The sequence below is a fragment of the Photinus pyralis genome, unplaced genomic scaffold (assembly GCF_008802855.1).
Source record: "Photinus pyralis isolate 1611_PpyrPB1 unplaced genomic scaffold, Ppyr1.3 Ppyr1.4_LG10, whole genome shotgun sequence".
Classification (NCBI taxonomy): Eukaryota; Metazoa; Arthropoda; class Insecta; order Coleoptera; family Lampyridae; genus Photinus; species Photinus pyralis.
This window is the reverse complement of record NW_022170250.1, coordinates 10,340,415-10,477,876: the sequence shown is the minus strand read 5'-3', so window position 1 is coordinate 10,477,876 and position 137,462 is coordinate 10,340,415. Positions and strand designations below refer to the sequence as shown.

General features: G+C 40.7%; 12 protein-coding genes and 3 long non-coding RNA genes across 16 annotated transcripts; 7 read left to right on the top strand and 8 right to left on the bottom strand.

Annotated features, from left to right (window-relative positions):
- Positions 1-29,927: 29,927 nt before the first annotated feature.
- Positions 29,928-30,563, bottom strand: LOC116160879. Its single transcript, XM_031474025.1, has 3 exons — positions 30,516-30,563; positions 30,085-30,466; positions 29,928-30,038 (listed from the first exon to the last, which is right to left on the bottom strand). The coding sequence occupies exons 1-3, from the start codon at positions 30,558-30,560 to the stop codon at positions 29,938-29,940; spliced, it is 528 nt and encodes a 175-aa protein (XP_031329885.1). The 5' UTR covers positions 30,561-30,563; the 3' UTR covers positions 29,928-29,937.
- Positions 30,564-38,470: 7,907 nt separating this feature from the next.
- LOC116162206 lies at positions 38,471-39,362 on the bottom strand. The gene is made up of 4 exons (XM_031475761.1): positions 39,204-39,362; positions 38,945-39,154; positions 38,685-38,889; positions 38,471-38,627 (listed from the first exon to the last, which is right to left on the bottom strand). Exons 1-4 carry the CDS (start codon positions 39,246-39,248, stop codon positions 38,509-38,511), a joined length of 579 nt encoding a protein of 192 aa, XP_031331621.1. The 5' UTR covers positions 39,249-39,362; the 3' UTR covers positions 38,471-38,508.
- A 14,390-nt stretch (positions 39,363-53,752) lies between these two features.
- On the bottom strand, positions 53,753-55,000 carry LOC116162520 (retinol-binding protein pinta-like). Its single transcript, XM_031476153.1, has 6 exons — positions 54,786-55,000; positions 54,579-54,735; positions 54,279-54,528; positions 54,120-54,230; positions 53,973-54,075; positions 53,753-53,929 (listed from the first exon to the last, which is right to left on the bottom strand). Exons 1-6 carry the CDS (start codon positions 54,898-54,900, stop codon positions 53,772-53,774), a joined length of 894 nt encoding a protein of 297 aa, XP_031332013.1. The 5' UTR covers positions 54,901-55,000; the 3' UTR covers positions 53,753-53,771.
- A 5,971-nt stretch (positions 55,001-60,971) lies between these two features.
- Positions 60,972-62,276, bottom strand: LOC116162519 (alpha-tocopherol transfer protein-like). The gene is made up of 6 exons (XM_031476152.1): positions 62,039-62,276; positions 61,839-61,995; positions 61,538-61,790; positions 61,380-61,490; positions 61,233-61,335; positions 60,972-61,185 (listed from the first exon to the last, which is right to left on the bottom strand). Exons 1-6 carry the CDS (start codon positions 62,151-62,153, stop codon positions 61,028-61,030), a joined length of 897 nt encoding a protein of 298 aa, XP_031332012.1. The 5' UTR covers positions 62,154-62,276; the 3' UTR covers positions 60,972-61,027.
- Positions 62,277-65,361: 3,085 nt separating this feature from the next.
- Positions 65,362-66,488, top strand: LOC116161570 (alpha-tocopherol transfer protein-like). Its single transcript, XM_031474958.1, has 6 exons — positions 65,362-65,463; positions 65,519-65,676; positions 65,728-65,980; positions 66,026-66,136; positions 66,181-66,283; positions 66,331-66,488. Exons 1-6 carry the CDS (start codon positions 65,362-65,364, stop codon positions 66,486-66,488), a joined length of 885 nt encoding a protein of 294 aa, XP_031330818.1.
- A 3,930-nt stretch (positions 66,489-70,418) lies between these two features.
- Positions 70,419-71,760, top strand: LOC116161600 (alpha-tocopherol transfer protein-like). Its single transcript, XM_031474999.1, has 6 exons — positions 70,419-70,657; positions 70,702-70,858; positions 70,909-71,161; positions 71,210-71,320; positions 71,365-71,467; positions 71,514-71,760. Exons 1-6 carry the CDS (start codon positions 70,543-70,545, stop codon positions 71,669-71,671), a joined length of 897 nt encoding a protein of 298 aa, XP_031330859.1. The 5' UTR covers positions 70,419-70,542; the 3' UTR covers positions 71,672-71,760.
- A 1,606-nt stretch (positions 71,761-73,366) lies between these two features.
- On the top strand, positions 73,367-75,996 carry LOC116161601. 2 transcript variants are annotated; one of them, XM_031475001.1, is made up of 5 exons: positions 73,367-74,952; positions 75,005-75,409; positions 75,458-75,568; positions 75,613-75,715; positions 75,762-75,996. In XM_031475001.1, exons 2-5 carry the CDS (start codon positions 75,272-75,274, stop codon positions 75,917-75,919), a joined length of 510 nt encoding a protein of 169 aa, XP_031330861.1. In that variant the 5' UTR covers positions 73,367-74,952; positions 75,005-75,271; the 3' UTR covers positions 75,920-75,996. The 2 variants fall into 2 exon arrangements, with proteins under 2 accessions (XP_031330861.1, XP_031330860.1); XM_031475000.1 differs by having other exon boundaries at positions 74,997-75,409.
- A 6,056-nt stretch (positions 75,997-82,052) lies between these two features.
- LOC116161569 lies at positions 82,053-92,081 on the top strand. The gene is made up of 33 exons (XM_031474957.1): positions 82,053-82,179; positions 82,235-82,248; positions 82,775-82,828; positions 82,882-82,926; positions 82,976-83,020; positions 83,066-83,110; positions 83,159-83,206; positions 83,252-83,284; positions 87,929-88,000; positions 88,050-88,094; positions 88,141-88,185; positions 88,232-88,264; positions 88,312-88,359; positions 88,408-88,506; positions 88,553-88,597; positions 88,643-88,687; positions 88,737-88,769; positions 88,816-88,863; positions 88,911-89,027; positions 89,075-89,119; positions 89,164-89,208; positions 89,258-89,290; positions 89,337-89,384; positions 89,431-89,547; positions 89,599-89,643; positions 89,692-89,736; positions 91,431-91,463; positions 91,516-91,563; positions 91,610-91,729; positions 91,780-91,824; positions 91,873-91,917; positions 91,967-91,999; positions 92,034-92,081. Exons 1-33 carry the CDS (start codon positions 82,053-82,055, stop codon positions 92,079-92,081), a joined length of 1,791 nt encoding a protein of 596 aa, XP_031330817.1.
- Positions 85,746-87,330, top strand: LOC116162221. Its single transcript, XR_004143516.1, has 3 exons — positions 85,746-87,025; positions 87,081-87,208; positions 87,255-87,330. It is a non-coding gene; the product is annotated as an uncharacterized LOC116162221 (long non-coding RNA).
- Positions 92,064-104,306, top strand: LOC116162220. Its single transcript, XM_031475773.1, has 49 exons — positions 92,064-92,100; positions 92,147-92,266; positions 92,315-92,359; positions 92,408-92,452; positions 92,504-92,536; positions 92,590-92,637; positions 92,684-92,803; positions 92,851-92,895; positions 92,944-92,988; positions 93,039-93,071; positions 93,125-93,172; positions 93,219-93,332; positions 93,381-93,470; positions 93,520-93,552; positions 93,605-93,652; positions 93,705-93,803; positions 93,852-93,896; positions 93,946-93,990; positions 95,565-95,597; positions 95,646-95,693; positions 95,744-95,887; positions 95,934-95,978; positions 96,027-96,059; positions 96,115-96,162; positions 96,217-96,255; positions 98,210-98,275; positions 98,326-98,370; positions 98,421-98,465; positions 98,513-98,545; positions 98,595-98,642; positions 98,689-98,730; positions 98,789-98,845; positions 98,894-98,938; positions 98,987-99,031; positions 99,077-99,109; positions 99,157-99,204; positions 99,254-99,298; positions 99,391-99,444; positions 99,491-99,535; positions 99,582-99,626; positions 99,671-99,703; positions 99,754-99,801; positions 99,849-99,950; positions 100,004-100,057; positions 103,694-103,738; positions 103,796-103,885; positions 103,934-104,026; positions 104,079-104,117; positions 104,165-104,306. The coding sequence occupies exons 1-49, from the start codon at positions 92,089-92,091 to the stop codon at positions 104,252-104,254; spliced, it is 2,748 nt and encodes a 915-aa protein (XP_031331633.1). The 5' UTR covers positions 92,064-92,088; the 3' UTR covers positions 104,255-104,306.
- Positions 104,306-104,755, bottom strand: LOC116161567. Its single transcript, XM_031474956.1, has 3 exons — positions 104,683-104,755; positions 104,497-104,635; positions 104,306-104,451 (listed from the first exon to the last, which is right to left on the bottom strand). Exons 1-3 carry the CDS (start codon positions 104,719-104,721, stop codon positions 104,306-104,308), a joined length of 324 nt encoding a protein of 107 aa, XP_031330816.1. The 5' UTR covers positions 104,722-104,755.
- A 2,463-nt stretch (positions 104,756-107,218) lies between these two features.
- Positions 107,219-107,695, bottom strand: LOC116162456. The gene is made up of 2 exons (XR_004143543.1): positions 107,567-107,695; positions 107,219-107,517 (listed from the first exon to the last, which is right to left on the bottom strand). It is a non-coding gene; the product is annotated as an uncharacterized LOC116162456 (long non-coding RNA).
- Positions 107,696-112,369: 4,674 nt separating this feature from the next.
- LOC116162479 lies at positions 112,370-112,740 on the top strand. Its single transcript, XR_004143546.1, has 2 exons — positions 112,370-112,425; positions 112,473-112,740. It is a non-coding gene; the product is annotated as an uncharacterized LOC116162479 (long non-coding RNA).
- A 421-nt stretch (positions 112,741-113,161) lies between these two features.
- On the bottom strand, positions 113,162-126,851 carry LOC116161566. The gene is made up of 64 exons (XM_031474955.1): positions 126,801-126,851; positions 125,851-125,958; positions 125,617-125,799; positions 125,519-125,566; positions 125,406-125,471; positions 125,313-125,357; positions 125,220-125,264; positions 125,127-125,171; positions 125,030-125,077; positions 124,907-124,987; positions 124,676-124,858; positions 124,548-124,628; positions 124,459-124,503; positions 124,368-124,412; positions 124,278-124,322; positions 124,183-124,230; positions 124,045-124,134; positions 123,951-123,995; positions 123,826-123,903; positions 123,681-123,785; positions 123,567-123,635; positions 123,491-123,523; positions 123,363-123,443; positions 123,269-123,319; positions 123,123-123,221; positions 122,246-122,293; positions 122,053-122,106; positions 121,956-122,000; positions 121,865-121,909; positions 121,765-121,809; positions 121,669-121,713; positions 121,564-121,623; positions 121,458-121,502; positions 121,366-121,410; positions 121,271-121,315; positions 121,132-121,224; positions 121,046-121,081; positions 120,951-120,998; positions 120,856-120,900; positions 120,763-120,807; positions 120,625-120,717; positions 120,389-120,577; positions 120,297-120,341; positions 120,202-120,249; positions 118,710-120,155; positions 118,625-118,666; positions 118,530-118,574; positions 118,430-118,483; positions 118,338-118,379; positions 118,202-118,255; positions 118,113-118,154; positions 117,990-118,043; positions 114,484-114,528; positions 114,380-114,433; positions 114,285-114,329; positions 114,182-114,235; positions 114,035-114,130; positions 113,935-113,988; positions 113,788-113,886; positions 113,580-113,742; positions 113,492-113,530; positions 113,364-113,444; positions 113,269-113,313; positions 113,162-113,215 (listed from the first exon to the last, which is right to left on the bottom strand). The coding sequence occupies exons 1-60, from the start codon at positions 126,849-126,851 to the stop codon at positions 113,629-113,631; spliced, it is 5,277 nt and encodes a 1,758-aa protein (XP_031330815.1). The 3' UTR covers positions 113,162-113,215; positions 113,269-113,313; positions 113,364-113,444; positions 113,492-113,530; positions 113,580-113,628.
- Positions 126,852-132,502: 5,651 nt separating this feature from the next.
- Positions 132,503-134,372, bottom strand: LOC116161712. The gene is made up of 11 exons (XM_031475163.1): positions 134,234-134,372; positions 134,164-134,177; positions 133,707-134,108; positions 133,612-133,656; positions 133,514-133,558; positions 133,322-133,462; positions 133,180-133,272; positions 133,092-133,127; positions 132,815-133,045; positions 132,718-132,765; positions 132,503-132,661 (listed from the first exon to the last, which is right to left on the bottom strand). Exons 1-11 carry the CDS (start codon positions 134,280-134,282, stop codon positions 132,599-132,601), a joined length of 1,167 nt encoding a protein of 388 aa, XP_031331023.1. The 5' UTR covers positions 134,283-134,372; the 3' UTR covers positions 132,503-132,598.
- Positions 134,373-137,462: the final 3,090 nt, after the last annotated feature.

The window sequence follows — 137,462 nt, the reverse complement described above, 5'->3', positions numbered from 1 at the left end:
TTCCTACCTTCGTGATTGACACCGTGGAATTTATCTCGATGTATAAAACGTAGGTTAAAAGCGAAACTGAGTTTTTTCCCTTATTCGGGGCTTCAGGACAATTTTTACCTGTCCTTTTTCTATTTCTATCTTTAGTACACAACAAATGATTTGTACACTCTCCGGTGGAAATGTAGGTACAACTCCTTTTCATATAAAATTTCAATGCAACCGAAGGACTGGTAACACTGAAATTAAATGCAAATAAAATTCCCAATCACTGAAACAAAATAACCAAAATCCTTTCCAGAGAGCAAGCGATGTAGATTTTCGTTTTCAAAAACCAAAATACTGCGGTGAACAAGTTAGTTATCGGTTTAGTTAAAAGCTTTTCACAAAAAAGCAGTGAATTAACAACATGGTATCATTTTAATACGATGTAGTTAATTTTTGTTTATATAGCATAGGAGGGTGGAACTAAAATGCCTTTCGGCGAAATTACACGTAAGGGATAATTGGGATAGTTTACCGTAGGTATCCTAGCTAAATATTTAACCCGTCCGCGAAAAACAAGTACAATAACTCACTGAGTGGGTGGCTTTACATTGTGTACGCGTTCTAACTCCAATTTACATTTCACAAAGCGCCCTTTTCGGACGAAGGACGCGATTTGGTAAGTTCATCCGACTGGTTTTACTGGACGTGCTAGAACTTTAAAAACACGTTACAAGTAACTAACAAAGTTACGTTCTTCAACGCTAAAAAGGGATAACGTAAAGAATGCGAAACGCTTCTATAAGCGGAGAGTACTCGACAGAATAATTTGTAGAACGATTGGCCTTACTCCCAGAGCGGCAATTGCTTTTACAAAATAGTTTAGTTAATTGCCTCTATATGCTGCGCTAACAATATTTTAAGTACATGTTTCAAATTTTACGTTCAACTTTCGCATACTACAGGGAGAGTTTGAAACGAAATGTGAGTTACTTCGCGCTGTCGGTAATTAAATATGCACTAACGGAATTGTAAGCCCTGTAAATTAGATTTTACGATTGCAGTAGTAAAAACTAATTAATGCAGTACCATTTTGCTTAACACCACAGTTTTAATCACGTATTGTTTTTTTTTCTTTACGAAGGTTTCTCACTTTACACTCTCACGAAGCATTACACGTTCGTGAGTAGGTAGGTAGCTATTATGCGGTTTAAAATTGTAGAAAAATTGATCGATTTTCTTTGGAGGTGATATTCGGAAGGAAACTAAAAATTCTGTCGCCTTTTTAGATTGCAACAATGCCAAAGATGAGAGCGAGCCACCTTGAGACCAGGTTTATTAGATAAACAGGGGAATAGCTCATATGCACAGGAACTCCGGAGAATAAGGATGCTGGGGGAATATGGGAAAGAGGGGGGAGTCGCCGTTCCTAAAAAATATAGTCTAAGCGTAGTATCTGGAAGGAGTGCCACGCCTAGGAGCGGAAATAACCTGGATAGCCAGGATGCAGAAGGAGGTAACAGCATGAGGGAAGCCACGTGGACCCAACCCAAAGAAAACGGAGCTAATTGACGACGAATTAAGAAAACGGGGTATAGATGTAACCAGCTATTTAAGCCCCTGGTGGAATCTCGATGAATTAAAAAGCGACGGTGGCGCCATTTAAGCCGCTGGTGGATTCTTGATGAACTAAAAAGCGACGACGGTGGCGCCATTTAAGCCCCTGGTGGAAACTCGATGAACTAAAAAGCGACGGTGGCGCCATTTAAGCCCCTGGTGGAATCTTGATGAACTAAAAAGCGACGGTGGCGCCATTTAAGCCCCTGGTGGAATCTTAATGAACTAAAAAGTGACGGTGGCGCCATTTAAGCCCCTGGTGAAATCTGGATGAACTAAAAAGCGACGGTGGCGCCATTTAAGCTCCTGGTAGAATCTCGATGAACTAAACAGCGACGGTGGCGCCCTTTAAGCCCCTGGTGAAATCTTGTAGAACTAAAAAGCGACGGTGGCGCCATTTAAGCTCCTGGTGGAATCTCGATGAACTAAACAGCGACGGTGGCGCCCTTTAAGCCCCTGGTGAAATCTTGTAGAACTAAAAAGCGACGGTGGCGCCATTTAAGCTCCTGGTGGAATCTCGATGAACTAAACAGCGACGGTGGCGCCTTTTAAGCCCCTGGAGGAATCTTGTAGAACTAAATAGCGACGGTGACGCCATTTATGCCCCTGGTGAAATCTCGATGAACTAAAAAGCGGCGGTGCCACACAGAGCCTTTGAATAATACGAGATCAAGGAATTCGCCGAATTTGCAGAGAATATCGCCAAACTTCCCCAATGGAGAAGAATGCGCAAATGTATAAGCACGTAATAAAACAGGAGGAAACAAGAGGGAACCAAAACAGAATGGGAGAAGTTCCTGAAGGAGGAACAAGAAGTGCAGGTTCAGCTAATGGAGAGGAAAATGGGGAAAATGCTTCACATGGAACAGCACTGTAGACCAAAAGGTGGCGGAGTACTGGAGGTGGGGGAAGAATCAGGCATAAGAACAAGCAGCTAAGAGGAGGAGGAGGAGACAGAAAGGTAGGAAGGGAGTGGACAACAATAAGGAAGGGAGAAATAAGAAAAAAAGAAAACGATATCAATGGATGGAGACATCGGAGACTAATGGATACCGGGGAAGAGGTGATCAGCAGGAATCCGAGTTTCCTCTAATGAAGATATTCCAGTGGCGAAGCTGGGGCCGTACCCTTCCGGATTCGGGCAACGCCCAGTTAGCCCCAATCTTCAATTTCCTCAATCCACAAAATCCACCGCATTGTTTGGCATATGTCGCCGCTCAGCGCAATGGCAACAAATGTGGTGGAGATGCACCCCTTTTAGTGCCTATCTGGGACACATCCCCACGCCAGTTTACTAAATAACACCCGCGCTATTAATTTCTACTACTTGACCCCGCCAGAGTCTGAAGTGTGAATCCTCTCAGAGAACAATTTTCCCACTTCCGCAATACGCCGACTGAAAAACAGGGGGAACCAACGAAGCTGTGAAGGTCTCGTTTATTTCCGCCCAAACTCTTAACTCTACCGCGCTCACCGACCAATTGAAGTGTACCATTTTTATCTGACAGGCTAGAAAAACCGAAACGCATCTGTACGATCTATGGGATGTATCAGTTCTGGGGTTTTCGTATCAATAAGTACACACACTCCCATCCTGCACCACATAAATCTTTAAGTACCACTGCATTCCCTACGGTGCCAGGATCCTATCCAAGTCTCCACTTCTGTTGGCCTCCTGGGTACGGTTTATTACAGTTTTAATGTATTGCTTTTGTGTTTCTTTGTTTCTAACAGTAATTACCCCTTTCCTATTTTAGCTTGATCATTGATTTGAAATTAACATACATGCTTGTTATACAAGCTCCTGCATTAGTAACTGATTGCATTTACGTCCACATAATGCTTTTGTCATATCCAGAGTATAAATTAAACATTTGATGCACGCTTATGTACGGCATTATCATCGTATGATATCAAGGGAAGTTAATCTTTCAAAATAAAGCAACAAATGTGGGGTTTTTACTCTCATACATACATCGATGTCAAATTCAACTGAAAGCTTAGCAACAATAGCCCTAGCCCGAGTTACCTTTGGGCGTCAGCTTTGATCAACTTTTCCCTTTGTCGATTTCGAAATTTTCAGTTTAGATAACATTAGGCACCGATGTTTGTTGAATAATTTAAACAACAACACAATTCGAAACAAAGTTCTGTAACTTTTTCCTTCCCCTCGACCGTACTGTGAGATTACTTGTTCACCCCTGTAAAGCCGAGAGTGGAAATATTTTTCCTCATAATTAAAGCATAATATTGACTTTGCATAATTTAATTTATGTAAAATAAAACAAAATAGCGTGTATAGGGCGAAAATAAAGGCACAACTGTTGCTCAAAGGTAGAACAATTTCGAAATTGATAACAGCCGTTCCATCCTTAAATGGCGCGCGTTTATAGTTTTTCAACCCCTAGAAAACGGTGTAAACGTGGTTCAATTCACTCAAACGCGCGCAAAGGTGCTTACTGTAGTTAGTTTATAACCTGCCCAAAATACGGGACGATATTAAACTAAAGGACGAACATGTGCTACAAATTGGGAGTACGATTTTTATCGCATATAAAACGATGTTTGCCGTCACGTACGTAATACAAATGGCTTAATACGAAATAGCCGATCTGTTCGTTTTTTTTTTCGCAACACGCTCTGGGCTGTTATCAAATTTAATTTATCTCCGCCGGACGATCGGTGACTTCTAATATGGGCCCTTCGTCGTACCATTTCGTTTAAATCGGCACGTTTTGCGATTTTATCCTTTGTAAGGGCCACACTTCGGTTTTCACTTATTTTCTGTCAATGGAGATTTTCTCCTCCTGTGGTTTATTATTGCCCTTCCTTTGAAGATCAGCACCACCGAGTTATTCGAAAACAATCTCAGGATGAAATAAATACGGACTATTCATCAGCCTTTTTTTTGTTAGTGATCCTAATAAGATCTTAGGATCCTAAGGAGACTGTAGTGGGTACTCTTGACTTCATTTTTTTAGGCAACCCATTTGTAATGTGATTGTTTACATATTAAATGTAAAAAATGTACTTCACTCGGTAAACAGATGAGCGAAGCTTAATGTTATGTGGGAACTACACAGAATTGCAGGTAAAGCGTAAAAAGAAATCAATTTCTCCTTCCGGAAATCCAATTAAGAAGATATTTTATGCGAAGTATCCACTTTTTTTCATTTATCATTTCTGCCACCTTCAACTTGGGATATCAGCGGATCTTTAACGCAATCAATTAGCACTTGTTGGGTTCAAATTCCTTAAACGATAATCAACGCAACTGTTTGAAATAGAGCAGTAATGCAATTTTTTTGCTTCGACAAAGCTAACTCATACCCCATACCCTGAGAGATTTGAATTTTGCGATTCTCCTTACAGTTTTACTTCTTTAATAGGGTTGTTGTTGTCACGCTCTGCGTTAACAATTTTTAATTTAAAGTGTATTGTAAAACAGTATGAACAATCGTGGTGCTAGAGCGGGAGTTTATTAAAACATTGTTCAACAAGGTATGAAATTTTCAGATGAGTATGTAATAAGAAGAAGGGAGAACAAGCCCATGAAATTTGATCGTCTACTGCTCTGTAATTTCCAACCTTATTTGATGAATTTTCAGGAAACATGAGTAAGTACAAAAACTGTGAAGAGTGGAAACCTTGTTACGTATTGTGTTTCGAACATAGACATTACAATTTACAAGTTCATAATTAAAGTAGATATAGATTTTCATAAAACGGAATGGCAGGTATGCCTTACCAATTTTTTTTGGGAGGATTGTGGACGTGGGTTGGTATTTTTAATAAAGGAAGTAGTTAATTAAATTGGCCAGAACTCATTATTAAGATGCGATAAATCACTCACCTTTCATGAAAAACGTCCCTCTGTAATATACGAGTAGGGTCATAAGGAGTGGCATGGCAAACTGGTCATCTTTCGCGCTCGAGGGTAAAACATCGCGACCGCTTATCCGCGATCATCGGCAATTAATTGGGTGTCCCGATCCCGAGCTGAGCTCTCCTGGATCTCCGAACACTTCGTTCGGAGATTGGGGTTGAATGCGACGTCCCGCCTCGGCCCTTTGACTAGGAACCTCGGCCAATAGATCAGTTATGGCTCTCATTGCCTTATCTGCGAACACACCTGCAAGTCAAGCTCAGCCCCCAACTCTTTTTTTTTAGCAATGTTGTTATTTTTCATTATACATTATTTCGAGATTTTCAGAAGGCTGGGTCGAATTGCAGGTTTGCAGGATCAGAAGGCCGGGTCGGGTTGCAGGATAGCCATGTGATGCGCTTTTGGGTTTCACAAAAACGACACGCGCTTCTCGTTCAAATTCTTATGTTTTATTTACACTGATTACACGTCATCTCAACAAATTAACTAATTATATCTAACTGGATTAATTGAACTGATTAGAACATAGAAAATAGAGAGTAGAGAATGAACAACATCTCCTTGATTTCCTCGTCTAACTTCTTGTATGCACTTTGCCATTCTACTTACTTCTAGGTATACGACCTTGTTTTTGTAATAATAATTAAACACAAAATTAATAACCATTATAAAATGAATCAAATTTTAAGTAATGAACAAAAGGGCTGTACCAAAGGTACATTGGGATGTCGAAAACAATTAATAATTGACACTATTCTTACAGCATACCTATGCAAAACATAATAAAAGAAATTTAAATATGTGTTACATTGATTACAAAAAAGCATATGATTCGATTCCACATAACTGGCTCCTTAATATCCTAAAAATTTATAAAGTTCGAGATAAGTTAATTACCAATTTATTAATACTTTGACTTGATGTCTATGTGGAACACACTTATTGTCAACGGATGATATGAAACGTGGGATTTTTCAAGGCGATTCTTTTAGTCCATTATGGTTTTGTCCTGGGTTTTGCTTAGCACTAAATCCACCTACTACGTTACTCAATGACTCCTCTTCTGGTTTCAATCTAAATTTTAAACAAACTTCTAATATTACACATTTATTGTACATGGACGACTTAAAATTATATTCTAGATCCGAAAGTCAATTAGACAACTTAATAAAATCAACGAAAGAATTTAGTGCAGATATCTGTATGGAGTTTGGAATTGACAAGTGTGCTAAAATTAACATAATAAAAGGATCTCCGACTATAAATCCACAAATAGACAATGAAATTCCGCAATTACTACCTAACATGCATTATAAATATTTATGAATGAATTTTGTTTTGGATCACTCACAGCTTAAACTTAAACTTTTGTTAAAATCAAAACTAAATTCTAGAAGTACAATAACGGCTATAAATATTTAGGCAATTCCTACTTTGTCCTATTCCTTTGGAATTCTAAAGTGGCCTGATACAGATTTAAATAATTTAGATAAAATAACTAGAAGAATGTTAAGAAAATATAATTACCCACATCCTAAATTTTGTGTCGAAAAGCTTTATAAGTATTAAAAGAAAAGACGGAGGACGTGGTTCAACTAATTTATGTAAAAATCATGTAAATGTTTTACGAAATTATTTTTACTCTTTGAATTATTCATTGATTAATAATATTATACGTGCAGATTCTCATTTTTCGGACCTAAATCTCAAAATCAAAAGCTTTGATTGCGAACCAAAATTAAATTTTGAACTAATTGAAAAAACAAATTTTTGCATGGAAAATATTGGTACACATTGGAATTTCCCGAAATTGCTCTGCTGACCTAGCGCCGGCTAGCGCCACTAATTTTAGAGCTAGTTTTATAATTTTGCGGTGTCTGTCCGTCTGTCCGTTAGCACGATATCTCGATAACGAATTGACCGATTACGATGAAATGGATGGATTCTTTATCAAATTTGTAGATCGGGGTTGGTGAATTGGCAATATAGCCCAAAAAATAAGGAAGGTCCTTCTGACGTCTCTGTGAGTTATGAACCGAATTGTATGAAATTCAATATGCGTATAGCTTTAGCCATATAAAACGCAATTCCAAAAGTTGAGCCTAATGGATCAACATTCACAGTGCCCTTTTCGCATCTCGGCCATTTACAAACCGGATTGAAAGCTTTCTTATTTATGGAAGCATTTAAAAGAAATTTGATACATAGCAACTTGGAATAAAAGCAAATTTAACGCAAGTTTCAAAATTTGGTTTTGTGCATGATGTGCGGTGCCAATTTTCTTATTTATGGAAGCAATTAAATGAAATTTCATACATATACACTTTAAATAAAAGCAAAACTAACACCAAGTTCAAAATTTGGTTTTGCACATGCTGTAGCCATATCCAGGAGCTTGTTTTCGATATTTATTTACACGTCGATGCGAAAAGGGCACTGTCACTGTTGATAGATTAGGCTCAACTTTTGGAATTGCGTGTTATGTAGCTAAAGCTATACGAATATTGAGTTTCATGCAATTCGGTTCAAAACTCACGTAGATGTCAAAAGGGCCTTCCTTATTTTTTGCGCTATATTGCCAATTCACGAACTTCGATCTACAAATTTGATAAAGAATCCAACTACAACATTTCATCGTAATCGGTCCATTCGTTATGGAGATATTGTGGCAACGGACAGACGGACAGACACCGCATCTGGGATGGTCAAACTCTTTACCATTTTTAAACCCGAATGTGCAAATCTGTCCGTCTTAGGGTCGGAAATAATAAACAAATTATTTTAATTTGAAATCCTTTACTTTTTGGATTGATCGTTCTGTTTAAAGTAAAAAAGTTCCAATAAAAATACTATAATTTGTATGTAAAGTAGCAAGATTGTAAATATGAACATCCCTTCATTTCAAAGTAAACAGACGGTGAGGTATGCAGGTACAAACTTACTTAAATCCTTTATAAATGCGCAAAAGTTGTAAATTATTTGTCCCATCAAGGGTTTTACAGGCGCGTCAATTGTGTAAAGTTTGGTATATCTGTATTGTTAAAAACAACACCTTTAGATAGTAGTCGACGCGACGTACATAGGTATATAATTTATCGGGAGCAAATACACAAGAGCTTGATTTTTAATCGAATAATTTTATTTTTACACGAAAGTTTTGTTGCCACCGAAAAAACTCGAGACCAAAAGTGTGATAAAATCGCGACAGTTTTAGCTGGAGCGATTTTATTAATATTATCCTTTTCGAGAGTTTTTTCCAGGAGGCAACAAAATTTGAGTGAATTAAAAATAAAATTATCCTAACTTAAAACCAAGGTCGAGTGTATTTTAGGGAGATTAATAAAAGACAGTAAATTTTACAACCACTACATATTTTACGCATTCCTACACGCATTTTTATCGCTGTTAAAAAGCTACGTGGCGTTTAATCAGATAAAAATCATCTGATTGGTTAGAATTTGAAACAATCACCAAGCTGATTGGTCGTATATTAAGAGTCTTCTTTACCTAAGCACCACTTTTTTACATTATAGTGTATAGATGAATATAGCTGCAAGAGATAAGATGATATTCTTGCTTTGTCAACTCCTGTCTTGGTCCTTAGTTAGTTCCCACCGACACTGTGCAGCGGCGCCACTTGTTACACTCAAATTGTTGATTTAACGCCCGCCAAGATACAGACTTTATTTACAAAAATTATGATTTCATTTTTTGGGGTCATGTTTAGAAGTAACTTATCTAAAAAACTGTCGGTTTACTTTTTCCATAAATCGTCTTGATCGAGAGTAAAAAAATAAAACAGATTAGCGCAATAATCGGTGCGAAACACCTAATCTTTAAACAATTGGTATTAAGTTGCTATAAACATTTTAAAAAAAATAGTCCGAACATTTTGTAGATAAAGGTCTAAATTTATAAAATAGTTCTTAAAAAACATTGTTTTTGGAAAAACAAATACAGTTTTTATGGCGGGCGCTCTTATGGAAATTTACATTGGATGCAGTGGGTACAGAAGACTCTTAATGGAGGGTATTAATCATATAAAATACATATGCTTTATAATTATTTGCACATTACACATAAGTATATAAGAATCTACTTCTTTGTTTTTTAGCAGAATTAACAAATAAATATGCTGATTAATGCGAATACTTTCAAAGGTATTCAAATATGTACTTTGAAAAATATTCTAATACTACCAAAGATATTCGAATACTATAAAAAGTATTCGAATACTTGTCACTCAAATACATTAAAAATTTAAAATAGTACTAGACAAAAGTCTTAATAATACTTAAAAAATGATGTCAAGTTATATTTTGTATAGAGGCAACGTGGAAGAACAGCGTTTTATGCACTGAATGTAGTCCCTTTCCCTGAGCTGAGGTTAGATTTTTTTATATTTCTATTGTTATATACAAATTTAAGGGGAGTAAAAGCGTATTATTGTTATTATATTATTATATAGGACGTACCAGTACCATGACCTGTCTTATATCAGTTATATCCTTAAGAATACGTGTACCAGTTTTCAAAGCGATCGTACGTCGTGCACATGACACGTACACCTTTCTGAAATTAATTCTAGCGATTTTGAAACAGATCCTTTTTTGTCCGTCCGTCTGTCCGTGTGTATCCAGGCTCGTTCGGTATTCATGTTGCATCGGATTTTTATATTTGATTTTGTGATAACGGAAACTTCCTCTAAAAATTTCTAAATAGTTGTCAAATATTTGAATTACTTAAAAGTATTCAAATACCTTGCGAAGTATTCGAATACTTTGCTAAGCATTCGAATACTAAAAATTTGCAAAAGTATTTGAGTTACAAATACAAATACTGCTTCCATAAAAATATTTAATTACAAAGTATTTGAATACTAAAAAGTATTTACAAAATCGAATATTGCCCAGCTCTGGTTATGAGTAGGTACGTTCGTTGACATTTTCCCAGTAATATTGGTAATGCGTTTTCCCAGGTTCCAATGTCTCTACTGCGAAAGGTATAAAAATGTGGTTCTGTTCTATAATTGAACTGTATTTCCTAATTTTATTTTTGCCGCAGATTCAGCTACTGCACCACTCGTTTTACTCGAAAATGAATCCAAAATATTTCAGTCGTAAAGCTAGGAAAAACTGTCCCAGACTACTTGGGTGTGCCGCCAACTCTTAAGATTTTGACTCTGGGAGATATGTCAGCAAAACACAAAATAGCAAAAGTGTACACGAAAAAACAAACCGGTGGTAATATAAAAAAAAAGAACCCCCCACAATGTTGGGGATTGGACGCCAGCTCTGCAATTTGTGGCGCTACGTTTAAAGAACACAGCGCAGCGCTTGCTTTTGTATTCATTGAACACAATGGTTGGGTTAGCGTTAATATACCACCCCCAAAAGTTAAAGGCTTTTTGTAAAATCTATAATTGCGCTAGGTTAACTTGAGCGCTAGTCTACAGAACAGAAAACATCAAATTTTTACCAGAAAACACAAAATGGTGGTGCCCCCCCCCCTCCCACACTATTGGATGGCGATGGCAGCCCTAAAATTTGTGGCGCTAGGTCAGCAGAGAACAAAACGTCAAAATTTTACATGAAAAAACAAAATGGTGGTGCTAGGAAAAATTGCCCCCCGCACTATTGGGGGGTGGCGCTAGCTCTAAAATTTGTGGCGCTAGCTGGCGCTAGGTCTGACGAACACAGCGCTTGCTTTTGGAAGTGATCGGACGCAATGGTGGTGCTAGCGTTAACATAGCACCCCCCGAAAGTCAAGGGCTTTTCTGCAAAATCTATAATGGCGCTAGCTGAACTCAAAGTGGCGCTAGCTAGCGCTAGCCATAGAGATTCTAGCGCAATCTATCTTTAGTCAGAAATTTGAAATGGTGGTGGTAAGTTAACGGACCCGCCGTAGAGGATAATTGTAGGAAATGTGATATACCACAAGAAACGGTGGAACATATTATTGCCGTTTGCTCAATTTTGGTACCAGCGGACTATCTTTTGAGACATAATCAAGTTTGCAAGATATTACACCAACAAATAGCAAACAATTTTAATTTAATAAACGAAATTAGACCATATTATAAATATATTCCGGAATCAATACTGGAAAACAATTCATGTCTCTTGATGTATTGGGACCGAACAATTTTAACTGACAGGGAAATTCAACATAATAAACCTGATATTGCTATTATCAATAAAATTGAAAAACGAATGTCATCATAGATGTTGCTGTTCTACTATCTAACAATGTGGAAAAGAAAAAAACTAAAAAGTATGAAGCTTTAGCAATTGAAATGATGGCAGTTTGGAATTTCAGTAAAGTCAATATTATAACAATTGTGATGTCTGCTACTGGTGTAGTACCGTGCAATTTTAAAAAACATCTATTACAATTAAATTTAAACCCAAAATTATTGAATACAAAGTTTTGTCTTACTACAAACACACATTATACGGAAATTTTTCAATTCAAATTAAAATCTAAAGTATATTTGATATATAAATTTGATTTTTCCTTTTTACTAAGTTAATAGTAATAATAATTTAAAAAAAAGTTCTCAAATACAAAAAATAAGTTATGATTGGTGATTGCCCCATAATTTATAATAGTTATACCAATGTAATTGTGGAATAATAAATAATAATACAGGTCTTTATTGTCTTTTTCTCCCGCACAAAATAATAGATAACATAAACAAAAAATAGGAAAAGACAGTCTTGAAGCGCAGTTCGAAATATTTTTGTTCTTTCACTGAACCTCAGTTGGAAAATAAAATAAAAATAAACATAGACTTTCTACTTATATTATTTACATAACAAGCCTTAATTTTTCGTATTGGGTCGACACCGTGACCTATTCGGGTCGGCGGCATAATCCTCGGACGCAACCCGGGACTTCGTCATAGGCTCATGAGCATTATGCAGCCTAGGAATATATCCGGGTATCTGCAAGGGGTTTTACCACGATTCACTCACCACCTACATGTGGGAGATACATTCACGGGCTATTACGCCAGAATCGCGCATACTTGACCAGTTCGCTTGCCACATTCATCAAATAGGGGTTGCGTTGACATTTTTTTTTCTTTATTAAGGACCACCATAAAATATGGTTCTTACAGTTGATACTTCATATGTCTTTATTGTAATAAACATGGGATGAAAATAGACCAAGTAGACGTAATTTAATTGTGTCTGTGTAGAAAGTGGCAACAGAAAGCCTTCATTTACGAATCTCAATACACTAACCGAAGCCATTTCAATATTTTGAGAATAAAGGAAAATGTTTCATTTAATGAAATGATGCCACATCTATTTCCCCAAACGAAAACTTTTGTTATAGCAGCAACGCCTTCATAGAAAATTTAAATGGTATTCGCGGTCCTTTTTCACCTGAAGTGTCAAAGTTTTCCAAAATAGCGATTCGTTAAAACTTTACCACCGCCATCGTAATGACCCTTTGCTATAGTGCGGTTAAAACATTTCCTTCGCGAGATCAAACGGCTCCTCTCAAACTCAAACTCAAAAGCTCTAAATAAATGAGCGAGATACGCCATCCATCGGCTTACCGAATAAATGTATAAAGGATAAGCTCAGGCTTTCGGTATTTTTAACGAATTTGTTTGTCCCCGTTTCGTCGGGCCGGAATGTTTATGAATAAAGTAAGTCGTGTCGGCAGTCAATTTTAAAAGTTTTTATGCTCGTACTTACGTGTAATGGTGATCGTAAAAAAATTCTTGTGCCAGACTACATCAGATTGGAATAAATTACTCTTTGTCGTAGAAACTAGTGCTCGGAAATAGCAGCGACATGCTATGATATAAGCCAAATATAAAAATGTGCTTTTGCGGTGCCTTAAACGCTTTTGTTTTGCATCATTATTCGAGCGAATAATCACCGAATTTGATTTAATTACTCGCAATGTAACTTTGAAGCGTTCGCTTCAATAATTCTAATTGCGTCGATCAGTAACTGGCGAAGTGTCATTTCGAAGCGTAGAGGATTCTATGCATAATAGCTGAAATGGTGGGTATAAATGTGAAATCGATTTTGTCAAGCGTAGACAATACACTTCAGAAGACGATACACAGGAAACAGGAAGAGGAACTGGAAATACTTCCATTCAGGAATATTCCCGGAATTTGTGAGGTGGTTTGGTATTAAAACGTAGAACATTTTTTTCTAGCATTCAACATTATCGGGATGAACTCTGAACATTTCCAGCGCATTTTCTCTAAATTAAAGGCTACAAATTTTGTTAAGTTGTTAAGGTTGATGGTCGGCCATGGTCATGAAACGGGCTTATCCAAATATGTGATCGTTTAAGCTTATATAAGTATTGACCCTTTGGTGGTGACACATCTCCTCAGAATCACTTACCAACCAGAAATTCAATGTTAATATATTTCATTATTAATTTTCCCGACCTGTTAATTTTGCCTGGTAACGTATACAAACCTGCGGCCCTCACGTTACCCGATACCGCAATGATCTTTTTCGTTTGTGCTTTTGGGCCTCATCAATCCCAGTAGTCACCACTTCCGATCGACAACTGGCTCTGAAAAGAGGTCATTTCGGTTTCAAAGGACGGAAGCCAGTACAACATTTCATTTTAATTAGTTCCCGTTTCACACAGCCATGCGTTAGGGGTTCACTGAAAGTGTGGATAACTTTCCGGAGTTTACCAAATTTGGTCTTAATTAATTATCCAATTACAGTCAATTAGCGACCCTGGTAGAAAAAGGGGGAATAGGGGACTTGGCAACGCCGAACATTTCGTTTGTTCTCGGAAATTCAAGTGCTAACTTACCTACCCGTTTGGCCGATATAGACTGAACCCTCGACTGAACCACAAGAGCAGGGAATGCAATACACGCATTTACAAGATAGGGGTTCGAATTTATCTTAGGGGGTGGGTAATATCTGAGACATCCTATTAGGCGAGTTGTACACGACTTTGATTTCGTGTTTCCGAAGACTTTAAGGGCAAGGGCTCTCGATTATTTCCACCCCGATATTCTCTTTAAAGCAGCCATTGCATGAAGGAGGAAGAAAATCAAACGCTGATTGGGATCCATATGATTCATTAAAACACCAATCAGTAGTCACTTCACCCTCCACACACAATTTTGTGTTGCAAAATTAACGGCATCTATGCGAAAACGTTGAAAAATCTGTAGAAACAAGAGGGAAGAAGAAGTATTTCTGCTGCATGACAAAACAGTGCGATCATTTGTAAAGGGTATAGGTACAGCTTCCTTGTACCATTCCTGGCTTTTCTGGGTGTCTTTCGATTAATTTCTGATCTTGTAAAAGCAATCATCGGAGATTTTGTCTCAGGGAAAGATCATTCTATTAAAGAGGAGAAAACCCAAACGCTGATTGGGTTATTAAAAAAATGGTTTAAGTACATTAAACGTTTTCCAATTTTGATTCATTCTGATTTTTCGGCAACGTGGGACGGTAATTAATTTTATTCAAATTTGGTACAGGTTTTTAAACGAGCGCGTCGATATCGCCACCTGTGCACCTTTTACGAAGATAAGGCGGGCGTGTTTTCCAAAACGCAGTAATTTAATCACTTTCTTTGTGTCGTCGACCGTGAATAGCGTCGTTCGCGCATAAGTTATCGTAATATTTCGGCGCGTTTCGGATTTTTGCCTGTGGTATATCATGAAGATTCGAATGGAAGGTCCTTTTACAACCGATGAATCACTATAAAACTAAAGGTACGTTTTTTAAATACCAATTTTGGGTATACTTGTCGCCACACAATTTGAAAATAAGCGTAATTAATCCGCATTTTGAATACGAAACAAGCTGGGCCAAATTTACGTACCAATAACTGATTGTAAGTACGAGGGGCGCTGGCCAGGTAAAAATGGATCATTAGTCATTGAAGAACTACTTGTTGTTGAGTGTTCTGCAACGCTTTTTTCACAATTTTCTTAGGTAATTTAGCAATCAGAACTCAGCAATATGCTGCCATGTACGAAGTAACCTTTGCCCAAAAAAATTGGAGTAACAGCCACTGCAGCAATAAATTTATTTCTAACTATCTGCGCTGCCACATTTAATTCAGCGTCAGAAAATGAATCTGTTGGAAGGCTCAATGATGGCCACATACTCGTAGGTATATTTAGCTCGTTCTTTTTAACTTGGCAGCTTATAGCTCTGGCTCTTAACGAAAGAAAAATCTTAACGATTAATGTGCACATGCGCAGGCTGCCCAATAGCAATTTTCTTATTTATGAAGATATTCATTGAAATTTTAACCACACGCAATGCCAACTTTCTTATTTATGGAGGTATCTTGAAATATTTAACTAAAGATGACTGTGGAAAACATCGCATGTTGTAGCCATCAGGTATTAACTTTCTTAATTAATTATAAAGTCAGTTCTTTGAAATTTTAACCATAGTTGCTTCTACTAAAAAAGAGCATATCTCACATAGCTATGGCCTTTTGGAAAGTGATCAATGCATGGAAAATGCACTCAAGTTACTCCGTAGGCTGTAGTGTCACTGTATCAATTAGTTTGTAGAAGCAGTGTAATCTTTTACTCACCCTAATCCAATCCTACATCATTTTTTTAAATCAGGATTCCCGAAAAATACTAATATGGGTATCTCAATTTGCTTACACATGGTTCCATTGCGTTGATGTTAGAAAATGGAACATATTTTAAATTTGGACAATATTTCAACCAACTAATTGACCAATTGGAAAATGCCGAATATAGGTATGGAAATATTACAAAGAAAATTACTTAAGAAGATTCTGAAGATTTTAAATATAGATTTTTATGATAGGTATTTAGAATGTTCGTAATTTCAAAAATCAAAACCTTATAAAAATTAATCTTCAAAACCCTGAAAATGTTTAAGATCATTTGAAGGAAAAAATTCACATAAAAAGTAAAGTAAAAAGAATATTTTGATTAAAGTATTTTTTGGGTCTAAGAGGACATTCACATGAGCTCATAAAAAGTTTGCAATTTAGCCGCAGTAGACCATTTACTTTTTGCATTAAAGGTACGATTTCTTTTGCTTACAATTTCTCACGACTGTAGTATCACTGTACCAATTAAGTTTGTCGAAACAGTGTAATCTTCTACTAACCCTAATCCAATCCTACATCATTTTTGAATGATTCTAACATAACGCTAGTAAACCGAATCGAGATTTTTAATCAGGATTCCAAATCAATCAGGATAACAAATAAAAAAATTGCGATTGCGCATGGGGCCAACATATTTTTTGACTCGGCACTAGTTTTACTTTTATTCGAGGTCTGCACCTACATCTAAAGCCTACATACAAAATTTCATTTAAGTATTTAACAAATAAAAAATTGGATTGCGCAAATACAAAAGCTATCGTGCACACGGACGCACAGACAGACAGATACACTGACAGACGGGCAGACAGACAGACCGCAATACAATACAATCTCGAGGATCGTTAATAAACGGCATAAGTGTTAAATAATGGTACATTGCATATATGAAAAACAAGTATAAATTGTGCACAACTCTTGTGCAGATAAAGCGCGTTTTTTTAAACCCAAATAGCTTTTGTTTTGACATCACCAATGGATATATTTCTTGCAGACGTCTCAAGCGCCCTTTGCGAATACCCTCTTCCGACAATACGTTCTTGAGGTATAAGGGAATATACCCGATCACGATAAGAGGTCGAGGAGGAGGGCTATGGTTGGTAGAAATTAATTCCTTTCGTTGAGACCTTTCATTAGAGCAACATGAAACTAGTTCCAATCCCCTCCCCCCCTTCCCCTCCGCCCCGTACTTTGATAAGAGGACAGAAAGAAGAGCAGTAGTTGGTAGAAAACGGTTCCTTTCGTTGAGACCTTTAATTAGAATACAATGAGAGATTAAATTACATATTAAAATTTTTTTTTAATATATAACATAATCGCAATAAATAGGGAAAATATAAGTGATTCAAAAAAATTCAAAATGGTTAAAGAGAATTAAAAACACTGAAATTTTTTAATTTTTTGAAAAATCTAACATTGCATTTTTTAAATTTCTTTAGTGTTATATTTTTGGAAAGCGAATTTAATATGCTCTTTTTCGAATAAAATATACAGAGCGTTCAACTAAAAAAAATGAGGTTAGGTCCTATAACTTTTTTACCTGATCCCGTACACTTATTTTAACAGTTTTAACAGTCATTATAAAGACACTTGTACGAAACATCTTTCTATATCTCCTTTAATAAATATAGGCTCATTCTGAGATTGACAATTTTTTGATTTGCCTACGTACCTTTTAAATTGAAATATTAATCAAAAACTATTATATTAAAAATCTCTTTTCCAAAATATAACACTACAAAAATTCCATATTATATCTCGTGTGGTCTAAATACTACTTTAATAAGCAAAAAGTCTAATCTGGATATTGTAAAAGATGGAAAATAAGAAGGAAAAACGAAATCTCAAAAAAATTTAACTAAATTGTCATTTTACACCCTGGTGGGTAGGCAACTAGCCGTAATTTGGGTCCCCCATTACTCCATTAATGCTTGAAGCATGTGTAGTTATCTTACGAGTATATTATTTGTCAGAGAAAGTTCGTCAAATCATAACTTTATGTCGTTTTCGTTAAACACCCCTTATAACTCGGGTTCCAGGTGGAAATAAGCGTGGCGCCCATATCTGATCCTGAAGAGAAAGGGCCAAAGAGCATCTACGCCAATTTTCAAAACTTTACCTCAAAGTGCGAGCTTCAGCTCATATTCTTGACTTATACGCCAGACTATTACGCATTTTGCGAAGAAAACAACTTTTCTGGTTCAGTTTAATGTTGCAAAAGGTCTTTTTGGGTTCCTTAAAATGATTGCCGAATACTACTACTTCGCTTCAGAAGATATTCGGGAGCCGGAATTTTCTCCCGGAGTGTTAGTTTTTATTTGCCTAAACGTAGCTGTGATGGCAAATTATATCTAAGGAGGGTTCTTAAAGACCAATATTTTGCAAACGAGTGACCTCTCGTGTGTAACTAGTCCTTACTAATTTAAGTGACGGTGGCAAATTTTTCGATGATGAATAATTATTGGAGATCGATTTTTATGTAAGCCGGTATAGAGACTAAATAAAAGCACGCTGGCAGCTTGTAAAATAAGAGTAGATTTTTGCCTCATTCGAGAAGGTCGAAGGGAAATCCTTACCTCCCTCTGCACACACAATCCTCTGTTAGAAAATTGACGGCATCAGGTTTTATGGAAAACTTAAATATATTCCCATATAGAAAACGTTAAAAAATCTACAAAATCCAAATGACCCCATTTTTCATTCGAGAAGCATTTCTGCTGGGATCACTTGTACAGGAGTACTTTCTTGGACCATCTTGGGCTGTGCTGGGTCTCTGTCGATTATTTTCACTAATCAGATCTCGTAAGAGTAGATAATTATCGGTGACTTTTGGAGAGTCTCAGCCCTGAGGGAAAGATTCTTTTTATTAAGGCGAAGAAAACCAAAACCCTGATTGAGATAGAGATATGTAGGTTATTAAAAAAATGCGTTTACATTAGACGTTTTCCAATGTTGATTCAGTCGTATTTTTCCGCAACGTGGGAAGGTGATTATTTTATTCAAATTTGGTACACGCTTTTAAACGAGCGCGTCGATATCCGCCACCTGTGCACCTTTTATGAAGATAAGGCGCGCGTGTTTTCCAAAATGCAGTAAATTAATCACTTTCTTTGTGTCGTCGGCCGTGAATGGTGTCGTTCGCGCAATATTTCGTCGCGTTTTGGATTTTTGTGCGTGTTATATCATCAAGATTCCAGTGGAAGGTCCTAAAGGTACGTTTTTTAAATACCTTTTTTGGGTGTACTTGTCGCCACACAATTTAAAAATAAGCGTAATTAATCTACATTTTGATTACAAATCAAGTTGGGCCAAATTTATGTACCAAAACCATTGGACAATAGTCTCAAAAATGGTACAAAGTAGGCGGATCAAAGACTACGTGGAACAAAAAATTGTTCAAACTGACTACTTTTTTAAGTTTTGGGTTAAAGCAAGCAATCAGCGTACATTATTTGTCCAAATTAATGTTTTCCAGTTTTGGGAATACCTCTGTCGGGTGTTCTACGGATGAGAAAACCAAAACGCGAATTGGGATAGTGATAGGGCATCTACATTAGACGATTTTAAACGATGATTCGCTGGTATTTTTCTGAAATGTGGGAATGTAATTATTTTATTCAAATTTGGGACGGGTTTTTAAACTATCTGCACCTGTGCACCTTTTACGAAGATAAGGCGAGCGTGTTTTCCAAAACGCAGTTAAATTAATCACTTTATTTGTGTCGTCGGCCGTGAATAGTGTCGTTCGCGCATAAGTTATCGTAATATTTCGTCGCGTTTTGGATTTTTTTGTGTTGTATCATCAAGATTTGAGTGGAAGGAACCGGTGCATCACAGCGAAAGAACCTACTAATGGTATGTCTTTTAAATACCATTTTTGGGTATACTTGTCGCCAATTTCATTTTATTTATGAATAAATCTGGGTCAAAACGAGGGTCAAAATTACGTAGCAATTGAGTGATAGTGATCAGGTAAGAAAGAATCATTGGAACTCTCAGGTTGTCAGTAAAGTCAAAACAAATTTGATTAGCGTTTTGTTTGAAATCGAAGGGAGCATCTTTGTAAAGTTTTCTGGGGCGCATGTTTTACAAGGTTTTACGTAATTTAGGCAGCATTTCAAGCCCAAAATATCAAGTTAAGTATGCACCAGATTTAATCAAAAATTGACACTACTGCGTCATTCATCAAATTATAATTAAAGGAAAAAATGTGCGATCACTTTCTTCTTTAACAGAAATACATCGCATGGTAATATCAATTTAGAACCACAGTCTCAAAAATCAAACGCTACAACAAATGTCGTCGCTTCTCTAAGGGTTCAAATGCTCCTGAATAATTTACTTGCTTGGGAATCGCTGTTGCGAATACCCTTGTTGTACTCATATTTTCGCGTCGAATGATGATAACTCATTTTCGCTTCCTTCGGCTTCTCACATGTAGTATCTATCTATTTAAAGTTTAATTCCTTTAAGCAGTCATCATCATTATTAGTTTTATTGGGTCGCTACGTACTGGTGCAAAAATTAAGTACCTACGTTAAAAGAATTGGGTGGAAAGGGGTTCAAAGTAAATTTTTTTCTTTTTTTGTCGCCCCTTAAAGTCTCAAAACAGAAGGATGAAATTAACTGATTTGGCTAGGTCTTGGCGTCCCTATACCTTTTTTGATTTTGCAGAATTTTTTGAAAAATTAAAAAAAAACTCCCTTTCGAGTTACGCAGGCGGACCTCTTGCGATCACTTTTTGACGAGGCGAGCATATTTTACAGTACAACCCTTGGGAAATAACAAGACGCTAGTTTTGCGATCTACTTTCCCACTTTTTTAATGTAATTTTCACACTCTGTATAATTAACATATCGGCGACCGATACCGATACCGACATTTGCCGACAAACATTTATTCTCATATTTCAAAAATAAAACTAGATGAAAGAAAAGTTTATTCACGTCAGCGAATGACGATGGCACATTCTGTCCTGATAGGAAAAACATTATACATAAGAAAACTGGGAAACCGTTTTCAGATTACCCAACCAAAAATTCGATTCTGGCTTCATCTTTCTCAAATAGCAACGTAAATTCAAAAAATAAATCTCTCATTAATTTTTAGGGTAACACAACGAAGTTGAGCTAACGCTTATGTGGTCAATTTTCCCGTTACCCACGAGTGGGTAGGAAAAATCTAAAGATCTAATATAAATTTCGATTATACCTCGTTTTTTTCCAAAAATCGACTGCACCAAAATTTGTCTTGAAACACTTTTTCTTATTAATTTTGGTGCGTAGAATCCAAAACAATTCGTACTTTTTCGATTAGACTTCTCAATCAAAAGTTATAGACTAGAAACCAATTTCGACAGAAAAGTCAAAGGGCTGTAACTTTTGAAGTAGTAGCCCAATCTTCAAACTGTTTGAAATTATGGATTCTACAGGCCACATTCTATAAGAAAAAGTTTTTTTCCGGTCGTTCTGAGACAATTTTTTTTGGGGCCTCAAAAAAAGGCAGTATACAACCTTCCTTTTTTTCCTCGGATTATACACAACTAACATCCATCCCTTAGCTAATTTTTGGAAAAGTGAATATGGTAACCGTACAATTTAAAAAAATGGTTCTACTCGTTTTTTTTTAAATATCGAAGATACTCAAGATTGTATTTCACATTAGATTGCGTTTTTGTCTATTTATTATTTTGCACGTTCTTTTGGTGGCACTTTGTGCTTCTTGAAATTAAACATATAAAACCTATTGCACAAATTCTGAATTCAGTGCTATTAAACATAGATAAATGTCCCGTTTGAAAAATTACAGCTCGAAAACCGTGCAATATTTCAAAAAAATAGACAATTTGTTTATTATAAAATGCGACTAGACAAAACTTCTATTCCGTGTGTGTTTTCTATATAAAAAAATTACAGGGAAATATCTTTCAAAAGACGAATTAAACCATTTTTTTAATTGCACGACCGCCACGTTATGTGAGCTCAAAACCGCTTCCCAATATTTCTGCGGATAAGGGATTTTCCTATTTGGACAACGAAATTGGGACACCCTGTAAAGTATATCTTGTCCGCAATCATGAGACAGCGTTACCAACACAATATGTTTGGCCGTTTTCCTTGATTTTTTTTAATCTTAGAAATTTTTCTTCCGGATAATTCAAAGAGAATAAATCACACCAAAAATTTAGGAAAATAAACGTGCTTCTGTGACTGTGACCTATATTCTACGAGTCTTGTTATTTAACCCCCCCCGTATTATCACCAGACAAGTAATATTCAGATTACCTGTCCATTTAATAGTGTTAAACGATGGAAAACCTTCTAGATATAAGACGTTTCCTTGCTTCTAAGTTGTAAACACCGCCTGTTTTCCGCTACTTGCTCTATCTGAATGCGTTACTTCCTCCATATCCTGATCATTACGAATTAGCTAGCTTTTTACTGCAAAGCAGCTATTATGCAGTACATTTTTTTCCTTTGAAAACTTCTTAAACATTTGTAATCCTTTTGCGTTGTTAATTGAAGTTTTACAACCTGGAGTAGTAAATTGGTAAAATCCAAGCGTACGTGCAATAGGTGCGTTTATACTATGACTTCCACCTTGAATCGTTTCGATCCATTTTACGAAATCTCGAAAAAGAAAGGGAAAACCATGGTCTATCGCGCGCTGTAAGCATTGGGACGTGAATGAGGACGTACACGTGCTAACTTTACTACAATTTAGTGCGACCCAAAGAAAACCCTTCTTATTTTCTCGAAAGTAAAAGATATTAGAAACCCGACCATAAATTTGTAAAACAACTAACTTACTAACGTTTGACTTAGAATAAAATTTTTTCAGCGGGTAAACAGGTGTTTTTCCCCTAGTACTTGCCCTTGCGGGCAACACCTGCGAAATCCAAATTAAATTTCGTCGTAGGTAGGTGCCTACTTATTTATGTACATACATTCACAACCCAAGCGTAATTACAACGGTTCTTGTTGTTTTTCGACGTGCCAGCTTCCTTTAATTTGAAAAAGCTAACCTCGTCGCCGAAGGATCAATATTTCGTTTTGTAATTTATTCGGAAAAGATGTTTAAATTGATTATATTAGAACCGGACACCGTGAAGAGGAATTTTCCAGTTCTGTGCGTAAGAATAGAAGGGCCCCGCTGTAACACGCCTGTCACTCGGCTTGGCTTTATTGTCGCCAACGTTGTTAAAGAACTTTCCACCCCTCGGTGAATCGCTGCATGCAACTGGGGTCTTATGACTTTTTCGTATTACTACGTGCCCTATAATTTCGCAATTTTAATAAAATCATAATTACTTCTAAGGTTTAATTACACCACACTACTATTACACTAAACTAACTAAACTATAAAGCGTTCTGAAACCTTTGAAACTCCAAAACTATGACATTTTGGTGCTCTCTCGTTCCCGATCTCTTAAAAAATGCTTTCAAACACTCTCTAATCTTTTAAAACTACTTAATGCCCGTTAACCCTGAATATATGTGAAACCCTCTCAAAACACTTTAAAACTCTCCGAAATTCTTTGAATCCTCAGACTTTATAAAACCACCCGAAACTTCCTCAACTTTTTGGTTTTTCCGAAACTCGGGTCCGTTAACTTGGCCCCCCCCCCCCACTGAGAGATTTGATAGTCGTATTATTTTGAAATGAATGCGCTCGTTATGCGCTCATATGGGCCACCGATAATAACTCTTGTGCCATTATCGTTTTTTAGAAATCCGAAAAAACATTGGGGGGGGGGGCAAGTGAACGTAACCCCCCCCTGTACGTATTTTGTCCCTTGTAACTAGGTCACCTGATACATTTGGTTTTGCGCTCAATTGCGCCACTTGAATTAAAGCTAGCGCCATTACGGTTAAGCCATAAAAAATTTTTAAAAAGTGGAGGGTCTAACTTAGCGTTTTCAAAAGTTATTTCCGGAAGTGCGTCCATTTTGAAAATATTTTACATCGATTCGGCCTTCGGAGTAACTCCTAAATACAAATTTTTAAAAACCTACCTATTTTACTTTCCCAGAATCGTTTAACTAAAGCTCCCAAAAAAAACACCCTGTATAGTGTTTCTGAAACACTATAATGGCGCCAAGATTTTTGTTTACGGCGCATTTTAGCGCATGATGAAAGGTACGATGTAGTAGAAAAAACATGTTAAAAAACGTAACTTTTGAAAACGTTAAGTTAGCCCCCCCCCCACTTTTTAAAAATTTTTTATGGCTTAACCGTAATGGCGCTAGCTTTAATTCATGTGGCGCAATTGAGCTCATAACCAGATGTATCAAGTGGCACAAATACCGGTAGCAAAATGCGTTATGGGGGATTCCGTTCACTTGCCCCCCCCCCCAAATATATTTAAGGATAACCAAAAAACAATAATGGCGCAAAGATATCTTTTTACGGCGCATTTCAGCGCATACCTGAGAGTACAATTTCGTATGAAAAGATGTTAAAAAAAAGTAACTTTTAAAAACGTTAAGTTGCCCCCCCCCCACTTTTTGAAAATTTGTCACGGCTTAACCGTAATGGCGCTAGCTTTAATTCAAGTGGCGCAATTGAGCGCATAACCAAATGTATCAGGTGACCTAGTTACAAGGGACAAAATACGTACTGGGGGGGGCTACGTTCACTTGGCCCCCCCCCAAATGTTTTTTCGGATTTCTAAAAAACGATAATGGCGCAAGAGTTATTATCGGTGGCACATATGAGCGCATAACGAGCGCATTCATTTCAAAATAATACGACTATCAAATCTCTCAGTGGGGGGGGGGGGCCAAGTTAACGGACCCCCGAAACTCTGTACTCTTGAAAACTTCAATAGATTTCGCAAAAAATGACTGGAATGCTTCGAAACCCTCTCCTCAACGTCGGAATTGCACGAGATCCTGACCCTGAGACAGTCTTAATTTTAAACTAATATAATTATGCAAGTGAAGCTCCTCTTAAACTAATTTTTTGAAAATCTTCCTTTCTTAAAAATTATCTGAATCACTGCTTTTACGATCTTGAAATGTCTAAATCTAGAAGTTTTCGAAAGCCTTTGTAGAGGTACTTCCGAAATTGCAAGAATCCTTTCTGAAGCCCTTTGAAACCTTTTTAATTCTTTCTGAAAACTTTGAAACCCTTTAAAGCTATTGAATATTTGAAAATGTTTTAAAATGTCCAACACTGCATGAGACCTCGGAAGCACTTTAAAATCTTCCAACTTCAGGACACCCTTTTTGATCTTTTCCAGACTGTTGTAGAAAATATTTCCTAGAAAAGGGGGCGTATTTCCCAAAATTAAGGAGGAAATCTTCCCATAAACGAACTAACTAACTTGGCCTACATCTTTCCCAATCGCAGAAAAGACGGCTAAAGTGTTGGTGTGTGAATAATCCTCAGATTTTTCACACTAGCCAATGGAAACAACTCTTCAATGTCACTTGCAAAATAAATCCTAACCAACTGAAATCTGGTAATCCGACACATTTATTCGAAAAAGATGCAATGGCGTCTCCTACCTAAAAAAGAATATATTATATTTGCTTTACGTGATGTTCCAACCACCAACTTCATCAGATTGGCGCTGTGTTTGGAGGCGAAAATACATGACGTATCCTAGTCACAACACCCCATCTTCTGGTGTGTTAATATTATCATATTTGAATTTGATGACGTATTTAGGACCGCCGTAACCAATTATATGTATCATACCTCACTTACATTCGTGCTCTTTATATGCAAATCGAAAATTCGCACTTCGAAGTGCGATTCTCGCACCGCGATTACAAATTTCCCATTTTGTAGTCATAACTCGTACGTGTCACGCGTGAGGAGCATGCCCCTTTCCCAGGATACGTACAATCTCTCATGCTTCTAAAAATAAGAATGCGACTTGGGGTTGAACTGAATTGAAAATACAGGGATGTAGATTCGGAATGAATATATATGGCGTAGATATATCTTATTTCCTGCAACGTGGCAATTGAACACGCACAAGCGGGATAAAGCGGTATTTTTTAAAAACGCGTAACACGTCGTCTTTGCAAAGTACGCGGACATTTATATATAATTCCGATACGTATTGATTTTTTATCAGAAAAAATGTAATATAGAACGTCACCCGTTTCTTATAAAATAGTTGAGCAACCCCGGAACGGCATTCCTTGCGTCGTTTACCAAACTACCACTATTTAATGGAATTCTAACACAGAGAAGCTAATAATAGTAGTCGTGCCGAAATGCATATAAATTGCGGTACACGAATTTCAACTACAATAAAATCTATACGGCATACACGTGCACAGCATTTGGAATTTTTTCGACCTTTTGTCCATTACATCTGACTAGCTGTCGTGAGAGAATGTGAACTTAATATTTTATAATCTGGAATTAATTCTAGTTAGGCATCAAAACAGATTACACTAATACCAAACAGCCCTCCACTAACCCTAATGAAACATCCCTGACACCCTTGTCAACATTGAGGTGCTGATTAATTATGAAACCTTAAGACAAGTAAAATGTGTTCTCTGTATCTTCCTCGGGAGAAAATTGAGTTATAGCAGGTTTTTAGTTTTAATTGAAATTTTACTTGTTAATGTTAATTACTTGTCTCAAGGCAGTTTTGAAACTATCCAAGCCGTATTTACTGCAGATTTTTTTCTCCGCTCTCGAGACCATTAAATGCGCGAAATTTTGTATTCCATTTTCGCACAACCGATAGTTTAGGTCTGCGTTTTGGGCGTTAGGAGGCACAAAACTATTTTATAATTATTATTTATGCACCAATTTCGTTTTAAACTCATTAGGGCGTTATTTATATGACAAGGATTTATTCACTAATTGGAAAAATGTCTAAACGCGTTAGTTTGAAGACCGAGAATTAAATTTCGTGTCAGTCTAATGAGGGAAAACCAGGGTTACAGCCCTTTGAATTTTCTTTCTGCCTTTTCTTGAGGCCCCAAAAAAAATTGTCTCAGATCGACCGGAAAAAATATTTTGTTATGGAATAAGGCCTGTAGATTCCATAATTTCAAACAGTTCCAAGATTGGGCTACTAAATCAAAAGTTACAGCCCTTTGAATTTTCTTTCGAAATTGGTTTTTAGTCCATAACTTTTGATTGAGAAGTCTAATCGAAAAAGTACGAATCGATTTGGATTGTACGCACCAAAATTAATAAGAAAAAGTGTTTTCCCGAGAAATTTTGGTGTAGTCGATTTTTGGTAAAAAAGGAAGGTTATACACTGCCTTTTCTTGAGGCCCCAAAAAGAAATTGTCTCAGATCGACCGGAAAAAATATTTTCTTATAGAATAAGGCCTGTAGATTCCATAATTTCAAACAGTTCCAAGATTGGGCTACTAGATCAAAAGTTACAGCCCTTTGAATTTTCTTTCGAAATTGGTTTCTAGTCTATAACTTTTGATTGAGAAGTCTGATCGAAAAAGTACGAATTGTTTTGGATTCTACGCACCAAAATTAATAAGAAAAAGTGTTTTCCCGAGAAATTTTGGTGCAGTCGATTTTTGGTAAAAAAGGAAGGTTATACACTGCCTTTTTTTGAGGCCCTAAAAAAAATTGTCTCAGATCGACCCGGAAAAAAATTTTTCTTATAGAATGTGGCCTGTAGAATCCATAATTTCAAACAGTTCCAAGATTGGGCTACTAGTTCAAAAGTTACAGCCCTTTGAATTTTCTTTCGAAATTGGTTTCTAGTCCATAACTTTTGATTGAGAAGTCCGATCGAAAAAGTACGATTTGTTTTGGATTCTACGCACCAAAATTAATAAGACAAAGTGTTTTCCCGAGAAATTTTGGTGCAGTCGATTTTTGGTAAAAAGGGAAGGTTATACACTGCCTTTTTTTGAGCCCCTAAAAAAATATTGTTTCAGATCGACCCCGAAAAAAATTGTCGTATGGAATGTGGCCTGTAGAATCCATAATTTCAAACAGTTCCAAGATTGGGCTACCATTTCAAAAGTTACAGCCCTTTGAATTTTCTTTCGAAATTGGTTTCTAGTCCATAACTTTTGATTGAGAAGTCCGATCGAAAAAGTACGAATTGTTTTGGATTCTACGCACCAAAATTTCGAAGAAAAAGTGTTTTCCCGAGAAATTTTGGTGCAGTCGATTTTTGGTAAAAAAGGAAGCTTATACACTGCCTTTTTTTGAGCCCCGAAAAAAAAATGATGAAACAAAACTTCTAGACTTCATAAGAAAGCAAGCCCTTTTCAAAACCTCCGCATGCGGGAAACAGTACCTTAAGAAAGCAGGACCCCGGAAGCTCAAAACCTCACCTTAATCAATTGAAGACTTGATTTAAGGTGCTTTTGAATAATGCTTTGGTGCGTTCGCTTAATCTCTAGCAGAGCCTTTCGAAGGGTTCCTCGATGAATCTCTAGCGCAATTTATCAATTGTTATCGAATTTCTAGGAAAATCCTTTAAGAAGCTGTATATTAAGAAAGGTTTTTAATCTCTCGCTTTGACAGAATTCCTGAAGAGTTATCTCGAAAAACCTTCTGAAGAATCTCTGAAGAATATCCTGCAGTTTCTTCGTTGCAGTCGGATATGGTAGAAAATCACATGGCCAAGGTTCTTTAGAAGCACCTGTTCGTCCCAAAAGGCGCCACCACGTTCAGGGGTTGAAGGTACTCGGGCTAGATAGTAAGAATATCGTGCGAGAGCAACTATTCCCAACCTCCCACAATTATGGGAGACTACAAGCTGCGCACGTAAAGGACTGCCTTTCTATATTTCGCAAGTTTGCCGTGTGGGTCCCGGAGGATCCTAACGACGTGGTGGCGGCCAAGCGGCTCTTGGACGTGCAGAATTTCTGGGCAAAGGTAGCTGGTGTCTCTTCCACACAGCCATGAAGAGTCTCCTCCAGGTTCTATTTGAGAAACTCTTCCTAGATAGGATCTTCTTAATGAGGTTTTTTAAAAAAAAACCCTTGCCAACCCTGAGTTGGTCAAGGAGAATCCACTCAAACCTTGGAAGATTCTATAGGAGGTCTTTCAAAACCAAACAATTTTTTCATGTTCCTCAATAGACCTTGTTCCGAAGGTTTCTTGAGGCACCTTTACCTGAGACAAGTACAATTTTAAAGGTCCTTCAACCGTGAAATCCGTTTTCGTTTCATTTACGGATATTGGAAATGGTTATAGAAGACTATATGTCTTCAAGAGACTCGGGAATATTTTAGGGAATTCACTGACACATTTTATTGGTAAACAAATTCATTGCGAAGGACTTTTTTGAATGACTCAAAAAAACCTTACTATTAATTGCTGCACGAGGTCTCTCAGGACATTTTGAGGATATTCGTCGAAAGAATTCTGACAGCAACTCCTTCAATACCCACGAAGTTTTTATTTTGATCAATGTCGAGCTTTTTGAACGAGCCACCCTTACCGATTCTTAAATCTACATCCCTATAAGATGGTCGACAGTCCCGAAGATCTTCATTTGAAACAAAACCCTCTTCTTCCACAAAAATCCGCATACGCACTGTACAATTTGCGCATGTTTCCTAAAACTGGAATGATCTACGGTGGATAATGGAAAGCGATCCTCACCGTGCACCACCTTGGTGTTAGTTCCACTCTCAAGACCTCAACACCTCCACACATCAAGGTTTATCAACCTCTAGATCTAAGAGATCTTGAGGCTTCGAGACCCTGACGCTTCAAGGCTCACTGTGAGCTCTTACACCAAGACCTCCAAGACTCGCAAACTCCCAGACCTCAGGGGCGTTAACACAACCAACCAACCACTGCCATTGGGCGGACGAAGACAAAAAGGCTAATAATTGTGGATTAAACAGAATTCTTTATTACTTTCGCACCAGGTTATTGAAGAATGGCTTCGACTTCAGCCTTCAAACGGTTGCCAGCTGTCGAGATGTACTTGTAGAAGTTCATCACAAGACTCGCCATTTGCTGCTGGGCATCTGCGGAGAGAAATTAGCGAAACTCGCCGTAATCATGGCGCCCTACCTTCGAGACTGGTCTGTATGGATTTCTGCAGCGCCTGCGCTTCGGTGCAGATGCTGTTCGCCTGCTGCTCAATGTTCGCGAACGACTTCTTCGCCGATTCCGTTATGACTCCGCCCATCAGCGCGCTGACCTGGTCGACGAAGTTGGCGAGCTGCAGCGTGATGTCCCTCTCCACGTTCCCGATGATCTCCTGCGAGTTGATGGTCTTCGTGAACTTCTCGACGTTCCTCGCTATGTCCTCGGAGAGAAAGATCACCGACTTCGAGACGTCCCTCCCGTTCGGCAGCATCTTCTTGAGGGAGTTCTGCAAGCCCTCCATTTTCGTGAGGAGGTCGTCGAGTGGTTTCGGATCGGGCGCGTTGGCGGACGGCTTCGACCGGACCTATACGAACAGCGAGCTTAGTAAAACACGCCGAAGACTGATCACTCACCTGGACTGCGGCAAGGGCTAGTATGCAGAATACGATTGATCTCATTGTTTCAGTTGTGGACTGATTGTTTATGGTGTTACGTTCGGTATTTATATCTCTTACCTATGCAAAGGTCGCAATGGAGAAAGTCGCAATTATGATGTTGACTAAGTCTAAATTTGCTCGGCGATATCGCTAATTAGCCAAACAGCTAATTTAAGTACAACAATACTATCGTCCTGTAGGTAAACGATCTGATGGAGATTACATCTTCTTTAGGAGCTTGTTTTTTCAGGGCTCTAAAGATACGATGGAAGTTTCTAAAATACCTTCCTGGAGGCTTTTGAACATGTAGGAACCCTAGAAAATCAACCAAAGCTGCAAGAATCTCTTCCAAATTTATTTAGCACCCTCTCAGGGTCCTGAGGCACTTAATATACTACAGTTTTTGAAGCGCTTTCTTTAGCTATCAGACCTTTACTACAGTTTGATAGGCACACTAGATGGTTTTGGACCTTTTTAAGGGCTTTACAAAGTTTCTGGACTATTAAGTAACCGGAAAAGTTCTGGAGTGAATAATGCAAACTGATGGAAAAAGGCCAATGGTGCCTGCCCCCTTTCTTTTGTAACTAGGTTTGAAGCCCGCTCCTCTCAATCAAGGATGAGACCCTGTTTAGCACAGATCTCTTCACCCTCCCCGGTTCCAGATACCTGTCGCCAATGATTAGGTTAAAGTGAGCGAGGTTAGATTAGAGTGCTAGTTAGGTACCTGTATCAGGAGAATATAATATGCGAGGAGGTGATTGAAGGTTAGGTTACGTTAAAGAAGTATAGATTAGCTTAGGGGTCTTAACTTTTTACAAATCTTTTATCAGGAGAATATAATATTGTAGGAGGTGGTTCAAGGTGATACAACGAATCCCTAACCTCACTAATGCTCTGTTCGCAATATACGAGCTAAATTTCCATAAGGGTATGCCACAATAAACAAGAATTTTAAATGAGCATTCGTATTATGGACATTGCAGGGTTAAGCTGCTCGGGACGGACACTCACCTAACCTAACTAGTACCTTAACCTAACTTTCAATCACCTCCTCGCACATTCTATTCTCTTGATCCAAGGTTTCTCACCTAACCTAACCACCACTCTAACCTAACCTCACTAATTCTTAAACCTAACCTTCAATCACCTCTTCGCACATTATATTCTCCTGATACAAGATTTGTACAAATTTTAGACGCCTAAAATAACCTGACCTAACCTAACTAACACTCTAACCTAACCTCACAAGTACTTTAACCCATCCTTCAATCACCTCCTCGCACATTATATTTTCCTGATACAAGATTTCTTACCTAACCTAACTAGCACCCTTACCTAACCTCACTAATATTTTAAGATAATACCCCATCACCTCCTCGCACATTATATTTTCCTGATCCAAGGTTTCTCACCTAACCTAACCACCACTCTAACCTAACCTCACTAATTCTTAAACTTAACCTTCAATCACCTCTTCGCACATTATATTCTCCTGATACAAGATTCGTCAAAGTTTAAAACGAAGTAAGACGTTGAAATTGAAATACTTCTGTGATAGCTGGGCTTACATCGTGAGCACAGTGTCCCAAAAAAATGATGGACGAGTACGGTACGGCCTCGGTAACAATTTTAGAAGTGCCTCATTGATCGCTAAGCCTCGAAATTACTTCAACGATTCAATACCAAACTTTGTCTTCAATTTTTAGAAATTTTGTATCAGGAGAATATAACGTGCGAGGACGTGTTTCTGCTCCTAATACATGGACAATCGGTTAGAAAATGTTTGTAAAATGTGTCTGGTTACCAGGAGAACATGATGGTTGTGGAGGTCTTTTCCCATCATCCACAAACGTCTTTCGACGTCAAACTTCGTCTAAAGTTTTTACAAATTTTGTATCAGGATAGCATAATGTGCGAGGAGGTGTTTCAGCACCTAATACACAATGAATTAGTTAGAATTTTAGTACAATTTTTCTGCTTTTAGATTGCGTGAAGGCGGCGTGGTCAGATTACAGCGTTGCCAGAAAGACTTTATAAGATGCCTACAGGAAAAGGGCGTAGCCAAAAAACTTTTTGAATGAGCCTACATGATGCGGGCGTGCCCAGAAAAGAGTTGGAAGAGAAGAAGAGAAGAGGGAGTGACCAGAAAAGTTTTAGATGGCGCCTAAGAGAAGACCGTCCCAAGTGATAGCACACACCGTCTTCTACTAAGCATTCAGTAGGTTGAACCTGTTTAATATCGTAGAAGTATAAGTGAGGTTCGGTTAGAGTACTAGTTAGGCTAGTCAGAAATCGTCTATCACGAGAATATAATATTCGAGGAGGTGATTCAAGGTGATAAAACGAATCCCTAACCTCACTAATATAGTACAGATTTTATGACGATTTTGGTAATATACATATATTATCTGTTGGCGAAGTACGAGGTAAATTTCCGCAATAAATAAGAATTTCAAATAGACATTGGAGGGTTAAGTTTTAGCTCTGAGCGGACTCTCACCTAAACCAGCATTCCACCCTAACTTTGAATCGCCTCCTCGAACATTCTCTTCTCCTGATACAAGGTTTGCAACAACGTTAGACGCCTAAAGTCATCTGACCTAACCTAACCAGTACTCTATCCTAACCTCACTAATACTTTAACTTAACCTTCATTCACCTCCTCGCAAATTATGTTCCCCTGATACAGGATTTCTTACCTAACCTAACTACCACTCTAACATAACCTCACTAATACGTTAACTTAACCTTCAATCACCTCTTCGCACATTATATTCTCCTGATACAAGATTTGGAAAAATTTAAGACGTTCAAGGTAATCTGACCTAACCTAACTAGCACTCTATCCTAACCTCACTAATACTTTAACCTAACTTTCATCCACCTCCTCGCACAGTATGTTCTCCTGATACAAAATTTCTTACCTAACGTAACTGCCACTCTAACCTGACCTCACTAATACTTTAACTTAACCTTCAATCACCTCTTCGCACATTATATTCTCCTGATACAAGATTTGGAAAAATTTTAGACGCCCAAAGTAATCTGACCTAACCTAACTAGCACTCTATCCTAACCTCACTAATACTTTAACCTAACTTTCATCCACCTCCTCGCACAGTATGTTCTCCTGATACAAAATTTCTTACCTAACGTAACTGCCACTCTAACCTGACCTCACTAATACTTTAACTTAACCTTCAATCACCTCTTCGCACATTATATTCTCCTAATACAAGATTTGGAAAAATTTTAGACGCCCAAAGTAATCTGACCTATTCTAACTAGCACTCTATCTTAACCTCACTACTTTAACCTAACCTTCATTCACCTCTTCGCAGATTATGTTCCCCTGATACAAGATTTCTTATCTAACCTAACTACCACTCTAACCTAACCTCACTAATACTTTAATTTAACTTTCAATCTCCTCTTCGCACATTATATTCTCCTGATACAAGATTTGGAAAAATTTGAGACGCCCAAAGTAATCTGACCTAACCTAACTAGCACTCTATCTTAACCTCACTAATACTTTAACCTAACCTTCATTCACCTCTTCGCACATTATATTCTCCTGATACAAGATTTGGAAAAATTTAAGGCGCCCAAAGTAATCTGACCTAACCTAACTAGCACTATCCTAACCTCACTAAAACTTTAACTTAACTTTCATCCACCTCCTCGCACGTTATGTTCTCCTGATAACAAAATTTCTTAACTAACGTAACTGCCACTCTAACCTGACCTCACTAATACTTTAACTTAAGCTTCAATCACCTATTCGCACATTATACTCTCCTGATACAAGATTTGGAAAAATTTTAGACGCCCAAAGTAATCTGACCTAACCTAACTAGCACTCTATCTTAACCTCACTACTTTAACCTAACCTTCATTCACCTCTTCGCACATTATATTCTCCTGATACAAGATTTGGAAAAATTTTAGGCGCCCAAAGTAATCTGACCTAACCTAACTAGCACTCTTTCTTAACCTCACTAATACTTTAACCGAAACTTCATTCACCTCTTCGTAGATTATGTTCCCCTGATACAAGATTTCTTACCTAACCTAACTACCACTCTAACCTAACCTCACAAATACTTTAACTTAACCTTCAATCACCTCTTCGCACATTATAATCTCCTGATACAACATTTGGAAAAATTTAAGACGTTCAAAGTAATCTGACCTAACCTAACTAGCACTCTATCCTAACCTCACTAATACTTTAACCTAACTTTCATTCACCTCCTCGCACAGTATGTTCCCCTGATACAAAATTTCTTACCTAACGTAACTGCCACTCTAACCTGACCTCACTAATACTTTAACTTAACCTTCAATCACCTCTTCGCACATTATATTCTCCTGATACAAGATTTGGAAAAATTTTAGACGCCCAAAGTAATCTGACCTAACCTAACTAGCACTCTATCCTAACCTCACTAATACTTTAACCTAACTTTCATCCACCTCCTCGCACAGTATGTTCTCCTGATAACAAAATTTCTTAACTAACGTAACTGCCACTCTAACCTGACCTCACTAATACTTTAACTTAAGCTTCAATCACCTATTCGCACATTATATTCTCCTGATACAAGATTTGGAAAAATTTTAGACGCCCAAAGTAATCTGACCTAACCTAACTAGCACTCTTTCTTAACCTCACTAATACTTTAACCGAAACTTCATTCACCTCTTCGTAGATTATGTTCCCCTGATACAAGATTTCTTACCTAACCTAACTACCACTCTAACCTAACCTCACAAATACTTTAACTTAAGCTTCAATCACCTATTCGCACATTATATTCTCCTGATACAAGATTTGGAAAAATTTTAGACGCCCAAAGTAATCTGACCTAACCTAACTAGCACTCTTTCTTAACCTCACTAATACTTTAACCGAAACTTCATTCACCTCTTCGTAGATTATGTTCCCCTGATACAAGATTTCTTACCTAACCTAACTACCACTCTAACCTAACCTCACAAATACTTTAACTTAACCTTCAATCACCTCTTCGCACATTATATTCTCCTGATACAAGATTTGGAAAAATTTTAGGCGCCCAAAGTAATCTGACCTAACCTAACTAGCACTCTTTCTTAACCTCACTAATACTTTAACCGAAACTTCATTCACCTCTTCGTAGATTATGTTCCCCTGATACAAGATTTCTTACCTAACCTAACTACCACTCTAACCTAACCTCACAAATACTTTAACTTAACCTTCAATCACCTCTTCGCACATTATAATCTCCTGATACAACATTTCGAAAAATTTTAGACGCCCAAAGTAATCTGACCTAACCTAACTTGCACTCTATCCTAACCTCACTAATACTTTAACCTAACCTTCATTCACCTCTTCGTAGATTATGTTCCCCTGATACAAGATTTCTTATGTAACCTAACTACCGCTCTAACCTAACCTCACTAATACTTTAACTTAACCTTCAATCACCTCTTCGCATATTATATTCTCCTGATACAAGATTTGGAAAAATTTTAGGCGCCCAAAGTAATCTGACCTAACCTAACTAGCACTATCCTTACCTCACTAAAACTTTAACTTAACTTTCGTCCACCTCCTCGCACGTTATGTTCTCCTGATAACAAAATTTCTTAACTAACGTAACTGCCACTCTAACCTGACCTCACTAATACTTTAACTTAAGCTTCAATCACCTCTTCGCACATTATATTCTCCTGATACAAGATTTGGAAAAATTTTAGACGCCCAAAGTAATCTGACCTAACCTAACTAGCACTCTTTCTTAACCTCACTAATACTTTAACCGAAACTTCATTCACCTCTTCGTAGATTATGTTCCCCTGATACAAGATTTCTTACCTAACCTAACTACCACTCTAACCTAACCTCACAAATACTTTAACTTAACCTTCAATCACCTCTTCGCATATTATATTCTCCTGATACAAGATTTGGAAAAATTTTAGACACCGAAAGTAATCTGACCTAACCTAACTAGCACTTTATTTTAACCTCACTAATACTTTAACATAACCTCCATTCACCTCTTCACATGTTCCCCTGATTCAAGATTTTTTACCTAACCTAACTACCACTCTAACATAACCTCACTAATACTTTAACTTAACCTTCAATCACCTCTTCGCACATTATAATCTCCTGATACAACATTTGGAAAAATTTTAGACGCCCAAAGTAATCTGACCTAACCTAACTTGCACTCTATCCTAACCTCACTAATACTTTAACCGAAACTTCATTCACCTCTTCGTAGATTATGTTCCCCTGATACAAGATTTCTTACCTAACCTAACTACCACTCTAACCTAACCTCACAAATACTTTAACTTAACCTTCAATCACCTCTTCGCACATTATAATCTCCTGATACAACATTTGGAAAAATTTTAGACGCCCAAAGTAATCTGACCTAACCTAACTTGCACTCTATCCTAACCTCACTAATACTTTAACCTAACCTTCATTCACCTCTTCGTAGATTATGTTCCCCTGATACAAGATTTCTTACCTAACCTAACTACCGCTCTAACCTAACCTCACTAATACTTTAACTTAACCTTCAATCACCTCTTCGCATATTATATTCTCCTGATACAAGATTTGGAAAAATTTTAGACACCGAAAGTAATCTGACCTAACCTAACTAGCACTCTATCCTAACCTCACGAATGCTTTAAACTAAGATTCAATCACCTCCTAGCACATTATATCCGCCTGATACAAGATTTGTGAAAGTTTGAGACGAAGTAACAGGACAATATACATAAGGTGTTTTTAGTACACGAACTATTAGTTAGAAAATTCTGCCTATCAGGCGAGCATGATGGTTGAGGTGGCCTTTTCCCCATCACCCACAAAAATCTTTCAAAGCCAAACTTAGTCTTAAATTTTTCAAATTTTGTATCAGGAGAACATAATGTGATAGGAAGTGTTTATGCTCTTGATACACGAACTATCAGTTACAAAATTCTGGTAAAATTTGTCTGGCTACCGGGAGAACATGATGGATGAGGAGGTCTTTTTCCATACCTCACAAACATCTTTCAACGCCAGATTTCGTTTTATACTTATTCAAATTTTGTATTAGGAGAACATAATGTGCGAGGAGGTGTTTCTGCTCCTATTACATGGACTATCAGATAGAAAATTATTGTAAAAATTATCGGGCTACTAGGAAATCGATAACGAGAGATCGAGTCATCTCGGAAGTTGGTCCCGCTACTCCGGTGGAGCCCTCTCCCTCACCTGGCGCAGTCGGAGCAGTTAAGGATGTGACGTGCGAGACCTCCGTGTGAGCTTGAAGGTTGAAGGTTGAAGGTTCCCCCCCTCCATCAGGTCAATAACTGTAGATATTTATAATGCACCTCGACTGAGGCTCAGTGATGTCCTCCTCCGGGTGTCACTCCGGAAGACCTCAAACCCGCCGCAGCGACTTGCCTTGGATTCATACTGTACCTTCAGGTTTCTTCTTATAAATGAGAGGACAAAGAAATAAATGGTTCTTCCTGTGAGTTGCAAGGGTCAGTTCCATTGGGGGCGATTTCCTTAAAAACGAGATCTCTCCAATTGAGATATTTTCCTTTACCGCTGTTCTTTCGGGGGTAAATATGCGGAACTCGGTTTTTCAAGCGGGAAGGTGAGTTGACCACTACCTGTCTCCAATCGCTTTAGCCTTTCGAAGTCATCTGTTGATGGCATCTTCAACTGATGGGTTAGCGAAAACGATTGCATACGTAACGCTGAATGATAACCTTTTATCAGCGACCTCTTTATTGCAAAACTGAACTCACTTGGACCATGTCAAAATTGGCACGTAAATTGTTATCACGTGGAGCAACTCACTGTTCTCTTTACCAAAAAAAGACCCTCTACATAAATTTGTTTATTAAAGTTAAATACAAAAATAGGTATCGTGGTGTAGTAACGTTATCAGTCGCTTTAATGTTTGGGTGCCTGTTCAGCGATTGCCTTGTCCAAATCGGCCTTTAAACGTTCACCGGCGCTTTTCAACATTCCGAAGAAATCTTCGGCCACCTTCTTCATGCCTTCTTGGGCGTCTGCGGGGGAAAAAAACGCGGTTAACCTCCCGAAAACCTAAGCGAAACAACACTCACGTTCCAAGGATGGCATGAGCGCCTCCTCGACCTTTTTGCCTTCGGCGAAGATGTTGTTGATGTTGGTCTCGACGTGCTTCCTGACTTCCTCGCCTTTCTTGACGGTGTCTTCGCCGACCAATCCCTTGATGTAGGCGACTGACTCGCTGATCCTCTCGGAGGCTTCCTTGACCAACTTCTCGATGACTGGCTTGTTCTTGTCGGCCTAAAGTGGAGAAAGGGGTTGGAGGAGGTTTTGGCAAGTGTTTTGGGGTACTAACCTGTTCGGTCAAGTCCCTGGTTCCCTTCTCGACGGTGGTGGCGAAAGCCTTGGATACATCAACGAGAGCCTTGTCAATGTCCTTGTTTCCGGGCAGCACTTTCTTGATGGTTGCCTCGATGTCCTTGCGAACGGTGTCGACATTTTCCATGAACTGTTCCAAGCCGGTCTTCTCGGTCGGTGGCGTCTTCTTGGGTCTAGCCACGACGGCCTAAGACACAATTCTCAGTCTCTGTCGCTCACAACAGTGGCGTACGTACCTGAACGGCGAGGGCTGCGAGGAAAAAGTAGATAAACTTGGCCATGATGCTTCTGCTTTCACACAAACGTGATTGTGACGGAGGTGCACGCGTAATTTATACTCGGAGGGATCTAACCTTTTGTCCGATGATAGTCTTATCGGCGACCTATGGTTAACGTGAGTAATACGTGTATTTTGTGTGAACCAAGTCAATTTTGATAAGGGCCCGCCATTTCACAACGACTTCATCAAATTGACGGACGTCACGAAACTGGCAGTCACTGCGAAATTTGGCAACAGTGATCTTCCAATGATAAAGACTATCGCTGTAAATCTGAGGAGCATCGGTTTGTGCTTCACCAGAAATTGATTCTTCTGATGCTTAGAAGCAACTCTTTGGAGGTCTAGACGCCGCCGAAGTTCTCTTCTTCTAAGCAATCTGCAAGGTCTTGTGAGATCCTCCAAGGGATTCTTTTAAAGAATTCTCAAAAATTAAATATTGCACAACATTCTTCAAGTAATTGTCAGGAAATTGTTTAAGGAACCCTTCTATCAATTTTTCAAATGACTATCCAATAGCTTTTAAGCTATTGGCTCCCTTTTGGGGGAGAGTTTACCACCGGAGAGTTTGGGGGTATGTATTTTCCCTTTGCAGTACCCCCCAGGAAAAAGAGACGTGATAACTCTCATGGTCTCATGGTAGTCTTTGCAAAAAGGCAATCGATTCCTCCTGTGCGTAGGGGTATTCTATACATCAGCCAGAGGCCCCGGTGGTACTTTCTGTACAAACAAGCACGATCATTGTCCTAAAGAGTTTAGGACCAAAGGGCGGGGAATACCACCCAAAGAAAAAGGGATTTGATAACCTTTCTTCAAAAGGAAGTGTCACGGTAGCTTTTGGAAAACGGTAATCGCTTCTTCCTGTGGTAGGCGGTATTCCATATCTTCCAGACCCCCCGGTGTTACATTCTGTATCATACGAATAATCTTGACCTAAACAGTTTGGGGGTGAGATTAGCAGCGGAAGATCTGGGGGCTATGGAATACCCCCTAGGAAAAAGGGACTTGATAACCTTTCTTCAAACGAAAGAGAAAGCTTTTGGAGTAGTTTGTGGTAGGGGCATTCCAACCCCCCGGCTCTCCGGTGTTAAATTTTGTATCAAACAAACAAGCATGCCGATTGTTCTAAACGTTTTTAGGGAGAGTTTAGCACCGGGGGTCTGGAGGGTATAGAAAACCCCACAGGTGAAGGAGACCTTTCTTCAAATGAAAGTGTCATGGTAGTTTTTGGAAGAATGTCATCGATTCCTCCGGTGGTAGGGGGTATTGCATATCCCCCTGGACCCCCTGGTATTACATTTTGTAGGGCAGCGCCGAGAGGACTGGATATTCTTCCCAGGAAAGGATAAATCAATGGGTGACATTCTGCTGAAAGCTCTAAACCTTTTGGATGCAAACGTAGCACCGTGGGGTTTAGGCGCTTGGATTACGCTCCAAAAGGGAATTACTTATGCTCTCTTCTCGCACGTTTCTTTTAAAATGCTAAAGCAACAAAGGTTTTGGGTTAGGTCGTACTAAAAAAATACCTGGAGGGAAATGGAAGTCCCAGCAAGAAACGGGGGTATCGATTCTCCTCTTGTTTCCTAAACGTTTGGAAGAAAACGTAGCACCGAGGTGCCCTTTTCTGTCAAAAGGTGGCAACACACACAGCGCCGGGTGCTGGACGGTATGTGATCCCCCCCCCCCCTCCAAGGGAAGTTAATATCAGTAGTTTTTCTTCAAAGGTATCATCGGAGTGCTGTAAGATGTAAACATATAAAAGGAAAACGTAGCACCAGGAGGTCTGAAAGGAAAAGGAGATGCGATTATAAATTCTTTGAAGGGGAATACCTCATTCCCCATTGTCATTTCCAGAACCCATGAACGTACCGAGGGTAAGAGGGAAAAGGATTTATCGAGTCGTCCCTCTGCTAGGGGGTATTCAAGACTCCCGGGCATATGCAATACTTCTTTGCAAAGAGAGTCTTTTAATTTTCCAAAAAACAATTATGAAAGTGCCGAGGGCTTGACTTTTTGAGAAGAAAAGTGATACCGGGAGTTCGGGGGGGGGGGGGGGGTATGTACCGGGTGATCCAATAAGACTGTTCCTCGCTCCAGAACCGTTCGTCATATGAATTAGGGGTAAAAAAAATTAAATCGCTGGAAAATATTTTCAAGTTCTAAAATGACTAACAGAGGGCGTAATTGCTATCTTAAATTTTAAAATTGCATTTTCTTTTAATTTCGCATATAAACTAAACATTCTTTTTTCACATTTTTAAAGAGAACCAGGTTTATCTAGGTATCATTTTCGTAAAAACAAAAACTCAGTTATTTCAAAAACAAAGATGGCGTGGGGCGTTCAATTGTTTTTTCGATAACTCGCTTTAACTTCTTAACCGTTTGAGCGATTTTAATAAATTTGGTATGGTTGAAAAGAGCTCTTTAAATTTTTTTTCGAATTTGGTTTCTAGTCTATAACTTTTGATTGAGAAGTCTGATCGAAAAAGTACGAATTGTTTTGGATTCTACGCACCAAAATTAATAAGAAAAAGTGTTTTCCCGAGAAATTTTGGTGCAGTCGATTTTTGGTAAAAAAGGAAGGTTATACACTGCCTTTTTTTGAGGCCCGAAGAAAAAATTGTCTCAGATCGACCCCGAAAAAAATTTTCTTACAGAATGTGGCATGTAGAATCAATAATTTCAAACAGTTCCAAGATTGGGCTACTAGTTCAAAAGTTACAGCCCTTTGAATTTTTTTTCGAATTTGGTTTCTAGTCTATAACTTTTGATTGAGAAGTCTGATCGAAAAAGTACGAATTGTTTTGGATTCTACGCGCCAAAATTAATAAGAAAAAGTGTTTTCCCGAGAAATTTTGGTGTAGTCGATTTTTGGTAAAAAAGGAAGGTTATACACTGCCTTTTTTTGAGGCACGAAAAAAAAATTGTCTCAGATCGACCTGGAAAAAAATTTTCTTATACAGTGTGGCCTGTAGAATCCACAATTTCAAACAGTTCCAAGATTGAGCTACTAGTTCAAAAGTTACAGCCCTTTGAATTTTCTTTCGAAATTGGTTTTTAGTCTATAACTTTTAATTGAGAAGTCTGATCGAAAAAGTACGAATTATTTTGGATTCTACGTACCAAAATTAATAGGAAAAAGTGTTTTCCCGAGAAATTTTGGTGTGGTCGATTTTTGGTAAAAAAGGAAGGTTATACACTGCCTTTTTTTGAGGTCTGAAGAAAAAAATTGTCTCAGATCGACCCGGAAAAAATTTTTTTTTATAGAATGTGGCCTGTAGAGTCCATAATTTCAAACAGTTCCAAGATTGGGCTACTAGTTCAAAAGTTACAGCCCTTTGAATTTTCTTTCGAAATTGGTTTCTAGTCTATAACCTTTTGATTGAGAAGTCTGATCGAAAAAGTACGAATTGTTTTGGATTCTACGCACCAAAATGAATAGGAAAAAGTGTTTTCCCGAGAAATTTTGGTGTAGTCGATTTTTGATAAAAAAGGAATGTTATACACTGCTTTTTTTGAGGCACGAAAAAAAAATTGTCTCAGATCGACCCGGAAAAAAATTTTTCTTATAGAATGTGGCCTGTAGAGTCCATAATTTCAAACAGTTCCAAGATTGGGCTACTAGTTCAAAAGTTACAGCCCTTTGAATTTTTTTCGAATTTGGTTTCTGGTCTATAACTTTTGATTGAGAGGTCTGATCGAAAAAGTACGAATTGTTTTGGATTTTACGCACCAAAATTAATAGGAAAAAGTGTTTTCCCGAGAAATTTTGGTGTAGTCGATTTTTGGTAAAAAAGGAAGGTTATACACGCTCTGGGCTGAAGGCATAGAATCAGGGGGTCTAGGGTGAATGGAATACTCTCCAGCAAATTAAAGTCTTATTATCCCTTCCCCTACGATTTCTGTGACAGTGCCAAGGGTTTCAACGTGTTTTTGATTTAGAGCAACAACACCTGTCGGGGGACTTGGAAGTGTAGAATAAGAATCTGGAAAATTAACTCACAACTGATCCCCTCAATCTCTATGGCGGTTACTGTTACTCACAAAACCCTTTGGAAAATTTAGTTGCAAAGTTTTTCACTCAGAAAACTGAAACTTTCCTTAAGTCTCTTAAAGTTCTTTTTCGAAAACGTCTCCATAAGAAAGCCTCTCAAATCTCAGAGGTTTTGGAGAACTTTATGCAACTCCCTCAAACCCTTCTTGCACAGGCTCTCCTGAGTCTTTCGCGAATTTCACGCATGGGCTTCCCAGGGAGTGCTTTGGAACTACTTTGAAACCCTAATTAAATCACGACACCAATAAACCTTTTTGAAACTCCTAGTTCGCTCCCTGAAATTTGTAAGATTACCAAATCTTGACTTCGAAGCTCATCAACGTCAATCTTTGTTGCAGCATGCCAGACGAACCATTGACCTTTGCTAGGTTAATTATCGCGATAATTTGCACGACCGTGACCATTACCCTGGGTTAAACTGGTGACTTAATTTTGAACTGCGACTGAAACGAAGTATTTACATCAATAGTTGCCTTATCACTTGCAATTATCGCGATAATTTACATCATTAGATTTCATTTTCAATTGTTGCAAGATGTGAAGTGATAATATAATAAACGCGATAATTCTATTTCAAATTCCTGTTTGTTGTTAGGACAAACATTGAAAGCACAGAAATCCCCGAACAAATGTGCCTTATTGCACCAATTTCATCCGCATTCCTTCGGAGAACTTAGCGATAACCCCCTTTTCAGTTCAAGATCGCAATAATTGACTTTCGTAAGGATTAATAAAATTATGCTTCATTGTAATTACTTTAAAACGATAACGAGATCTTCATTGCGAAAGGTCGATGGTACTTTGTGGTGGTCGAGACTTGTACTTTGTATCATTTGCTTTGGCGTCCTTTGAACTTCATTATAACTAAACTGACCGTTAATTGTATTATTAGAAGGTGTCATCATCCTATCGTCGAATACTGACCTGCTTTGTTCATTTGTTGACAGAAGCAGACGATAAGGCGCTGGTTTCAACTGGCAGAGTTACAAACGCGCAGGTGCCTGCCTTACCGACAAGGAGCGACACCTACCGAGAAAACAAACAGCCTAGAAAACAATTTTTGCACTAGATCACCTTCAGGTACATCTGCCTGTACCAAGGATTATCGCAATAATTCCGGTCAGCCTGCTGCAACTAGCTCCCCTCGAATACTCGTCCAGTTACACGCCCTCTCGATCGCTGAACCACTCAAGCCCCACAACCAACGACAAGGGTTAACACTGAGGGTGATCAAGCAGAGTAATTTTTCGTATAATTTTTCAAGAATCTGTCAGGACATTTTTTTGAATAGGTTGTCCAAAAAGTGAATTTAAGACGTCTCTCAGGAGGCTATTAAAAACTTCATCCGGGGGTGCTTTAAAATAAGTCTGTCAAGGGGGTTCTTCAAAAGGTTCTTGAAAAAAAGATCAAAAGTTTTAAATATTTTAAAGATTTTCCTAGAGATACGAAAATAATTAATAAATTTCGCTACAGATTCATCGAGAAACCCTTGGAAGGACTCCCCTAGAGGTTATTCAAAAGCTCTGCGGTTCTCAAATAGTTTGAACACAGTAAAAATTCTGAGGAGTAGATTTAGAAAGTCCTCGGTGAATCTGGGATGTTGGAATCAAATATTTAGTTAAGAGCCGTTAAGCTCAAAGTTTTGAATTGTTTAAATCTTTGACATCACAAGGAGGTTAGTACCTTGAGGTTTTGAGTTTCCTTGCGTTCTTAAGGTAATAAGCAGGTTTTGTAAAGGTCTTGCAAAGTCTTGGATCTTGCGGAGGTCTTTACGTAGGAGTTACAGAAGTCATAATGATGTGTCAAGGTCCACAAGGTCTTGAATCTCGAAGAAGCCTTAAGGTCTCTTAATCTCAAGGTCTCTTAAAATGTAGAGGTTAAGAAATCTAGATGTGTAGAGACATTGCGCAGTTGTGGTTTTGAGATTGATACCCTGAAACCTTAGTTAGGGTTATTGAGGCCTTTGAAATCCTTGTGGACCTTAATGCCTTCGAGTTGCTTAATTTTTTTAAACAACCTCTAAACTGAGCTCCTTGAGAGTTGGGATAGAAAATGGAGGTTTCAGGGTTTGAGATTGAAGATTTTAGAGGATTTATCCAGCACTCAACATCCTTACGGTTTCAGAATGCATGATTCAAGAGTCAGGAGGATTCAGGGCTCAAGAGGGTTCAAAATTCAGGACCAATCTCTCATAACTCAAGGCCTAATAAACTTCACAATTACGAGTTTAGGATTCAGGCTCCAAATTTAGGTGCTTAGGACTCTTGAGTTATGACCGTGAATAGAAAATTCAAGGTTCAGGATTTATGGATCGAGATGCAATACTCAGCACTCAACACTCAAGAGGATGGTTTTGAACTCACGAATCAAGATTCAGGGGGATTCAAGACTTCGGGATTAAGGATTCACGACTTAAGATTCAAAGACTTCAGAATTCAGAATACAGGATTCAAAAATGCGGATTAATCACCCAGGATTCTGAAGATTCAGAACTTTGGGCACAAGGATCAGAACTCGAGACTCCAGAGGATTCACGATTCGAAGTTTAATCCTGAATCCTGTTGAATCTTGAATTCTGAATCCGCCTGGGCCTTGAACCGCAAGCTGTGAATCCTGTAACCGTCTTGATCCTAAACACTGAACTGTCTAATTAGGATCATGAGTCATGGCTCGTAATTCCTGAATCCTATTGAGTCTCGTTTCCTAAGTGTTGTATCTACGTAATTTGCGTCCCAAGTCGTGAATCCTTAATCCTGAAACCTCCTGGGTCTTGCATCGTGTATTCTGAATTCCATGTCATCTCTTCTTTTTTGAGTGCCGAGCCCTGAACCCTCTTGAACCTTAATTCTTGAATAATTCCACGCCGAATTTTCTATACAGGGCCATGTCTCCTGACTTATAAATCCTGATTCCTAAATCAGATTCGTAAACCTTGAATTCTCGACCGTAAATTTTGGAATCTAAATTCGAAATTTCCGCTTGAGTTTTGAGAAGTTTGGATCTTGAATTCTAAATTCGCACAAAAACGGATCCGCGGAATTTTAAATCCGGCGGCAACTTGAGCCATGCTTTCTTAATATTGAAATCCCGAGCAGTTCCAGGTCATTAATCCTTAATCCTGAATTGTCTCGAATCTTGAATTGTGTACTCTGGATTCCGTACCTTTTTGAGTCTTGAGCCCACTTAAATCTTAACTTGTAAATCCTGAACCATGACTTTATCATGATTATATCTCAAGGTCTGAAGAGTTTCTAAGCGCCGGGGTCTCGAGACCTTAGGGTCCGGATAGAAAACTCACAGTTCAGGATTTAGGACTGAAGCGTCGCGAGACAAAATTTACCTAAGAGTATTCAGTGAGGAGGATTCAGGATTCTACATGTAAGAGGATACAGGATTTAGAATGCACGATTCAAGACTTAACTCAGGATTAACGCCTGAGGACCTGAGAACATTAGATCAGAATTCAGGGCCCAGAATTGAATTCAAAAGAATTTAGGACCCAAGGCTCGGAATTCAAGGTTTAATAGGATTCACAATTCAGGACGTTCCAACGTTCAGGATTTATAATTCGAGACTTAATTTGGAGGACTCACCCATGACTCTGGAAAGAAAACTCACAGTTCAGGATTTAGGACTGAAGCTTCGCAAGACAAAATTTAAGAGTATTCAGTCAGGAGGATTCGGGATTATACATGTAAGAGGATACAGGATTTAGAATGCACGATTGAAGGCTTAACTCAGGATTAACGCCTGAGGACTTGAGACCCCTAGATCATCAGAATTCAGGGCTCAGGAGTTCAAAATTGAATTCAAAAGAATTTAGGACCCAAGGCTCGGAATTCAAGGCTTAATAGGATTCACAATTCAGGACGTTCCAACGTTCAGGATTTATAATTCGAGACTTAATTGGGAGGATCCAACCCATGGCTCTGGATAGAAAACTCACAGTTCAGGATTTAGGACTCAAGTTTCGCGAGACAAAATTTAAGAGTATTCAGTGAGGAGGATTCAGGATTCCACATGTAAGAGGATACAGGATTTAGAATGCACGATTGAAGGCTTAACTCAGGATTAACGCCTGAGGACTTGAGACTCTTAGATCATCAGAATTCAGGGCCCAGGAGTTGAAAATTGAATTCAAAAGAATTTAGGACCCAAGGCTCGGAATTCAAGGCTTAATAGGATTCACAATTCAGGACGTTCCAACGTTCAGGATTTATAATTCGAGACTTAATTGGGAGGATCCAACCCATGGCTCTGGATAGAAAACTCACAGTTCAGGATTTAGGACTCAAGTTTCGCGAGACAAAATTTAAGAGTATTCAGTGAGGAGGATTCAGGATTCCACATGTAAGAGGATACAGGATTTAGAATGCACGATTGAAGGCGTAACTCAGGATTAACGCCTGAGGAATTGAGAAAATCATGAGAACTCAGGGCTCAGGAGTTCAAAATTGAATTTAAAAGAATTCAGGACCCAGGACTCGGAATTAAAGGCTTAATAGGATTCAGAATTCAGGACGTTCCAACGTTCAGGATTTATAATTCTAGACTTAATTGGGAGGATCCACCCATGACACGGGATAGAAAACTCACAGTTCAGGATTTAGGATTGAAGCTTCGCGAAACAAAATTTAAGAGTATTCAGTGAGGAAGATTCAGGATTCTACATGTAAGAGGATACAGGGTTTAGAATGCACGATTCAAGACTTAACTCAGGATTAACGCCTGAGGGCTTGATACTCTTGGATCATCAGAATTCAGGGCTCAGCAGTTCAAAATTTAAATTCAAAAAAATTCAGGACCCAAGGCTCAGAATTCAAGGCTTAATAGGATTCACAATTCAGGACGTTCCAACGTTCAGGATTTATAATTCGAGACTTAATTGGGAGGATCCAAGCCATGGCTCTGGATAGAAAACTCACAGTTCAGGATTTAGGACTCAAGCTTGGCGAGACAAAATTTAAGAGTATTCAGTGAGTTCAAGACTTAGACATAGAATTCACGATTCAAGGATCAAGACTCAAAAGAATTCAGTAACCAAGAATGTTTAATGAAGAAGAGAAGTATAATAAACCCCGAGTATGTTTTCGGTGGCCAATTCTGAATTTTCTTGAATCTTGAAGTGGTTCTGAGCTTTGGGTCATATGATCTGAATCCACAAAAGTCTAGATATCCAATCCGAAATTTTAAATCCTGCATCCCGGACCATGTATTCTGAGTTCTAAAATCTGAATCCACTCTACTGAACTGTTAAGTCTCGATCTCTGCGCGATGCTCTCGGAATCGTTAAATCCCCGGATGTTTAATCCGTAATTTTGAATCTTGCATTCTGAATATCGAATCCTCTTGACACTAAATCTGGAAGTTGAATCCTGAATCCTGTTGAACCTTGAATTCTGAATCCGGCTGAGCCTTCAACCGCAAGCTCTGAATCCTGTATCCGCTTGAGTGTTAAGTCACGAGTCTTTAATTCACTAGAACTTTGATCCTAAACACTGAACTGTCTAATTAGGATCATGAGTCATGACTCGTAATCCCTGAATCCTATTGAGTCTCGTTTCCTAAGTCTTGTATCTACGTAATTCAAAATTTTCGTCCCAAGTTGTGAATCCTTAATCCTGAAACCTCTTGGGTCTTGAATCGTGTATTCTGAATCCCATGTCCTCTCTCCTTTTCTGAGTGCCGAGCCCTGAATCCTCTTGAATCTTCCACACCGAATTTTCAATACAGGGTCATGTTTCCTGAATTTATAAGTCCTGATTCCTAAATCGGATTCGTAAATCTTGAATTCTCGACCGTAAATTTTGGAATCTAAATTCGAAATTTCCGCTTGAGTTTTGAGAAGTTTGGATCTTGAATTCTAAATTCGCACAAAAACGGATCCGCGGAATTTTAAATCCGGCGGCAACTTGAGCCATGCTTTCTTAATATTGAAATCCCGAGCAGTTCCAGGTCATTAATCCTTAATCCTGAATTGTCTCGAATCTTGAATTGTGTACTCTGGATTCCGTACCTTTTTGAGTCTTGAGCCCACTTAAATCTTAACTTGTAAATCCTGAACCATGACTTTATCATGATTATGTCTCAAGGTCTGAAGAGTTTCTAAGCGTCGGGGTCTCGAGACCTTAGGGTCTGGATAGAAAACTCACAGTTCAGGATTTAGGATTCAAGCTTCGCGAGACAAAATTTAAGAGTATTCAGTGAGGAGGATTCAGGATTCTACATGTAAGAGGATACAGGGTTTAGAATGCACGATTCAAGACTTAACTCACGATTAACGCCTGAGAACTAGAGACCCTTGGATCATCCGAATTCGGGGCTCAGGAGTTCAAAATTAAATTTAAAAGAATTCAGGACCCAAGGCCCTGAATTCAAGGCTTAATAGGATTCAGAATTCAGGACGTTCCAACGTTCAGGATTTATAATTCGAGACTTAATTGGGAGGATTCACCCATGGCTCTGGAAAGAAAACTCACAGTTCAGGATTTAGGATTCAAGCTTCGCGAGACAAAATTTAAGAGTATTCAGTGAGGAGGATTCAGGATTCTACATGTAAGAGGATACAGGGTTTAGAATGCACGATTCAAGACTTAACTCACGATTAACGCCTGAGAACTAGAGACCCTTGGATCATCCGAATTCGGGGCTCAGGAGTTCAAAATTAAATTTAAAAGAATTCAGGACCCAAGGCCCTGAATTCAAGGCTTAATAGGATTCAGAATTCAGGACGTTCCAACGTTCAGGATTTATAATTCGAGACTTAATTGGGAGGATTCACCCATGGCTCTGGAAAGAAAACTCACAGTTCAGGATTTAGGACTCAAGTTTCGCGAGACAAAATTTAAGAGTATTCAGTGAGTTCAAGACTTAGGCTTAGGATTTACGATTCAAGGATCAAGACTCAAAAGAGTTCAGTAACCAAGAATGTTTAATGACGAAGAGAAGGATAATAAACCCCGAGTATTTGTGTTTTCGGTGGCCAATTCTGAACTTTCTAGAATCTTGAAGTGGTTCTGAGCTTTGGGTCATATGATCTGAATCCCCAGAACTCTAGTTATCCAATCCGAAATTTTAAATCCTGCATCCTGGACCATGTATTCTGAGTTTTAAAATCTGAATCCACTCTATTGAACTGTCAAGTCTCGATCTCTGCGCGATGCTCTCGGAATCGTTAAATCCCCGGATGTTTAATCCGTAATTTTGAATCTTGCATTCTGAATATCGAATCCTCTTGACACTAAATCTGGAAGTTGAATCCTGAATCCTGTTGAACCTTGAATTCTGAATCCGGCTGAGCCTTCAACCGCAAGCTCTGAATCCTGTATCCGCTTGAGTGTTAAGTCACGAGTCTTTAATTCACTAGAACTTTGATCCTAAACACTGAACTGTCTAATTAGGATCATGAGTCATGACTCGTAATCCCTGAATCCTATTGAGTCTCGTTTCCTAAGTATTGTATCTACGTAATTCGTGCCGAGCCCTGAATCCTCTTGAATCTTCCACACCGAATTTTCTATACTGGGTCGTGTCTCCTGAGTTATAAGTCCTGATTCCTAAATCAGATTCGTAAATTTTGAAATCTCGATCGCAAATTTTGGAGTCTGAATTCGAAATTTCCGCTTGAGTTTTGAGAACTTTGGGTCTTGAATCCTAAATTCACACACAAACGGATCCGCGGAATTTTAAATTCGGCGGCACCTTGAGCCATGCTTTCGGAATACTGAAATCCCGAGCAGTTCCAAGTCATTAATCCTTAATCCTGAATTGTCTGGAATCTTGAATTGTGAACTCTGGATTCCGTACCTTTTGAGTCTTGAGCCCACTTAATTCTTAACTTGTAAATCCTGAACCATGACTTTATCATGATTATGTCTCAAGGTCTGAAGAGCTTCTAAGCGTCGGGGGAGACCTTAGGGTCTGGATAGAAAACTCACAGTTCAGGATTTAAGACTCAAGCTTCGCGAGACAAAATTTAAGAGTATTCAGTGAGGAGGATTCAGGATTCTACATGTAAAAGGATACAGGATTTAGAATGCACAATTCAAGACTTATCTCAGGATGAACGCCTGAGGACTTGAGACTCTTGGATCATCAAAATTCAGAGCTCAGGAGTTCAAAATTGAATTCAAAAGAATTCAGGGCCCAAGGCTGGGAATTCAAGGCTTAATAGGATTCACAATTCAGGACGTTCCAACGTTCAGGATTTATAATTCGAGACTTAATTGGGAGGATAGACCCATGGCTCTGGATAGAAAACTCACAGTTCAGGATTTAGACCTCTAGCTTCGCGAGACAAAAATTTAGGAGTATTCAGTGAGGAGGATTCAGGATTCTACATGTAAGAGGATACAGGATTTAGAATGCACGATTCAAGACTTAACTCAGGATTAACGCCTGAGGACTTGAGACCCTTAGATTATCAGAATTCAAGGCTCAGGAGTTGAAAATTAAATTTAAAGAATTCAGGACCCAAGGCTCGGAATTCAAGGTTTAATAGGATTCATAATTCAAGAGGTTCCAACGTTCACGAGTTATAATTCGAGACTTAATTGGGAGGATAGACCCACGGCTCTGGATAGAAAACTCACAGTTCAGGATCTAGGACTCAAGCTTGGCGAGACAAAATTTAAGTGTATTCAGTGAGGAGGATTCAGGATTCTACATGTAAGAGAATACATGATTTAGAATGCACGATTCAAGACTTAACTCAGGATTAACGCCTGAGGACTTGAGACTCTTGGATCATCAGAATTCAAAGCTCAGGAGTTGAAAATTAAATTTAAAGAATTCAGGACCCAAGGCTCGGAATTCAAGGTTTAATAGGATTCATAATTCAAGAGGTTCCAACGTTCACGAGTTATAATTCGAGACTTAATTGGGAGGATAGACCCACGGCTCTGGATAGAAAACTCACAGTTCAGGATCTAGGACTCAAGCTTGGCGAGACAAAATTTAAGTGTATTCAGTGAGGAGGATTCAGGATTCTACATGTAAGAGAATACATGATTTAGAATGCACGATTCAAGACTTAACTCAGGATTAACGCCTGAGGACTTGAGACTCTTGGATCATCAGAATTCAAAGCTCAGGAGTTGAAAATTAAATTTAAAGAATTCAGGACCCAAGGCTCGGAATTCAAGGTTTAATAGGATTCACAATTCAGGAGGTTCCAACGTTCACGAGTTATAATTCGAGACTTAACTGGGAGGATCCAAGCCATGGCTCTGGACAGAAAACTCACAGTTCAGGATTCGGGACTCAAGCTTCGCGAGACAAAATTTAAGTCCTGTTGAACCTTGAATTCTGAATCCGCCTGAGCCTTGAACCGCAAGCTGTGAATCCTGTATCCGCTTGAGTGTTAAGTCACGGGTTTTTCATTCACTAGAACTTTTGATCCTAAACACTGAACTGTCTAATTAGGATCATGAGTCATTACTCGTAACTCCTGAATCCTATTGAGTCTCGTTTCCTAAGTCTTATATCTACGTAATTTACAATTTGCGTCCCAAGTCGTGAATCCTTAATCCTGAACACTCTTGGAGCTTGAATCGTGTATTCTGAATCCCATGTCCTCTCTCCTTTTCTGAGTGCCGAGCCCTGAATCCTCTTGAATCTTCCATACCGAATTTTCAGTACAGGGTCATGTTTTCTGAGTTTATAAGTCCTGATTCCTAAATCTTGAATTCTCGACCGTCAATTTTGGAATCCGAATTCGAAATTTCCGTTTGAGTTTTGAGAACTTTGGATCCTGAATTCTAAATTCACACAAAAACGGATCCGCTGAATTTTAAATCCGGCGGCATCCCGAGCAGTTACAAGCCATTAATCCTTAAACCTGAATTGTGTTGAATCTTGAATTGTGCACTCTGAATTCCGTACCTTTTTGAGTCTTGAACCCACTTAAATCTTAACTTGTAAATCCATGACTTTATGTCTCAAGGTCTGAAGAGTTTCGACCTTAGGGTCTCTTGTGGTTTTGCGATTGATACCTGGAAACCTTAGGGTTCTTGAAGCTTTTGAAATCCTTGCAGACCTTGATGCTTTTGAGTTGCTAAATTTTTAGACACTTCCGAACTCTCCTTGAGATCCTTGAGATCTGGGATCTTGAATATTGGATCTGGATGTTGTGAGACCTTATGATCTTGAGACCTTGTTATTTAATTTGCCAAAGTTCTTGAGTTCCTAGTGAATCTTAGAGGTACTGAGATCTTTTGACCATGAAAAACTTTCTGATCGATTTACTGAAGGACTTATGGTAAATGAGGTCCCTTCTGAGGATATTTGTCAAAGAATTCCGAACACAATTCCGTAGGGATTCTTCAAATCACCAGAGAATGTAGCTTCAGAAGGTCATTATAAGATTTCTTAAGAAACCTTTTAGGAAGTTCTTCCCTGGGGAAACCTTGAGACCCTTCTAGAAGGTTTGCTTAAACAAGGTACTTAAAACCAAACAATTGACGACGCCTTTATTTAATCAATATCGAGCTTTTTGAACGATCCATCCGTACCGATTCCCAAATCTTCATCCATATAAGACGGTCGGGAGTCGCGAAAATCTTCTTTTGAAACAAAACCCTCTTCTTCTACAAAAAAGTCCGCATACTCAGTGTACAATTTGTGCATGTTTTCTAAAAACTGGAATGATCTACTGTGGATAATGGTAAGGCTCACCGTGCAACTCCTTGGTGGTGGGGCCTTTGCCTCCTACGTCAGCGGGGAGTGATTCTAGCGGTAGAAACTTGGACAAAGCCTCGTAAGAGTCGTGGAAGTGCAACTGAAATTGTGAGATTAGAAATCTGGCCGCTAGTGAGCGTGTACCAAATCCGCGAGCTCCTTCTTCATGAAAGGCTTGAACAGGGGCATGATCAGGTTAATCAATCCTGCCTTGACAATGAAGTGGAGAGCTTTGAGACGCACAGGCAGCGCCCCCTATACGTCGGAAGTTATCAAACTATAGACACAACTGTTGGACGTCACCTGCAAGTACAACATAATCCTTCTCGTCGCCGTAATTTCAATCTTTAAAGCGTGCCCCATGCTAACATCACTCATGTCTGCGACCAGCATAAAATCATCGAGCGAACCCTTTCTCGCCATCTCCAACATTATGCACATGTCCAGCACCTTAAACTCCGCCTTCGAGCAAAAGTTATCGACGGTCAAGTCCATCAGCTTGTAGAAAACAATATTGCAATTCTGTCGAGTTTTCGGGAAAAAGGTGCATAGCCTGCAACAGCCCTTTAGTATCGAGGGAGAAGTGGAAGGGAAGCATAGTACGAGACGCCCATGTGGGTCCTCACGCTGGGATCGTTCGGATTGCGATTCGCGAAGAAATCGGGCCACGCGCCTCTGTAGGTCAAGAACTTTTCAATAGTGGTCTTGGTCTGCTCCAAGCTCCAATGGCAGCTGTGGAGAAATACGGCCAACTTTAAATCTGAAAGCAACCCATCAGAATTGTCACCAACTTTGGGGCGTACCCCTAACCGGATACTGGCGGAAGGTGCGGTTGCTTCTGAATCCATTCTTGGAGAGATTTCAGGTCGCTCTCGTGCAAATCTTTATTCTTCCGGTACTCGTCTTCGACGTTTGCGAACTGCATTGTGCAGACTGTACCTTCAGAGGTTGCTATTCAGGTGGGTATCTCGTGTGAGACTAGGAAACTTCGCAATATGGCCTCGACCACAGTTTGCTTCACGTTCCTTGGCATATATGGTGAAATATGAGATTGAAAATCACCAACACTGCGTGGGTAAATGAATAATTAAATTGATAGGAACATGGAAATCGTATTTGCACACTTAAAAACCTATCCTCGAAAACATTCTCATGAATTTGTTTACGGTTTAATTATTCCATTTCACATCACATTTACCTAGGTATTATTTTTGTGAAGGACGATGATACAGACACATTAATATTGACGGAAGAAGAAAGATCTTCCTTCTCAAAAATTCTTAAGACTATAACCGGAAGATATCACCTAAAAACCCTCCCTCTATTGGCATTTAAGGAAATACTCTAAAGTAACTTTTATATACTTTTTTGAAATGAACAAATGATTTTGAAGAGATTCTGAAGAAATTTTGAAAAGATTTTGCTGGGATGATTTTGAAGAGTCTTTGAAGAGACTTTGAAGGGTCTTTTAAGAGATTTTAAAGGGATATTGATGAGATTTCGACCAAATTTTGTCGATGTTTTGAAAAGATATTGCAGATTTTTAAGAAATTTTGAAGATATATTGCTGAGATTTTGAAGAGATTTGGAAGAGATTTTAAAGACACACTGCAGAGATTTTGAAGAAAGTTTGAAGAGATCTTAACCAGATCTTGAAGGGGCCTTGAAGATACTTAGAAGACATTTTGAAGAACTTTTAAAGATACTTCGAAGAGACTTCGAAGCCACTTTAAAACGGCTTTAAAGGGAGTTTGGAGATTTTTTGAAGAGATTTAGAAAAGATTTCGAAGGGATTCTGAAGAGATTTTGACAACATTTTGAAGAGATCTTGAAGAAATTTAAAAGAGATTTTAAAGAAACCTCGAAGGGACTTTGAAGAGCATTTGAAGAGATTTTGAGGAGACTTTGAAGGGTTTTTGAAGAGCCTTTAAAGATACTTTGAAGAGACTTCGACGCCACTTTAAAACGACATTAATGAGATTTTGAAGATTTTTGAAGAGATTTAGAAGAGATTCTGAAGAGATTTTGACAAAATTTTGAAGAGATCTTGAAGAAATTTAAAAGAGCTTTTAAAGAAACACGATTTTGAGGAAACTGATGAAAATTTGGACACTTTCAGCCACTTTAAAAGTACCTTTAAGAGATTTTTAAGAGATTCTGAAGAGCTTTGGAAGATACATACTTTGAAGAGACTTCGAAGCAACTTTAAATAGAGTTTTAAGAGCTTTTGAAATTCTGCAGAAGTGATTTAGAAGAGGTTTTGAAGAGATTCTGAAGAGATTTTAATAAAATTTTGAGGAGATCTTGAAGATGCTTCAAAGAGACCTTGAAGAAATTTAAAAGAGATTTTAAAGGAACCTCGAAGGAACTTTGAAGGTCCTTTGAAGAGATTTTGAGGAGATTTTGAAGAAAATTTAGAGAAAATTTAAAGAAAACTCTAAAGAGATTGTGAATGTACTTTGCAGAAACTTCGAAGCCACTTTAAAGGGACCTTTATGAGATTTTTAAGATATTTTGAAGAGTTTGGAGCGGTTTTGAAGAGACTTCGAAGCAACTTTAAATAGAGTTTTAATGGAGCCTTTGAGGAGATTCTGCAGATATTTTGATAGATTTTTAAGAGAATTTGAAGGGGCTGTGACGAGATTTTTAAGAAATGATGAAGAGATTGTGAAGAAATTTAGAAAAGATATCGCTGATATTTTGAAGGGATTTTGAAGACATTTTGAAATGATTTTGTAGAGATTTTGAAGAGATTTTGAACTGTTTTTGAAGAGACTTTGTAGAAATTTGAAGAGCCTTTAAAGATACTTTAAAGAGACTTCGAAGCAACTTTAACACGACTTTAAAGAGATTTTGTAGATTTTTTGAATAGATTTAGAATAGATTCTGAAGAGATTTTGATAAAATTTTGAAGAGATCTTGAAGATACTTTAAAGACATCTTGAAGAATTTTAACAGAGATTTTCAAGAATCGTCGAAGGAACTTTGAAGGGCCTTTGAAGAGATTTTGTGGAGACTTTGAAGAAATTTTGGAGCAAATTTAAAGAAAACTAAAGAGATTGTGAATATACTTCGAAGCCACTTTAAAGGGATCTTTACAAAATTTTTAAGAGATTCTGAAGAGTTTGGAGCGATTTTGAAGAGATTCTGAAAAGCTTTGGAAGATACATACCTTGAAGAGACTACAAGGAAACTTTAAATAGAGTTTTAAGTGCTTTTGAAGAGATTCTGCAGAGATTTTGAAGAAGAAATTTTGAAAGGATTTTGATGATATTTTCAAGAGATGTCAAGGAGATTTTGAAGAGATTTTGAAAAGATTGTGAAGAGATTTTGAAGAGACCTTGAAGAGACTTTGAAGAGATTTTGAAGCGATTTGGAAGAGATTATGAAGGGATTTAGAAAAGATACTGCTGATATTTTGAGGAATCTTGAAGACATTTTGAAGTGATTTTGTAGAGACTTTGAAGGGTTTACGAAGAGACTTTGAAGAAATTTCGAATACCCTTTAAATATACTTTGAAGAGACTTCGAAGCAACTTTAAATAGAGTTTTAAGAGCTTTTGAGGAGATCTGCAGAGATCTTGAAAAAATGTTGAGAGATTTTTAAGAGATTTTGAAGAGATTGTGAAGAGATTTGGCCGAGATTTAGAAGAAATTTTGGAGAAATTTCGAATAGATTCTGTAGGGATTTTGAAGAAAAAATTATGAAAGGATTGTAATCAAACTTTGAAGAGATTTTAAAGAGATTTTGAAGAGACGTTGAAGATATTTTGAAGAGATTTTGAAGTGATTTTGAAGAGATCGGTAAAGTGGAAAAAGGTTCTTTACAAGTTTCTGACCAGATTTTTAAGAAATTTGGAAGACTTTGAAGGGTTTTTGAAGAAATTTTAAAGAGCCTTTAAAGATATTTTGAAGAGACTTCGAAGCCACTTTACCACGGCTTGAAAGAGATTTAGAAGATTTTTTGAAGAGATTTAGAAGAGATTTTGATAAAATTTTGAAGGGATCTTGAAGATACTTCAAAGAGATCTTGATGAAATTTAACAGAGATTTTAAAGAAAACTCGAAGGGATTTTGAAGGGCTTTTGAAGAGACTTTAAAGACAATTCGGTGAAAATATAAAGAAAAATCTAAAGAGATTGGGAATATACTTTGCAGAAACTTCGAAGCCACTTTAAAAAGACCTTTATGAAATTTTTAAGATATTTTGAAGAGTTTGGAGCGGTTTTGAAGAGACTTTGAAGCAACTTTAAATAGAGTTTTAATGGAGAATTTGAGGATATTCTGCAGATATTTTGAAAATATTTTGATAGATTTTTAAGAGAATTTGAAGAGGCTTTGACGAGAGATTTAGGAAATGTTGAAGAGATTGTGAAGAAATTTAGAAAAGATACTGCTGATATTTTGAAGACATTTTGAAATGATTTTGTAGAAATTTTGAAGAGATTTTGAACTGTTTTTGAAGAGACTTTGTAGAAATTGTGGAAGAGACTTTGTAGAAATTGTAAAGAGCCTTTAAAGATACTTTAAAGAGACTTCGAAGCAACTTTAACACGACTTTAAAGAGATTTTGAAGATTTTTTGAATAGATTTAGAATAGATTCTGAAGAGATTTTGATAAAATTTTGAAAAGATCTTGAAGATACTTGAAAGAGATCTTGAAGAATTTTAACAGAGAATCGTCGAAGGAACTTTGAAGGGCCTTTGAAGAGATTTTGTGGAGACTGAAGAAAATTTGGAGATAATTTAAAGAAACCTCTTAAGAGATTGTGAATATACTTTGCAGAAACTTCGAAGCCACTTTAAAGGGAACTTTATGAGATAGTTAAGAGATTCTGGAGAATTTGAAGCGGTTTTGAAGAGAATTTGAAGAGATTCTGAAGATCTTTGGAAGGTACACACTTTGAAGAGACTTCGAAACAACTTTAAATAGAGTTTTAAGAGCTTTTGAGGAGATTCTGCAGAGATTTTTAGAGATTTTTAAGAGATTTTGAAGAGACTGACTAGATTTTGAAGAAGTTTTGAAGAAATTGTGAAGAGATTCAGAAAAGATTTTGAAGTGATTTTGTGAAGGTTTTGAAGAGCCTTTGAAGAAATTTTGAAAAGCCTTTAAAGATACTTTAGAGAGATTTCAAGGCAACTTTAACGCGCCTTGATTTTGAAGACATTTGGCCGAGATTTAGAAGAAATTTTGGAGAGATTCTGAATAGATTCAGAAGAGATTTTGAAGAAGAAATTTTGAAGCGATTTTAAAAAGATTTTGAAGAGATCTTGAAGAGATTTTGAAGAGATCGTTAAAGGTGGGAAAAAGGTTCTTTACAAGTTCCTTAAGGTATACTGTAAGGAACTCCCTCGCTGTTCTTTGGGAGTCTCTGGAGGAGGTTTTGGAGGGAATCCTTCAAAGAGCTTTTAAATAAAAGTATCGTCATGAAAGTCGAAGATTCTCGTAAAGAGTATCCTGAGGAATCTCCTGAGGAATATCTTGCAGGACTTTTCGAAACTAATTTCCCAATGAGTTACTTAATGGATTTCCTGAAACAAAACCCCCATAGAGACAAAGATCTCATAGTTACGACCCTTCTAAGGTTTTCCTAAGAACCTTTCAAAAGGTCTTCGAAAGAATTTTTCCAGTACCCTTTAGAAGTGTCTCTTAGTGTTTTCTAGAAAAAGGTCCCATAGAGACATGGAGAGCACCTAGGGAAGTATCATGAAGAATTTCAGTTTCGTAAGAGTCGCTATGTCCTAGGCCTGTATACAGTGTGAACAGTTCTTCAAAACAACTTTTTGTAAAAGCTGGTTGAAATTAGAGAATACCCTCTTTGACCATGCAGAAGTACGCCACTGACCACAAATTTAAAGTGCGTAGATTGGTGTTACATTTGCTTCTTAAAAAAAAAGCGACTCTAAAAATATATTCAGTGCTCCAGACTAAACTTTCACCCTGTATATTATTTTACAAGGAAGATGCTTCTTGCGGGAATCACTTGAAGTTCCTCTCCAAAATGTTTTCGGAAGATCTGTACAAAAAAACCTTCCACAGATTCCCTGTAACCCAGAGGAATTTTTTAAGAATTGTCCGTTAGGAGAGGCTCCTTAGCGAGGCAGAAGAGGAATCTTGAGTAGATCTCATAAAGAAAAAGACTCTTTTGGAGCCGTCTTTAAATATGCCTTGATTCATTCTAAGGATTTCATAAGGGTTGCAAAGGGAACAACCAGGGTTTAGCTCGGGGCAGCCTGAGAAGAAGCTTAGAGGTTCTGGAGCACCCGAAGTTACGTTTGCGAGTGCACCACGAACCTATGGGCAAGTCGCTAAGGAGGGGACGTGGACATCACTGAGTCTTCTAAGTCGAGGTGCATTATGGCTGCATTGAGTGCAGTTGTTGACGAAATGGAGGAGGGGGGGGGGGCTTTCATCGGGGTAGCATGGTTCCTCTGGAATCCGCAGGGTGCCATTGTGGCCGAATGTGAGGACCAGTAGAACACAGACTGGTTGCAGAGGACGTTTAGAGGCACGTCCCTAGGGTAACCAAGGAGATTGATGTGTTATACGGGCTCCTAGATGGCACTGCCACGCTCTTGATGCGTTTTTCCGCAGGGAGGAGCCTGCTAGGGTCCTTCTAGCACTTGGTGTCGATGAGGAATCGTATTGGGCACTCCAGCGGTAGAAGTTGCAACCGTACGTGGGGTTTCGTATGTCACATTTTTGACGATAGTGGGTGCCCCAGGACACAGGGAGCAGTGGAACAACTCAGATTGCCAGTTCCTCAAACCTGGGGGTCTCGTGTGGTTTACAGACGCGTATGGCGATCGAAATAGCGGACGAGCTGGCTCCTGAAAGCAGTGGTGGAGCCTTAGCCTACACTAGGAATTTCCCCCTAGGAAGTTCCCCCTAGGAATCTCTTGGGGCTTATTGTTAATAGCTTTTGAAAAGCCCTTGGATTTTCTTAAACAAGTACCTAAAAGGATCTTTCATTAAAGAAGCTACTGAAGAGCCCCCTTGATGAAAATATTTATGATTTCAAGGAAGAAGTACAGTTCATGTAATATTTATTTTAATCCAAGTCGAGTCTCTTGAATGATCCACCTATACCGATTCCTAAATCTTGATCCATATACGACGGCCGACAGTCACGCAGCGATTCATTGGAGATGAAGCTTTCCTGTTCCACGAAAAAGTCCGCATTTTCAATGAACGTCTTTTGCATGTTTTCTAAAAGTGAGGTGATCGAAATGTGGATGGTAACGGAACATGCTCACCGTGCAGCTCCCGGGTGGTGGGACCTTGGCCACCTACATCGGCGGGGAGAACTTCTCGTGGTATAAGCTTGAACAAGGATTCGTAGGAGTCATGGAAGTGTAACTGAAATCGGAAGGTCAGAGATGGCGCACGGAGGAAAAACTTACCAAGCTCGTGAGCTCCTTTTTCATGAAGGGTTTAACCATCGACATGAGCACGTTGCTAATTGCTGACATGGTTATGAGATGGACACCTCTAAGTCGGACAGGGAGCGCCTCCTAAACGTGATCAATTAGCGCTCGTGGAGGAGACGCATTACAACGACCTGCATGTACATCATCATCCTCTTAGTTGCTAAGATGTCCGTTTTGAAAGTGTGCGCCATGGTTGAAGTGCTCATATCGCAGATGATCACGTAACCGTCAAATGTGCCTTTCTGCATTAACTCCAAAGTCACGCACATGTCGAAGATCTTCTGCGTGTCCCTCACCGTAAACTTATCGACATCGCTGTCCATCAGCCTATGGAAGACAATTTTGTAGTTCTCCGCCGTGGTACTGGGAAGAAAAGAGGCGAGCCTACAACATCTTCGGTAATTAAGGTGAGAGGGAAGTGGACCGCCTTACGTCACTTTCATATCGGCTCTCACTTTGGGATCGTTTGGATTTCGATTGGCGAAGAAATCGGGCCACGCCCCTCTATAGGTCAGGAATTTTTCGATGGTGGTCTTCGCCTGCTCCATGCTCCAGTAGCAGCTATGGAGAAAAAGCGCCAACTGTAGATCTGGAAGGAATACATCAGGATGTGCACTAACTTTGGGCCCTACCGGACACTGGAGGCAGATGCGGTTGCTTTTGGACCCATGCTTGAAGGGATTTCACGTCGTCCACGTGCAAATTCTTGTTTTTCCGATACTCGTCTTCCACACTCGCCAGCTTCATTTTAACTGCCTTAGAAAATGATGTTCAAGGTAGTTACTGGTGATATGCAACGGATGAACCTTGTACGCCTATTTCACAACAAGTCATGCATTATAGATATCAGTATCTCACCAACAAAATTTCCCAACGCTATTGAGACACAAACTAAGCGTTGCTTAGCAAAAGCGAACCATAGAAACCCACCTTACTTAAACTTGAGGTCATCAATGGAAAAGTTGTATAGCTTCGAAGGAGTGGGAGGGGTTCAGGAAAATGGATTTTCTGAATGGCACTTCGTGTATTAGGAGCTGAAACACCTTCTCGCACATTATAACCTCCTGATAAAAACTTTCAAATATTTTGTGGGTGATAGGAAAACTCCTCAACCATTATGTTCTCCTGGTAGCCTGACAAAATTTTACAAGAATTTTCTGATTGGCACTTCGTGTATTAGGAGCTGAAACACCTCCTCGCACATTATAACCTCCTGATACCAAATTGGAAAAGATTTAAAACGAAATTTGGCTTCGAAATATTTTTGTGGGTGATGGGAAAAGACCTCCTCAACCATTATGTTCTCCTGGTAGCCAGACAAAATTTTACAAGAATTTTCTGATTGGCACTTCGTGTATTAGGAGCTGAAACACCTCCTCGCACATTATAACCTCCTGATACCAAATTGGAAAAGATTTAAAACGAAATTTGGCTTCGAAATATTTTTGTAGGTGATGAGAAAAGACCTCCTCGACTATTATGTTCTCCTGGTAGCCAGACAAAATTTTACAAGAATTTTCTGATTGGCACTTCGTGTATTAGGAGCTGAAACACTTCCTCGCCCATTATAACCTCCTGATACCAACTTGGAAAAGAGTGAAAACGAAATTTGGCTTTGAAATACTTTTGTGAGTGATAGGAAAAGAGCTCCTCAACCATTATGTTCTCCTGGTAGCCAGACAAAATTTTACAAGAATTTTTTAATTGGCACTTCGTGTATTAGGAGCTGAAACACCTCCTCGCACATTATAAGTTCCTGATACCAAGTTGGAAAAGATTTAAAACGAAATTTGGCTTTGAAATATTATTTTGTTGGTGATAGGAAAAGAGCTACTCAACCATTATGTTGTCCTGGTAGCCAGACAAATTTTTACAAGAATTTTCTGAATGGCACGTCGTGTATTAGGAGCTGAAACACCTCCTCGGACATTAAAAACTCCTAATACCAAATTGGAAAAGATTTAAAACGAAATTTGTTTTTGAAATATTTTTGTTGGTGATAGAAAAAGAACTCCTCAACTATTATGTTCTCATGGTAGCCAGTCAAAATTTTACAAGAATTTTCTGATTGGCACTTCGTGTATTAGGTGCTGAACCACCTCCTCGAACATTATAATCTCCTGATATCAAATTGGAAAAGATTTAAAGGAAATTTGGCTTTGAAATATTTTTGTGGGTGATGGGAAACGACCTCCTGAACCATTATGTTCTCCTGGTAGCCAGACAAAATTTTACAAGAATTTCCTGATTGGCACTACGTGTATTAGGACCTGAAACACCTCCTCGCACATTATAACCTCCTGATAGCAAATTGGAAAAGATTCAAAACGGAATTTGACTGAAATATTTTTGGGGGTAATAGGAAAAGACCACCTCAACCATTATGTTCTCCTGGTAGCCAGACAAAATTTTACAAGGATTTTCTGATTGGCACTTCGTGTATTACGAGCTGAAACACCTTCTCGCACATTATAACCTCCTGATAGCAAATTGGAACAGATTTAAAACGAAATTTGACTGTGAAATATTTTTGTGGGTAATGGGAAAAGACCACCTCAACCATTATGTTTTCCTGGTATCCAGACAAAATTTTACAAAAATGTTCTGGACTGGCTACCAGGAGAACATGATGGTTGAGGATGTATTTTCCCATCACAAACAAAAACTTTCCAACTCTATATTTCGCTGTATACTTTTACAAATTATGTATCAGGAGAATATGACGTGCGAGGTGGATGTTTCTGCTCCTAATACACGAAGTATCTGTTAGAAAAATCTTGTAAAATGCGCCTGGCTACCAGGAGAACATATGGTTGTGGAGGTCTTTTCCCATGACACTTAATCATCTTTCAACGCCAGATTTCTTTTTAAATTTTTACATGTTTTGTATCAGGGGAATGTAATGTGCAAGGAGGTGTTTCTGCTCCTAATACATGGACTATCAGTTAGAAAATTCTTGTAAAGTTTGTTTGGCTACCAGGAGAACATGATGGTTGAGAAGGCCTTTTCCCATCACTCACAAAAACATTTCAAAGCCAAATTTCGCCTTAACTTTTACAAATTTTGTATCAGGAGATAATGTGCGGGTAGGTGTTTCCACTCCTAACACACGAAATTTTTATAAAATTTGTCTGGCTAGCAGGAGAACATGATGGTTGAGGAGGTTTTTCCCATCACCCACAAACAACTGTCAACGTCAGAATTCGTTTTAACTGTTTACAAATTTTGTATCAGGGGAGCATAATGTGCGAGGAGGTTTAACTCCTAATATACGATGAATTAATTAGAAAATTCTTGTAAAATTTTTCTAGCTTTAGAAGGTGCCTTAGTGAAGGGAGCGTGGCCTGAAAGGTTTGAGAAGGAGCCTAAGGAAAAAGGACGTGGCCAAAATAGCTTTGGAAGGGCCTAAGAGAAGACGATGCGGAAATAAAATATGGGGGTGTCACCGAAAAAGCTTTGTAAGACGCCTAAGAGAAGAAAACGTGGCCAGAAGATCTTTAGATAGCGCCTAAGGGAAAAAGGCGAGCCCAGAAAAGCTTCTTGATCTCTTCGGTTCTCTCCATTATTTCCACATTTTGAAATGTAAAAGCGCCTCTGAGGAGGCTTATATTTACCAGCGAAAACCACCCCAAAAGTTTATTCTTCCAACGAATCTTTGGCAAACCGTAGTCCAAGTCTTTTATCATCTTGAGGCAGAAAGTGGGAGGTAAAAATGCTTTGCTGGATAAGACCTGAACGTTCCCTAAGCCACCACGTGGTCACTTTATGAAGACCTTTTGTTTATTCCCATGGCCCACTTGTTTATAGGAAACGATACATAGATATTAGATATACGGTTAGTTGTGAAACAGCCGTACAAGGTCCGTATGTCCTAACTATTGCGATGCTTGTGTTGATTACGCAGTTATAGTAAGTACGCTTAATAATATACAAACCCAATTTTAAAGGCAAAAATATGGTAGACTTGGAGGATGAGTATAAGAGAAATAAAGATTTGCACGAGGACGACCTGAACACCCTCCAAGGGTGGGTTCAGAAGCAACCACACCTTCCGCCAGTATCCGGTGGAGTTACGACTCAAAGTCGGTGATCATCTGAATGGTTACTTTCAGATCCTGCAGTTGGCGATTTTCTTCCATAGCTGCTATTGGAGCATGGAACAGACCAAGACCACGATTGAAAAGTTTTTCACCTACAGAGGCGCGTGGTCCGATTTCTTTGCGAATCAAAATCCAAACAACTCCACAGTGAAAAGTCACATGGAAACATCGTAATGAGGTCTACTTTACAATTTACATCTGATATTGAATCCATTTTGTAGACTATGCGCCATTCTTCCTAGCCCTACGCCGGAAAACTACAAGATCGTCCTCTACAAGCTTATGAATTCGGACGTGGAGAGGTTTGCAACAAAGGAGGAGTTTAAAATCTTCGATATGTGTATGATGATGGAGCTGATGCAGAAAGGTACGTCCGATGGTTGCGTGTTAGTTTGCGATTTGAGGGAAGCTACGGTCGCGCACGCCTTGAAGTTCGATATAACAGCAACCAGAAGAATTATGTTGTACCTGCAGGTGATGGCCAAGGACTTTTGTTAGTTGCTAATGTTGTGCACGCAGGAAGCCTTACCAGTCAGACTCAAAGGTCTTCACTTCATAACCATGGCCGGAATTGTTAACCTGCTCATGCCACTCGTCAAGCCTTTCATGAAGAAGGAGCTCTTGACTTTGGTAAGTGCATTTGCAAGTCATCGTTGCTTATGTTCCGATTTCAGCTGCATTTTCACGACTCATACGAGTCTTTGTGCAAGTTTCTACCACGGGAAATACTTCCTGCTGATCTAGGTGGCAAAGGGCCGACGACAAGGGAGTTGCACGGTGAGCACGTTTTGCCATTATCCACCAATGGATCGTTTCCATTTTAGAAGACATGCAAAAGTCGTTCACTGACTATTCGGATTTCTTCGTGGAACAAGAAAGCTTCGTTTCGAACGAAAGCCTACGTGATGGCCGGCCATCCTATATAGATAAGGATTTGGGGGTCGGGATAGGTGGATCGTTCAAGAAGCTCGACATTGATTAAACTAAAATGCGCTGTGGAAGAGGCCTCTCTTCCTTTTCCCATTGAGAACGAAATAAATGATTGGAGCTTTCTAAATTTTAACCGTTTTCACAGTCCAACACGTTTTCAAAAGGTTTTCAGGTTTCATGCTGAAGCTGGAATGTTTCCAAATTTGCCTGCTCAAAAATCTCAAAAAGAACTTTTGAACTCTGAAGATTTCGGATGCATTGTTGAAGACTATCGTTAGTGAAGAAAGAGAGAATCAGGAGGAACGGGGAAGATCAAGATGGTTTAGAAGGTAGGTACAGTCAAAAGATTGACTTAATCGAGAAAGTAGAAGGTCAAGTCAGTCTAAAAAAGCGAGAGGACTGAACAGGGCTTACGAATATGATGAAGGCTTGGAGGGTAAAACCATCAAGAGTGCCCCGATCAAGAAAATCCATGGAATCCAAAGATTTTATAGGATCGTGGGGATCAAGGCGTTGGGGAGGGTGCAAACAATTGAGACGCTATCTAGAAGGCACTTTCAAAGTTGAAATGAACAGAAAGATCGAAAATGTTGGCCTGATCGGACTGAAAAGGTGGAGGGGTGGCTGGGATCCTTTAAAACTTCTCAATATTCGCTATCATTTTCTGGGAACATTTCTCGGTCCTAAAGACACTAATGGAGGGCGTTGAGAGGTTGTACCACTGACATCCGAGGGCACAAGGGAGGCTGGAGCCCGACGTAGAACCCACCACCGCCTTCGAGAGCCAGCTCGTCCGCCTTTTCGTTACCCCTTATTCCGCCGTACGCCGGCACTCAGATCATCATTTGGCCTCAGGAGAATCTAATGTGCAAAGAGGTGTTTCTGCTCCTAATACATGGACAATCAGTTAAAAAATGCTGGTAAAGTTTGTCTAGCTACCAGGAGAACGTGACGGTTGAGGAGGTCTTTTCCCATCACCCACCAAAACATTCCAAAGCCAAACTTCGTCTTAAATTTTTTGCAAATTTTTTATCAGTAGACTATAATGTGCGAGGAGCTGTTTCTGCTCCTAATATAGGAAGTATATGTTACAAAATATTTATAAAATTTGTCTGGTTACCAGGAGAACATGATTGTCGTGGAGGTCTTTTCCCATGACCCTCAAACATCTTCAACGCCAGATTTCCCTTTAAATCTTTAGATATCTTGTATCAGAAGAATCTAATGTGCAAGGAGGTGTTCTGCTCCTAATACATGGATTATCAGTTAAAAAATTCTTGTAAAGTTTGTCTTGTCTAGCTACCAAGGGAACATTATGGTTGAGGAGGTCTTTTCCCATCACCCACCAAAACTTTAACAACTTTCCCCCCGCTCCCTTCCACAACCGAACTTGTAACCTTTCTCTATCTCCTCTGTACCCTCGATCCTGTAATAGGTAGCCGCTTTGTAAAACATAATAAAATTTACACATATACCGCATCATAGCGAACATGAAGAAACGCGTGTCCGAATTTTTGGTCGAAATTTCAAACCGTAATATCTCGAGAACGGTGCGTCGTAGATATGCCTTCCGACCCCTCGTTGGAAAGGTCTCGATCAGCGCTGTCAGAATTCTTATAGTATGTGGCCTGTAGAATCCATAATTTCAAACAGTTCCAAGATTGGGCTACTAGTTCAAAAGTTACAGCCTTTTGAATTTTTTGCCGAAATTTGTTTTTGCCCATAACTTTTGATTGAGACGTCTAATCGAAAAAGTACGAATCGTTTTGGATTCTACGCACCAAAATTAATAAGAAAAAGTTTTTTCCCGAGAAATTTTGGTGCAGTCAATTATTAGTAAAAAAGGAAGGTTACTGCTACTGCCTTTTTTTTGGCCCGAAAAAAAAAATTTTTCAGATCGACCGGAAAAAAATATGATCTTATAGAATGTGGGCTGTAGAGTCCATAATTTCAAACAGTTCTAAGATCGAGCTACTAGATCAAAAGTTACAGCCTTTTGAATTTTTTTGCCGAAATTTGTATTTGCCCATAATTTTTGATTGAGACGTCTAATCGAAAAAGTAGGAATCGTTTTGGATTCTACGCACCAAAATTAATAAGAAAAAGTTTTTTCCCGAGAAATTTTGGTGCAGTCAATTTTTAGTAAAAAAGGAAGGTTTATACACTGCCTTTTTTTTGGCCCGAAAAAAAAATTTTTTCAGATCGACCGGAAAGTTACAACCTTTTGAATTTTTTGTCGAAATTCTGACAGCGCCTATCGATAGCGCTGCTCGAGACCTTTCAAACGAGGGGTCGGAAAGCATATCTACGACGCACCGTTCTCGAGATATTACGGTTTGAAATTTCGGCCAAAAATTCTGACAACCGTAATATCTCGAGAACGGTGCGTCGTAGATGTGCCTTCCGACCCCTCGTTGGAAAGGTCTCGGCCAGCGCTATCGATTGGCGCTGTCAGAATTTTAGGTCGAAATTTCAATCAATGCCCTGACCATTGATTGAAAGGGTCAAGGGTCAAAGGTCAAGGGTCAAGGGTCGACGGTCAAGGGTCAAGAGTCAAAGGGTCAAGGGTCAGCGGTCAGCGGTCAGGGATAAGGGGTTAAGGGTAAGTGGTTAGGGGTCAAGGGTCAGGGGTCAGGGGTCCAGGGTCAAGGGTAAAGGGTCAATACAAATTTCTTCTATATATATTAGGAACCCTTAGAAGCTTTTAAGGAGATTTATTGTTCTCTAATGGCAACTTAAGAACCCCCATGAGTCACCTAATTCCAAAGGTCCTCAATGGTCTCTTGGGCCCTCTAGTGAGACATTGCTTCTCAAACAAGCCATTAACCATTTCGAGGGACTTAGAGCCTTTATTAACCCTTATGAGTAAGTGAGATGTAAATTTTGAGGGACAAGAGTTTTGACGGGCCTTTAAAGGTATCTAAGGCTCTATAAGATCCCCTTAATTAGTTTTGAAGATTTTAAAACAGTTTCAAAACCGGTACAAGGTCTACAAAAGTTTTTGTGAGCCTTTGCAGCAAACACTAAGGACTTTCAAACGCCTTTAAGAAACCTTATTGTTCATCAGGAGTCTATGAACATCATGCTTCCCCTCTTCAATGGGTTCTGTGGCCGTCTAAGATTAATTTTGATTTTGCAACAGGCCTTTAGTCGTTTTTGAAGGTCTTATAGTACTTACACGGTGAATTTTGCAGGGATTTTGGGACCCTGTACGAGACTCATGTACTTATATAACGCATGTCAAGGTCTGCAACGAGCTTTAGGAATGTTTAAAAGTCTAAGTGACTTCATTGGTTTTTATCACTAAAAGCCTTTACGTTTGCTCTTCAAAGGTCTTCACCGGTGTCCCCAGTTCTCTATTGAGACATTGATTTTCTAATTTGAACCTTAAAGGTACTTAATATTGAAATCCCGAAGCGTCTCTTAGGCCCTGATTTAAAGGCTCTAAAAAGTCTTCTTACAAAAGCCTACCCCTCCCCCACCCCGAATCGAATCTGTAACTCTTCTCTATCTTCTCTGTCGCATCGACGCCGTAACAGGTACAATTGAGTTTTGAATTTGTACCTTGTCAAACTTTAGAAAATTTACAAATATACCGCTTCATAGCAAACATGAGCATAAGTATGTCTAGGTATAACAAGAAACGTATTGGAGAAAGGCACCGCGGTTGTCACGATCTCTTCGAACCTAAGAGTTGCGTTCCGTTCTGTTTAAAGCCGAGTACGTTTAAACAGGTACGCTATTCGAGGTCGACGGGTTCAGAAAATGGATCTCGGGCGATATTTGAATAGCGAGCGAAGTTAAATTGAATTCTTAATGAGCTACGAACGTGAGCCCATACAAGATTGGGGTGCGCTTATTATTATTCTTACTTTCGACACCCTTATCCCATTCCCATAATCGGATATGCACCTCCTATCTTCCCTCTCCGCAACCTACCATAGTCCAATGTTGCGAAAATATTGTTGTTCATACGAAACGCAATACACTGATACGGTTAGTTGCGAAAGTACAAGGTTCACATAAATTAATTTTGTTCCTATTGTGATACGTGTGTAAATTACGTACGCTGAACAAGATACAAGCCCAATCTCAAAGGTAAAAATATGAAATTCGTAGACGTTGAAGATGAGTACAAGAGAAATAAAGATTTGCACGTGGACGACGTGAAATCCCTTCAAGGGTGGATTCAGAAGCAACCGCACCTTCCGCCGTTGTCTGGTAGGACTATCATTTAAAGCGGCCATCTCAGTTGATAATTTCAGATCTACAGTTGGCGATTTTCCTCCATAGCTGTTATTGGAGCATGGAGCAGACCAAGTGCGCGATTGAAAAGTTTCTGACCTACAGAGGCGCGTGGTCCGATTTCTTTGCCAATCGAAATCCAAACGATCCGACAGTGAGAAGCCACATGGCAGTGTCGTAATGTGCTTTACTACCAATGTACATCTGATGTTCAATCCATTTTGTAGACTGTGCACCTTTCTTCCTAACCCTACGCCGGAAAACCACAAGATCTTCTTCTACAAGCTTATGAATACGGACCTGGATAGGTTTTCGGCAAGGGAGGAATTTAAACTTATCGATATGTGTATCACGTTAGAGCTGATGCAGAAAGGTACGTCCGATGGTTGTGTATTAGTGTTTAACATGAAGGATGCTACCGTCGGGCACGTTTTGAAGATCGATATCACAACGGCCAGAAGGATTATGTTGTACGTGCAGGTGAGGGTGAAGCACTTTGGTTATTATTTGTTGATTTCGTTTACGTAGGAGGCGTTACCTGTCAGACTCTCAGGCATTCACGTCATAACGATGGCTGGCGTTGTTAAACTGTTCATGCCACTCATTATGCCCTTCCTGAAGAAAGAGCTCGCGAGTTTGGTAAGTTCATCTTCATGTTATTATTGCTTATATTCGCATTTCAGTTGCATTTTCACGATTCATACGAATCTTTGTGCAAGTTTCTACCACGAGAAGTACTTCCTGCTGATGTAGGAGGCGAAGGCCCCACTACCAAGGAGTTGTACGGTGAGCACACCTTGCCGTTATCGATAATGGATTCTTTCAATGTTAGAAAACATGCACAAGTCGTACGCTGAATACGCGGATTTCTTCGTGGAACAAGAAAGTCTCGTTTCAAACGAAAGTCTACGTGATCAACGGCCATCCTACATGGATGAGGATTTAGGAATCGGTATAGGTGGATCGTTCAAGAAGCTCGACATTGATTAAAACATAGTGCGCTATGGAGGAAGCTTCGCTGCTCCATTGAAACAGCCTTTTACAATTAAGAACAAAATAAATGCGTTTACTTTCACAATCTTCTGAACCCACTTTCTTTTTTATCGCTTTAATTCCTCGGCCTTCACGAATCTCTGGCTGTCGATTTTCTCCATCTTCGCGATCTTCTCAATCCTCTCGATACTCTCGATCTTCTAGATTCTCTTGAAGCTTCTGTCAGTTCTATCGCCTCGAACTTGTCATCATTATCGGCTCTCTCTCCCTTCGATCGACCGTTTTTATTTACTATTTAGATCTTCGAGATTTTCCAAATCCTCTTGCCTCTACTCAAACCGTTCTCGTTCAAAGGAGCTCTCCTTTGGTGAAGAAACGGAGGGGACTACGAGGATCTCGGATACAGAGGAGATCGAAAGAGGAGCCTAAAACTTAGGGATATAGCCGAGAAAGAAGATGAAAAGAAGAGAGGATAACCAGAATTCAGAGTATAGAAGAGAGCCAGAGCATTGAAAGGACACACAGTGGAGGCGTACGGACAAAGTCGAGGATCCGAGAAGGTTGAAATGATCGAGAAAATCGAGCATATTGTCGGAATAAAAGAGGATATAGAGGGTATCAAGAAAAAGGATAGAGAGGGTCGAAGGAATTGGAAGAATCGAGAGAATCAAAAAGATCTGTCTAGAACGCCGAGACAATCGGAAAAAGACGGTCGAATAGGGCGAAGAAGTCGTGAGATGGAGGGGACAGACGAGATCCACAGGGTTAAAAAGAATCGAAACAATGCAGAGCAGAGACAAAGACCTGAGAATGTGGATCTGTCGATGGAGGATATAGAAAGAGTTGCAAAAATAGCCCGAGGTTTGAGTGTAGAGTAGATCGATGGAATCCAGGGTATCGAAAAATAAAGGAGGATGAGAAGATCTCGAGAATCAGGAGAAGGGAAAATGAATCTAGGAGATAGAAAAGATAAAGCTAATAGAGAGGACAAGGAGGATAGGGAAAAATGGTAAGATCAAGGAGAAGAAGGTATTGAGGAGATCGGGACGATCAAGAGAAGATGTAGAGGGTGAAGAGTATTGAGAGATGAATGATATGATTACACCCTCCAGATTCTTCAGACTCTTCAGACTCTTCAAACCCTTCAGACTCTTCAGACTCTTCACTCTTCAGATTATTCAGATTCTTCAGGTTATTCATATTCTTCAGATTCTTCGGATTCTTCGGATTCGTCCGATTCTTCGGATTCTTCGGATTCTAGGGATTCTTCGGATTCTTCGGATTCTTCGGATTCCTGATCCCCAAATTCCTCAGATTACTCATATTCCTCAGACTCTTGACTCCTCAGACTTCTTAGATTCCTCAGATCCTTCAGATCCGTCAGATCATTCAAATCCGTCAGATTCTTCAGATTCTTCAGATTCTTCAGATTCTTCAGATCCTTCAAACCCTTCAGACTCTTCAGACTCTTCAGACTCTTCAGATTCTTCAGATTCTTCAGATTCTTCAGATTCTTCAGATTCTTCAGATTCTTCAGATTCTTCAGATTCTTCAGATTCTTCAGATTCCTCAGACTTCTTAGATTCCTCAGATCCTTCAGATCCGTCAGATCATTCAAATCCGTCAGATTCTTCAGATTCTTCAGATTCTTCAGATTCTTCAGATCCTTCAAACCCTTTCAGACTCTTCAGACTCTTCAGACTCTTCAGATTCTTCAGATTCTTCAGATTCTTCAGATTCTTCAGATTCTTCAGATTCTTCAGATTCTTCAGACTCTTCAGACTCTTCAGACTCTTTAGACTCTTCAGGCTCTTCAGGTCCTTCAGATAATTCAGCTCCTTTAGAACCGTCAGAACCGTCAGAACTTTCGTTTCCTTCATATTCTTTAGATTCCTCAGATTCTGGATTCTGGAGGACGTTGAGAAGATGGAGAAAACTGAAGATAGATTAACCTGAGGAATATTGTTATGATCAAAAATGGGAGAAGATCGACGAAGTTGTCTCAAAAGTTCACAGATCAGGTGGGCACTGGGCTTGAAAGGATAGATGGGATTGAAAGAGTAGGCTAGATAGAATGATTGAAATGTGAAGCCCACACTTTTGACAAAAGAAAAATGTTGGCGAGGCGCGTAGAAATGAAAGAGGTGGACGGGCAACGATTGCAGATGTTGAATAGAGGAAATCAAAAGAGGAGCGAGAAGACGAAAAATGTCGAGAGAATCGGGGAGATTTAAGGAATGGAAACAATCGAGGAGGTATAGATTACTATTTGCGCCTTCCACACATTTCCCCTTCTCCTGATCCTCTGACACCCCAATCCGATCGATTTTATCTGTCTTAATAAAATGGTAATTAACGCACAAAACCAATCCCCATAGATTTAAATAAATAAATAAATAAATAAATCTATGGGGATTGGTTTTGTGCTTTAATTACAATCTAGATCCTATCTACCTTCCTTGCTATCCTATGGATTTACTTCATTCCTTTCAATTTTCTCGATTTCTTTGACTCTCTCACCCTGATCCTCAATCTTCTCAAGCCTCCCTCAATTCTCTTAATCTTCTCCAGCTTTCCATTTCCTTGATATCTTAAGCCCATTCCCTTCATCGGATTTGAATCCTCTACCTTTCGATCCACTCGATTTTCGCGATCTCTTCGGTTCTCTCCGTTATTTCAACCTTTTTAACCATCTTTCTAAACATTCACCCCTTCTTTCAATCCCCGTCTTCTCATGGCCTTCTAGAAACCTACTCGATCTTCACTTTCATTAGTAATTGCTCCAATCCAATTTCGATCCTCAGGATGTTCTCCACCTTATCCATAATTACGAGCTTTTCACTTACATTTACCAGAGGCCTCCAAAAGTTTGCTCGTCTAACGAATCATCGGCACCATACCGTAGTCCAGGCCTCCCAAAATCTTGAGGTCAGTTTGAAGAAACTGGTGAGTAGGAACTATGTGCTTTTGAGTACTCTAAATTAAGTTATCCACGTCCTACTTGTTGTGAAAATATTGAGGTCTATACGAAACGTGATACACTGATAGTGTTAGTTGTGAAACAGTCGTGCAAGGTTCACATGAATTAATTTTATGTTCCCATTGTGATGATATGTTGTTTACTGAACAAGATACAAACCCAATTTCGAAGGCAAAAAAATGAAGTTCGTACTTAGATGTGGAAGATGAGTACAAGAAAAACAAAGATTTGCACGTGGACGACGTGAAATCCCTTCAAGGGTGGGTTCAGAAGCAATCGCACCTTCCGCCGTTGTCTGGTAGGGCTATCATTTAAAGTGACCATCTCAGTTGATACTTTCAGATCTACAGTTGGCGATTTTCCTCCACAGCTGTTATTGGAGCATGGAGCAGACCAAGGCCACGATTGAAAGGTTCTTCACTTACAAAGGCGCGTGGTCCGATTTCTTTGAGAATCGAAATCCAAAGGATCCGACACTGAGAAGCCATATGGGAGTATCGTAATGCGCTTTACTTCCAATACACATCTTATAATCCAATTTGTAGGCTTCTTCTACACGCTTATGCAATACGGACGTGGATAGGTTTTGGGCAAAGGGGGTATTTAAAGTCTTGGATATGTGCTTCATATTAGAGCTGATGCAGAAAGGTACGTTCGATGGTTGTGTGTTAGTCTTTGACTTGAGGGCCGCTACGGTCTCGCATGCTTTGAAGATCGATATCACAACGGCCAGAAGAATTATGTTGTACGTACAGGTGAGGATGAAGTGCTTTTGTTATTATTTGTGTATTTCCTGCATGTAGGAGGCGTTACCTATCAGACTCATAGGCCTTCACGTCATAACCGTGGGTGGCATTGTTAAACTGGTCAAGCCACTCATGAAGCCCTTCGTGAAGAAGGAGCTCTCATGTTTGGTAAGTTCGTCTTCACGTTATCATCGCTTATTTTCCGATTTCAGTTGCATTTTCACGACTCATACGATCCTTTGTGCAAGTTTCTACCACTAGAACTACTTCCTGCCGATGTAGGTGGCAAAGGCCCCACTACCAAGGAGTTGTACGGTGAGCACACCTTGCCGTTATCGATAATGGATTCTTTCAATGTTAGAAAACATGCACAAGTCGTACGCTGAGTACGCGGATTTCTTCGTGGAACAAGAAAGTCTCGTTTCAAACGAAAGTCTACGTGACCGACGGCCATCCTACATGGATACGGACTTAGGAATCGGCATAGGTGGATCGTTCAAGAAGCTCGACATTGATTGAAATAAATTGAGCTCCACTCTGAAGCTGCATTTTACCATTAAGAACAAAATAAATTCCGTCTAAGCATTTTCTAATAACTCTTCAGGGTTCTTTTCACAGCTCATAGAAGACCTCCAAAACGTCTTTAAGATTAAGTCCTGCACAAATCTTGATTACTTGATTTGAGGGTTGCAATCTTTGGGAAGAGAGATTGAGAAGGTTTTGGATGCGAGTGGTACACCGTCACTCGTACCATATTGTAGACCGTTCCTCATACCACCGTTGAGTAGGTAATTGAACAAATTGGTTTTACTTCCAGGACTTTTTTATTTGTTTAAGAGTTTATATACAATTACTACTGTGGCGCTGTTTTGTCCTAGTTCTAATTAAAATGTGATTGTTATGTTACGTAAGCTATTTCATCCTATGGATTCTAAAAGGAATCTAAGAGGAGTTTAAGAAAATTCCTAGAGATCTTCAAGAAATTCCAGTGAAGTGAGCACGAAACCCCCCCCCCCCCCCCAGCATACAGTGGTTCCATTGGTATTTCTAGAAATGATTGGAATACCAAGAGTTTGAGGAAAATGAGTTACCTTTTCTGAGGGCTGTTTTTGGTGTCGGAGGGAGGGGGTAATCCAAACCCCCAAGCCCCCCGGTACTATGTTCTATACGACAGTTCTTTGACGATAAATTATTATCAGAGTCCTAGGGGCTAAACATTTTGCGGGAGAAAGTGTTACCGAGTGATTTGGAGGTATGGAGTATCCCCCTCTTCCCCCTCCCACAGCATACAGTGGTTCCATTGGCACTTCCAGAACCCACAACAATGCCGAAGGTCAGAGGGAAATGGTTTATCGAACCTTTCTTTTGAGAAGGCTTTCTCTACGTGGAGGTGACGATAAACTATTTTGAGAATACCGAGGGTTAAACGTTTTGTGGGAAAAGTGTTATCGGGTGATATGGAAATATGGTGTATCCCCCCTCCCCCCTCTCCCAGCGTACAGTTGTTCCATTGGCATTTCCAGAACCTATAACAATACCGAGCGTTTAATAATCCTTTGCCGACGGCTACTTCTGGTGGGTGGGTGGAGGGAAGGGGGGGCTCCAGACCCACAGGCCTCCCGGTACTAGTACTATACAATACTTCTTAGCAGAAAAACTTATTATGAGGGTCCTGAGGGCTAAACATTTTGCGGAAGAGGGTGTTTCCAGACGATCTGGGTGGCACCTCCCAGTATAAATCCTTCTTTTCCGAGGACTCTTTTTACTGGGGGGGGGGGGGTATTGTATACTCTCTGCTGGGTATTATCTTCTACCCAATACTTTTTTTGCTGAACAGGATCCCATATTTTCCAAAATAGTTATTTACATAAAAGTCCGGAAAATGATACATTACTAGCGAGGATTAAATTGAAGTGCGAGGTCCCTTTGGGGCAGAGTGCTTTAATTTCCGAGTCAGGTAATGTCATTTTACTGACGAATTTTGTATTAAATTTTACTCGAAATCGTATTTTAATGTAAAATTTCAATTTTTATATGGAACTTTTGATTAATGTCAATCTGTCAGTGATGACAGGAGTCATTATACACATTTGGAAAAGTCACAAATGCCGGTAAAGTCACGGTGCGGCAGGAAACGTAGTCTGCTCTGCCTCTGTCATGGAAACTAAAATTTCCGGACAGATAGTAGGCATGAAAATGAAGTTTTCAGGACGATTTTGGGTAAAAACCATTATGAGAGCCCCGAGGGCTGAATGGAGCTAATAGAACCACTGTATGGAATAATCCCCCCCCCCCGGATACCTATAGTGGTTCCATTGCCATTTCCAAAACCCATGAGAGTACCCAGGGTCAGAAAAAAATGATTTATCGAACCTTCCTTTTCCGAGGACTCTCTCTAGTGAGGGGTATTCCAGATGGCCAGACCCCCCGGTACTATTATCAATACAATACCTCTTTGAAGAAAAACTATTATGCGAGTCCTGAAGGCTACACAGTGTGTTTGGGAGAAGGTGTTACCGGGGGGTCAAGGGGAATATGGATTACGTCCCAGCATACAGTGGTTCCGTTAGCATTTCCAGAAACCATAAGAATATCGAGGGGAGGGTTTCTTTCTACTGGGGGATAGTCCAGACCCCCAGGCTCCCCCGGTACTATGTTCTGGGGGATCTTACCCCCCCCCCCCCCGCTCCGATCTCCCGCAAAGAATGACTTGATTTTCCCTGAAAATTCTTACGCGTTTTGGTAATGCCAATTGAACCATTGTATATGGAGCCCCGCCCCCCCCCCCCCAGTATATATTGTCATGTGCAGAAACTATGAAGGCACCGAGGATCAGAGTGCAGTGATTTATCGAACCTTTTTTGTCCGACGGCCTACCGGGAACTATGTTCAATACAATAGGTCTTTTCAGAAAAACTAGTCTGAGAGTCCTGAGGGAGAGCGTTACCGGGGGTCTGGGGGTGCCCCCCCCCCTCCCCCCGATGCTTTGGTCTACAGTGCTCTTTATTAAAAAGTAGACATAGCGATTTACGTGTATTGTTTTCCCCCTATCTCTACTTTTAAATGACAAAATCTCTTCTGAAAGGCGCCTAATTTTATGCAACCAAAATAGCTTGTTTAAACAAATAAAGATCTGGCTGTCATATTAATTAATTTGAATATTGTTGCTCTGGCTTCCGTATTTTTATTTTTAGCGCATTTTTGCAAAAATTTTTTTTTGTAAAAAGTAGCTTTTAATCTCACTTTGGCTGGCTGGCTGGCTGGCTGGCTGGCTGGCTGGCTGGCTGGCTGGCAGCAAATGTGGGCGCGTAGAAGAACTCTTGTAGAAAGGCAACGGGTGTACGTGTATCTACAGGGCCGTGAAATTTGTCAACCTTAGGGGCATGGCTACATGATGTGGGGTTGGCGACATCTGGGCGTCATCCTCGAGCGTAGTATACTAACGTGAAGGTTTTTCAGTTTTTTTCCTATCTTCTACTACAGTTTTGGTCCGATTCTTTTGAAATTGGTGTCGTCGGAAAGATGTTGTAAACGCGCACAACTCCTGCGTGGCGGAATTTTGTTTTTTGTCATAGGGGCGAAATTAACGACCTTTTGCGAGGCGGCGCGCGCGTCTTCGAGAAGTAGTCAGGCGCCTTTTACCTTCCGTTGCGAACTCACGCGGTTTAACGTTTCGTGAATCTCGAATCGCTGTCTCTCTTTCTCGTGTCGCCAATAGAAGTGAATTGCGAGTGAACGGGACGTCGGAAGTGGGTACCGTAAAAGAGAATGTGGTAGCCCGCGACACGATCTCACTGATGGTGGAGTCAAATCTTCAAACGCGAATTGCGGAGTGAACGGGACGTCGGAAGGGGGTACCGTCAAGGGAATGTGGTAGCCCGCGACACGATCTCACTGATGGTGGAGTCAAATCTTCAATCGCGAATTGCGGGTGAACGGGACGTCGGAAGGGGGTACCGTCAAAGGAAATGTGGTAGCCCCCGACACGATCTTCCTGATGGTGGAGTCAAATCTTCAAACGCGAATTGCGGGTGAACGGGACGTCGGAGGGGGGTACCGTCAAAGGAAATGTGGTAGCCCCCGACACGATTTTCCTGATGGTGGAGTCAAATCTTCTTTCAAACGCGAATTGCTGGTGAACGGGACGTCGGAAGGAGGTACCGTCAAAGGGAATGTGGTAGCCCCCGACACGATCTTCCTGATGGTGGAGTCAAATCTTCAAACGCGAATTGCGGGTGAACGGGGCATCGGAAGTGGGTACCGTAAAAGGGAATGTGGTAGCCCGCGACACGATCTCACTGATGGTGGTGTCAAATCTTCAATCGCGAATTGCGGGCGAACGGGACGTCGGCAGGGGGTACCGTCAAAGGAAATGTGGTAGCCCCCGACACGATCTTCCTGATGGTGGAGTCAAATCTTCAAACGCGAATTGCGGGTGAACGGGACGTCGGAAGGGGGTACCGTCAAAGGAAATGTGGTAGCCCCCGACACGATCTTCCTGATGGTGGAGTCAAATCTTTAAAAGCGAATTGCGGGTGCACGAGGAAAGTGGGAAGCGGTTAGTGAATGTAGTAGCCTTCGACAAGATCTGTTATTGATGGTTGAATCGAAAGTGGCTAATAGAATACTGATCTGCCACACAAAAATGCGCTGAAGTCCCTTCGATCTCAAACGAGGACTTTGATATTTTTTTTATTGTATATTCGTTCGACATGACAGATTTATTTTCTGTGAAGCCAGAGCAACAATATTCAAATTAATTAATACGACAGCCATATCTTTATTTGTTTTAAGAGGCTATTTTGGTTGCGTAAAATTAGGCGCCATTCCGAAGAGATAGTGTCTTTTGAAAGTAGACATAGCGAAAAACCATACACATTAATCCTTATGTCTACTTCTTAATAAATACACTGTATACAATACTATTTCTTAGAAACAGAGGTTTCATTGGCATTTGCAGAAACGATAAAAGGGTTGGAGGGAAAGGATACTGTAGTCATCATTTGCCGTGGGTTTTCTCTGTTGAGGATTATCCCCCCCCCCCCCACACACCCGCCCCCCGGTGCTACATTTCTTTGCAGAAACAGAATTATGATAGTAGTTGAGTGAGGGCTAAACATGTAGGGAAAGTTGTACCGGGGGGCCTGGAGTGTATGGAATACCCCCCCCCCCGCATACAATGGTTCCTATAGCATTTCCGGAACTCATAAAAATACCAATAATTTGATGGTAAAAATTATGGAGCAATCCTTTGCCGAAGGCTCCCTTTACGGTATTATGTTCTACGCAATACTTTTTTACAGAACAGGATCCCATATTTTCCAAAAATTCTACCATGGAAGCCCCGAGGACTTAATGTTTTGTGGTGAAAAGTGTAACCGGCGGGTGGGGGTGGGAGGGGGTATGGAATGCCCCCCAACAGAGACAGATTTCGGCAAAGGGTGATCCCCTACTATACAGTGGTCCCTTTGTAACCTATTAAAGTAGCAACGGTCAGAGGGAAAATAGGTATACCGGGTCGTCCTTTGCCGAGGGCTCTCTATGCTCTATTCCATAACCCCCCAATCCGACCCCAACTCCACCCCCTAATATACTTCTTTCCAGCAAAACTGTTATGAGAATCGTGAAAGCTAAACAGTTTGTGGGGGAAAGTTTTACGAGGGGTGAGGGCTATACCCCCATCATAAAGTGGTTCCAAAAATACCGAGAGTTTGAGGGAAAGGAGTTATTTAGTCATCCTTTGCCGAGGTCTCCCTCTGCTAGAAGATATTCCATACCGCCCTGACCTTCCTACACTATACTTCTTTTCATAAACACCACTGTGGGAGGCGTGTGGGCTAAACGTTTTGTAGGGGAAAGTGATATCAGGAGATCTGGGGGTGCGGGTGTATGGAGTGCTCCCCAGTATACAGTGGTTCCATTGTCATTTCCTGAACTCATAAGAATACCGAGAGTTTGAGGGAAAGGCGTTATCGACCCGGGGCCTCTATCTACCGGGTGGTATTTCCCCGGTAGTAAAACCATTATGAGATTCTCGAGGACTAAACTTTTTTGTAGGGAAGTGTTTTCCGGGAGGGGAGGTCTAGGCGTATGCCCCCCTCCCGGAAAACAGCAACTCCATTGTCTTTTTTTGAAGCCATGAGAGTACGATCCGATCGAAGATCGGTTAGCGATTAGTTTCAGGATCCTGACAGGTTTAGGGTAAACCTGATAAACCTATGGAAGAAACTTAAAGCTCCATTTACTTATTTTCCGAAATCTATCGACGAGTTCTCCACACGAGCGAATGCAAAAACTGCAGTGGATAACTCAAAGGAAATCGCGCTCATTTTTGATTAGATTGTCGCCTCTTAATTGTTCTCGTTAACCAAACAACGTTGATAACGAAAGCAACCGTTCCGAAACCCAGACCTGCCCTTATTCCCAAAAACCTACTTTGACAGTTTCCAATTAATCTACATTCTCCCGATTACCCATATATCTCCGTGAACGTTTCCCAATAAGCGGAAAATAAATCGATAGCGTGAAATGTAAGCGATTTCGACTTCCAATCAAATCGCAACTTTGTGGTTTCGTCATGAATAAAATCAATTTTTTTTACCCATTAACGTTCGTTAATACAATTCCGTATCTACCACAAATTCCACTTTCTATGGCTAGTCGCCGAACCAGCCTGAAGGTGAAGTTATTCGTGTTGGTTCGTGGAATGGAAGCGCATCTGGTGAAGTTATCCGCGATGAGACTGCTGTTTGTACTCGTCGGGAGCCTCTTCCTGTTGGGTACTTTTTGAAAGGGCTTCTTTAGGAAAGGGATTACGTTTCAGTTTTATTTTAGATTCCGTATCTGGGGTAAGTTTGCTAGCCACAACGACTCTTTCGAATGTTCTACCGAGTGCATTTGGACCCGCCCCTGAAAACCTATGGGTAAAAGGGTTGCATCAATTGAGGTAAGGGCAAGTAATTATTTTAGGCGCGTACCCTAAAAGATAGGTGCTTATCAGCCACAACAGGCATTCCCAATTCAGAAATAGAGCGAGATTTTTTATCGTAAGCGGAATGTGGAAGAGGATTATCAACGTGATGGGAGATAATATTGGCCTCTTTTAAGGGTGGCCCAATTAAAGGCGACTCAAAATCGTAAATGGGATACACTGGCCCTTTTTGTGCTCATGTTTTAGCTACATCGGTTTACAAAAAGGTTCATCCTGCAAGAAAATGCTGAAAGGTTTACAAGAAGACAATTGCCATTAAGAACTGAAAAGGTTTAGGGACGAATCTGACCAATTTTAAAAACCCTTCACCAACTATTTTTGAAATCTTCTTTCAGTCACCCTCAAAGCCTCACACTTGAACTGACCTGGTTCCTTTTCTCCAGGTCACCCTGACAATTCCCGTGGAAGCGATTTTCCCTAACAACAAGCACATGCTGGTAAGTGAGTCGTCAATTATTATTGACGATCGCACTCAAGCGAGAGGTTTCAGGAACAAGCGAACATTTTCCTGAACAAGACTACGGACCAATCCAAAGTGAGTGACCTCCGCGAAACCGAGCGAAGGTGAATCCGATCTTTTTCAGGTGATCATCGCGAAAGAGCTCGCCGGTCTCGGAGTTCCTGTGAAGGTAAGTGAAGCGCGACCGTAACACTTTCAAACCTCCCCCTCGCAGGCTTTCGTCCTACAAAACCTGGTGAAGGCCTCCCAACACGCTTTCGTAAGTGGCCAAAACCTCGACGGATCCGGTCTAAGCTTCTTGTTGTAGAACGACCCCCACGCCATGTTCGAGGTGGATCTGGACACGTTGAGAGAGGTTCGTAGCACGTGGAGCACGTGAGCGCTAAGGGTTGTGTTTCAGCTCATCAAGAAGTATGAGGAGTACAAACCTACTGTAAGTAACGCAGGAGTTAACGATCCCAAACCCTCTCCCAACCCCCGTCTACATTTAAGCTTAGCGCTACAAGTTACTTTTTAGACCTGAAGGAATCTTGTTTTCTTAGCTACCCTTTCACAAGCCCCCGGCGTTTGTGGACAAATTTGTCCCCGTTGAAAGTCACCCCGGACATGTAAGTGCAAGTACTTAGTTCGCACTCGAATTTTTTTGCACTCCTGAACGTTTTTTGAATCTAACTTTCTTGAAATTTTAAGATACCCGGTTTTAGACCGCCAGGAGCTTTTGGCGCTCATGGAGTAAGTAGACTGTTTCAGTTAGCGTGAGTCCTAACTTGCACCGATGCACTTGAAATTAGTCGATCACTAACTCACTTTGGAGTACTAACACGTGGGGGGTAGGTATTGGGCCACTTGACAGTGGGAAGATATTTTTTATGTATGCCGTGCCATTTGGATAGATCAATTTAGAGAGTCGCTGTGAGAATAAATCGAGGGAACCGTGCCCGCTTTCTGCAATACGTTTCTTGTTTTCAATGGTTATCGCCAGACATATTTTCGTTCACGTTCTCTATGAAGCGGTACATGCGTAAATTTTTCTATGCTGAACAAAAATACTTTCTAATTCTAAAGTGACAATCCGTTACACGTTTAAGAATGTTTGATGAGCATTCAAAGACACTCAAGGTTTTCATAACGTCTATAAAACCCTCCAGACCTTCTGATTAGTCAGAGCCCTGTATTTTCTTAATTTAAGGTTTTTCGTACGTAGGAGACGTTCTTTAGTACTATTTGTAGTTCTTCAGAATCCTTGAGTACCTGAAACGTTTCCAGGCTTCACCTATTCTACTTCCCCATTTCCTGGGTTTGTCCCTCCTCTTCTTCTGCTTTCTCCATTTTTCCCTTCTCTTCCGATTGTTCTTCTTCATCTCGTTTTGCCATTTCATTTGCTTTTTTTTACAAACTCTAGTTAATCTTCTCCTGTTTCATCGTCCTTTGTTTGCCTTTTTTCTCTCCTATTACAAAGGTTCGTCTTCCTCCACTTCATCGGCCTCTGACGTTTCTTTCTCAATTTACTCTACTACTGTTTCTTCTGCTTCTGCGTCATCTTTCTCGATCTCGTTTTGTTTTACCGTGTTCTCTTTCTTCCTTTACCCTATCTGCTTTCTTACCCTTCCTCTTGTCGTGTTCCAATACTTTCTTCCGTTTCTCATTCTTCCCATTTCTTCCTTTTTCTTTTCTATACAACTTCCGCTCCTCTCTCTTTTTCATCTGCCATTTGTATCTTCTTTTTCTTTCTTATCCTTGCCCTTTCCACCTAACCCCCACCTTTCACTTTCCCATTTCTCAGCGTCTTCTTTTTTTCCTTTACGCCTTTTTACGACCTTCTGTCTCAGACCATTCCTCCCACCTTCCCTTCAGTACGTACCAGACCTTTTATTTTTATTTTTCCTTTCTCGTTTCTATGTTACCCTTCACACTTCTTTCTTTCTTTGTCTTTTATTTTTGTTACCTTTTTCCTTTTTCATTTTCTTTTCGCCTGTCCAAAGCCCTCCTCCTTACTTATCTTTAACTCGGCTTCTTTTTCTATTATTCCCCTTCTTTTTCAGCTTCCTCTTTTTTGCTTTTCCTCCACCTCTCAACTGTTGAATTCTTTCCGTTTTTCTTCTTTCTTGGTGTTTCTCTTTTTCTTCCTCCCTCTTCTACCCTCGCTTTGGTTTTCCTTTTCTATTTCTTCTCATCTTCCTTTTCGCTAATCTCATTGTTCACTTCTACATTTACCTCCTCCTGCCTTTCCAATTTCTTCTATTTCCTATATTTATCTCTTTTCTCTTCAAATTTAAATTTCCCTTCTCACCCACCGTGTGTATCCCTTCTGTTCTCTCCTCTGCCTCTTCTTTATTTATTTTATTTACTTTTTATTTTTTAGTGGGCGGAGTTTCAGTCAAGGTTGCTCTACCAACCCAGCCCACGATACTTTTGCAAATATCTATTCCCGAACCCGGTTTCGAACCAGGGACCCTTAGTACCGTAGTCCAGCTTCAACTGAACTCGCCACACGGACCGGCTTCTTCTGTTTTATATTCCTTTGTTTCGAATTCTTCTACTTCCTCTTTCCTTATTTTTAATTTCTTCTCTTCTGCATTATCGTTCTGTGATTCATCTCTTTTTCTCAGTCATTTTCTGCTTCATATTCTGATGCTTTCCTTCTTCTTACAACGATTTCCTCCCTGCGTGTTCGTTTCTGATTTTTTTTGTCTTCTGCTTTCTCTAATTCTGCATCGCTTGGCTTGTTTATCTGCCTTTATTTTATACGTCTGTCGATGTTTTCCCGGCTTTTAAACCCCCCCCCCCCCCTCCACAAAGTTTCTTTCTGTGTGACAGCTCAAAGAGCCTTCAAGAGCTTTTATGGGTCTTCAAGCATTTTCCTAACTTCGATGAATTTTAAAAAAAGCCTTTGATCTGAAAATGGTCTTCGAGAGCCCAAAGGACCTCAACAAATCTTTCCAGAGTCTCTAAGTTTCTTTTCTACTACTTGAGTTGCCTCTGGTTAACCCTGGAAAGTTTTTTTGAAGGCTCAAAACCTGAACATAGAAGTTCGTCTGAATTTCTTTACGAACCACCAAAGATAATCCACCATAGCACCATGAAGAAACGTTCCTCCACCGGCCATCTAAACTGGTCCTCCCAAGTGGCTCGGCATAGATACATTCAAAATCCTCGGGCGCCATAACCTAGCTAGAGGATTTTCCCACAACCGGGTGGCCCACCACCTATCGTGGACAATGTGAAATGTGGTAAAACTAATTTCGCTTTCACTTCGCAAGGGCGTACCGGGCGACGCGAACCTGCCGGTGAACATGAACAACATTTACCCCCAGAACAGGGATCTACAAGTAAGTCAGTCGGTCATTGAGACTACTCCCGCGCAAGTTACGTGAGTAATTTCAGGATAAGGTGAGAAATTTCCTGCACCGCCTGTCGGATAATTCCAAGGTAAGTGTGGCCGCTTCATTAGTATAACGTTGACACGTGGGGTTTTTTCGCGGATAATCTCGCGGATAATTTAATTGGTGGCGCCTCGCGAGTCAAATCCAAAATGTCCCACTAAGTGCCGATCTTCTACTTGTGTAGGACCTGATACGTCTTCGCCTCGGCAGCTTATCACCGGAACAACAAGTGAGAGCTCTAACACGCTACCACTTTTGAAAACTAATCCTCCCCGTTGTAGGGAAACGTACTCCTCCGCCTTTCGGAGGATGCCGTAAGTAAAATCCTTGACTCGAACCTCCCCCCAGTCTTTTCTTCGGACAGGATCCGTACCAGGACAACATGGATTTGGACCTGTGGACCATCGACAAGGTAATCCCGGGTGATCGAGGTAATTACTAACGCTTCCTCTTAGGCGATCGCGACGGATAATAGGAACCGGAACGCCGGCGTCGGAGAGGTTAGTATCATTGCGTGCACTGCGCTTGTAACACTTTTCACTTTGCAAGACTGCTCCACCACCAGAGTATCCAGTGGACGTAGATCAAATTTATCCCCATGACCCGTACCTGCAGGTAAGTTAGGGGTTTGCTCGTACTTGGCTCAATCCGTCTTCCAGGCCATAAAGGACTTCTTAAATAGGCTGTCAAAGCCCACCAAGGTAGGTCTCAACCACTATCGGCCCCCCGTTACCCTTCGTTTTTAGGATCTGATTCGCGCTCGCCTAGGCAACTTACCAGTAGAACAACAGGTATGCCCTCCCTCCCCTCCAAGGCTCGACAAAATTTAACCCGTCCCATTTTTAGGGCAGCATTCTCAATCGGCTAGCACATTCAGTTGTAGGTAAACGCACTTAGGTACCAAAATCCCTTAGGCAATCTTTTAGGATCCGTACAGGCAGAACATTGACTTGGACTTGTGGACCATTGACAAGGTGGGTCGTGCCTCCTTGGCCTCCTCGATAATCGATCCACTTGCAGGCCATCGCGACGGAACCGACCGAACCGCTGCCGGTCAACGTTGAAGAGCTCTACCCACAAGACCGTCACCTTCAGGTGAGTTACCCCGTGTCCACCACCAAGCGTTACGCCTAATTTTAGGACAAAGTGAAGGATTACCTCAACAAGCTGCCTCAGGAGTCGAAGAATTTAATTCGCGATGGTCTGGGCCCGCTGCCGCTGGATCAGCAGGGTCGTATACTATCGCGTCTCGCGGATTCTGTGGTAAGTACTCACCGGAGGGAATAAATACGAGTGCGTCACCCTCTATCAATAGGACCCGACAGCGGACCATGCCTTCCTCAACCCCGACACCCTGAGAAAGGTAAGGTGTGCTTATGGGACGCAAGTTCTCATGTCATCTTCTTGCAGGAAATTGACCTGGACCAACGGCACCAGTGGCCGGTAAGCGACAGTTTAGTCCAATTGCTTATCCCCCCGATCTGTTCATTCTCTGACCCCTGATAAGAATCCCGAGTGGTCATCGCCCTAGTATTTTGCTGAAATCTTCTTCGATTCGCTCGGCCGTCTAGCCATTTAAGGCTGCGAATGCCGAGCGATCCGAAGGAGAGTTCGGCATAAGTTCGACTCGCCCTAGTTTTCGAAATTTACTTAAAATACTCACACAGTTTTCGAATGCATTCGCCGTTACTTAGGTCAGTCCGCCGCCCGTCGACGAACCCCCAGTAGATATTGGTCGAATTTTCCCGCAAAACCCCGACCTTCAGGTAACCTTCTCGGACGTCCTGCAAAACACCCACTAATTTTCAATTACAGAACGAGATCCGTAATTTCATTGATCGATTGACAAAGGACGTTAAGGTGAGCTCGCTTGCTCATCCACAATTTTCACTAGGTCGAATTTCAGGACGTGGTGCGCCATTATCTTGGTAACCTCGCCCCGGACCAGCAGGTGAGTATCTCCACACTTTGGTTTCGACTGACACCATTTTATGTAGGAAAGAGTGCTTTCGCGACTTGCCAATGGAGTTGTAAGTATATGCTCCACCGTCCCCTTTTTGAAGCTCAGTTCGCCTAGGATCCGTATAATCCCAACGTGGTGCTCGATCCCGAAACCATAAGACAGGTAAGCCATGGTGGTGACGGATGCACTTTCTCACCCCGTTAATTTCAGGAAGTCGAACGCGACCAGAGAAACCGGGCCACCCCACCACCGGTCGAAGAACCTCCAGTAGATGTCGACAGAATCTTCCCACAAGACAGAGATTTACAAGTAAGTTGTGCTAGCACAGGAGGCGGTCACAGGTTTGCATTTTTAGAACCGACTCAGGGACTTCCTGAATAGATTGGCCAAGGATGTTAAGGTGAGTTGAGAGCCATTTACAACTTATGAGCATCCTTGATTTCAGGATACCGTGCGTGAATACCTTGGAAACCTACCCCCGGACCAGCAGGTGAGTTCCTCTAAGTCTTCAACGTATCTAACTCTGCGTTGGTTCACAGGGGAGGGTTCTCAGCCGCTTGGCAGATCGAGTCGTAAGTATCTACCGGTTTCCGTTTTCGAATGACCCCTTTCGCTTAGGATCCCCACGCGCAAAACGTCAAGATTGACCCCGCAATCATACGACAGGTAATCCCATCCGTACCAGTCGCCCACAGTCACGCCGATTCTTTCAGGAACTTAAGCGCGATCAATGGGAGCAGAGACCAACAACGGACAGGGTTACTCCGCCCCCTGTCGAAGAACCGCCAGTAGATATCGATCGCATTTTCCCACAAGACAGGGACCTGCAGGTGAGTCACGGGACCGTGGAAGAACACTCGCCAGTTGCTAATTTCAGAACAAACTCAGGGACTTCTTGAATAGGTTGGCCAAGGACGTTAAGGTGAGTAGGTCACTGTCAACTATCTCGGACACGCCTGGTTTCAGGACTCGGTGCGCCAGTACCTCGGAAACCTACCTCCCGACCAGCAGGTGAGCGTCCCCGCGCTTTGAACGTGTCTTATATCGTTTTGTTCCACAGGGAAGGGTTCTCAGTCGTTTAGCAGATCGAGTCGTGAGTACCCGCCCCCTTCCGTTTTCATCTAACACTTCTCCCCTAGGACCCCAACGCTCAGAACGTCGCGATTGACCCCGCAACCATAAGAGAGGTACTTTTAACCGGCCTAGTCTCATTATCATCGTCGCTTCTTGCAGGAAGTTAAGCGCGATCAGTGGGAGCAGAGACCGGCAACAGAAAGGGTCACGCCACCGCCAGTTGACGAACTGCCAGTCGACCTCGATCGCATTTTCCCACAAGACAGGGACTTGCTGGTAGGTTAAATAACTGACCTTGAAGATATTCCCATGGATTTTCAATTTCAGAATAGACTCAGGGATTTCCTTAACAGGCTGGCAAAGGAAGTGAAGGTGAGTTTCCGGTTGAAAAGTGCTATTTCTCATTGAGTTTTATTTTAGGACTTGGTGCGCCGGGAGCTTGGACATCTACCTCCTGACCAGCAGGTAGGTTCTAGTTCCGATTCTTGTTTGGAGAGTGAGTGTTACGAATTTTTTAATACAATTTGACTTCAAATGAAACAATGACGTGGAACCCGAAGGAGAGGTCGGCATAAACCACGCCTTTTTTCTTCAGTTTGAAACAAGACGGTAGCCTACCAATTAACAAATGAATGCACTCCAGATCTCTAGGCCCCGCTTTCCGACAGAGCCTTATTTGATTTTCCAAAAATTCCGAGTGGTTCCCGAAGTACGGTCCTAGGTTTTTAAGTGCGTATGAAAGCTTACGGCGCCAGTAAGTCGTGGGTTAGTTCAAATTATGGAGGAGAATTTTGAGGTCGTGGTTATCAAGCCTGCACTTGCAGATTGAGCGAGTTTTCACTCCATGTGGAGTAAATTTAAAGGCGTCAAGCGTTTGGATTAGACAGAAAAATCAGTCTTTATTGGTGGAAAAAGGTTGCTTCCCAGAATGGGTGTCACTAAAAAAAAAGAAATAGTAGGAAATGTTTTTTTAGAGTGAGCCGTCTGGCAATTGGTATTGGGCCGCGAGGCATTGCGCGTCGAACCGCGAGAGACGATTAGTGTGTAGTTTATTTTGTGTTAAAGAGACTCGCTAGAGACGCGACCGAAATTCTTATTTTTTCAAACCTTGCGATCCCTCCTCCACTGCTGAGAGACTTCAACTGTTAAATTTGTCAAAACTGAATGGCATCATCTTTAATTGCGGAGTCATCTTTTCACACGCACAATAACGAATTATTTTACAAAATGGCGATGATTAAGTTTTCAATGTTTAGTGTCTTTCTTACTACCAATTCTAGATAATTTTAAGGGTGCCGGCTACCACATTCTACATGCTACATTTTCTTCATTGAGGTAAATGAGTTGCAAACTATTAAATGCCGAGCGAACCGAAGGTGAGTTCGGCACAAATCCGACTACTATCGTGCCGTAGGGGTTCATTTTCGATAGCGAGGCCTAGTTTGTGCCGAACTCGCCTACGGCTCGCTCGGCAATGCTACATTTTCTTTATTGAGGTTAAATGAGTTCCAAACTACTAAATGCCGAGCGAACCGAAGGTGAGTTCGGCACAAATCCGACTACTATCGTGCCGTAGGGGTTCATTTTCGATAGCGAGGCCTAGTTTGTGCCGAACTCGCCTACGGCTCGCTCGGCAATGCTACATTTTCTTTATTGAGGTTAAATGAGTTCCAAACTACTAAATGCCGAGCGAACCGAAGGTGAGTTCGGCACAAATCCGACTACTATCGTGCCGTAGGGGTTCATTTTCGATAGCGAGGCCTAGTTTGTGCCGAACTCGCCTACGGCTCGCTCGGCAATGCTACATTTTCTTTATTGAGGTTAAATGAGTTCCAAACTACTAAATGCCGAGCGAACCGAAGGTGAGTTCGGCACAAATCCGACTACTATCGTGCCGTAGGGGTTCATTTTCGATAGCGAGGCCTAGTTTGTGCCGAACTCGCCTACGGCTCGCTCGGCAATGCTACATTTTCTTTATTGAGGTTAAATGAGTTCCAAACTACTAAATCCGACTACTATCGTGCCGTCGAGCTTCAGTTTCAATCACGAGGGGCCTATTTTGTGTCGAACTCACCTACGGCTCGTTAGGCAATACTACTTTCTCTTGTTTGAAGTTAAATGTGTACCAAACCATTCAATGCTACTATTTTCTTCCATAGGGAAGAGTGCTTTCGCGTCTCGCAGATGGAGTTGTAAGTAATCAACGTATTGCCACCAATTTCGGGTCACTTGTCCATCTTTCAGGATCCCTACAATCAAAACGTGGTGCTCGATCCTGGAACCATAAGAGAGGTAGTTCCAGTCCGTATTTTCGCTTTCCTATGTTCGCATTTTACAGGCAATCGAGCTAGACCAAGAGAGTCAAAGGCCGGTAACTGAAAGGGTAACGCCAACCCCGCCCGTCGAGGAACCTCCTGTAGATATCGACAAAATTTTTCCGCAAGACAGAGACCTACAGGTAAGACGCAGGACAGCTCCTGAGAAATCCTTACAGGTTTCGAATTTCAGAACAGACTCAGAAATTTCCTTAACAGATTGGCGAATGATGTTAAGGTGAGTGCAGTCGGGAAACAACAAGGTACATCAAGCTCTTCCTTTCAGAGTTTCGTGCGTTACTACCTTGGTCCTCTTCCTCCGGACCAACAGGTGAGTACTACTAAGTTCCTGGGCTATCTAACCCCGTTTTATTCCCCAGGGAAGGGTACTGGGTCGTCTCGCTGACCAAGTGGTAAAGTATATCAAAAACTGGTTCAAGACTCGAGCTGATCGCCTTTTTTCCAGGGTCCCTACGAGCAAAATGTATTCCTTGACCCTGAGATGATAAAAAAGGTAAGCTTAGTCGTCCACGGCCCACTCTTAATCGAGTAATGTACAGGAAGTTGAGTTGGATCAAGAGAGACAGAGGCCAACTACCGAAAAAGTTACGCCATCACTTCCCGCCGAAGAGTTTCCCGTAGATATCGACAAGATCTTCCCAGAAGACAAATTTCTGCAGGTAAGTAACTCCATCACTCGGAGAACCCTCACAAACTTCAAATTTCAGGACAGGCTCAGAGATTTCCTTAACAGATTGGCGAATGACGTTAAGGTGAGTGCAGTCGGGAAACAACAAGGTACATCAAGCTCTTCCTTTCAGAGTTTCGTGCGTTACTACCTTGGTCCGCTTCCTCCGGACCAGCAGGTGAGTATACTACCAAGCTTTTGGGCTATTTAACCCCGTTTTATCCCCCAGGGAAGGGTACTTGGTCGTCTCGCTGACCAAGTGGTAAAGTATATCAACAACTGGTGCAAGCCTCCACCTAATCGCCTTTTTTCCAGGGTCCTTACGACCAAAATGTATTCCTTGACCCAGATATGATCAGAAGGGTAAGCTTAATCGTCAACGCCCCAATCTCAATCGCACAATCTACAGGAAGTCGAGTTGGACCAAGAGAGGCAGAGGCCAACCACCGAAAAAGTTACACCACCACTTCCCGCCGAAGAGCTTCCCGTAGATATCGACAAGATCTTCCCAGAAGACAGATTTCTGCAGGTAAGTAGCGCCATCACTTGGAGAACTTACCAGACCTCAAATTTCAGGATAGGATTAGAGATTTCCTCAACAGATTGGCGAAGGATGTTAAGGTGAGGGAAAACGGGAAACAACAAGGTATATCAAGCACTTCCTTTCAGGGTTTCGTGCGTTACTACCTTGGTCCTCTTCCTCCGGACCAACAGGTGAGTATACTACAAGTTCCTGGGCTATCTAACTCCGTTTTATTCCCCAGGGAAGGGTACTTGGTCGTCTCGCTGACCAAGTGGTAAAGTATATCAAAAACTGGCTCAAGCCTCGAGCTAATCGCCTTTTTTCCAGGGTCCCTACGACCAAAATGTAGTCCTGGACCCTGAGACAATAAGAAAGGTAAGCTTAATCGCCAATGGCGTACTCTGAAACGCGCATTCTACAGGAAATCGAGTTGGATCAGAGGCCAACGACCACCGAACTAGCTACGCCGCCACCTCCCGTCGAGGAGCTTCCAGTAGATGTCGAAAAGATCTACCCAAAAGACAGATTTCTGCAGGTCAGTGGCGCCATCACTGGGAGACCTCTCACAGACTTCCAATTTCAGGACAGGCTCAGAGATTTCCTTAACAGATTGGCGAAGGACTCCAAGAGTTTCGTGCACTACTACGTTGGTCCTCTTCCTCCAGATCAACAGGTGAGTGGTCCACATTCTCGAGCTTATCTAACCTTTTGTTACGTTTCAGGGAAGGGTACTCACCCGATTAGCCGATCAGACCGTAAGTACACCAAAAGCCGCGAGGGGTTTCCAGTTAAGCACTTTTCTTCCAGGATCCCTACGAACAAAACGTGGCCCTTGACCCAGACACGATAAAAAAGGTAATCTCGACCCTCGTCTACGCTTAGGTATTTTCACTGTCTTATTCTACAGGAAATCGAGTTAGACGAAGAGCGCCAGAGGCCTTCGCCTCCGGTCGAAAAACTTCCTTTAGATGCCGACAAGATCTTCCCACATGACAAAGACCTGCAGGTGAGTCGTGCTCGCATCCGAAGAATACTCAAGGATTTCAAATTTCAGAACAAGCTCCGGGACTTCCTTAACCGCCTGTCGAAGGATGCGAAGGTAAGTTCGGCCGTTGGTCAAGCACCACAGTCATGATGCGTTTTTTTAGAGTTTTGTGCATTACTACCTTGGCCCTCTGCCCCCGGACCAACAGGTGAGCTATTTCTGCTCCTAATACTTGGAGGATCTGGCGGAAAATTCGTTTATGATTGCTCTTGGTGACGGGATTACATAATGAACGTGGAGGTATTTCTCCAGTATCAGGAGCAATGTTTCAGCGCGATATTTTCTCTGTAAACATTTGTGCCAGGAGGAATTTCTGCCCCTAAATGATTGGAGCGCCTTCGGAAAATTCTTTTAGGTTTTCTATTGGTGGCAGGAATGCATAACAAACCTGAAGGTGTTTTTCTAGTATCAGGAGCAATGTTTCAACGCGGTGTTTTCACTGTAAACATTTGTGCCAGGAGGAATTTCTGCTTTTAAATGTTTGAAATACCTCCGGAAAATTCTTTCATGTTTCCTCTTGGTGGCAGGAATACATAATGAACGCGGATGGGTTTTGTAGTATCAGGAGCAATGTTTCAGTGCGGTATTTTCGCTGTAAACCTTTGTGCCAGAACGAATTTCTGCTCCTAAATGCTTGGAGAACCTTCGGAAAATTCTTTTAGGTTTTCTGTTGGTGGCAGGAATACATAATGAAAGTGAGGGTGTTCAGTATCAGGAGCATTTTTTCAGCGCGGAATTTTCGCTGCAAACGCCTATTTCTGCTCCTAAATGCTTGGAGTACCTTCGGATAATTCTTTTAGGTTTTCTCTTAGTGGCAGGAATACATAATAAACGTGGAGGTGTTTTCCTACAATCAGGAGCAATGTTTCAGAGCGATATTTTCGCTGTAAACATTTGTGCTGGGAGGAATTTCTGCTCCTAGATGCTTGGAGGATCTTCGGAAAATTCTTTTAGGTTTTCTTTTGGTGGCAGTAATACATAATGAACGTGGAGGTGTATTTCTAGCATCAGGAGCAATGTTTCAGCGCGGTGTTTTCGCTGTAAACATTTGTGACAGGAGCAATTTGTGCTCCTAAATGCTTGGAGGATCTTCGGAAAATTCTTTTAGGTTTTCTCTTGGTGGCAGGAAAACGTGGACGTGTTTTTCAAGTAGCAGGAGCAATGGTTCAGCGCGGTATTTTCGCTGTAAACATTTGTGCCTGGAGGAATTTCTGCTCCTCAATGCTTGAAACACCTTGGGAGAATTCTTTCAGGTTTTTTCTTGGTGGCAGGAATACATAGTGAACGTGGGGGTGTTTTTCTAGTATCAGGAAAAATGTTTCAGCACGATATTTTTACTGTAACCTTTTGTGCCTGCAGGAATTTCTGCTCCTAAATGCTTGGAGTATCTCCGGAAAATTCTTTTAGGTTTTCTCTTGGTGGCAGGAGTACATATTGAACGTGGAGGTGTTTTTCTAGTATCAGAAGCAATGTTTCAGCGCGGAATTTTCGCTGTAAACATTTGTATCAGGAGGAATTTCTACTCCTAAATGCTTGAAGAACCTTCGGGAAATTCTTTAAAGTTTTCTCTTGGTGGCAGGAACACATAATGAATGTGGAGGTGTTTTTCTAGTAGCCGCAGAAATGATTTAGTGGTAGTACCTTGGGTAATGGGTATCTATTGGAGTAGATTTTCTCCACCTACCAGAACCACAAACTATCTAATTTTGTTATGTTTCCCAGGGAAGAGTACTTTCTCGTCTCGCTGATCAAGTTGTAAGTATACGGTAGTCTCCTGTTCCGGGATAACCTCCTCTGTTCCAGGATCCCTACGCTCAAGACGTACACCTAGACCCTGACACCATAAGAAAGGTAATCGCAACGGTCACCTTCTAATAAATTCTCATTCGCGAACCGTGCAGGAAATCGAGTTAGACCAAGAGAGACAGAGACCCCCACCTCCCGTCGACGAGCTTCCCGTTGATATCGACAAAATCTTCCCACAAGATAGAGACCTGCAGAACAGACTCAGAGACTTCCTCAACAGACTGACGAAGGACACCAAGGTGAGTGCATTCACCAGGAGACAAACCTCAACCTGCTTCCCTTCAGAGTTTCGTACGCTACTACCTCAGCCCTCTGCCTCCGGACCAACAGGTGAGTGGAACCGGTCTCGAAGCTGCCTAACCCCGTCTCCTCCCCTAGGGTAGGGTACTTGCTCGTCTCGCTAATGGAGTTGTAAGTAAATGCGACCGTCTCTTTCTACGAAGCTAACCGATTTCTCTTCCCTTAGGATCCCTACGATCAGAACGTGGTCCTTGATCCTGAGACCATAAGGAAGGTGACTTAATCTACTTCGATTATCAGACTGCACTTTCATTTCGAGTTTTTGTAGGCTATTGAAGCGGATAATCGGCCGGAAGGAAGTGGAACCGTGAGTGTTATAATCGTTTCTATAGAATTCGTAAGGTCAATGTCATCCTGCCGTTGAAATTTTTAATTAGAACGCAGTTAATATAAATAAAGTACCTTCCCAACATTACGTAATTAGTCAGAGCCTAATTAATTTTTGTACCAAAGGATAATTCTAGCTGATAAGAAAGATTACGTAAAGTGCGAATCTGAGACAATTTTTCGCGTCCCTCTATAGCGCATCACTCACCTTTCTGCTTCCAGATTTTAGTTCCCAGATTCCATCTTCCTGCTTCTGGCATCCAGTCTCTACTTTCAGATTCTGACTTCAAGTGTTCCGGTTTTTCGGTTCCCAGTAACGTTTACAATTTTCTGGATTTATACGATTTCAGCCTTCCTTGTGTCAAGGTGCGTCTTTGTTGAAACGCGTAGCTTCCATTTCTCTATTGCCAAGTTCCATCTTTTTGCTTCCAACATCTTCCAGTGAGCCCTAGTGAGTTTTGAGTTCTCAGATGTGTCCGCAATTTGGATTCCCCTAGGTCAGGGCTCGTATTCGTGGTCTATAAATTTGAGAGGAATGGTCAGTGGTCCTAATTATTCAAATAGAATTGTCTTACGTTCCGCCTATATTGAGAATGTTTCCTTATTGTATTTATACGACTTCAGCTTTCCTTATGTCACGGTGCGCCTTTGTTGATAATGTATTAATTACTTCAGAGATAAAAGTTCACCAGTTTCGGTGTGACCCAGCTCAGAACCACCTTAGTTTTAAACCTACGATAAAATAAATGACCTTGAACTTGGCGCATGCGCTTAAATTGGCCTTACCTAGGCACTCTTAAGTCACTTTTCGCTTTCAAAAAACCCAAGGTCAAGACCCCAGTTTTTGCGGTGTCAGGGTTTAATGCCCTCATTTTTGTCATACTTTATTTAATTTTCAAGGTCACTGGCTCCATTTTTTAGGATGTCATATTGCATTTTCCAGGTTATCCTAATGACGTTCACCTCTTTGCTGTGTCATATTCTCCTTTCAATATCATCAGAGGTGGACGGCCCCCTTGTTGTGGTGTCATATTCTATTTTCAAAGGTCGATGACCCTATTTTTGTTCATTTTAAAAGTCATAAAAGGTCAAGTGTCTCATATTTGTGGTGGCATTTCATTTTCTTAGTTATCAAACTCCAATAACCCCTATTTTTGAGGTGTCAAGTTTCTTTTCCAAGGTCAATAAAGGAAATGACGCCATTTTTGTGGTGTCATATTTCATTTTCAAGGTTACCAAAATTTAATAACCTTGGTTGCGGCGCCATATTTTATTATCAAGGTCAATGAAAGGCAATGGCACCATTTTTGTGTGTCATATTTCATTTTCAAGATCTAGACCTTGGACCCCAGTTTTGCGGAGTCGTATATAAGGTGCCGAACTGACCTGTAGGTTATTCACGACCAAATAGGGTCATTGACCTTGGACGACCTTGGAAGTTAAACTGGATTTGACGCAGGAAGCTCATTTACTTCTGATGAAAAAATGATATTGAACTTTGATAACCATGAAAATAAAAGTACATGACACCATAAAAAGGTGTCATTGACCTCTGATGACATTGAAAGTAGAACATGACACCACTAAGAAGTGGAGGTTATAGCACTTGGATAACCTTGAAAATGAAATATGACGTCACAAGAAATGTAAGCCATTGACCTTGAAAATATAACCAGATAACAAAAATGGAACTTTGATGACCTTGAAAATAAAATATATGACCTTTGGTTTTTTATGAAACAGAAATACGACAAAAAATGGCGTCATTGACCTCCGATGACCTTGAAAGCGAATGCCCTTGAGCAGAATCTTAACTTACTATCCAAGGTGATCGACACGTGGCACGCGATCCTTTAGCTCCACCTTGAACTACTTTCCAAAGTCACCACCAGGTGGCGAGCGCCCGACGAATGTAATTATTTTTTTCCACTTAGGAAGTACCTCACGTGGACCTTCCATTAGACGTAGATCGAATTTATCCTCACAACAAAGTCCTCCAGGTAAGCAACCCTGTACGGATTTGTGCCCCAATTTTTATACCAAATTGCAGAACGTAGTCAAGGACTTTTTGGAACGGCTGTCCGATTACTCAAAGGTGAGCGTAGATCAAACCTTCTAATCGCCACTAACCCTCAAATTTTGTAGAACCTGGTACGAATGTATCTTGGTAACCTGCCACCCAAGCAGCAGGTGAGTACACGCCCTTATCCCTCGACTCCTAATGTCTTTTGTTTTAGGGACGAGTTCTTCTTCGCCTTTCCGCGCCAATTGTAAGTATAAAAGTAACCGGGTCGAGGCGTAACCACAGCCTTCCAATAGGATTCGTCCGAGAAGGACATCGTGCTCGATTCCGACATCATACGAAAGGTAACCTAGGCACTAGCCCTCGCGATGTAAACAATTCGTGTTGCAGGAGATCGGGTTGGACAAAGGTGGTAAGAAGGTGCCGGAAACCGTAAGTAAAAGCTCTTGGTCGCACCCCGGGGGGTGAGCCTCAGGTAACTCTCTTGCAGACCGCCGAACCACCGGTGGATGTCGAGCGAATTCACCCCCAAAGCAAGGAGCTGCAGGTAAGTGATCCCATTGGCGACCCTCTCCGCTTTGACCCAGATTTCTAGAACAAGACCAAACAGTTCCTGGACAGACTGACGAAGGACTCATCCGTAAGTATCTAAAATCAGCCGCGGTAAGTTAGCACGGCGTGTCCTTAGAACCTGGTGCGGCAACACCTCGGCGACCTGAGCCCTGCGCAACAAGTAAGTTGTCCTCCGCAAGGTGGCGCTTTTTAACCGATCTTTTAGGGAAGAGTGTTGGACCTCCTGTCCGACCCGATTGTAAGTATTAAAGTTGCGAGAAAAGCTTAACGCGGCACTTCCCTCAGGATCCTAGGCAGGAAAACGTAACCTTGGATTCGTACACGATAATGAAGGTAACTTGCCTCTTAAACCAAACCGCTCGAACTGTGCCTCCACTTTCAGGCGATTGACATCGACAATGAGAACTTCAAGGAGCACTACAAAGCCGTAAGTATATCGGAAGCTTCAGCGCAGAGTTCCTCATCCTGAACCCCTTCCCCCTCTCCAAACAATGTTATTACTTTTTCTTGTGAAACTAGGACAGACCGCCAGTGAACGTGGAGAAAATTTACCCCGAAAACTTGGACTTACAAGTGAGTCACTACGTGACGTGTGTCATGTGCTATATATCTATTTTAGGATAAAGTCAGGGACTTCTTGGACCAACTCTCGAAGGACTCACAGGTAGAGACTCCTCGTGACGAAGTGATTGTAATTGTCTGATCTACAGGACTTGGTCGGAGAGTACTTAGGCAATCGGACGTCAGAGCAACAGGTGCGTGACTCTAGCAAAGGGCCCCATCTCATCTTTATTTTTAGGGGCGTGTCCTTCTAGAGCTCGCCAAACCAATCGTAAGTATCCCGCACAACTTTGTCCATCGGCACATGCATTTCATTGGCAGAACCCTGTGCTAAACAACGTGACTTTGGACGCGGAGACGATAAAGAAGGTAAACCTACTTGGTGTCATTGGAATTTTAAGCCTTATTTGATTTAGGCAATCGAATTGGACGAAAGGAACCAATCGAAGAGTACGGAGGAGGTACCGACCACTGCTCCGACGACTGACACTACACCAAAGATGACTTCGAGCGCAAAAGTAAGTAATTTAATTAGCTAACCGTCAAAGCTTACACATTTTCTCCAAATTAGACACCATCGCCGCATACGCTCGAGAATTTGTTCCCAGCCAAACCAGATATACAGGTAAGAAATCTACTAATCGTCGGAGGGGGGAGGGATCAAATTAAGTGGGGAAAGGTGTCGTAATTCTACTGACGTCTGCATATACTAATAATCTTAAAAAACAGGGAAACAGACAGACCGACAAACCGACAGACCGACATACCGACAGATCCACATCATCGAGATTTTGTCTGATTCGAATTCCTGGTGCTTTAAAACGTGTATTTCCGTCAAAAAAGTGGGTGGGGGGGTCATTTTTATCCCAATGTAATACCTCCCTTACTAACGTGCAGGTGGTAAAAAATTTATGACCATTGTGGTGGTGTTTTGGAAATGGAAATTAGGGGTTCACACTCTCTTTCATAAACTCATAAACAGTATGCTTCTATACCCCCTCCCCCCCCCCCGGCCCCAGTGACGCTGTTTATTCTTCAGGACTCGCATGAATGTTGCGGAACGAAAATTACATCCTCTTGGTGAGAACGTACCACCGGTGGGTCTAGGGATCTGGATGGAACTGTCGTGTGTACTGGGTTTTCATACCTCCTCCCCCCCCCCCCCCCCCCCAAACTCCCAGATAGCACTTTCACAATTTGTTTATCCTCCAGGGCTGGCATGAAAGATGTTGGAGAAGGAGTATGAGATCCTCTTCCTCGTATAGCTAAGAGCGTATCACCTGGGGGCCCGGGGAGTAGTATGTACTGGGGGTTCCATACCCTCCAGACCCGCCGGTAACACACAAACGGTGTATCCTTTAGGGCTCGCGTGACAATTGTTGCGGAAAAATTATTAGGTCCCCTTCTGCGTAGGGCAAAGAATCACAGGGGGTTTAACCCCCCCCCCCTCCCCGCAATTGAAAAATCGATGAGCATTTCCGGAAAATTATATTAAAAGCGACGCGCGTTTAATAACGTCCAGGAGACAAGGACACCCCTACAACCTTAGTGCCCTTGTTGTGTCCTGTCGTGTGCACTGAGAGTTATTAAAAACCCCCCGTAGCCCCCCATACCCTCCTCCGGTAACATTTCTTTCTATTAACCTTTTAGCCTTAAGGGACTCGGATGACAGTTGTTGGGGATTTACGATAAGTATAGAATACTACCCAGCACCAAAAGAGACGATGGTTTTCCGAAAAATGATTGAACCATGTCCTCCACAAAATTATGCTCTCTTAATACAAAACTCATTTTCAAAGCTACTTCGTCAGGATCATTGGCCTGAACCCCACACATTGCGCCCTTCTGGTACTAGAATCTCTTCAAACAACATTTGGATCAAGATCACAGAAATGAACGTCTATTATACGAAGGCATACGCCCCGTCATACCAGACCCACTGTGATCACTGAAAAGTCAAGTTAGCGAATTAGCTCGCTTACCAAATTCTCTTTTAAAATGATTCCATCAGGTTCACAGAAACGCAAGAATCTCTCAATTGATAACAATAAATTATCATTGCTCTCCTGGTACCAAATTCTCATAAATCTACAAGTAATTGTCATTAAATTCCCCTCATGGGTCATGTGACCAAGTTCTCATCAAGGAATCATTGCACCATAGAAATGGAAACACATTGAACCATGCCACCTCAATAGTTATGTTCTCCTAATACGAAATCTTCAAAGCTTCCTCATAAGGTTCACAGGAACACAAAGGGGCGTAATTGTATCAGGATCACAGAAACATAAATCCATTCAACCAACTACTCTTAAGTTTAAGACTCTCGTTTTCTCTTCCACATTGTGCGCTCCTATTACCGACCTCTTCAAAATTCTGCTCTCCTAATACAAAACTCATTTTCAAACCTACTTCATCAGGCCTATACCGGCGTAGACACCACATATTGTGTTCTTCTGAATCAGATTCCCTTCAAACAATATTTGGATCAAGATCACAGGAATGAGAGTCTATTTTACGACGGCCTTTTCAACTTCTACGCTCCGTCATACCAAATTTTTTTTCAAAAATTGCTCCACTGGGATCACTGAAAAGTAAAGTTAGCGAATTACCTACCTCATTTAACAGCAAATTCTCTTTAAAATGATTCCATCAGGTTTACAGAAGCGTAAGACTGTCAGTTGATAACAATTTATTATCACTGCTCTCCTGGTACCAAACTCTCATAAATCTACAATTAATTGACATTAAATTCCACTACTTATGTTGCCATGTGGCCATGTACTCATTAAGAAATCGTTGCACCATAGAGACGGAAACTCATTCAACCGAGCCATCTCAGGGGTTATGTTCTCCTAATTCGAAATCTTCAAGGCTTCATCACAAGGTTCACTAGAACACAATACATACGGAATCTTCAAAGCTTCCTCATAAGGTTCACATGAACACAAAGAGGCGTAATTGTATCAGAATCACAGAAACATAAATCTATTCAACGAAATACTCTTAAGTTAAATGCTCTCGTTTTCTCTTTCACATTGTGCTCTCTTATTACCGACCTCTTCAAAATTATGCTCTCCTAATACAAAACTCATTTTCAAAACCTACTTCATCAGGACTACTGACGTAGACACCACATATTATGTTCCTCTATTACCAGATTCCCTTCAAACAATATTAGGATCAAGATCACAGGAATGAGAGTCTATTTTACGACGGCCTTTCAAGTTCTACCCTCCGTCACACCAAATTTTTTTTCAAAAATTGCTCCAATGGGATCCCTGACAAGTAAGGTTAGCGAATTAGCTCGCTTAACAGCAAATTCTCTTTAAAATGATTCCATCAGATTTACAGAAACGCAAGAATCTGTCAATTGATAACAATTTATTATCATTGCTCTCCTGGGACCAAATTCTCATGAAGAAATGATTACATCTGCAATTAATTAATAGACATAGACTTATGCAACATAGAAGCGGAAACCCATTGAATCATGCCATCTTAGCAGTTATGTTCTCCTAATACGAAATCTTCAAAACTTCATCATTAGGTTTACAGGAACACAAGGAAGCGTAATTAGATAACAGATAACAAATTCCCATCAAAAGGTTATTGTATCGGGATCACAGAAACAGGAATCTATTGAACGAAACACTCTCATGTGCTCCTTGTAAAAAACTCTTATCAAGAAACCAACACATCGTGACTACAAAAAGATATTTTTATTGAACCAACCCTTTCAAGGTTTTGTGCTTTCCCAAGATGGAATCCTCTTTTTAAAACGTTCTGTCAGGATCACAGAAGAGCAAGAAGATGTAATTAAAAACAAAGTATTAAATATAGATGTATTGTACCAAATCGTCTCAGGTACTAGCTCTTGTGGACTCCAGGTGGCTCATTCCCTTCAAAAATTAGTCTCGTTAAGACCTTAGATCTCCACAAACATTATGCTTCCCTAATACCATTTTCTTACAAATCCATTAATGTCAGGATCACATAAATGAAAGCAGGTACGCGTATGTTTAGTGAAATATAGGTACTCGCTCCTTTTTATTGTCTAATACTGCTTCACAATTTCTATTATCAGGATATCAGAAGTGCTATAAGGTAAACAGGAACATTTTCAAATACTGTGATCCAATGAACTGTTACATATTATGCTCCCCTAATAACCTTCTCGCGTATTCGCTTCTGAATCACTCTCCAAATATTATCAGGATAACAGAAATGAAGGTGGACGTTCAGGTTACTTCTGTTTCAGGAACACGTGGAAAAGTTCTGGTACAACCTGACTCCGGCATCTCAGGTGAGCTATCGCCGTAGTACACAACTCGGCCATGGTCCTATACATTTCTTCTTCCAGACCACACTACGCAACAGCGTTTGCAACTTGAAACCGGAAAAGCAGCGCCGCATCCTCGTCTACCTAACACGCGTCAGCGAGGCGAGAACGGTACGTAACCCAAACGACCCCTAAGATCTCACTTAAAGATCTGTTTAGAATCAAAATGGGGAGAAAATGATGTTACACAACGACTCCGTCGAAAAGGTTGTCCTCATGGACGACAAGGGTGAACTTGGTGAGGCTCAGAAGGTAAGTACCTCCCAGGGGATGGAGAACCAAAAACGCATCCGTTGAGTTTTAGATCATCGACGACGGTAAATGGCCTGATGAACCCCTGGACGTAAGTGACGGTTTTTGAAGGGCCAACCTAATGCTTTTTGTTTTCAGGATGGTTCAATCGACGGTTCCGGTTCCAGCGGGCGAATTGTGCACGTGGCCTGTCTCAGTATTCTTGCGGTGGTGTGGCTCATAGTTTAAGTAGGTTAAGCGAATTGTTTTTATTATCTAAAACTGTTAAATATAAAATCACTAAAAGATACACCTGCATATTGGCAAAGAGGCCACGTCTGGGGTTGATGTGGTTGTAACTTCTTCCGCTACAGTGGTGGTGGGTACCACCGTCGTTGTGTCAGGTGCCACTTCTGTCGTTGTGGCATTCTCACCGTCAGCTGCGCCTAATCCGAGAAAAATTAAATCAGCACCCGACCCAAAGATCTTACCCTCTCTCGTTGCCAGCCCGGGAACCTCAAGGGTAGTTTGTGCAATGTACGTTTCCAATATGGGGGGTGGAAGCAGAAGTACGTTCGGAGGTAGGTCCGAATTATTTGGTGTTATTATGGGCTTAGGCACCACCAGACCCTGAAACCGTTTCCGTCGGTACGCTTACAAGCTCAAGGTTTACTTACCAAGAGACTTAAGAGCACGAGGACCCGAACCGAACCCATAGCGACAACGGTACTTTTGGTACTACGAAACGGGACGCTGCTGTAACAATAAAGTGGCTGTTTGTTATGATTTTCATAGCTAATTTCATCGCATTATTACATAAAATGTGGACATTAGAAAGTGAGCTAAACGATCATCGAGCTTGCGTGAAACACATTGTGCACAAAGGTCACTTAAGGTCGACCATTTTGTTTACACGCGCAAAGTAGGCTGAGGACGCGGATAATTGGGGTACTTCACGCAAGATTAATACTCAACAGAGAAACAAAGGGAGCGACCACTAATAGCGACGGGTACACTTACTCCGTGAAAATCTCTGTAAAGGCTTTTCTAAGAAGACTTTTTAGAGCCTTTAAATCAGGGCCTAAGAGACGTTTCGGGATTTCAATATTAAGTACCTAGCCTTAAGGTTCAAATTAGAAAATCAATGTCTCAGTAGAGAACTGGGACACCGGTGAAGACCTTTGAAGAGCAAGCGTAAAGGCTTTTAGTGATCTTAAAAAACCAATAAAGTCACTTAGACTTTTAAACATTCCTAAAGCTCCTTGCAGACCTTTACATGCTTTATATAAATACATGAGCCTCGTACAGGGTTCCGAAAGCGTTTCAAAATTTACAATGTCGGTACTATAAGACCTTCAAAAACGACTAAAGGCCTGTTGCAAAATCAAAATTAATCTTAGACGGCCACAGAACCCATTGAAGAGGGAAAACATGATGTTCATAGACTCCTGATGAACAATAAGGTTTCTTAAAGGTGTTTGAAAGTCCTTAGTGTTTGCTGCAAAGGCTCACAAAAACCTTTGTAGACCTTGTACCGGTTTTGAAACTGTTTTAAAATCTTCAAAACTAATTAAGGGGATCTTATAGAGCCTTAGATACCTTTAAAGGCCCGGCAAAACTCTTGTCCCTTCAAAATTTACAACTCGCTTACTCATAAGGGTTAATAAAGTCCCTCGAAATGGTTAATGGGTTGTTTGAGAAGCAATGTCTCACTAGAGGGCCCAAGAGACCATTGAAGACCTTTGGAATTAGGTGACTCATGAGGGTTCTTAAGTTGCCATTAGAGAACAATAAATCTTCTTAAAGGCTTCTAAAGGTTCTTAATTTATATTATATCTCGAGATATTACGGTTTGTCAGAATTTTTGGTCGAAATTTCAAACCGTAATATCTCGAGAACGGCGCGTCGTAGATATGCCTTCCGACCCTTCGTTGGAAAGGTCTCGGCCAGCGCTATCGATTGGCGCTGTCAGAATTTCGACAAAAAATTCAAAGGGCTGTAACTTTTGATCTAGTAGCTCGATCTTGGAGCTGTTTGAAATTATGGACTCTAAAGGCCACATTCTATAAGAAAATTTTTTTCCGGGTCGATCTGAGACAATTTTTTTTTCGGGGCTCAAAAAAAGGCAGTGTATAACCTTCCTTTTTACCAAAAAACGACTGCACCAAAATTTCTCGGGAAAAAACTTTTTCTTATTAATTTTGGTGCGTAGAATCCAAAACGATTCGTACTTTTTCGATCAGACCTCTCAATCAAAGCTTATAGACTAGAAACCAATTTCGAAAGAAAATTCAAAGGGCTGTAACTTTTGAACTAGTAGCACAATCTAGGAACTGTTTGAAATTATGGATTCTACAGGCCACATTCTATAAGAAAATATTTTTTTCCGGTCGATTTGAGACAATTTTTTTTTCGGGCCAAAAAAAAGGCAGTGTATAAACCGAGGTATAAACCTTCCTTTTTTACCAAAAATCGACTGCACCAAAATTTGTCGGAAAAAAACTTTTTCTTATTAATTTTGGTGCGTAGAACCCAAAACGATTCGTACTTCCGGGTGTCTTACGCTCGTCGAAAAAGGGGTGTTGGGTCTGAAAGCTTGACGATCTTTTTAATGGTTACAAAAACCTTGAACATCTTTGACGGCTCTTCAAAGGGCTTTCATCATGGTCAATAAAACTTTAAATTGGGGCGAAGATCCTTAAAAATTGTCTCAGAATCCCAAAGGCTTTTTAATTTTCTCAAGAATTCTGGAGGGTATCACAGGATTCCCGTAGTATGTTTATATACAATGTGCCCCGTAGAACGCGCCCTTGAAACTAGCGTTTAAGATGCTACTACCATCTTTCTAGCACCAGGCAAGCGTAATAACGTACGTTGAAAGCTAATTTCAAGTACATATCAAAGGCCTCGTGCATCTTTCGCATAAAAATACATTAGTTCTGTTTGCCTATGATGCGTAGAACCTGCGACACCCGGTATAAAACATGATATATGCCGAACTCACCTTCGACTCGCTAGGCCTTAGTAGGTATAACCTTAATTGCACTTAGAAAGAGTCTTCAAAATGAATGTTTTAGGCACTCTTAAAGGTTATTAAAGGCTATAAGGTCATAAAAAACTGTTAGAAAAAGCTTTTTATAGGATAAAAATCCACCTAGACGGTTCGACAGTAAGTTGTGGGGACCATTCTATATAGAATCCTCTTAAATCTTCTTAAAGTTTCTTGAAGATCCTTATAGACCCTTAAGCGCTATTAAAACGCAAAGCATATTCAAGGATATTTCAAGGCTCTTGAAGTTCTTGAAGATCTTTAAAGACATCTTATCGTTCGAATTTTGTTTTCTATAAGACGAAATAATTGTAGAGTGCGTGTGCTTTATTGACTATCCGTTACGGGGTTATGCGGCCGTCATTTACATGAAACTCGATCTTGGACTTCTCTCGCCAGATGGAGGACCATTCGGTGGTCGGTCTCCAGGACCAGGATGTTGATTGTCATTTTGGGCATTAATCTAAATTGTAAATTTTACAATCAAAAACGAACAGATAGATCTCGCTTACCCCAAAAACGAAGACCAGAAAGAACGCCAATAGATAGAACAGCTTCATGATTTTGATATCGAATGCGTTCCATTGTAGCTTATATAGGGAGAAGGACTATATACCGGATGTTATGCAGATCGCAATTAACAGTACAAGGTCTGTATGGCATTGTTTAGGCGCATTCAGTGTGCCGTGGTACTTATTGCACCTGCTCAGGTGCATCGCTAATTGTATGAAAAATCGTGTGTTGATAAAAAACAAGGCATCATCTAAATCGACCTTTGGTGCTATCCAACCTTTTTAAACTCTCTCATTGGCCTTTCAGTAAAGGTCCCTCCAAGTGTCTTGAGAGGCATTGGAAAATCTTCGAGAACCATTCAAAGGATTTATGAGACTTGAAGGACTTACAAAGCTTTTGAAGGCCTCTAGAAGATTTCCGAAGGCCACTCAAGACACTTTTAGATTCACCTGTCCCTACCAAATCATTTTAAATTTTAAAAACAATCATCAGGGGTCTTGATGGTGTTTCAATTGATGCTAATTCATTTTCTTTTGAAATTTTGAAAGTATACAATGATTTCGCCCTCGGCTCTGATCGTTATTTCATAGTCGATCCTCTTCAACCTCAGAGTCTGAAGAGTCTGAAGGGTCTGAAGAGTCTGAAGAATCTGAAGAGTCGGAAGAGTATGAAGAGTCTGAAGAGTCTGAAGAGTCTGAAGAGTCTGAAGAGTCTGAAGAGTCTGAAGAGTCTGAAGAGTCTGAAGTCTCTGAAGAGTCTGAAGAGTCTGGAGGGTCTGAAGGGTCTGAAGGGTCTGAAGAGACTGAAGAGTCTGAAGAGTCTGAAGAGTCTGAAGAGTCTGAAGAGTCTGAAGGGTCTGAAGAGACTGAAAAATCTGAAGAATGTGAGGAATCAGAGGTGCCTGAGGGATTTGAGGAATCTGAAGAGAATCTGCAAAGAAGCTAAACAAAATCTGAAAGAAATCTGAAGAATATTTTAAAGGAATCTAAGGAAAATCTGATGAAAACCTGAACAGAATCTGAAAAGACTGTGAAGAGAATCTGAGGAAACTCTTAGGAGAATCTGAAGAGAATCTAAAGAAAATCTTAAGAAAATCAAAAGAGACTCTGAATAGAATCTGAGGAATATCTGAGGAGAATCTTAGGTAAATTCTAAGGAGAATCTGAAGAGAACCTCTGATAAATATCTGAAGAGTTTCTGAAAATAATCTTAGGAAAATTTGAGGAGAATCGGATGAGAATCTTAGGAAAATCTGAAAGGAAGCCAAGGAAAATCTGAGAATCTGAACAGAGTTTGAAGAAAATCTAAAGAGAATCTGAGGAGGATCTGAAGAGAATCTGAAGAGAATCTGAAGAGAATCTGAAGAGAATCTGAAGAGAATCTGAAGAGAATCTGAAGAGAATCTGAAGAGAATCTGAAGAGAATCTGAAGAGAATCTGAAGAGAATCGGAAGAGAATCTGAAGAGAATCTGAAGAGAATCTGAAGAGAATCTGAAGAGAATCTGAAGAGAATCTGAAGAGAATCTGAAGAGAATCTGAAGAGAATCTGAAGAGAATCTGAAGAATAATCTGAAAGAGAAATCTGAAGAGAAATCTGAATCTGAAGAGAATCTGAAAGAGAACTGAAGAGAATCTGAAGGAATCTGAAGAGAGAATCTGAAGAGAATCTGAAAGAGAATCTGATAGAGAATCTGAAGAGAGAATCTGAAGAGAATCTGAAGAGAATCTGAAGAAGAATCTGAAGAGAATCTGAGAGAATCTGAAGAGAATCTGAAGAGATCTGAAGAGAATCTGAAGAGAATCTGAAGAGAAAGAAGAATCTGAAGAGAATCTGAAGAGAATCTGAAGAGAATCTGAAGAGAATCTGAAGAGAATCTGAAGAGAATCTGAAGAGAATCTGAAGAAGAGAATCTGAAGAGAATCTGAAGAGAATCTGAGAGAATCTGAAGAGAATCTCGAAGAGAATCTGAAGAGAATCTGAAGAGAATCTGAAGAGAATCTGAAGAGAATCTGAAGAGAATCTGAAGAGAATCTGAAGAGAATCTGAAGAGATCTGAAGAGAATCTGAAGAGAATCTGAAGAGAATGAAGAGAATCTGAAGAGAATCTGAAGAGAATCTGAAGAGAATCTGAAGAGAATCTGAAGAGAATCTGAAGAGAATCTGAAGAGAATCTGAAGAGAATCTGAAGAGAATCTGAAAAGAATTTGAAGATAAGGAACTGAAGAGACTGTGAAAAGAATGTGAGGAAAATTTGAGGAGAACCTGAATAGAATCTTAGGAAAATCTGAAGGAAAACCAAAGAAAATCTGAGGAGAATCTAAAGAAAGCCCAAGAGGAACCTGAAGAGAATCTGAAGAAAACTTTTGACAAAGAGCTGAAGAGGAAATCTGAGGAAAATTTGATGAGAATCTGAGGAGAATCTGAAAAGAATCTTAGGAAAATCTGAAAAGAGGCCGAAGAAAATCTGAGGAAAGTTTGAGGAGAATCTGAAGAAAATCTAAGAAGATTCTGAGAAGATTCTGAATGTAATCTGAAAAAAACCTGAAGAGAATCTGAAGAGAATCTTTGATAAGGATCTGAAGAGACTGTGAAGAGAATCTGAGGAAAATTTTAGGAGAATCTGAGTAAAATCTGAAAAGAAGTCGAAGAAAATCTGAGGAAAGTCTAAAGAAAATCTGAAAAGAACCTGAAGAGAATCTGAAGAGAATCTTTGATAAGGAGCTGAAGAGACTGAAAAGAACATGAGGAAAGTTTGAGGAGAATCTGAGGAGAATCTGAAGAAAATCTTAGGAAAATCTAAAAGGAAGCCGAAGAATATCTGAGGAGAATCTGAAAAGAACCTTACGAGAATCTGAAGAGAATCTTTGATTAGGATCTGAAGAAACTGTGAAGAGAATCTGAGAAAAATTTGAGGAGAATCTGAAGAAAATCTAAGGAGTATCTGAGAAGATTCTGAAGATAACATGAAAAGAACCTGAATAGAATCTGCAGAGAACCTTTGATAAGGAGCTGAAGAGATTGTGAAGACAATCTGAGGAAAATTTGAGGAGAATCTGAAGAGAAACTGAATAAAAACTAAGAAGAACCTGAGGAGAATCTGAAGATAATCTGAAAAGGACCTGAAGAGAATCACAAGAAAACGTTTGATATGGAGCTGAAGAGACTCTGGAGAGAATCCGAGGAAAATTTGAGGAGAATCTGAGGAGTCTGAAGAGTCTGAAACGGAAATGGGTCTTAGGAAAATTTGAAGGACAGCATAAGAAAATCTGAGGGAATCTTGGATAAGGAGCTGAAGAGAATCTGAGAAAAGTTTAAGGAGAATCTGAGGAGGATCTGAAGAAAATCTTAGGAAAATCTAAAGGGAACCCGAAGAAAATCTGGGGAGAATCTGAAGAAAATCTGAATATAATCTGAAAAGAACCCGGCGAGAATCTGAAGAGAATCTTTGATTAGGATCTGAAGAGACTGTGAAGAGAATCTGAGAAAAATTTGAGGAGAATCTGAAGAAAATCTAAGGAGAATCTGAAGAAAATCTGAAGATAATCTGAAAAGGACCTGAAGAGAATCAGAAGAGAACGTTTGATAAGGAGCTGAAGAGACTCTGAAGAGAATCTGAGGGAAATTTGAAGATAATCTGAAAAGGACCTGAAGAGAATCAGAAGAGAACGTTTGATAAGGAACTGAAGAGACTCTGAAGAGAATCTGAGGGAAATTTGAAGAGAATGTGAGGAGTCTGAAGAGTCTTAATCGGAAATGAGTCTTAGGAAGATTTGAAGGAAAGCGTAAGAAAATCTGAGGGGAATCTTTGATAAGGAGCTGAAGAGACTGTGAAGAGAATCTGAGAAAAATTTGAGGAGAATCTGAAGAAAATCTAAGGAGAATCTGAAGAAAATCTGAAGATAATCTGAAAAGGACCTGAAGAGAATCAGAAGAGAACGTTTGATAAGGAGCTGAAGAGACTCTGAAGAGAATCTGAGGGAAATTTGAAGATAATCTGAAAAGGACCTGAAGAGAATCAGAAGAGAACGTTTGATAAGGAACTGAAGAGACTCTGAAGAGAATCTGAGGGAAATTTGAAGAGAATGTGAGGAGTCTGAAGAGTCTTAATCGGAAATGAGTCTTAGGAAGATTTGAAGGAAAGCGTAAGAAAATCTGAGGGGAATCTTTGATAAGGAGCTGAAGAGACTGTGAAGAGAATCTGAGAAAAATTTGAGGAGAATCTGAAGAAAATCTAAGGAGAATCTGAAGAAAATCTAAGGAGAATCTGAAGAAAATCTGAAGATAATCTGAAAAGGACCTGAAGAGAATCTGAAGAGACCGTTTGATAAGGAGCTGAAGAGACTCTGAAAAGAATCTGATGAAAATTTGAGGAGAATCTGAGGAGGATCTGAAGAGAGAAATTTAAAGGGAATGTGAGGAAAATCAAATCAGGTTCTGAAGAGAATCTTAGCAAAATCTGAAAGGAAGCCGAAGAAAATCTGAGGAGAATCTGAAGAGAATCTGAAGATTATCTGAAAGGAATCTAATGAGAATTTGAATACGTTATGATCCTGAAAAGGGCATATGTGGCAATTGTTCTTCCGGTACAATTAGTAACAATCGATTTAGTTACCAATGGCCATGATTATACCTGTTATGTTTATGATCAAATACAATACGCGATGCAATTACCCTTGCAAGCGTGACCGTAGCCTTGCACATTCTCGGTATTTGCAATGGGGGCATTCCTGGCAACGTAATTGACCAGCATGACTGTACATTAAATTCGTTATATAAACCACTGATGGGTATATTATCAAGCATACCACAGTGAAACAGCTTCACGTGCTTGGACTTCTGCTCATCCTCGGCCTTGGGGTAAGAGTGATTTTACTTGCTAAGAATGCACTAAATTTTATTGCCAGGTCCGCGCCCAAACTCAAAGTGATAAGCCCGTGTGCGGACCGCCACCTGGAGGCCCACCACCGAATGGTCCACCGCCGAATGGACCTCCGCCGGATTGCGTTCCACCGAGTGGTCTCCCACCAACAAATTCTCCTTCATAGTAGCTCTGTTATAAAAAAAATCCGCCAAACTACCAATTCAAATTTCGTGACTTAATGACTTTGATTTGTTCATTTAGAATCAAACATTACATTGTTTACTAAGATAGATTAAATTATCTGGCCAGCAGGAATATTTTTAGTTTTGTTTAAGAACTTCTTTTTTTCCTGAAGCAAGGTTCATAGGACGTTATTGTAGTCGAGCAAGCTACAGAGGGGCAGGCTATGGGGTAGTAAACCAAAACAAAGCATTCCACCATTAAGGTTCCATTCCTGCTTTCGGAACGGGTTCGTTTTTTGCCATAATAAATAAATTTTACAATAAACAATTAGGTAACATTCACTACACAATTAATCAACAATAAATTAATAAAAATTCCTGGCGAACTCTTGCATTCTGTTGGGGTTCTGTAAAAAAAAGGGTAACATGTGGCTCGCCCAGTTTCCGTATGACGCACCTCGGGGCCGCTATAAGGGCTTGCCAGGAAATAGCCCAGTTCGTACTGAAAAATTATCTTATACAGCCCTTGTACTCTGGCCCAAGTACTTACCTGAGCTTGTGGAGATAAGGGCGGCGAATTCTGAAGGATTTTGAACGCCTCTTTCTGAAAAGTTATGGCGGTGTTACTTACCCTACGGGGGAAAGCTTAAGACGTACCTTTGAGGCGCGATCCAACTGGTTGACGAAGTCGTGTATTTGTTCCTTCAAAGAGAAGAAGTCATTGTGTACCTCCACCCCTTGGGGCGACCTACCTGTAGTTCCCCGTTATCTGGAGCTATGTAATCCAAGTCGATTTCTTGGGACTCATGGGTGTTATCGTCCGGTCTTTGAGCCTAGTTGAGAGAGCTAGTGATGTTTGGTGTGATAGCCAGTTACTTACCTCCGTAGGGCTCCCGGGTACGGCTAGACCTAGGTTTTTCTGGAAGGTTGCATTGTAACGTAGAACTAACACGACCTGGGGTACTTACCGCGGCAGGGAGGCTGAAGAGGAATCGTACGAGCCCTTCGATGTTGTCCTTAATAAGTAAATGTACAATTACCTGCAATTGCCGATGGCCACCTAGGTGGTTGACCAGTACCTACCTGCGGCGGTCTACCCCTAGACCTCTCCAGAAAGTCGGCGAGCTGATACTGAAAACCCCTTTGACTGACAAACACTGTGTACTCTACCCTTACCTCTTCGTCCGGCGACAAAGTGCCCGACCTACTCAAAATATACCTGACCGACTCCTCGGTGGTGGGATCCAAGCCGTCGATGAAGTGGCGGAGTTCGTCCTGGAAAGAGAAGCTTCACCTACCTCCGTGAGCGCGTGCACCTCTCACCTGTAGCGGTTCATTGTAGGGGATGAGCCTCGGGTAGTCGATCCAAGCGTTTCGCTTAAAGAAGCGGACATTATCAGGCACCGTGGCGTTTCCGACTTACCAGATCTTCCTGGGGGATGTTCTCCAGGTGGATCGTGAGTACCGTCACCTCCTCCTCGCTTTCCCACGCTCGCGGAGTGGTAAACTGACGATTTCCCTAAATCGCATTGCAAAAATTACATTCAATCTGGTGGCGGAGGACCCTTACAGTAATGTAATCCGGAAGTGAGTTCATCCAGTTCACCATCTCGTTCAGCATGGTCTACAAGAAAAGTGTCAGTGGTGTACGCAGGTCGAATTGGAAGTCTTACTGATGAATCGCCTTGGAGGTAATCCAAAAAGTGGTTCAGTTGGTGCTGAAGTGGTCGGAAGGGGGGTTAAAGCAACTGTACACGTTGTAACTTACTTGGTTCTCTGATGGAAGTGGTTCTAAGTCGCTCAGCATTTGCTGCAGGTGCATCTGCGAAGAATTCCGTTAACCTCTAGTTGAAATTGAGGTAAGTAACTCACTTGGTCTTGAGGAGCCAGGGATCCGATCAAATCTTCGACTTTGTGCTATTGAAAAAAATATATTGTTAGACCTAGTGAAATCAAGACCGTGGGTTTCCCCATAAAGGTTCTAGAACTAGAATGGATTTTCAAAAATTGATTAACCTAGGCACATTTCGTTTTCCAAAAAAGTATCATGGTTCCTGGTGCTTCAGATGTTTCAAGAAAACCTGCGGAGGTCGCTACACCGAACCCAAAAGTGCCAAGTTCATTATCGAAAACGTTTGGGAAAACCCAAAAACCTCAATGTTTTAAAGAAAGCTTGGAGTAAGAAACTTTGAGGCTCTCGTCGCATCGGAGGCTTCCGTTTCTGTTTTTTTAATGTACCAATTACAGGATCCGAAGTTTCAAAAATGCTTTGGTGTAAAGCTAAAGACCGGAGAATGATCAGATGGTTCAAAGTTTTTACAAAAATGTTTTTTTTTTAATTTTGAACCTTAAGAACCAAAGTGCAAGGTTTCTTGAAAAATTTTAGGACGCTTCGTTCTTAATTTTGAGATTCGCCTCAGTATAACGATAACCGCAACTTTCAAGATTTTTGAATTTTGAATTGGGTTTTGGCGCTTCTCAGGCTTTGGGGAGCATTCCTAAGTTTTTTGAAAACTCTCTCTGCTAAATTGTGAACCTTAAAATACCCGATGATTACCACAAAATTTCTGGCAGCAAGGTACCTTGAAAGCCTTGAAATTATTCTTTGAACTGCTGGGATGATTGCCTCAAAATTTTTTTGATACAGATTTTGGAACACTCACAGGACGCCTTCTGCAAGGTTTCCATGAAGATTATTTCTTGAATCATTTGGTTTTTTAAATAATTTTACTATAACCCCAACGTTTTTTGAAAACTTTTAAAAATGGTCCAAGGTTTCTTGGTCCGTGATCTCTTGAAAGCTATCAAATTGATTTTTTAACTCCTGGCACTTCTCAGGATTTGGTTTATCTCCCAAGAGTGCATCTTGAACGTCTTGAAATTGGTTTTTGAACCACCTCATAATTACTGCAAAATTTTGATGAAACCTTTGGCACTTATCCGACGATTACCTTTTTCTTAGTTCAAGGTTTCTTTAAGGGTTTGAAATTCATTTTTGAGCCATTTTGTTCTCGGGCTTTGGCGATTACCCCGCCATTTCTTTGAAAGCGTCGATTTTGGAACATTAAAGGGCCGAAGGTTCTAGTATAACGATAACTCAAAAGTTTTTTGATCCGAGGTTTTTTGAATATCTTCACATTATTTTATTAAATCATCTGGATTTTCCGAGGTCTTGGGCACTTTCGATATTAAATTTTAAACTTAAAGTCTCTGCTTCAATGTTTATTTAAGGCTTTCAAGTTGATTTTTTAACCATCCTACCTCTCCCATGACGATTACATCAATTTTTTTAATTGAAAGGTTCAAAATATCGTGTTTAAAGTTTCAAAAAACCTTTCCAGTGGCCCATAAAAACCCGCTCAAAAATTAATTTAAAAGTTTTCAAAAAACCTTGGAGCAAGACACTTCGCACCTTGCGGAAATGGTCTAAGTTTTCAGTTTTTGCACGTTCAAAATGTCACAAAGTTTCAAGAAATGCTTCAAGTAACCCCCCAAAACCCATAAAAATTTCGAAGCGTTCAAGAAACCTTGAAATATAGAATCAGGATGATCGTTTCTTTTCCTTGGATGTCCAAAATTTAGTATCGAAGGTTACAAAAATTATGCGATAGACGTCAAAACCTGAAAATAACCAAATGGTCAATCCCAAGCAAGAAACCCTCGACCATGAAACTTTGCGGTTACGTATCATGCCGGGTTCATTCCAATTTTTTTGGGGTAATATCCATAACTCAAAAATCATTTTGAGAACTATCGAAAAGCCCTGGGGTAGGACACTTTGCGAGAGTCCATTTTTTGAAAAGAAAAAATTCAGTAGGTACCTCAAATTTTAAAAAATGTCTGAGGTAATCCCCAAAACCTACAAAAGATCAGATGGTTCAAAAATATTTTTTTCAAAGTGTTCAAAAAACCTTGAAACTTTTTGGCAATAGTCATATCAAGACCTTTGGTTTTTTTAGGTTCAAAATTCACCATTTGAAGTTTCAAAAAAATGGTAATTGCCAGAACCTGAAAAGCGCCTGTTCAAATGTCAACCTTAGTAGACCATAATAGTTTTAATGGTTTCAAAAACATTTCGAAAAATATCTAGGTCAGTTAAGAAAGCCTCAGAAGAACCAGATTGTTCAAAAGTTAATTTCAAAGCTTTCAAAAAAGTTCGCGCCTTGCGACAATGATAGAATCTGTTCTTCACACCTTCCATACGGTATTTTGAACCATAAAATAGAAGAAGGACTCGGCATAACCATCACCGCAAGGTCACCTCCAAGGTTTTTTGAATGTTTTGAAAGTAATTCTTAACTACTTTAGGTAGTTAAACCTTCTAGTTGGGTTTTGGCGTTTAGGTACCTCAAACGAATGACGATTACCGTAAGGTTTTCTACTCCAGGGTTTCTAACAGGGTTTGAAAATTTAAAACATCTGGTCTCTCCAAATCTTCTTGGTGACGGGTTCTTTAGAAGCTTCGAAATTGATTTTTGAACCGTCTGGTTCTCTTTGATTTGGCGTTAACCTCAAAAATGTTTTTAAATTTTTTAATTTTAGCTTTAGTTTTCCTACTCCGATATTTTTTTGAAAGCTTTAAAATTCACTTATAAACAATTTAGGTCTACCCAGGTTTTGGTCAGTAGTTCAAAGGTTTTAGAAGCTTTTGATACTGAATGTTGAACCTTAAAGGAACCGGAGGTATCGTTATTCCAAGGTTTCTTGAAAGATTTTGGAAATGATTCTTGAACCTTCCGATGTTTTAGAGTTTATTCTAGCATTTTTTAAAGCTTCCAATAATGAATTCTCAAAATTCAAAAATTCAATATGACGATCACCCTCTGAGGCTTTCTGGAAGGTTTCTTTGCAATTTTTGAAATTGCTTCTTAAGTAATTTGGTTCTAAAAACGTTTCTTCCTCCAAGGTTCCTTAAAAACATTGAAATTTATTTTTGAACCATCTGACCATTCCCCGGTCTTAGGTTTATCCCAAAGCATTTTTGAATCTTTGGATCCTGTTTGGTACATTAAAAGAAAAACAAAAACCGAAAGTCCCGATACGGCGCTAACCACAAGGGTTCTTATTCTCAGGTTTTTTGAAAATGTTGAAGTTTCTTTATTTCATCAATTTAAAAAAAATGAAAGGTTTATCTGACGGTTTTTTGATTATTTGGTTTTTTGAGTTTGGTACTAATTCAAAAAACTTTTTTAATAGCATTTCTATGCTTTTTCCACCTAAACTTAAAAGCAAAGGTGATTCTTTAATTTTTGGAACTTATTTTTGAATACTTAGATTTTTTGAAAATTTGGGAATATGGTAAAAAATGGGATTTGGGCCTAGTTTCTGAGATGACCTTTCTTGAAGATCTTAGTTACAAATTGCGAACTTCTACATACCTTTAGATCTGGATTGCCGGGAAGCAGTTCATCCAGATCCAGCCCTTGGGACGCCTACAAAGAAAAAGAGGGCAAGGTTATGGTTTTCATCCAAGCTCTCTGCGTGGTGACCGTATAACTTACTTGAGAGTCCTCGTCTGTAGGGATGAAAATGCTTAAGCTCTCCTAAAAGTTCCAATCTGAGATCTGAAAATTGTTAAAAATTGACTCACAGTGACATCTTTCGGCAGCCGATTAATCCATTGAAGCACCTCGTTAAGTTTTTCCTATAGGAGAGAGAAAAGTGTCATTAATGTCTTTCTATCTCGCTCCTCACTTCCTTGGGAAAGAGCCTTACCCAGGACTCACCTCATTGCTGTGGTCAGTGCTGAGGATCTCCATAAGCTCGTCCTAGACGCATCGCAATTAGCATCGATAAACCTTAAAGTTGTTTTCCTTACCATTGCCTTTCTGGGTATCGTCTTTAGACTACCGAAGATGTAGCCGAGCGTTGCCTGAAAGACACTCGGTAAAATTCGACACCCGAACGTTTGCGCTTACCTGTGTACCCTCATCGGATTCGTCCATGAACAGCCGGAATTTTTTCTGTTAGTGAAGCGAAGTTATAGGGAATCTATCGATGGAGTCCTACATACCTGAAGTTCCTTGTTGTTGGGTAGCAGGTAGTCCAAGTCCACCTGAGAAGAATGTTGGAGTAGGCACAGCTGAAAGGTTACTTACCTCGCCGTCCTCATGATGGGGCTCTTCGGTCGTCGTTGTTGCCTCCGTGGTTTCAAGTTCAGTTGTTTGTTCTGTCGTCTCCTCGGTTGGTTCCGTGGTTTCAAGTTCCGTCGTTGGCTCGGTTGTTGCCTCAGTTGTTTCCATAGTAGTTTCAGTGGTAGCCTCTTCCGTTGTTTGTTCCGTTATTTCGGTAGTTTCCGTTGTCTCAGGCTCTGTTGCTACCTCAGTAGTCTCTTCGGTTATTTCCTCCGTTGTCTCTGTTACTTCCGTAGTTTTAAGCTCAGTTGTTGCTTCAGTAGTCTCTTCCGTTGTTGGCTCGGTCGTCCATTCGGTAGTATCAGCTTCAGTGGTTGCCTCCGTAGTTTCAAGCTCCGTTGTTGCCTCAGTAGTCTCTTCCGTTGTTGGCTCGGTCGTCCATTCGGTAGTTTCAGCTTCAGTTGTTGCCTCACTTGCCTCCGTAGTATCAAGCTCCGTTGTTGCCTCAGTAGTCTCCTCGGTTGTTGGCTCTGTCGTCCATTCGGTAGTTTCAGCTTCAGTGGTTGCCTCAGTTGCCTCCGTAGTTTTAAGCTCCGTTGATGCCTCAGTAGTCTCTTCCGTTGTTGACTCGGTCGTCAATTCGGTAGTTTCAGCTTCAGTGGTTGCCTCCGTAGTTTCAAGCTCAGTTGTTGCCTCAGTAGTCTCTTCCGTTGTTGGCTCGGTCGTCCATTCGGTAGTTTCAGCTTCAGTGGTTGTCTCACTTGCCTCCGTAGTTTCAAGCTCCGATGTTGCCTCAGTAGTCTCCTCCGTTGTTGGCTCGGTCGTCCATTCGGTTACCTCAGTGGTTAGTAGCTCAGTGGTTTCCTCAGTTTCAAGCTCAGTAGTTTCTTCAGTTGTTGGCTCCGTCGTCCACTCGGTTACCTCAGTAGTGTCAATTTCCGTTGACGTCTCAGTCGTTTCTTCTGTTGTTGTCTCGGTTACTTCAGTAGTTTCGAGTTCTGTTGTTGCCTCAGTAGTTTGCTCGGTTGTTTCTTCAGCCTCAGTAGATGGTTCAGGAGCCCCTTCGGTGTGTTCTTCAGATTCTTCAGTGTACGGTTGGTCACCTTGCATTTCTTCCCATTCGTCGAATAATTGTTGAGTTGTGTGCTCAGTTGTTTCCTCTGTTGTCCCTTCAGTTATTTCCGTAGATTCCTCAACTTCGTCGTCGTACGGTTGGTCACCCTGCATTGGTTCCTCCGTTGTCGTTTTTTCTACAACTTGCTCAGTGGTTTCTTCTAAAGTTTCCGTCGTGGTAACCTTCGGTGGTTCCGTCGCTTCTTCGCACGGAACCGTAGCTGCCAGTTCTGTAGTTGTTTCCGTTACCGTTTGCTTCGGCACTTCTTCACAACAGCCCGCAGGTTTCGCAATCACCACCTTAATCTTAGGCAACTCACCGACCTCGCAACACGCCTTGGCGGTCTCCCCCACGACCTAAAGCAGCCACGGTGAATAAATCCGACGCGTAATCCGAGCTCACCCCTTTCACGACGTCAGCGTCCAAACCAATCTTGCGACACGGTCCCTCCTGAGTGGTAAATTGAGTTAGACGCCGAACGCATTGCATTTACTTACCTCGATTGCGTCGTTCAAGCGGGCCAGGTGAAGAAGGGCAAGACGCTGGAAACCCAAGGTGGGATTGACCGAAGACGTGGAAACCTACTCACCTTTTGCAAGGAAGAAACGTTTCCGAGGCAGTCGCTGAGAAGATTCTGCGCCATAGCCGTCAGCCTCCGCCAGAAGTTGGTCACGAAGTCAAGCTCGTTGGGTAAGTCATCGAAAAGGCACTTAACCTCGTATGGGACCTCCTGGTGCTGAGAACACGGAGAACCTTCCGCTCCTTCTGGTTCTACCAGCTAAAATCAAACAGATTTTTCCAATTCTTGGACATCACCAGGTGTACCTCTCCGATGGTGTTCGGATCTAAAACAATGTGCATCCCTCGCTCGTTCTCTATGCGTTTGGTCATGTTGACCAGGCGTTGTAGAACTTGGGCCTAAGAGACCGGTCGTTTAAACCGGAGCTTTTGCAGCGGACTCACCTTTCCTTGCAGACTAAGACCCTCCATGTCTTTGAGGAGTAGACCCTGAAAGTTGTTGTGGTTAGGTGCTAATGGTTTCGGGAGGTGAGCTACCTGTGACGTAGGCGTGAGCCTCTGCCATAGCTTCTCGATGAGGTCCTACGAAGCACCTGGTGATTTAGCACGCACTTATTGTTAATCGAGCTTACCTGGTCCTCCGGTTGTTTAAAGAGGTTCTTAATTTCCGACGGCACCTCCTTTCGAAACAGAATTATACAACTGACCCTCACCTTCCGGTACTCACCGCTAGTTTCTCTGCCTCCACTGCCTCTTTTACTATCTACGGTTAAGAAGCAAAGGTTGACGCGAGTCGCTGACAGCAAGACTTACCTGTTCAAGCATGACCGAATCTAAATCGATGTGCATTCCTGGTTGCACCTGCGTGTTTTTAGTGATGCTGAGCAAATGGCGAAGAACTTGTACCTTAAACAGTCCAGGAGGTGTTAGCGGAACGGAAGAGGGCACTTACCTTGCCTTCAGGGGATAAATTCTCCAGCTTGGTAAGGAGACAATTCTGTAAAGGAATCTGTGAGTGCCTATTTTAAAACAAAGCACTGTGCATACCTGTGATTCCGGCGTCAATTTCTTCCAGAGCTCGTCCACCGCACCCTATCACAAACGCTTAGCTCCGTCGCACCCCAAACGCACATTCTCACCTGCTCGTCCTGGAAAACACTATGAATATTGACCGGAACTGAACCCTACAATAAAAAAGCTTGTGCTCATGCTCAATTCTCAACTGACTATAGCGGTTCCGCTCACCTGTTCTGCAATCTGAAAATTTCCCGTGTGCGCCGGTTCGGGTATTGCGAGGCTTATGATCTGTAAGGCAGCATTGATCAGTAGAAAGGAGACGGGAAGACTCACGTGTCTAATTGTCTCATAATCCAGGTCGATCATGGCCGCGTGTTCCTGTTGGATAAGTGAGATTAGCCTCAGTCCGCACCTTTTGGCTAGACTTACATCGGGCTGCTTACACAGGTTGACAAGGTGGAGGAGGGCGAGCCGCTGAAACATAAACGGGTGAGGACGATGGCTGGTTACGAGCGAGGGGGTGAGGTACCTTATCTGAAAGGTTTAGTCCACTTATACAGTCCAGGAGTTGCATCTGTAAAAGGTTCACGTGTAATCAAAGTTGGGGTTGGGAGACGCACCTGTGCCTTAGATGTAAGTCTCGTCCAGAACTTGTTGACGGGTGCCTGGTAAAGTGCAAGTGCAAAATTTCGGTTTTTGGAAAATAAAGTCACGTACCACATGCTCGGGGTGTTCCAGGAAGAGACCGATGATCTCGTATGGACATTCCACCTGTAACCAACCAGATCGTTTTGATACTCATCAAGCACGTTGGATACCTTCTTCACAGTGTCACATTAGAGAAACGGCCGAAGGATGCCAAGTATATTCAGGGTTTTAATTTTGTGCTCTAAGGGTTTAATTTACTTACCTCTGCCACCTCGGACTCTTCTGAGTGAGGCTGATCGTTCACCATCTCCTGTAACAAGGAAATAAATGCTACTATTAGATCCCAAAAATCCATAGTTGCCATATTTTTCAGAAGTCCCTTTAAAAGGGTAACAAGTATAAATTGTGGACAACTCTTGTGCAGATAAAGCGCATTTTTTTAAGGTCGAGGAGGAGAGCTATGGTTAGTAGAAATTAATTCCTTTCGTTGAGACCTTTCGTTAGAGTACCATGAAGGATAAAACTACTTCCACTCCCCCCTCCCCCTCCCCCCGTACTTAGAGGGCAGAAAGAAGGGCAGTAGTTGGTGGAAAACGGTTCCTTTCGTTCAGACCTTTAATTAGAATACAATGAGATAAAATTAATTTTTAACCCCTCCCCCCCCTTCCCCACCACTCAGGCCCCGTCGCTCACTGATCTCGAATAAGAGTCACACGCGAAAGTTATAGTTTGTACAAACCAATTTATTTCGATGAGACCTTTTATTAGAATACCATGAAGGGTAAACATGTGTTTACTCCCCCCCCCCCCACACACACATTTTCTAAAGTTTAACTTGGCACCACTAAAGGCATGCGTATGCAAAATCTGAGACCAATTGGTTTGTCGTATGTAACCTTCAAGGTATAGGCTACCTACTGCAAAAATTCCAGGACTCTAGGACCATTCCCCTAGAAGTAGTTCAAAACGGCAGAAATGGGTCCGAACGGGCGGAAGGACGGACGGACGGACGGACGGACAAAACGCAAACAATAGCACATCTCTTTTAATTCTTAGAAAATGCCCTAAAAATACTGAAGGTGGACAAAATCGAAAACCAGAAGGGGGTACTGTAACTGACCGACCATGCGATGACTTACCTCAACTTCAGTCGTCGTCTTCGTAGTGGTGGTGGACGCCTCGGTAACTGCCGGCTTTTCTGTCGTTGTAGCTTCCGTTGTTGAGGTGGTTACTTCGACCTGAAAACCTTGGTGGGTCGCAGCACCGAGAAAGTTGCACTACTTACCGTCGTGGTTTCAGTTTCTTGTTCAGTCGTGGCCGTTTCCGTTGTTTGGGCCTTGAAATTGTTGTTAAATTGGCAACAGTGCGATATTACTTACTTGAGTCGTGCTTGGCGGCTCGGTCGTGGTGGTGGTGGTTACCTCGGTCGTCGTCGTACAGTTCTCGCTCACCTCAGTCTCCTAAAAATAACGTGGTGGCTTTGACATTCTGGCGACTAGGTGCTTACCTCGGTTTCAGTTGGGGTTTCAGTAGACGTGACCTAAAGGGTGGTAAGTTAAGCGGCCAAACGTCGAGTCACTCACCTTCACTTGATTTTTGGTCGTCGTCTTCGGAGTGGGGAACGTAATGGCCCAGTTATCTGTGGTTACCTCCTAAAAAACTTCGATAAATCAACCTTTCCTAGTGAAAGGGCTCACCTTTGGCTTTGCCTTGGCAGCCTTGGTAACGGCACGAGGAGCCGCTTCACCAGGCACAGCCTTCTCAAAGGAATCTGGACAGACCTCCGCTTCCGTTCCCTTCCCCTACAATGCGATTAGTCTACGCAAAACGGCGCTCACTTACATTTAGCTCGATTGCGTTGAGAAGGAACTGCTCCTGCTGTTTCCTCGGCAGCTTTCCTAGGTAATCGATGGCGAGGTCCTACAAAGTCAATCAGCTTGAGGAAATCGCCTGAAGCACATGTTTACCTTGGATTCTTGGCAAAGGGTGGACCAGAAGTCCCTAACCTTCTCCTGTAACTCGAAAACTTAGCCGAGGTTTCACCAGGGTCGTGGGGCTTACCTGATTCGATGGGCTAATGTTCTCCATAACGCTTGCGGGTAACTTACGCGACTTGGGGCCGAGCGGTTTCTCGTCGTCCATTTTGACAACCTGCAAGCCTGACTGATCAACTGGCACGGATCGAGAGGGTCGAGAAACCTCTTTCAGCGTATCGGGGGTGACGACGAGGTCCACGCCGGGTTTTCCCTACGACGGATGTGTTTGTTACAAGTTTACCGAAACCAGGAGCTCACCTTCAGTTTGTTGCTCAGGTCAGTGAGGTACGTCAGAATTCGGGCCTGAAAGCGCTTGAGTTCAGTAGAGCTCGCACCAAATCAGTTTACCTGCTGATCCAAATCCAGGCCGCGGAAGTGCCGGCGGACCGCATCCTGAAAACGAGAGCCGATTGAAAACCCCAGTGAGACACTCGCTTACCAGTGAGTCTTTGGTCAATGCTTGCAGGAAGATGCCCGCCCGTTGCTGCAAAGCGTCACTGGTTAGGTTCCGCAAGTCACTCGGCTTACCTTTCGTTCGGGGTCATCGGCGAACATCTTGTCCACGTCCAGGTTGGGCTTCTTCTTTTCCTCCTCGTACTGTTTTATAGCCTGAAGGCCAAAATGAAATTGGAAACCCTCAAGAGCACCAGACGCACCTTTTTGAGCGCTTTGGGAGTGAGCACGCGCTTTCCGCTCGGTTTTCCTTCAGACGGCTCGACCAGCTTGGAAAGTGCCTCAATCAGTTCGCCCAAATCCTCGGGATCAACCTTGGCGAGTTGGTCTCGTACCAAATCCTGCGATTTCTTCGTCAGACTGTCCAGAAACGCCTTGGCCATTTCCTGAAAGTTGCCGCTGAACGCCTCACCCTTGGAAGGCGCGGGACTCACCTGGTGCTCCTGGTCTGGAATTGTACTGGTGAGATTCGTCAGCTCGTCCCCGTCCGGTTTCTTCAGCAGGTTCTTCCTTAGCTGAAAGCGAGCTTTAGGCCAATCACCAAACCCATCACTTACCTCGTCCAAAGTCGACGGTTGCACGTGAATTTCCTCGCCGGGTTTCTTCTGTAAAAGACCACGAGTCAACCGGTTCCCTCCAATCGACTGAACTTACCAAAGTTTCCTTGGAGAGGTTCACCAGGTGGTCCAAGAACTTGACCTGGAGAAGAGATTAGAGAACGTGTTTCGCAGTGAGGGATCTACTTACTTGTAGCTCAGGGCTTAAAGTGGCCAAGTGGTCGCGGATCAACTCCTGCAAAGCTGGGTGCTCGTCATCTCTTCATAGGGCGCGACTACTTACCTTGGAAGGTTCCGTCAGTCTGCTCAGGAACTCCTTGGCTTCATTCTACGGAGACGTTTTCAGTTTAAAGACAAACGGGAACCTAGTGCGTACCTCATCCTCAACGCTCTCCGGCGAGGTGCTTTCGACGCCCGCGTCCTTCTGATACATCTTCTTGAGCTTTAAAAAAGGGATGAGATAAGGCTCAACATCGTGAAGTGACTCACGCTCTTCAAGGTGCTCGCTTGCAGGGGAATTTCCATGTTCGGCTGCGTCTGAAAGCCCTCGGTGTCACTCCCCGCTTTCTACTCTCGGCCACACTTACCAAGTAGTACCTGTTTAGCTTTCTGAGGTTGTTGAGTACCTTGGCCTGAAACCCAGCGTTACGAGGGGGAGTATCCGCAGGCGTCTCGCTTACCTGCTCGTCTACGCTTGCACCGTCCAGACTGGAAGTAAGGAGCTCGCTGGATTCGGGGGTCAGTCTGCTCAAAAAGTCCTTCATCTTCTCCTAGAACGAGACAGCTTGCTCAGGCTCGGAGGTTGATCTGTGAAGTCCTACCTGCAACTTGTCGTTTCCCGGGAAAATCTTTTCCAGGTCCAGAGTTGGGCTCGTCTGGTGTTCCGCCTTCGGGAAATGGGCGATGACGTTCCGCTTTCTTACCGTGTGCTAAATTGCAATAAACTGGAGTCAAGTTTTCCACTAGTTAATGCGATTTTTGACTAGGTGCATATTTTACTTCTAGAAATTGAACTTTCTGTTATACCTTGGCGTGTGTAAAAAGCACAGCCGAAGTTGGGGTTGTTTCGGGTTCGGAGGGCACATAAGTAAAAATTGGGTGGGAGAGGGGGATAATAGTTTTTGAATAAAATGGCAACCGCTAAAAAGTTTAAGACGATTAATTCGCGCTTTTGCTGGCTGTTAAACCCCAAAGGTAATTTTGACAATTATATTTTGCGGAATATTGTTATTCCAGTGAATAGATCAAATTTAAATAACATGAAATCTAGGATTTCCGATGCACGTGTTACGTAGGGCGCCCCAACTTAAAACTATGGGTCGTTTGGGGAGTGAGGGGGTTTGCTTTTTTCGGCGTCTTTTCGTCACCGTACCGTCTGCCCCCCTCCGGCGAAGGGGGTGCAGGGGAAATTTTCTACAAAAAATCGGACGAAATACGAAGTTGTGGAAATATCGCCGGCAAACAATATTTACGGCAGCCGAGTCGCTTCGTGGAAGGTAAGGTTTGAAGAAGTCTCCGACTTCTTTCTCCCACGCTTCTTTCGCATCCTGGAAACCCCTCCACTAACCCCCCTCCACCTCCAAACGATACGTTTTTCGACGTTTTGACGTTTATTCGGATACGGCGAGGGATAGAACGATGCGATTTTTCACGTCGGTGTCCGATATCGCTCGGCAACGTTCTAGAATCGACAGATGGTCGCTTTAGCAGTTTTCAAAAAGCTGGTTCTGAACTTGTATTTTGGTAAACATAGGGAAATTTACACATGTACCGCTTCATAGTCAACAGGAACGAAGGTACGTATGGAAATAAAGGTGCGCATTCTAAGTTTATTATTTTAGGCACGCTAAATTGTCGTTAAAAACCGCAGACTTAATTTTACGTTAACATTGTGGGTTTGCCCACACCAAGGCCGTTCATTTATGAGTGATAAAATTTACGCGAGGGAACATTTCCAAATTGGAGAGTCGCTCTTCAAATGAAAACGGGATTAACTAAACTAAATTAAAAAGTGATAAACATTAAGCAAGTTCAAACAAAGTCGAGGGACAGATTTGGTCAGCGCCTTGTGCGATAAATAAAATTTTGTATAAAACGGCAGGAAATTTGTACACAATTACTCACAACAAAAAGCTTAATTAACTGCGAAAATGTAATACCAACACAGCGAAACGTTGACTTTTAGGTATCTCTGAGCGTAAGTAATCACGATTTTGAGTATTACTTTCTCTGGTTTGTTCGGATTCGCAATACCTGTAGACTTTTTTGTGTGGCATTCTGAAGATAAAGTCACCGGAGCGACGCGAGAAGTTCAAATGTACCCTATAGGGACGATCTATTTCCATATTTCTAAATGAAGCTACCTTTCCAAAGGGGGATATCACCAATTCGTTACCAGAAGAGTTACCAGCGTCAATAAATTATTGTAGGTTAGTTTAAATTTGATTATTTTTAGAAACTTGTATAAAAAATTTGGTTTGAAGTAATTTTGATATTCCTAAAGAAACTGACCTATGAGAATTTTTTGCTGAAACAGATTTTGTACGGTATTTATTGATAAGAATCAAATCGAAAGTTGATTGGCAGATTGGAATTTTTGCTAGCATCAATTTTACTTGATGAAAGTGAGGTCTTGACCCGTTATATGATGTAGCTAAAAACTGAATGGAATCATGATTTTCATTTTGATGGAAGATGCCAAGAAACGGGCAATCTCTTTACTGATGTAGCAAACGAATTGAATAGAGCTTGAAACTTTTATTTTCATTTTCATAAAAAAAGTTTGCCACGAGCTTAAGTTTTAGAGTTCGCACAAGAACCAAAATTTTTAGCTTCCTAGGTTTAGGTGGTTTTGGATTATTTTAAGCAATTTTTACAGAATAAATTCTTCAATCTATACATACGAGGTATTAGCTCCACGGATTTCGTTAAAATTTTAGATATGTATTGTATATAGTTACATAGATTGGTGTTTGGTTTTTTGTTTGTAGTCGCTTTGTAGTTTATTTTGTTTATTCAATTGTAAAGAAATTACGCGTAATGTCAGAAACATCTCGAAATTATTTGCATTATTTTTGAAATGCTGATCTCAGGTTTTTCTCCGGTCGTAGATAAGAGTTGCACTTATCGCTAAGAAGTTAATAATTGAAATTGGAATATTTGAATAAATTTGTGTCTTGTATTAGTTTCGTATTAGAATGTGCCCAAGTTACCGCCCTGGACTTTAAAGGTTGTTTTTGTGAGTGATTATTTGTTTAGAGCTAGCCAGTGTGTATTGTTGTATATAGTTACGTAAATTGGTGTTTGGTTTTTTGTTTGTAGCCGCTTTGTAGTTTATTTTTTTCTCTATTTAATTGTAAAGAAATTACACGTAATAAGATCAGAAACATTTCGAAATTATTCGCGTGATTTTTGAAAAGCTGATCTCAGGTTTTTCTCCAGTCGTAGATAAGAGATGCGCTTATCGCCAAGAAGTTAATTAACTGAATATTTTAATAAATTTGTGTCTTCTGAACTTGTATTTTGGTAAACAAAGCGAAATTTACACATGTACCGCTTCATAGCCAACATGAACGAAGGTACGCATGGAAATAAAAAGCAACAAGGTGTGCATTCTAAGATACGCCTTGGTTAGACCGTGCGTGCGTGGCGGTATTTTAGACAAGAGACGAGGTTAGCCTTCCAAAGGGTTCACATGAATTTATTTTTTTATAATTTTCGTGAGCGATTTCGTATTATTTTAGGCTAAATTGTCGATAAAATTTATCAAGGAGCATTAAAGTGTTACAAGTCAAAAATTCCAAGTAAGAACGTCCTGATGTTTTTCAATCGCATCGATAAGAAACTCCTTGTAATAGATTAGTGACCAAGTACGAGAGACCCGCAGATTTACTTTTACGTTAACATTGAGGGTAAAGCCGTTCATTTATGAGTGATAAAATTTACGCGAGGGAACATTTTCAAATTGGAGAGTCGCTCTTCAAATAAAAACGGGATTAAATAAACAAAATTTAAAAAATGATAAACATTAAGCAAGTTCATCAAATTTGAACACAATTACTTACAACAAAGATCTTAATTAACTGCGAAAATGTAATACCAACGTAGCGAAACATTGACTTTTATTTCGGAGCATAAGTAATCACGATTTCGAGTATTACTTTCGCTGGTTTGTTTGGATTCGCAATACGTATGGACTTTTAGTGTGGCATTCTGAGGATAAAGTTAACGGAGCGACGCGGGAAGTTCAACCCCTATAGGGACGGGACGACCTATTTCCATATTTCTAAATGACCTTTCCAAAGGGAGATATCAATTAGTTACCGGAGGAGTTAACCACGTCAATAAATTACTGTAGGTTAATAGAAAAAAGAAGTAAAATTGCGTTTGAAGTAATTTTGATATTCCTAAAGAAAGTGACCTATGAGAATTATTTGCCGAAACAAATTTTGTATTGTATTTATTGATAAAAATCAAAATCCAAAATTGATTGCCATATTGGAATTTTTGCTAGTATCAATTTTATTTAATGCAGGTGAGGTCTTGACCCGTTATATGATGTAGCTAAAAACTGAATGGAATCATGATTTTTCGCACAAGAACCAACATTTTTAGTTTCATAGGTTTAGTTAAGTTTTTGATCGTTTAAAGCAATTTTCACAAAATAAATTCTTCAGTCTATACTTACGAGATATTGGCTTTCGTTGAAATTTTAGATATGTATTGTTGTATATTATAGTTATATGTAGATTGGTGTTTGGTTTTCTGTTTGTAACCGCTTTGTAATTTATTATTTTCTTTATTCAATTGTAAGGAAATTACGTTTAATATGGTCAGAAACATCTCGAAATTATTTGCGTGATTTTTGAAAAGCTGATCTCAGGTTTTTCTCCAGTCGTAGATAAAAGATGCGCTTATCGCCAAGAAGTTAATTAATTGAAATTTGAATATTTTAATAAATTTGTGTCTTTCTGAACTTGCATTTTGGTAAACAAAGCGAAATTTACACATGTACCGCTTCATAGCCAACATGAACGAAGGTACGCATGGAAATAAAAAGCAACAAGGTGTGCATTCTAAGATACGCCTTGGTTAGACCGTGCGTGCGTGGCGGTATTTTAGACAAGAGACGAGGTTAGCCTTCCAAAGGGTTCGCATGAATTTAGTTTTTTATAATTTTCGTGAGCGATTTCGTATTATTTTAGGCTAAATTGTCGATAAAATTTATCAAGGAGCATTAAAGTGTTACAAGTCAAAAATTCCAAGTAAGACCGTCCTGATGTTGTTTTTCAATCGCATCAATAAGAAACTCCTTGTAATAGATTAGTGACCAAGTGCGAGAGACCCGCAGATTTACTTTTACGTTAACATTGAGGGTAAAGCCGTTCATTTATGAGTGATAAAATTTACGCGAGGGAACATTTTCAAATTGGAGAGTCGCTCTTCAAATAAAAACGGGATTTAAATAAACTAAATTAAAAAAATGATAAACATTAAGCAAGTTCATCAAAGTCGAGGGACAGATTTGGTCAGCGCCTTGCATAAAACGGCCTTCGACAAGAAATTTGAACACAATCGCTCACAACAAAAATCTTAATTAACTGCGAAAATGTAATACCAACGCAGCGAAACATTGACTTTTATTTCGGAGCATAACTAATCACGATTTCGAGGATTACTTTCGCTGGTTTGTTTGGATTCGCAATACGTATGGACTTTTTGTGTGGCATTCTGAAGATAAAGTTACCGGAGCGACACGGGAAGTTCAACTGTACCCTATAGGGACGGGACGACCTATTTCCATATTTCTAAATCACCTTTCCAAAGGGAGATATCATCAATTAGTTACCAGAGGAGTTAACCACCTCAATAAATTACTGTAGGTTAATAGAAAAAAGAAGTAAAATTGCGTTTGAAGTAATTTTGATATTCCTAAAGAAGCTGACCTATGAGAATTATTTTCCGAAACAAGTTTTGTATGGTATGTATTGATAAGAATCAAATCCAAAGTTGATTGACAGATTGGAATTTTTGCTAGCATCAATTTTACTTGATGCAAGTGAGGTCTTGACCCGTTATCTGATGTAGCTCAAAACTTAATGGAATCATGATTTTCATTTTGATGGAAGATGCTAAGAAATGGGCAATCTTATTACTGCTGTAGTAAACGAATCGAATAGAGCTTGAAACTATTTTATTTTCATATTCATGGAAAAAGTTTGCCACAGGCTTAAGTTTTAGGGTTCGCACAAGAAGTTTTAGATCGCTTAAAGCAATTTTTACAGAATACATTATTCAGTTTATACATACGAGATAGGTATTGGCTCCACGGATTTCGTTGAAATTTTTGATATGTATTGTTGCATATAGTTACGTAGATTGGTGTTTGGTTTTTTGTTTGTAGCCGCTTTGTAGTTTATTTTTTTTATTCAATTGTAAAGAAATTACGCGTAATTAGATCAGAAACATTTCGAAACTATTTGCGTGATTTTTGAAAACTGATCTCAGGTTTTTCTCCGGTCGTAGATAAGAGATGCGCTTATCACTAAGAAGTTAATTAATTGAAATTTGAATATTTGAATAAATTTGTGTCTTGTATTAGTTTCGTATCAGAATGAGCCCAAGATACCGCCTTGGATTTTAAGGGTTGCTTTAAAAATGTAAAATAACGGGATGGATTTAAAAAAAAATGGAGTGCCACAATGTCATAGAATCTTTTCTCCAGAAAATTTCCCAAGAGAAGCAAAATAAGCATTTTTTGTTGGGGTGCTTACATAGTCTGAAGTAATTTTGGAATTATTTCTGTTTTTTTTTCATTTTATTCGAACAATTTTTGTTGATACTAAATCAAAGAGATCTTCCACGGATCAAAGAAAATTTTTCTATAAAGTTTCTAAGATATACAGTGATATTTATTAAGAGGTAGACATAGGGATTTGCGTGGACTGTTTTTCCCTATGTCTACTTTTAAATGACAAACTCTCTTCTGAAGAGCGTCTAATTTTATGCATTTAAAATAACAAATAAAGATCTAACGGTCATATTAATTAATTTGAATGGCTTCACAGAAAATATATCTCTTACGCCCCTTAAACTGTTACTGGCCCTATACCAATTGACAATATCAACTTTTTCTTCAGTTGAATACATCCAATGAACGAAAATAAAAATACGGAAACCACGCAACACTATTAATATTATATTAGTATGACATCCAGATCTTAATTTGTTTCAAGAAGTTATTTCGGTTGCATAAAATTAGGCGCCCTTCAGAACTTGTCCGTTAAAAGTAGACAATACACGTAAATCCCTATGTCTACTTCTTAATAAATGTCACTGTATAATATATGCCCTTTGTTGTTTCTTATAATTTTCTACCGTTTATTGCACGGTAGGCTTGTGCTGTTGGTGACAAGTCAGTGCCAACAGGATAGGCTGAAAGGTTTAGTGGTGCGAGTGAATATTTACAAAGTGAATGGTACTATTGCAGCTTATTTTATTTAGAGTTAGCTGTTACATTCAGTTAAGCAGTGATCGAGATATTATGTACACCGGAAAGCGGTTCCTGTCTTATACCTCAACGATTTCCACGTTGGCGTTTCCAAGTTGGTTGGAGCGGTACATCGTGATGACCTAAAGGGGGAGAGAGAGAGTTACGTATCTCCGCGGGAAAGCGTCGTAAGGCTTACGTTTTGGATGGTGGTGTCGTCGAAGACGATCTTGGTGTTTGGCGTCGCCTGAAACACGGATCGGTTAACTTTCGTCTGGGGGGCGCTGGGGACTTACCAAGATGCTGGCGCTGGCCTGGATGAGGTAGGTGAGCACAGCTTGCTGGCCGTTGTTATCCAATTTGGTGAGCGCTGCGCGGAGGGAGGCCTCGGTTGGTGGGGTCAGGCGGCTCCAGAAGGTGTCGAGTTGGGTCTGCATTTGGGGTTTGTTGTAGAAGATGTTGGTGATGGTGAAGGAGCCTCCGGTTCCGCCGGTGTTAATGTTGGTGCTGCCGCCATTGTTGAATTCCTGAAAGTGTGTTAATTCAATCGGTTCACAGCAGGGGAGTACGTACCGGGATGACTATGTTGGTGGTGGCGGTGTTGACAACCTGCAAAATTATCAATTAGAAAACTGATGGAAGCTGCAAAAGCTGTACTTACATTTTGGAGGGATCCGGGGGAAACGTTGACTTGCACGCCGGGTTGTCCTATTGAGCCTCCATAGATTTGTACCAAGTTGTTAAGGGCCTTAACCTGGAAATTAACATGTTTAGTTAGTCATCCCCTAGTACGTTTAGCTTACTTGTTGTTGGGGGCTAAGACTGCACAGTGTGAAGCGGACAAGTTGCTTCGAGGTTGGCGATAGACTGTTGATGAGAAGACGGTATTGTTCTCTTTGGGCGCTGCTTACTCCCGGAAGTAAGTCGATGTTCAACTCTGCGTTCTGGAAAATCGGTCAGCTTCATGAGAGGTTTCTGGCTGAAAGGATACATACCGGCACCATGCTCATGATTTGGTTGAGTATGAAGAGAATCCCTTGCTAAAAAATCAGTTTGGACTAAGAGTGCAAAACGCGGCGTGAGGAAAGCTTACCTTGCCTTCTTCACCCAATGTTCCAATGTAGGCGAGGATTTGATTCTAAAAGGTGAATGTGGTAATTACTGCCTAATGCCCAGAAGGATACTTACGACAAGACCAGGATCGTTCCTCAACGCGTTGTAGATCTGGTACATCGCCGCTGGGCTGTCAGTGCTTTCGATGGCCTTGAACAGCGGGAACCTATCGAACAATCCGCGAACGGTCGCGAGAAATTGAGCGGAGTTGTCATATCCGGCCCTTGGAAGCCAGCTGAAAATACCCTGGGACGGATAGTTACCGCTTGGCTTGGAACCGCTACCTAGTCCGAAGCCCAAGCTAATTTTGCCGAATGGTCCAAGACTGAGGGTGGCACCGGCACCCGCTCCCGTTCCCTTGGAGTAATCGGTTCCGCCGCTAGCTCCAGTATTGCCAATTTGCAATCCGGTACCAACCCCGGTACCACCAATTCCGACGGAACCACCAACGTCAAGTCCCCAGCCCGGGAAGAGGTTCTGAAAGAAGACGGGTTACCCCAAGCGCCAAACTCCACCCCACCCGATCACTTACTCCAAGGAAGCCGTCTGAAACAAAAAGCGGATTAGTACCCGAACCGCCACCCCCAATTCGAAATACTCACACGCTCCGGATGCGAAGAGAAGCACAGAAATGGCTACGAAGCACTTCATTTTCACTAAACAGTCCAAGATTATACAGCAAGTGAACTGATTTCCGTATCTCGCCCGCGAGCCTTTTATAGGAAGGGCCACGATAAGGGATCAATAAATTGTCGTTATCAAGTCGCGAATTGATTATTGTTCCTTTTCCAACACAAAGTTGCGCTTGCCGCCACAATAGGCCAAATTTGAACGGCGCGTTTATCGGCCGAGAAAGCGTCGATAATTCCTTTACATTGCACGAATTATCGTGAAAGGGAACGATTGTGGCACCTAATTAGAATAGAACCCGCAATGTGCCTGTTTTTTGTACAGAGAAACCGACAGGATGTCAGGCTGGTTTTGTCTCAATGGCTATGGAAAAATTTTCCGATTTGTGTTACGCATTTTTTTTTAATTGCGTGTTGGAGTTTTCAATTTTCCTCATAATTTTCTAGAATGAGAATGGAAATTAGGTTACGAGTTATGCGAATGGGAATAAACAAAGGAAATGGCTTATAATCAAATGTGTCAACGATTTTCCGCAATATTGAGGGAAAGCGACGAAAAATTTAGGCATCCCTTTGGAATGACGATGTATTTGGACAGTTCGTGAAAATGAAGTGCCGCAGGGTTCGCTTTGGGGGCACCACATATTCTGCAATGCCCTTTTTTCCCAATGATTAAGTCAAAGAATTAGACTGCCAGACAACGTGAGCTATCCCATTGCCTAAAAAACGACCAAAAGATTGTCCAAGATTGACCAGAAGGTAAAGTCTAATGTAATTTGACAAGTAAAAGGCAACAAAGCGTTTTTGGGCAGGGCTTTTCTAAAAAGTGAAAACCGACCAGAAAAATTTGATTTGCAGCCAAAAGAACACGTAATGAGCTTTTAACAAGGCAGGTAATGGAATGGAAATAATTTTTTAAAGTAAATTCTATTGGGGAAATCTCGTTTGGAACACCGACCAAAAATGATTAACCAGAAAAAGACAACTCTTTTAGATTTTCACCTCTGGATAGCAAAAACGGAACGTAATTAGCTTTTAGGTAATTGACCTATGCTTTACAAAAAAAAGCAAACCGATTGGAAACGCCTCTCGAATATACACCAAAAAGGACTAATCATGAATATCATCTTTAACTAAAAAACCATTTTTCTTTGAGTTGTTACTTCCAAAACTAGAATTTCTCATTAATTAAAAATCGAGTTCGGCATAAATCGTGCTTTCCTCAGACAAACCGTTTTCGAGATATTCGCGCCTAAAGTTTTGACATCACGACCAATGGATAGATTTCTTCCAGACGTCCCAATCGCCCTTAGCGAGTACGCTCTTCCGACAATCCGTTCTGGAGATGTGAGGGAATACATCCGATAACGATATCGGGTCGACGAGGAGGACTATGGTTGGTAGAAAGTGGTTCCTTTAGTTGAGACCTTTCATTAGAGTACCATGAAGTATAAAACCAGTTCCACTCCGCCCTCCTCTCCACCCCCTCCAACCCCATTTTGTAAGGTGTCAAAAAGAAGGGCAGTAGTTGGCAGAAAACCTTTTCATTGAGACCTTTAATTAGAATACCATGAAAGATAAAATAAATTTCTACCTCCCCCCCCTCCTCTAGGCTTCGTCACCCATTCATCCCGAAAAAGAGTCGCGCGGGAAACGGGATGTCGGAGGTGGGTACCGACAAAGGGAATATGGAGCCTCCGACAAAATCTTATTGATTGTGGTTAATAAAGGTACTGATCTGCCACACAAAATGCGCTGAAATCCCTTACATCTCACACAAAGATTTTGATAATTTTTTTTACTTTTTAACAATGTTCGGTACATCCTAAAGGAGAGTTAATTATATTTCAGTGCACCCTGTAGTCGACTTTAGCAAAGTATTAGAATTTAACTGCCGTTCTTGTCTTTTATGACTGGCCTATACGGTACACCACGTACTGCCCTCCCGACTTAGTGCCCTCGGTGCTTCAGCGCCTCCGGCGCGCCCTCCCCCATTCAGAGCTCGGTGCCGCGGCACCTTTGGCACCTACCTAGTTACGCCACTGGTCAGTAGTACCCTCAATCTGTTTTGGAGGTATAAAGGAACATATATCTAATCAAGACAAGGGGTCGAGGAGGAGAACTATGGTTGCTAGAAATTAATTCCTTTCGTTGAGACCTTTCATTAGAATACCATGAAAGCTAAAATTAATTTATACACCTCCCCCCCCCCCACGGCCCCGTCACCCACTGATCTTGAAAAAGGGTCGCTCGGGTCGGAAACGTTATAGTTTGTACAGCCCAATTTATTTCGATGAGACCCTTCATTAGAATACCATGATGGGTAGACCGTGTCTCTCCCCCCCCCCCCCCTTTTTCAAAAGTTTTACTTGCCACCATTAAAGGCATGCGTATGCAAAATCTGAGACCAATTATTTGTCGTATGTAAACATTATTCACGTTTTACCTTCAAAAACAGCATCTCAGGAAATAATTCATGTCCCCCTCCCCCTTTAAGACAACGAAATTTTATGACCGTTGACGGACGGACCGACAAACAATAGCACATTTTTTTTAGTTCTTAAAAAATGCGCTAAAAACTAGGTTGTAAGGTAGACCGAATTTATGCCGAACTCGCCTTCGGCTTACTCGGCGATCTTAGGCGCACCCTTAAATGGTCAGAGTTTCTCTACTTGCACGTTTTTGTCATTTACCCATTTAACAAGTGACCCCCCCCCTCCCTCCTTCAGGTTTCGTCACCCATTGTTACAGGATCGTATGTAAGTTATGCACGTTTTACTTTCCAGCATCTTAGGAAACAATTCATGCCCCCCTCCCTTTAAGACAGCGAAATTACATGGCCGTTTGCATACCTTCAAGGTATAAGCTACCTATTGCAAAAAATTCCAGGACTCTAGGACCATTCCCCTAGAAGTAGTTCAAAGCGGTAGAAGTGGGTCCGGACAGACGGTCGGGCGTATGGACGGACAAAATGCAAACACTAGGTTGTAAGGTGTGCTGAATTTATACTGAACTCGTTTTCGGATCGCTCGGCGTTCTTAGGTGTACCCTTAAATGGTCAGAGTTTTTCTGCTTGAACCTCTTTGTTATTTACCCATTTAACCAGTTTCACTCCCCTCCGCCTCCCCATCAACCCCTTCTTTTGGTAAGGGGTAAAAATGGAGGGCAGAAGTTGGCAGAAAACGATTTCTTTCATTTAGAC

Excerpts from the sequence above, each read along its gene's own strand:
- LOC116160879 (XM_031474025.1), bottom strand. The coding sequence starts at position 30,560 with ATGAGATCAATCGTATTCTGCATACTAGCCCTTGCCGCAGTCCAG. Across the intron at positions 30,467-30,515 it reads TAGCCCTTGCCGCAGTCCAG|GTCCGGTCGAAGCCGTCCGC; the intron begins GTGAGTGATCAG and ends CTGTTCGTATAG. Across the intron at positions 30,039-30,084 it reads CATACAGACCAGTCTCGAAG|ATGCCCAGCAGCAAATGGCG; the intron begins GTAGGGCGCCAT and ends TTCTCTCCGCAG.
- LOC116162206 (XM_031475761.1), bottom strand. The coding sequence starts at position 39,248 with ATGGCCAAGTTTATCTACTTTTTCCTCGCAGCCCTCGCCGTTCAG. Across the intron at positions 39,155-39,203 it reads TCGCAGCCCTCGCCGTTCAG|GCCGTCGTGGCTAGACCCAA; the intron begins GTACGTACGCCA and ends ATTGTGTCTTAG. Across the intron at positions 38,628-38,684 it reads GCTCATGCCATCCTTGGAAC|ACGCCCAAGAAGGCATGAAG; the intron begins GTGAGTGTTGTT and ends TTTCCCCCGCAG.
- LOC116162520 (XM_031476153.1), bottom strand. The coding sequence starts at position 54,900 with ATGCAGTTCGCAAACGTCGAAGACGAGTACCGGAAGAATAAAGATTTG. Across the intron at positions 54,736-54,785 it reads GCACCTTCCGCCAGTATCCG|ATTTAAAGTTGGCCGTATTT; the intron begins GTTAGGGGTACG and ends GGTTGCTTTCAG. Across the intron at positions 54,076-54,119 it reads AGAAGGAGCTCGCGGATTTG|TTGCACTTCCACGACTCTTA; the intron begins GTACACGCTCAC and ends TCACAATTTCAG.
- LOC116162519 (XM_031476152.1), bottom strand. The coding sequence starts at position 62,153 with ATGAAGCTGGCGAGTGTGGAAGACGAGTATCGGAAAAACAAGAATTTG. Across the intron at positions 61,491-61,537 it reads GGATGATGATGTACATGCAG|GAGGCGCTCCCTGTCCGACT; the intron begins GTCGTTGTAATG and ends GATCACGTTTAG. Across the intron at positions 61,336-61,379 it reads AAAAGGAGCTCACGAGCTTG|TTACACTTCCATGACTCCTA; the intron begins GTAAGTTTTTCC and ends TTCCGATTTCAG.
- LOC116161570 (XM_031474958.1), top strand. The coding sequence starts at position 65,362 with ATGGTAGACTTGGAGGATGAGTATAAGAGAAATAAAGATTTGCACGAG. Across the intron at positions 65,464-65,518 it reads AGCAACCACACCTTCCGCCA|ATCCTGCAGTTGGCGATTTT; the intron begins GTATCCGGTGGA and ends GGTTACTTTCAG. Across the intron at positions 65,981-66,025 it reads GAATTATGTTGTACCTGCAG|GAAGCCTTACCAGTCAGACT; the intron begins GTGATGGCCAAG and ends TTGTGCACGCAG.
- LOC116161600 (XM_031474999.1), top strand. The coding sequence starts at position 70,543 with ATGAAATTCGTAGACGTTGAAGATGAGTACAAGAGAAATAAAGATTTG. Across the intron at positions 71,321-71,364 it reads AGAAAGAGCTCGCGAGTTTG|TTGCATTTTCACGATTCATA; the intron begins GTAAGTTCATCT and ends TTCGCATTTCAG. Across the intron at positions 71,468-71,513 it reads CACTACCAAGGAGTTGTACG|AAAACATGCACAAGTCGTAC; the intron begins GTGAGCACACCT and ends TTTCAATGTTAG.
- LOC116161601 (XM_031475001.1), top strand. The coding sequence starts at position 75,272 with ATGTGCTTCATATTAGAGCTGATGCAGAAAGGTACGTTCGATGGTTGT. Across the intron at positions 75,410-75,457 it reads GAATTATGTTGTACGTACAG|GAGGCGTTACCTATCAGACT; the intron begins GTGAGGATGAAG and ends TCCTGCATGTAG. Across the intron at positions 75,716-75,761 it reads CACTACCAAGGAGTTGTACG|AAAACATGCACAAGTCGTAC; the intron begins GTGAGCACACCT and ends TTTCAATGTTAG.
- LOC116161569 (XM_031474957.1), top strand. The coding sequence starts at position 82,053 with ATGGCTAGTCGCCGAACCAGCCTGAAGGTGAAGTTATTCGTGTTGGTT. Across the intron at positions 88,507-88,552 it reads CACAAGACAGAGATTTACAA|AACCGACTCAGGGACTTCCT; the intron begins GTAAGTTGTGCT and ends TTGCATTTTTAG. Across the intron at positions 89,548-89,598 it reads CACAAGACAGGGACTTGCTG|AATAGACTCAGGGATTTCCT; the intron begins GTAGGTTAAATA and ends TTTCAATTTCAG.
- LOC116162220 (XM_031475773.1), top strand. Across the intron at positions 92,537-92,589 it reads GTCGTCTCGCTGACCAAGTG|GGTCCTTACGACCAAAATGT; the intron begins GTAAAGTATATC and ends CCTTTTTTCCAG. Across the intron at positions 95,598-95,645 it reads CTCGTCTCGCTGATCAAGTT|GATCCCTACGCTCAAGACGT; the intron begins GTAAGTATACGG and ends CCTCTGTTCCAG.
- LOC116161567 (XM_031474956.1), bottom strand. The coding sequence starts at position 104,721 with ATGGGTTCGGTTCGGGTCCTCGTGCTCTTAAGTCTCTTG. Across the intron at positions 104,636-104,682 it reads TCGTGCTCTTAAGTCTCTTG|GGTCTGGTGGTGCCTAAGCC; the intron begins GTAAGTAAACCT and ends AAACGGTTTCAG. Across the intron at positions 104,452-104,496 it reads CGGGCTGGCAACGAGAGAGG|GCGCAGCTGACGGTGAGAAT; the intron begins GTAAGATCTTTG and ends TTCTCGGATTAG.
- LOC116161566 (XM_031474955.1), bottom strand. The coding sequence starts at position 126,851 with ATGCGCACCTTTATTTCCATACGTACCTTCGTTCCTGTTGACTATGAA. Across the intron at positions 124,504-124,547 it reads CCGATGACCCCGAACGAAAG|CAACGGGCGGGCATCTTCCT; the intron begins GTAAGCCGAGTG and ends GACGCTTTGCAG. Across the intron at positions 114,529-117,989 it reads CCGGCAATCCAGATCTAAAG|CACAAAGTCGAAGATTTGAT; the intron begins GTATGTAGAAGT and ends TTTTTTCAATAG.
- LOC116161712 (XM_031475163.1), bottom strand. The coding sequence starts at position 134,282 with ATGAAGTGCTTCGTAGCCATTTCTGTGCTTCTCTTCGCATCCGGAGCG. Across the intron at positions 133,559-133,611 it reads CATTGGGTGAAGAAGGCAAG|CAAGGGATTCTCTTCATACT; the intron begins GTAAGCTTTCCT and ends CTGATTTTTTAG. Across the intron at positions 132,766-132,814 it reads AGGCCAGCGCCAGCATCTTG|GCGACGCCAAACACCAAGAT; the intron begins GTAAGTCCCCAG and ends TCCGTGTTTCAG.